Source organism: Ixodes scapularis, unplaced genomic scaffold, assembly GCF_016920785.2.
Source record: "Ixodes scapularis isolate PalLabHiFi unplaced genomic scaffold, ASM1692078v2 PGA_scaffold3__209_contigs__length_174095766, whole genome shotgun sequence".
In the NCBI taxonomy this organism is placed as follows: Eukaryota; Metazoa; Arthropoda; class Arachnida; order Ixodida; family Ixodidae; genus Ixodes; species Ixodes scapularis.
Window position 1 is genome coordinate 100543775 of NW_024609868.1, and position 144179 is coordinate 100687953.

Below are 144179 nucleotides of genomic sequence, written 5' to 3' on the forward strand. Positions count from 1 at the left end.
AAAATGTTGAGTTTGGTGGTCTGGCGTGTGGCAGCTTATTGAATATTTCGCTCGAAGTTATGCACACCCCAGCATTTCTTCGTAAATTTGGGAGCTTGTATAAGTGATTAGTCCATTTTATTATTAGCGTTTTATAAAACTCGTAAAAACAGTTAATTTCGTTTGTAAACATCGGTGCGTGTATTTTTTGTCCTTATTATTCGGTGATATTTGAAAACTGCGGGTGTTAATATTTTTCTAGATTGCTCAATGCAACACCTACCACTGGGAGTCATTGTGCTGTTTTATTTTCAAGGCTAGAGTTTTAGGCGTTAACTCTTAGGACCAATATAAAGAACCCACGGGACGAGAAACTGAGTGATAGGAGGAGTTGAGAGCGCGCGAAGACTTTAGAACGCCGAGCTCTGGTTAGAATGATTAGTGGGTAAACCTCAAGCTCACTGCCTTCGTCTTCACTGCACTCATCGAATGCGATAGAAGGCGAGAGCCAAACGCCGGACGCCGACGTTTCGCGTTCTAGAGTAGCCTCCTTTCTGTAAAAACATAGCGCCACACAACTTGCCAGGGTCAGTGCCAAACTGAGACGCAGATGACCGAGTCGAGTGGCAGGGAGCGCTTGGCGCAGATATTGATAGTTGGCGTCGGGAGCAGCGTCGGGAGGTGTGACCGACGAGTGAAAAATAGCAGAAGAAACGCAGACGAAGTCCGTCTGCAGAAAGAGCGCCGGTAGCAATGTTGTCATTCAAAAGCTTTTTTTTTATTTTTGTTACTTCAAGTTTACCATTCATTTTCCGCGTTTACTTTTAAAGCAAGGGTACATTACAAAACTATTATGTACATTTTAATAAACCAGGGTCGTCGCGAGCAGTCTCGATAAGAAGTTAGCATCATCTATCAATACGCGCGCCAATCGCGCACTGCCACTTGACTTGGTCATCCGTGTCACCATCCGCCGTTGACCCTGGCAAGTCCTTTGGCCCTATTCTTTTATAGAAAGGAATCTACACTTCGTAAGTTTACTAGATAAAACCGACCAGTGAAATACACCTTTGACGAAAAGTTGAGATTACTGCGTGCAGGCGCCGATTGTAACGTCCCATTTTAGATCAGGCTTGGTGTTTCAGTCACTCTATATATTACCTTTTTGCCTCTTCGAGCGTCCTGGATGCCAGGTATCTTTGAACGACCATTTGATCCATACCAGATCGGTAGATATGAACCGCTAACATCCCAATTAGGCCGGTCCAGGTATTCTCGTCTTTCGTAAAGTCCAAGGTAGTGCTAGAAGTGATCGAAAAACAATTGTATTAACACAATTGTTCACACCCCTGTCATTAAAATATGCAGCTCCTGTTTATTGATGTGAATACCCTTGTTCTTCAAGATATTTTTTTTTTACATTGAGACCGCAGCACGCTGTTGAATTATTTTTTGCTTCAAAAAGGGCATATGTTCAGAACTTTTATCAAAGGCACCAAGTTTGTGGGCGATGTTATATGGCCTGGCTAAGCACATGCGTGTAGAGAAGGAAATGAACACGCCATAGTTTACGAATAAAAAAGAATGTTAATTGCGGCGTCATAACTGGTTTCTCTTAATTTACTTCTCAGAATAAACATTTGATGCTGCAAATGTGAATGCATTTTATTTGAATCATTCATGACTTAATAAGCGATTTTACAGCTGTACGGTATTTTCCTCTGTACAAACGGGCCATGCCTAAGTCCTTAAGCCAGAATATTATATATTAAGTGGTAGCTCTCATTCTACTTTCCCAGCCGTTCGGTGCGCTATCACATTCCGGCATCTATTATCCACTTTAACGTAAGGGTCTGCGTGATTCTTGTTTCAATGGCATTTGGTTTGAAATAAGCGTTCGCACGTTTTTACATAGTTTATTTTGAGCACAGGCTCGGTACGTGTTTCAAAGCACAGTGCTAACAGTGTTTGCACAAAATATCCCTTCTTACTCTCCCACACCTGAAAAACAAAAAAGTATAGTATATTTTATTGAACACACGAAACACATCGCGACACAGTAGAGTTGGCAAATGGTTCTCTTTGTTTCGAATACCAAATACCCAAATAAACCGGAAGACGTATATTGATCGCGGCGAAAGCAATGTACTCCACGGCAGCAAAACACACGCCTGTTGGAGGTTTGACACTCACTTTGGAGTGAGTCAGATGTTAAGTCTACAAATACGGTACCAATTGACCTCTGGGGTCAATGTGAACCCTGAGAGTTACCCGAACGGCTGCTGGTGGACGTCGTATACCTCGTCGAAAAGTCGATTAAATGAAGGCCAACTCACAGAAAGGGCGTTTGCTGAATGGGCAAGATCCGCCGCAAGCCAATATTAAAAAAAAATAGGAGACGTTTAGGACTATCTGTAAAGCGAAACTAGAGCGCATCTCTTGAGGAGGACGAGAGGAGGGTACGGAGGGGTGGGTATGCCCCTCCTCACCCTCTGTATCCTCCACTCCTCCTCTTTCTACATTCCTCTCCTCCTCCTCTCCCCTACTTCCCTTCTGCTCCTCACCTTCCCCTCCTCCTCCTCCTCCTCCTCTCCTCCTGCCACTGAATTTGTTCGTGGGTGACGTGACATGAAGTCGATGCGTCACATTGCCCGCTAAATTTAGCGGCGAAACTGAATTGGCGTTGAGGCCACGTGATGTCAAGTTTCCCGAGAAATTTCTTGATAAATTTAGTGGAAAAAAATTCCCCAGTAATAGCAGCGAGAAAATTTCTTCGCTAAATTTAGCGGCGGGAAACGTCCCGTAATGCAACGCGCGGTTACGCTGACGCGGACGCCGACGCCGACGCCGACGCTGACGCCAACGTCGCTCAACCCGGAAACGGGCGCCTAAGAGCTGCGCTCTAAAAGTTAAATCTCGCTAAAAAGGGCCACCTGTGTAAGTGTAATTTGTGGACTTAATTAAAACGGGTGTATCAGGTAAAGGATGTTAATACTATTGTCGTTTTCTTTTTTTTTATCTCGTTTTATAGTCGTTTGCTCCTTTTGTAGATAACCTGAGGTTGCAGGAATTAGTAAACTAGTGTTGACGTTCAGTCTTCTAAGCATGTATTCGCGCACGGAACGTTGTATAACCAATTAAACTCCGTGAGACTGGGTAAAGAACGAAGTATTCAAAGAAGATTCCATTTAAACGTTCCTGCCATTGTGTTCATTTGTATTCCATTTTGGGTCATTCCAGTTCTCCACACATACCTAGGTGGTTTAAAAATTGTAAATCTACACCAGGTCACCTGTGCCATCACTCTTTTACGCTAAATTGCGCCTTGACTCTTCAGGGATACTAAGAAAGTTAGTTGTGGATTCATCTCCCTGCCGTTGCATTCATTTCTTGTGGTACTTATGAGTCATTAAGAAAAGGGAGTAAATTGACTCTATTGAGATAAAATAATGTACGTGAATCCGGGCGTATATTTTTGTTTGTTTTTGCTCTTGTATCTTATTTTTCATTATATGTAAACAACGTATTAAAAGAAGACTTTGTAAACAAAATTGAAGAGAAAAAAATATTTGAGTGCGTCGAACAGAATGTTTGGTATATGAAGTATTAGTTTTTACTTGTTCTTGTGACACCTTTTCCATAAAATGCATATCTCCAATATTTCAAGCTGTTTTGTACTTACGATAGCTCATTCATGTACATATTTACAGCATTATGGAGGGTATGTATCTCGCGGCAAATTTGCGCAAGGCGTGTTTTTACCTAAGACGTGATTTTACCAATTACCAATACCAATAATGATGCAGAGAGCGGCATACGAGCGTGTCTTAACGTCTCCTCGTATCGGTCAAGTCATAATTGGTGGGGCGACGTAAGCGTGGTGCAACCCTCAGAGATTCACCATGCTACGCCATCCCATCCATAATGATTCATTATGTGTCCACTATGCTTAATTCACTCCACCTGTTTTGTCTTGTCCCATAATAAGATATGGTACAATAAGCTCGTATGCCTCTTTCGTCATTATAATTACATAATCCAGATTTTCCCATGTGGATGTAACGCTGGATATCCGCGACTCTCTACAGCAGCGTAGTGGTTTAAAACAAGAATAATGTTTGCACACAGATGCACTCTTGCCTGAGGTCTTTGTAGAGAACTAATAGCAGTGGCAAAATGTAGTTTCTTGGTTAATTTGGTATGAGGTATTTATTCCTACAAACTTTACATACCGCAAAGCTTAACACTGCTCGAAATATGATAATTAAAAATGCATAACTGAACAAAGGTGCCCCATGATATTTGAGGTCCAACACCCACTCTCGCCGCTCAAGAGATCCTGGCTTTTGGGAAGAGGGCCAGCATAACCTGCATATGTGCTGCGAGCACAACTGCGATATAAAAATTTATTGAAAATGAGATTAAAAAAAAGAACTAAATGCCTCACATGTAATAAAAAGAAAATTATAGAAAATACACAGAACAGAATATAAGATGCCGCTTTAATATTATTCCTTGTGCCAGTTCTCAAATGTTTTGATTTGAAGGAATATTTATCTACTCATTCATGGCCACGAGCACCCCTCCTAGTTTGAGCATGACTGAAATAAATCCGTGCAGAAACCTAGACCTTGTAAGACATAAGGCACATAAAAATTAATGCGTTTCATGTGGTCGTGTATGGCTGTGTAGTTCAAATCTTGAAATGCATTGATCGTAAGGAACGCTGTTGAATGAAACTTCTGGGCTGTGAATTTGACAGTTTATACAATCATGATGAAAACATGTATGGAAACCGAGCCATTTGTGACACATCAGAAATATTTCAGAATTGGCATAAAACATATATCTAACAAAAACGTATTTTTTTTAGCATGCCATGTGATATATTGTTTTCCATACAGCCCTGGTTAACAAAATTTCATTTGAAGATATTTCGATTAGTTCTAACATAATTCGCCTGGCAGATTCGGTAGATTGGGCTCTTACTCGGAATAAACACTTGTATATATTTCCGCTATAGTGAGACATGTATGGGTTTGAGTTCGGGTCAACAAGCCTATATAACTAGAAACGTACTGTCAAAGACTGATATGTCAAAATAAAAACTTAAATTCTTAGGTGGAATGTAGACAGAGTCATGGATATGGTCACGGATACAGTTAGCGCATTCAAGGTATGAAGAATATATATCAGACGCACACTCTAAGAAACATGTTGTATATATATTCCTGCAAATTACTCCGGAAAACCAATACTTGCATTTTAGTGAGGAAGTCGAAGAATGAGTTCACTGAAAATGCGCGTAGACCTAAGAAAACAGTTTGCTCTGCGAAAGTGGGCATTACATAAGCAGGTGACATGCCATTCTTTAGTGTTACAAAGGAGACTGTTCGTTATAGATCTAAACAAACTCTCCGCTCCGTCATTCAGTGAGTTGCCTCCTTAGATTACGGAATTTGTCTCTCCCGAATGCTCTTCTAACAAGTAGATGAACCGGGATTATGTGGCGTAGAATTTTAAAAAATTTCAAGATGCCTACCTCGGGAATTTAAAGAATATAAAATGTTAGCTAAACACAAGTTTAGAGCGCAGAAGTTCCATAAACAAAAACACATAGTATTTCGATGTGCCTATTTTATAGCGTAAAATTTTAACGTGCGATCTACAATGTTTACAGGTCCATCCAACTCTGAGCGAAACACTTGACAGTGAAGAGTGCTCTCACTATGCTGTTTGCAAATGTCCAAGTAAACATTCCCAGGACCCTACCGTAAAATACCGGGGGAGCGCCCACAAAACTTTCACTGAAAACGGGGCAAATATGAGTATGGGTGCTTGTCCAGTTAAATCTGGCGCAGAACGTATAATTTGCCCGAATCCCCAAGTTTCAACTCAGTCGGTGCATCCGCGGTATCTTATGGTACTTATACCGAGAAAACAATTGGTGCGAGTTTTTTTTTAAACATACTGTAATTCTTTTTAACACGAAGAGAAAGCCTGTGGTGAACCACAACTTGGGCAGTTTTTACAACTTTCTTAGGAGTAATTCCTCAAATGCGATCCTTAAAACTAGCCCTGAGCTGACAATGTGCACTGACAGTTGAAGAGTTCATGGTTTGTTTTATATTTCACATATTCCCACTGCTATGCAAGACAGCTACATAAGATGGACGACACTAACGCAGCACAATGATTTTTTCGAGAATTCGTTTAGGAATAGTGCTACCAAATCAGTAACAAGAAGTTACAAGTCAATTTAGCCTCCACGGCTGCCAGCATAAAACGCGCGCATTTACCGTACCTCTGCGAAACTTTGAGGAAATTATGCTGCCTTGTGTACAAAAACAGTCGTGTAGCAATGCCCATTAAGCTCCGGTTAGTGGAAATTTATTTATCTGTTTTATGTCAGGCCAAACCTTTGATACGAAACTTAACTTGGACGCTCACTTTAAAGCACGTTTGTCAAGGCCTACAAAAAGGTGTGCTTCGTGATGGACGATGTGAACATGTGATTTGATTGTTAAACGCTAGGCTTATAGAACCGCTATTCGCCCAGTGTCAAATATGCTTCAACCGTTTGGGACCCATACATAAGAATTATAGAGAAAACTTTTAGATGAATCAGCGACAAAGTCTCCGGTTTATTTTTCTCCCAGTTTAGGCACTGTTTAAGTTCGGGAAAGATAGCGTAAATGTACGAATAAGCTGATTGGCACAAGATAAAAAATTTCAAATCGTTTGCTTCAAAAATCATTTTTTCAAAAACTAATCATTTTTGATAGAACCCTTACTGATTTTAATTCACTGCTGCATTCCGACTGTGTGCACGCTCCATTATACAACAGTTTTGAATCCTTGGTAAGAAACATGATCTAACATATCCCGCTATGGCGGTGAATAGCCGCCCGCAGAATTACGTAAATGAAATAAAATAAACAAATAAGAACAATTAACTATGAGTTCTGTTTCTAATACTATCTTAATTTGTTTTAGAATCTCCTGCACGTCACACGCAATCTGGCCCATCCTGAAGGCTCTAAAACAGGAATCGCTAAAATACCTTAAAGTGACCGATGAAAGAGGGGGACACGCGTGTAAGCTACCGAAGTGAACGTTTCCCTAGTGCGAACAGGAAACTTCTTTAGTTTTATCAATAGCAAGTTAATGGGTACTGTTCTATCTATACACTATAACACTTTATTAAAATATGTTTTAATATTTAGTTATTAAAGCATTCACGGATTTTATTGATTTTACCCTTAATTGGTGTCTCTTATTAAAGATGTTTTGTAATGCGAATAACTCAGCTTAGAGAATATAATGACTAGTTTAGCGTGTTTTTAATTATTTTTTGTTGGCATCGTGAGCTGGTACCTTCACACTGAATTTGTCGCTAAGGACGGGCCTGTATGGTATTAAATCTTCAGAGTACGCTAAAACAGAAAACGTTTACGTTCAAAGAGACAGGTCACACATATGTGCGTTTGTTCGCATAAAGAATCTACAATACTTTTTAGACTGGTCTGCAACGTGTGTACAGTTCGCTGGGGAAGAATTTGGATGCAAAATATTATTTATTCTAACATAGTCTTCCCTTGGTTCTTGTAGTTTGCGCTACATGTTTACTTCCGTGTCTTATCTCTGGTAATGTAGCAGGTAATTAGTTCCCGAACAAACAGGTCACCTCCGGTCAACATTACTGAATTTGTTATAGCGACTGTCTTCCACTCATTCAGTGTCCCTGGATTACAAGTAATTTTTCTTTCTCATATTGTGCGTGTTTCTATAAACATCAACGCTCCAAGTTTTGTTTCGGGCATCTACGACAAAAACGAGACTATCTGCTAGAGAGGGATGGCAACACTGATCGCCAATATTACGGCCGCGACGTGACGTCACGGAGGTGCTGCGACACGCGGTACAACGTGCGGAATCAACAGCAGCACCACCAATAGTGACGTCATGGTGCTGCTGCGGTACGCGTCGTCCATTGTTGCTTGAACATAAGGTAATATACTTGCTACCTGCTGAAAAGTAGCTCGTCGCATCTTTAAAATCGGTTTCATTATAGTAGACGACTTCACTCTGACGCAAATTTTCGGCTGCGATCATATTTCTTGCCACCATAGCGATACCAGTAATTTGTTTTTGTTTCTTTTTTCGAGCGAAGTAGCCATTTAATAGTTAATATTTCTTTCATAATGAGTATTGTTTCAAAAAGCACGAAAACGAGCATGGACGCTCTCCTTCATTTCGAAAGCGACTGTGGCACTTGAAGGACCCAACAACTACTTCTTACCTGCAGTGATAATTTTAAGACCGCAAGGATTTCGTCTGCGACATCAATATCAAGCTGGATTCACGGCGTTCGATAGGGAGCAGTTACCTCGCGAATTACCAGAAGGAACGTGATGGGTAAGCCACACATTGCCTGGCTCAAATTTTTGTTTGCTCGCTAACGACTGGTGTAAAACAGAATGATATCGACACCCTAAATCGGTGACAAACTGCCGTAATAACGAGTGCATTAAAATAATATATATGATTCATACCTCTACATACGCTGATCTTTGTAGAACATAAACATGTATATATATATTTCCCTCGAACTATATTAGACAAAACACCTACAAACCTCATAAAATATCTCAATACAAGTAAAAATGAGCGGCAGTCAGGTGACCACTTCGACAAACCGCCCTTTTTGGACCTCTTTTATTGGGAATTTCCCTACTGAGAAAAGGTTCCCTTCGAATACTTTTTTACGAAGCCTTCAATTTAGACCAGAAGTCATAGACTTTCCCTTAAGGTATATTTTCTTAACCCCATTTTAATTGCTAATATTTAACCGTTCAGACTATAATAAGGTGACTGTTTAATAATGCAGAATATTTCATTCGTACTCTATGGCGAAGTTACCAAAATCAAAGTCGTTGAGTGGGCGAATGTTGTAAATGCCGCTCTGGGAGTCATAGAGGATCTTTATGATGATCGTAGTCGGTGCAAATATAGTAACGATGGCTTGCATACTGTCTGTCCAGACAACTCCTCTTAGTCCTCCCTATAAGAAAAAATCACGCTTTTTATCACACCGAGGTATGCCTTGAATGGACCAAATATATGACATACTTACTTTATTATAGTTCAAACCTTTACTGATGAAAGCCGAAGATAAGTTGCGAACAAAAAGTTACTACAAGACTCCAACCCCCGTTCTGCAGCCTTTACTGAAGACACGACAATTCAGGTGATATCCATCTCACAGGCGGGTATATAACAATAACGGGCTATACCACTTGCTTCTGCAAACAATTCAGCAAAATCACGCTGATATCATATTCCATCTAATCTAGGATGGCTTACAACGTTCGCAAATATTTGTATAAGAAGTCTCTTGGCCCGAGAAGAGCTTTCTTCCTCCCTTATAGTATTTGTCAAAAGGTTGACCCGAAATGAATAGGTCGACACTGCGCAGAAAACTAGCGTGATAGCGTGACGTATCTCTGAAACGATTATGACTTTTTTTCCACAGTGATGACAGGTTTTCAATGTCTCTTGGTCACTCCCACCCTGCACATTAACTCAAGACAACAGCTCCCCCTGGAGTGATCGGAACCATTTTACGTTTGTATAAAATTAATACATTATTATTTCACGGGGACATTGCGGTGCATCATATAAATGTTGGCGCATCATAACCGCTAGCAAGAAAGCAACAGCTTTGTTTTTCTTACGGTTGGGTACAGTCTCGCTATGAATCTTGTCATCAGGGTCTGTTGCTTTACGTTGTGACGACCAGTGCGCAATATTGCATAACCCAGGGACGTGTTTCAACTTTATGCATTTCAAGCCAATTAATATGATGTGTCGTCGAGTAGGACGTTTGGACGTAAAGGGCTTGTAGTATGCCAGCAGCTTATGCTCAAAAGGTGCGCAGTTTGTCGCGAGCGATGAAACTGCTCTCGTATATATGTGTATCTCTATGGCCATTCCGTGCTGTTGTCAGCTAAATAAAAGTTATACTTTCTTTAAAAAGAAACGTCACGGAGGAAATCGGAGATACACTACAAATGCCTATAAATCAGTGGAGCGATACCCCCCGTTGCGAAATTTGTGCTTTGCGTGAAACCCAGTCTGACGTTAAAGGGATACTGAGAGGGTATTTGTGCTCGCGAAGGTTTATGATCATACACAACATATGATCGCCCAACTACACATAACACAATTTGCGGCTCGAAACTCGTATTTTTTCCGCCCGAAAACACCGATCAAGAACTGACCGGTTTAAGTCGTTCTCACTCTCCTCTCCGTGGTCACGTGCCGCTCCTTACGGTTTAGATACAACTATCAAATATGATCAAAGCCGTGGGTCATCAAAAACGCACACTCAATATTAAAAGTGGGAAAAATATGATACCCATTTTGTGTGGCATTTAAAGAACGGAAAGTTTATTGATTGAAAAAAAATTGCAGAGCCACGTAACTTCCGGCAACTTTAATGAAAGTAAAAAACAACAAGACCTACTCTGTATTTCTTCTTCCTCCCACTCCAGTTTCGGATTTAAATCTGAGCAGTTGCGTTTTTTTTTCATTAAAAGTGTGCGGGACGTTGTGGCAAAATATTAATTGGGTAGATTTTTGACCCTAATCAATCGCCTAACAAAAAAAAAAAAAACAATTTTGGGGGGGAGGGGGTGGGGTTGTGTCCTTTTAAATAAAACGAGGATATAACGACAATCTCGACTTTAAGTTACTTTAAGTATTAAGTCTTTTTTGAGAGTTAATATCTGCGGTTCCACAATCTCCTTTTCTATTTTAAAATGTCGAAGATATATAAGAAAACGTCATTTGAAGTTTATGCGGAACTCTTGGCTCTTGATTATAATACACCACCGCGACATAAAATGGTACACAACAGGAACAAACAAGTCTGGTCCGTTAACCTTTCCGCAAAACCCTTGCAAGAGCCTGATGATGTGGTGCAGAAAGTGCAGTGTCCCTCTTAGCATAAATATTCACGTGCTCGCATCATGCTATATATAAAAGTGCAGAGAGCACTTCTAAACATACGCATATTATCAACCTTGCAGTCCCTCCAACTCCATCCGTAGAGTACAGCAATTCGCTCTTCCAATTGATTTGCGAAAAACAAAAGCGTTTTCGCACAAGATTCTTAAGGTCTAATTAGATTTGAAATCAGAGAGAGTACATCATATGCCCGCTGAGTAGAGCGAATGCTAGAGGAGGTGTACGCAATAGTCTTGACAAAAAACTTTCATTCCAGGGCTTTCATTTACTGACTCTCGTACATATGTAACGCTAGAGATGTGTGAATAAAGACTCGAATAGAAAAGCGCAGTGACCTCCTTAGCTTTAAGACTGTTCAGGTAATCGCGCTTGTTATGGCTTTCATTTGCAATAGGGAGTTTTGTTAGAGAGTTGTCGCAGTTCCTCAATGATCTCCGCAACCCCTCTACAACAACCGGAACTCTACAGCCAAGGCCATCGGCGCGCAGGCGCAGTAGCGGCTTGTTCGTTGCGTAGGGGCAAACGTGGTCTACGAAAACTCTTTAATTAGACGCTCATGAACGAGAGAGCGCTCTTGTATTCGAACCACTATTTGCACACCTCTAAGTAAAATGTCCTCTCCTTGTTGTCGAAGTGACAGTACTCTCCGCGCGTGGCTACGGAGCTTGATTATACCGTGCTGCGATTGTGGAAACGATGAACTAATATAAAACCACTATATTGTTTGGGACAGCAAGCTACACAAACTAGGAGGAAAAGCCAGTTGTACACGTTTCAGCAAGATAAAAATAAAAACAGTAATCTTGTTGAAATATTGATATATTTATGCTTACTAGAGCTGTATAGATTGTTCCCGTCAATCCAATCGCAAGGCAGCTCCACAAGAACGGGAACTGGAAGACTGTGAACACAAATAGGATATGAAAGATGTGAAAAATGTGACACAGCGGCATCATATCGAACACGTAAAATATTACTCACTTGTTGAGACCGCCATTGCTGCTGTGCACATTGCTACTGCTCCTACGCTTTGCTGGAATTAGGAGCGGTTTGTGTTTCACATCAAATCTGTTCGAACTCTTTAGCACTGACAATTCGCATCTGTCAAGATTGCTTTACAGGTACGTCAACGTGACGATTGTAAGGTGCTATGACAAGGTTTTGATCAGGAGCTATAAGGCTTACGAGTGCGTGATTTGTTGTAAGAAAGTGGTGGTTCTTCAGCTATGGCACTCCAGCCTTCGATACGTGGGGCCCATAAACGGCTTTAAGAGATTCGGGCAGCAAGACAAAGGGATGCAAATCCTTAACCTCCTCTTTGACCACGGAGAAATGTGTCCGTCTCCATAGAGAGGAGAAGTGCATAAGAGCGAGGCATGCGCAGGAGCCCTACCATCCTGCCATCGAGCGAGCACGATTGTACGATTAGACAACTAAGACCCCCACTAGCCTGACAATAAATTAAGCACGCGTAAATACATAGAATTTTTGTTTTCGGTTACGTCAATTTTGTGCTTTAGTGCAGCATGCACAAGAGCTTTTACGTACCGACTGCGGCTGCGTCCCCAACATAGCCTACCGATTTTAGATTTTGCTTAATTGAACGGTCGCTGAAATGTTTGACCGCACATCCGCCTTGTAATAATACCACGTGAAACAAAACAAAGCAACATTTATCTTGATTTAAAATTGCTGTACTAGTGTATACATATTCGGTTTTGACGCGTTTTGACGGAATGTTACACTGGGTGTCAGGTGCAGAAAACAAAGATTGGAGATGCGTGAATACCGTTAATAAATCATAAGAGCAATGTGCCTTTGACAACTTGCGACCCTGCCTGTGATGCCTTAGGTCAATACGTAGCCAGATTTGTTTCTTATACCCCGGACCTTGGGTCGTTTAAGGTGGAAAAAGCGAAAGAGGCACGAGGATGCTATGGGTTATGCTTAGCCAGAGTTTTCTTTGTCGCAATAGAGTTTCAGGGGAAACCAAGGGTTAAGAATTTAGTTTCTATGATGCCCGAGACCTACTATACGGTCTTGATGCTGGCACTCCAAAATTGACGAAAACTGCACGCTACGCATTAAGACTAAAAACGCATAAAACACTTGAGCAGTCTTGTGTTATTCTACACTATATTCGCAGCAACAGCTGCGACAAGTCACGGCAAGGTGTTTGGATATCGGCGTCGCGTGCGTGAAGGAAGATGTTCAGAACAAAACGGACAGATCATTCTGTTTCGAACACTTTTTTTTTTGTTCAGGAGCGTACAAAAACGCGTATCCCGGCACGGTTTCTTGGCAGTGACAATGCTACGGCATTTAGTTATCAGCTATTTCTTTGTATTTTTCCAGAGGGGGTGCTGCGGCATCAGACACTACAAAAACCCGCAGTATAAATTTGGTTTGCTAACGCTGTGGCGTACATCTGTGGTTAAGCCTACGCTTCGCACGCAGCAGACTCAGGTTCGATTCTCGCGAGTGGCGGGCGATCCTTTTCAAGAATTTGGAAACACTGACGACGGACACCCTACGTCCTACTACGCCAATAACAACATCAACAACGACAACAGCTACAACTGAAGCATCAAACACTGCAACATCATCAACGGGCACCATTTCCGTTGGTGTTATGAATCCATACCGCCTGTCCCTCCAAAAACTGAAGTTTGACATGACCGGCGGTCTTGGTGCAGGTGCGTCAGTTTTCTGTTTTGTAAGCGAACGCGATACTCTATTCACACAGCCGGCCGCTACCTCTGGGAACACACCTGTGCCAACACTTGTTGCGAACCACCGAAGGCGAAACCGAACCTGAAATTGTGGGTCGTCCTCAAATGTAATAGATATGTCTTATACGTTTTTCGTTTTTCACCCGAAAAAAGTCTCACATATCATTACTAATCTATTACAAAAAAAAAATCTGCTTACAAATGAAAAGGAATGACATAACTTACTGTTACAATGAAGTACATTAAGCAAGCAGTGAGGGAAATCTTGTTACAGTAACGTGCTCGGAGGTACTGAAACATGAAGTTGTTATTGCTGTTAGACAATATTTCTGCATAATGTTATATAAAAAGGGCGTGTTATAATTTCAGACGCGTGTTATGGTCATAGGAGTCGAAAACAATAATATATCTCCATCGTTATTTGGTCTCTTAATATTTCGTATATTGAGTGTATTGTAAAGGGTGTCAGGTGGTTGAAATAGGTGTGAAGGGCAAAAACAGAGGTTTAATATAAAATAACTAAACCTACAATACATTTGGTGCCGCTGACGCCGATGTCACCAGAGAAAAGTGCGATCCATCGGTATACTCCTTTTCACCTTAAACGGATACTTCATTTGAATTTGAAATATACTGGTCGTGTTCAGAAATAGGCTGAATATGATCCACAATATCCGTAAATGACAATCGCACATTTTTGTTTTTAGCCGGATGGCTTTATTTTTTGTGGTAAACGGACCACCCTGGCTTTCGCTCGGAGAGCAGCCCAGAAGAGGGAACGTTACATCCGGTGCAATTGTTACGAGTTCTGTCTCGGGATGAGCAAAGCTGCGGCGACGCTGACGTCGTCAGGATGCCCTAGCCGTTCCAGCCACCGAAGCGGTCGAAGCACGCCAGCGATTGGGCCACCGCAACTAACTGCAAAGCTGCGTTTGTGTGAATTTTAAGTGAGGGTGAATCATCTATAATTAGGGTTCTGTATTTTCAAATAAATCCAAAAGGACTCCGAAAAACGCCCGCCGTTAAAATTTTGGCCAATTCGGATTTATCCGATAAACTCCGAATTTTTATTTGGCAATGCCACTCCCTACATCCCCCCCCCCCCCGCCCCCCTCCCCGGCCCCAGGGCCGCAAAAAAAGAAAAAAGAAACGAAAATTAAAACAGTATTTTTTTAACAATTTGAGAAGCGCAGGGTCAAGGATCCTGGGAAAATGCCACCATAATTATCTTTCAAATCTCGGACCGTAGTCAAAAGGTGTCATAGCACTTGTCTTGTCAAGGGTGATTCAGGGCAACAGGCCATTGTACATTCTGGTGAAGACAAAATCCGCTCATTTATGCCTCCAGTTTCGGACATACGATTTGTGATTTAGGGAAAGGAGAGTGTATGTTTTTTGAACACTGAAAGCTATAGACCATACACATTGAATAAAACAGGAAAAAGGGGCAGCAGAAACTTCTCTATCACATCCTTAACCACTACACCTCGCGCGGCCGCGGGATAGATTCATGGAATAGAATGGGATGACTACGAACTTCCTAGCGACTACCTTCTGGTGTTTATTAATTTTGAGATATACACGTCTAGCGAAACAACGCATGTGGGAGACTTTTGTCGTTGGACAAATCAGTATTGCCAAGGGCAATGGCACCAACGCCAAATTCAACTGAAGAGAATTTAATGGATACTAACGCGTTTTATGTTTTATGTGGCATACGTTTACATCCGGTTAATATTTATATATTTATTTTTATAGGCCACACTGCGGAATTAAACTCTGAATTTCAGAGAATGGGGAATCAAACAAATATCAACTCCGAATCTTCCGCCGAAAATAAATTCCGAAAAACACTATCGGAATTTGATCCAAAATAAACTCCGAAAACACGAAACCCTATCTATAATCTTGCCGAGCGAAAATAGCGACGTCTTGGACGCACAAAAGAGAGTCCCATTAGATGGGGAATTGTTCCCTCCCTTCTTCTTTTGCGCTAGCCGTAGAGCTTCCGGGATGACGTCAGGTTCAAAGCATGTAAACGTGCTTGCACATGGCGCCTTTTCGATGCCCTCAAGAGAAAAGGGGAAGGAGGAGCTCCCCTCTTATCAGGATCCTCCTTCGTGACTCCCGGATTTGGACAGGCGTCGCTATTCTCCTCCGAGAAGATTACAGAAGATTAACCTGTCAAACACAATTCTTACAAATGCAGCTTCCCTCTCCTCCTTTTACTTGGTGTTCAAAAGTATGCGATGTGACGTCAGTGCAAGGAACCTATATTTCTAGGCGAGCCAGTTATCGTCACTACCTGTCAAGGTTCCTAGACGGGCGGTACAGAAGAGGTTTTAGCAACATTCACCAGGTGATTTTTGTTAATCGTTTAATTTGTTAAAAAAGTAATTTTCGTGTCTTTTTTTAACAAGGTATTAGTGTGTCCGATGAGATACTGACCCTTTAAACGCGTATAGACCAAAACATAAGCGCCAAAATTTCGTTGTAGTATCCCTTTAAAGGGATACTTCAGCGAAATTTTAAATATACCCGTCGTGTTTGCAAATAGGTTGAATATGATTCACAATATCCGTAAATGACAATCGCACGTTTCTCTTCTGAGCCCGGTGGCTATATTTTTTGCTATAAACGGTCCACTCTGGCAAGCGCTTGGAGAACAGCCAGTGGAGAGCACGTGACATCGAACGCAATCGTGACGTAGTTCGTCTCGGGACGATCGAAGCTACGGCGAGGCTGACGTCGAGAGGATGGCCTAGTCGTTCCAGCCACCGAAGCGGCTGCTTTTGTACGAATTTTCAGTGAAGGCTTAATTTTCTATAATCTTTTGGAGCATCAATAACAACTTCTGGGACACCAAAAAAAAAATTATCGCGAAGAGGGGAGTTTCTTCTTCCCGTCTTCTCTCGTTGTGGCCGGAGGCGAGACAGTTACCATCATTACCACTCAAGGTCCCTAGGCTGGCATTACAAACGAGGCGTTAGCGACATCCACCAGGTGCTCTTTGCTAATCGTTTAATTCGGTTTAAAATTCTTTTTCATGACTTTTTTAACAAGATTTTGGTGTGTTCTTTCTAATACTGCTCCTTTAAACACATATAGACTAAAAACAAACGACGAAATTTCGCTGCAGTATCCCTTTAGGCGACCACACCTGCCACTACCGTCCCATGAAAAAAATTTAGCGGCAGCTAAAAGTGTATCGTCACGGCGCTAATCGTATTTGTGCGTTCGCTATGAATCGATTCCGTGACAATTCACCATTCAAGCAGAGCTAAGCGTAAGACCGAGCGGATTCCTCATACTAGTTGGCTCACTCTATGTTATGGACGCTTATTACCCCAAAATGCATTTTCAGGGATAATCTATGCATTTTTAGAAGAGCAACGTTTTGGGTGAGGACAACCACGTTCGTGAAACTCGAACCCCGAGCTCGCATCTGTGCCGGCGACTCCTCCAAGGGCGTGTCATTAATTTAGCATTTCAGAACTTATTGTTCCTATGCAAAACTAACAAAATGATATCAAAGAAAGTGAATGATCAAAACGCATAAAAGGAATGTCTGTGTAATAGTGTGAGTAATAATTCTTTTTGCAAAAATTATAAAAAAAAAAAAGAAAGAAGAAAACATGGGGTGGCAGGGGCCGCGTGATGGATGTCAGGGTTTCTGGCGTATCAATTTGTGTATTTAATCCTCCTTGCTTCAAAGAACATTGTATTTTTATAAGTTGCTTTTCAGGCGCTTCTCGGTATGACTGCTGCGCAGTACCAGTCACTTCCAGTCCTCGAGCACATAGTGGTCGTTCAACCGATTAACTTAATGGCCTTGGACTTTAGAACCGATAAGTCTAGACTCGCCTTGAATTTATGCCTACGCTACTTGTCGAGCCTTCTTCACGTGTTTAAAGACAGTTTGAGGAGGAGCATCGTACTTTTCACCGTCGATTGGCACGTGAGACAGCATGGCGTCACGTATGGAAGTAACTTCTGCCGTGCACCAGCTAGTAGGGTGTTATCGTAGCTGTTTCTGAAGCCGCCCCATCACACCCGAAGGTATCGCACGGCGGCCTTTCATCCCAAGTTTTGTAATGCTCGTCAACGTACATCACTATCGTGTCAGTTGTCAACAATTGTCCTGTAATATTCTGGTCAGTCCATTCGCCGTTCGATAGTATGCAGTCGCCCATGATTTATGGCGATTTAAACGAGTTCCCAGAATTAGGCGGGCCCGTGGGTAGGCATGGCGTCCCGAAGATCGATAGAGTTGAGAAACAACTGTGCGACTTCCATTTCACTTCATAATGAAAGAAAATATGTCACGGCATATCACATCATCGCACCAAACCTATTCATACCGAATTGTGTAAAGCCCACCAAGCCTATTCATACCGAATTGTGCCAGCCCACCAAGCCTATTCATACCGAATTGTCGGATGGCAGCAAAAGCGATGTGATGGGTCTTAAAGGTTCCAGAGGTCGCGTGAGTCTCGCCAGTAAAAGTGTAGTGACGAGAGCATCTCGGATGTCTACTTCCTGCAATATTAGGCTCCACTTTATGAATCGTACCGCGGAGATATTGAGCTTGACAACACAAGGCAAGGAGTGGTAGTCCAGAATAAACGCCCTACACAGGAAGGTCAGAACTCGGGGCTGCCCAGATGACTCGGAGGCATTCCTTCTCCACTCTCCCTAGGGGTCATCCTATTCTGTACGAGCATTTCTTCTTTCCTCGTGTTGCTTAAGTGTGTATGAAACGAATTTCCCACTTGGAAGTTTGGTTTAAGTGACCCACGAGTAGAAGAATTTGTAGATTTCGAGTTAGTTTGTTGAACGCACGCTCTTGCTCCTCGTTCAACTTAGGGACAACGGCTTCCTTCTTGAGCTCAGTGAGCGACGCGACGATCCGGAAGAAAATTTCGAGAAAACGTCTCTATCGTTCGTTTAAGCTTAAGCCGAAACATCGATGATACTACGAGGTAATTGGACCAATCAAGCAGCGTCAAAGGCGCAAGTTGCAGGCCTTTTGTGTTAATGGTTCGTTCGATTATGAGAAAACACGTACATAAACATGAGGAACACCATTATTGTGTGCTTTTCACACTGTCTGATTTGTTCAACTACCTCGTAGCGTTGCTGCGTCTTGACGTAACGTGAAAAGAAGTTTAGTAGGCATGTACGCACAGTCAGGCATGTTCTTGAGGCATTCTTGGTGGAGCGTGGTGGGTAGGAGGCTGTCCTTTCGGAATCACGTCGAACAGTTTCGTGGCTGACAACTTGACCGAAAAGTTAAATGGCGTTTGTTGGCTTAAGGATGAGGCCGGCGTTTCTAAAAGGGTGGAGTGGACTTCAGGCGCTAAACGTCTTCACCAAACGTGTTTTAAAAAAATGACGATATCAGCAAAGTAATCAAGGTACATATGCCCTTGCAGACCTACCAATAGGCTGCCATGACCGGCTGAAACGTCGCTGGAGTCGTACAAAGCAACAACACTTCCAACACGTAGATACTATTCTGAGTGATGAAGGCCACCCTACGTCTTACCCGCACCTCCATTTTCATTTGGCAGATTTCACACTTCAGACGCTCCGACAAAGAATAAGGGGCGGGGTGAAGTCAATTAAGTGTATCGCCGATGCGAGCGAGTACGGTGGCGACCTTCTTTGTAACCTTGTTGAATCACTGAATCACAGTAGTCAAGCAAAAGTTTTATGTCCCATCCTGGTTTTGACCAGTACCATAAATATGAACTTTACGAACGTTGGATGATATCATCGTCGTAAATTACTTTTTCCAGCTCTTTGATATCTTCCTTACTCTTTTATTAGACAGTGGTTCCGTATGGATGCGGAGGAACTGGGTGTGGGACATTATCGGCGATTATCGTGTGCTTGGCGACTGCCGTCTCGTGCTGTGATTGGCGACTGCCGTCTTGCAAAACCCCAATAGCGCTGTATTGCGAAGGGAAATCGAAACCCGGCAAGAATATCTTTTTTAATTGAATATGCGGAAATTACTTGGTGCCATATTAGTATTTTGAACGGTAGTTAGCGATTCATAAGTGTCCTAAATAAAAATAATTTGCCGGTAAAAAGCCGAATTCACACCAGTATAATGAAATAGGACTCAAAGATTAAACCGTTTGACAATACTTTCAGCTAGAAGACTGCGACCACTATGGTTTACCGATGTTGCCGCACTATTGTTTCATATTATGATTTTATATTGGTAAAGTATATTTTACCAATATCAAATTATAATGCCGGTAACATTACAATGTTAAACCATTTCTCGACTAATAAAATGATTTAAATTTTTAATGCATGTTACTTAGTTTCTCATTTCGAACATCTGGCCGCGGATATTTTCGCTACATATTTTCACAGTTGCGAGGTCGTCGCTTTTTAAAGTCACATCTTTGGCGCGAGGAGTCGACGACACCTCTGGATTTACGAATATTTTACCTTAAGCACTATGTAATTCTGCATACATATTAATGCAGGTATGAGGCCCTGACAGGGTATAATTCTCGAAATTAGAATTTGATTAGAGTCGTCAAGTTGCTAGTTTGCAATACATTTTTACTTCCGTGACTATGGTCATTTTTTGTTTGATTTACGAACGGTTCAATTGCGTATTAGGCAGGGATGGTGCGAGCGAATTTCATAAGCATTCTGAATGGTGAATAATTTTTAGATCGATAAATATAATAAACCAAAATTTACGATGTCTAATCAGTATTGCCCTCTGACAGAAAACAAAATAGTAGTACGTACCTAATCGATTAAGCATAACCTGTGAGTTTGCTTCTCGCGTCCTGGCGGAAGGTGGACCTCCAAAACTGTGTATAACACCCTCCCTATCTCCCGATGGCGTTAGTCAAGAGAGAGATACACCTATTAAATTACAAGTTTTTATTCACTCTCTCTGTTTAATATCCTTGTTTTCCTTCTTAAATGCAGAGTTGCTCAAAACAAGATGTTGACGTTAAAAGTTAATGACAAGGACTTCATGTACCTATACCTACCTAAATATGCTTATCATGATTCAAATGAATCAAGTATCTACGCTTAATCAATCATGTCTTATGAAACACTTACCTCAAATACGGATGTTATCTTCAGCCTGTAAAGTACCGGTACAATGACGTGAACCGTGACCGGGATCAGCAATAATACTGCAGCAGACGTCGTCCATCCCAAGTGAAGGCCGTAAGCATAGAAGTGAGCGCTCATTGCTATGATTCCCGTCGATGACATAATTGAGGCCAGAGAAGACAGTGCCAACGGCACCACCCGTAGAGTGCGACTGCCAAGGAACATTTCTTCGATTGTCAAGCGGCTAGTTCTCTTGAAAGAAAATACTAAGCCTAGCCCTATAACGGTGATGGTGAATAATGTAAACACTGCAAACTCGATAGGGTGCGTCATTGCTTCCAACGCTCTGGCCAAGTTGTCGATCAGAAAAGTGCGTTCTGCACCAACTATATTACATCCGCTCTGACACACTCTACTCTCTATTATGTTCTGCCCCTGTCGCTCACATATGTTGGAACAAACTTCTCTCTGTCTCTCTCACTCTCTCTCTCTATCTTCTTTATTTCCCTTGCTTTATTGTCCCATCTGTGTCTCCTGTCATGTCACACAAGTTATGACAATAATTATTGTGCCACCATTTTACGGACATGAGAACCTCACAATGGGAAATCGAAATTGCAAATATTTCTTTGTATATCTATTAAAATAAATCAGTGATCTGAGAGATTGGATTTGGCTATTTAGTCATTGATTTCTGAATTCTTTTTGGTTATCTGGGCAGGGACCATATGGTACTCACACGGTCGTACAATACCAATGTGCGCTGGCGTGTAACACAACAAAACTAATTTAACTGCAATTACATGGTGTATTGAGATAATAAATATTCTGGTAAAATTCGGCGTACTTGTATGTGTTCGCATTTTTGCCGACTCATTAGAGTCACCGCAAAAGTAATCATAGTCGCAGTCCCGACCCTTTCGTTCTTAATGGATACGATGGTATCGGACCTACCACCTATTACAGCTGTATAATTGCTGAAAAGGTGCGTAATTTGCCTTAAAATTGGGGCCACGTTTCTGCGGTGTTTCCCTGCAGTCTACGTCAAAACTAAATATGTTTTGCATTTTGACTGTATTTTTATGAAGCCAACATTTTCATTATTAAATTGAGATGAATGTTTTTTTCCCTCGCACAGCCTTCGGTTATAGCAAGCAAAGCCCATCTTGCGTCTCTGTTTCTAACCAAACGTCGTTCTTTTTTTTCAGGCTTCTCAGATGCACGACGAACACTTCTATTTTTTTTTCTATTCAGGCCCCTTTTTTCTCGCGAAAGGCATAGAGAAGGTGTGTTGAGCACTTCCAGCAAACGTATGACTTCTATGGTAGAACCTTTCTGAAACTGTGTCTTCGGTAGGTAGCTCCGGAATTTCGTATAATGCGGATATAGTCTTGAGCTCTTTGTGTGCAATAAGTAGCTTCTCGCCTTCAGGAGACATCGTATTGCAGGGAAAAAAATCTAGGGTGTTTTAACTAAACCGGAAAAAATATTTAAAAAGGGCACTTTAAGAAATTAATTATTACCTTGGGGGAGACATTATCAACCGTGGCATACGTCAATTTACTCGTCTAAAGTGATTGTTACTACCTGAAAATCTGCCTATTTTGAAATATTCATCTTAGCTGGAATATTGAATTAGAGATATGGGGCAGTTTTCTGACGACGCGACATCTGATGCATTGCTGGGTGGTTCGCGGAAGATTCGAGCTATGGAGCGCTCGGACCCCATGGAGGGCTCAAACCTGAAACTAGACAAACATCGTTCAGTTACTCAATGATCTCGAAGGGGCCATCCCAGTTTCGTTGTAGTTTTGGACAACGACCTTTAGTTCTAGTTTGTCTGTATAGCCACACCAAGTCTCCAGTTCCAGTTGGTGGCTGGATGCGCTTCGATTGTAGCGAGTCTCTGCGTGGCTGCTGCTGAGTTGTAAATGCCTTCGTGCGAAGTCATGGACACATTCCAATTTCTTGCGTAAATGCAGAGCGTGGTCTAAGTGAACATTTTGACGTGTTGCCTCCCGTGGTAGTGGCGCCGGAGTACCGAACATAATGTCCGCAGGTTTTCTTAGCTCTCCCCCCATGAGCAACATTGATGGTGTGTACCCTGTTGCTTCGTGGACAGCTGAACGGTAGGCAAGTAAAAAGAGGGGAACCAGTTCGTCCCAGTTGTCCTGGTGCTCGTTGACGAAGAGAGATAGGTATTGCTTAAGGGTCCGGTTGAGCCTCTCCACCATACCGTTCGACTGTGGATGTAATGGTGTTGTTCTAGTTTTCTTTTTGCCAAGGGCTGTGCACAAATTCTTGAAGGTTTGCGACTCAAAAGAGCGTCCCTGATCAGAATGGATTTCTAGGGGCACTCCGTACCTCGATACGATGTCTCTAAGCAAGATTCGAGTGATGGTTGCTGCGTCGTACCTACGAACAGAGAAAGCTTCTGGTCACTTTGTGAAGTAGTCTGCAATTCCTATTAGATACCGATTTCCTTCTCTTGTTTCTGGTAGTGGCCCTACGACGTCAATGGCTACTCGCTCAAACGGCACGCCAACGTTGTATGTTCTCATCTGTCCTCGGCAACGAGAGGGAGGTCCTTTGCGTGATGTGCAGTGGTCACAGCCTCTGTTCCATTCGCGCACGTCACGGCTGGTGCCAACACAGTAGAATCTGTCACGCACTCTCTGTAGAGTTTTGTGTACCCCAAAATGTCCGCCGGTAGGACTGTCATGGAGTTCCTGCAGCAAAGTTTTGACTCGCACTTGAGGCAGGACAAGTTGAAAGGAAACGTTCCCTCCATCGTTGTTTTCCCAGCAGCGAAACAGGAGGCCGTTTTGTATGAGGAGAGAATGCGATTGAGCCCAGTAGGCTTTGACGACATGGTTGTGAGGTTGCAACCAGGTACCAATCCGGCCTTTCGCCTTCTTGCTTCCACTGTATAACAAGCTGAATATTGTCGTCCTCTCTTTGAAGCGTGCGCAAGGCTTCGTCACTCCAGTCAGTGAGATCATCATCGGTTAATGGACGCGTGATCACCACCTGTCGCGCGACCGTTGACTGAGACGGTGGATCCGTGCTGTTGAGGTCGGAGTGCGCTTCAGCATAGAGGCACGGGTGGCAATTTTTTCTTGAGCAAGGCCTTCGCGAGAGTTCATCGGCGTTCATGTGTTTCCTACCAGCCGTGTCTCGGTACCATGCCAGTTACAATAGCGCCGTAGGTGGCCTTGTGTACCACAGCTCAAGCACGTGGGTGGGGATCTACGACGCGCAGGTGCCACCGATGTTTTGCACTCGTGCCGCAGAGCAGGCTGACGAGAGGGCGGGGTGGGTGGGAACTCAATGGCGGCAGATACCCGACGGGTAGCTCTGACAGCTCCCCTGGCCGCTTCCGCCTCCATGGCTCGCGCAACAGCATCGCGCATGCAACCAGGTGACGAAAGCCGCACGAACTGTTGCACCTCCGAGTCAGAAATATCCACGAAGTGCCCAGCTGCAACCACATCAAGTGTTGAGGCTGCAGAGCCTTCATAGGCACGGTGTGCCAGTCTTTCGATGTCTGTCGCGAGTTCTGCCAGGGACTCATTTTTTTCTTGTACACGTGTATGGAGCGTAGCGTAGTATAGTCGCCCCAAATGCTTGCCTTTGAAGCGTCCCTCCAGAGCATTCACGAGAGAGTTGTAGTCTCTCTGTATAGTTGCTGGTAGATTTTGCAGTACTTCCAGTGCTGCCCCTCGAAGTGCTGACGCCAAGAGAGCTCCTCGTGAATTATTTTTCCATCCATTTATGTCTGCCACTAGGTCGACGTGCGTCCGGAAGGTACCCCAGGGTTGCGTCCATCGTATGTGTCAAGTTTAGTGATCATCTTTGGGGCGATTTGGCCCTGTAGTTCTTGCTGCTGGCGTGCTCCCTCAGAGGAAGTCCTTTGCTGCGACGACAGGGGATCTGTTCCGACTGCGTGGTCCCCAACATGGTCAATGGGTGAGGTCCGGGAACCGCTGCCGTCATCAGGCATAGTTCCGGCGGCCTCACCAGACGATGGCAGTGCTCGCATTAGGCCTTGAGATCCCGAAAGCAGCTGTGAAGCTTCAGGTTCAAAATGAGTTTGAACTCGAGCGGCCACCTCTCGTCGCAATTCTGCGAAGGCATCCCGATGCTCTTCCCGATGGCGAGTGTGTTCTTCGTGAAGACTGTCTAGTGACTCTTTCAAAGCGTTGATGGCTTCCAACCCTATTGGAAAACCCCAATAAAAACAGCGTATTATGGATATTGGTAAACAATATCTTTTTATTGTATTGCAATACAATATAGACAGTGTATTGGAAAACATTACATTTATTGTATTGTATTACAATAAGGATTTGTTATGGGATTCCAATATCCATAATACGCTGAAAATATTGGAATCCAATACCGTATAAACCCTTATTGGATCCCCATGTGTCATATGGGGATCCAATAAGGGTTTACGATTCCAATATACTCAGCGTATTATGGATATTGGAATCCAATATATTATATCGGCTACCAATAAAACTATATGCGAGTTGTAATATCACGTTCAGCACGACATTTCTTTGCAACGCAGTCTCTGCTTGTGTGTATTTCTGAGTGATAAAATAAAAAGTGTTGTTGTTGTCAAATTATGAATAAAGAAGCAAAACACTGGCTTATCCATACCAAATATATTTAACATATTCCTGAACTGGAGGATCTGGCATTTACTGCAAAAGAAAGTTAATTGTTTAGGACTTTCATTCAAAAACTTGCTGTTTGAAAACAGAATGTGAAATCCTCACCTTTTAATGAAAGCAGCACCTGCTAGCTGTAGCCATATAGAAACTGCAAAATAAAAATTTGTGATTAGTTCGCAACAAGTAGCAATCCTTCACCAAGCCGGATAGATTCAGAATTATGTCTGCGTTTGATTGTGGAAAAATAAGCTTCCATTCCACTGCCACGGATCAATCTGAGCTCCGTCAATTAAATAAACCTATCGGCTAATCTGGCTTCACAGTTCCTGCTTTGCACCTAACTAAAGTATCTGGAATGCTCACCTTTGAGGAAAAACAGACTGGTGCTTGCTTGCTTGTAGGCCATGGAAACTGGAAGAGAGATTTGCGATTAGTTGCGTTCAAGTAGCAATTACATTGAGTAGCCCCGTAAAGTACACTAAGTCGAAAAGATTAAAACCATTACATGCGCAGGACATAGATAACCTCTTGCAACGTAACTGGGTATACGTCAATGTCACTCGCGTGTATTACAGAAAAATAAGCTTCAATGCACGAGCCCCCAGTCGTTCCGAGCTCTGTCAATTAAAAATGCTGTACCGGTCGTCTGGCTTTAGTATTCCTGCTTCGGGAATCTGGAATTCTCACCTCTGAGGAGAAGCAAACTGGGACCTGCTGGCTCTTAAGCCTTGGAAACTGTCAGAAAGATTTGCGATTAGCTGCGTCCAAGTACCAATTTCTTTGACCAGCCACCTACAGCACACTAAGCCAGATAAAATCAAAATTACATGTGCGTGACATAATATGCCTCGTGTGACAAAACTGGGCACATGTTTTGTCACCTACAGCAACACTGAAGCCAGACAGACAAGCGATACGGCATATTTAATTGACGGAGCTCAGAACGACTGGGGACGCTTTCACTGAAGCTTGTCTTGCTACAATACGCGCGTGTATTGCACCAAAACAAGCTTCAGTGAAAGCGTCCCCAACCGTTCTAAGTTCCGTCAATTAAATATGCCGTACCGCTTGTTTGGCTTCAGTATTGCTGCTTCAGAGCAAACTAGAAAATCTGGAATCCTCACCTTTGAACGAGAGCGAACTGGCACCTGCTGGCTTGTGGGCCGTGGAAATTGCAAGAGAGATTTTTGATTAGTTACGTACAAGTAACAATTTTTTTCGAGTAGCTGCCTACAGCACATTCAAATTACATGCACGGGACGTAGATGCCTCATGCGACGAACCCCCTTCATTCTTGTTTTCCATTAACTCTGCTCACCTTCACCACCCGCCTCCAATTTCTGCGCTACTTCTTTAATCTCGATTCCCTGGTTCCCAAAGGCCATGCCATGGCTTGTGCCAGTCACAGGTCTGTCAGCTCTGCAGCTGGCGCCATTGTGGCAAAGACGCCAAAGCACCTGGCGCTTGATGTGCTCTTTTAATATTTTGAGCATTGCTGAAAACAGGTGGATGGGTGTCTGGTATGCCCTTTGATTAGTTGCGGATCGTTTCGAATCAGAGGGTAGGCGCTTCTGCGATCTGAGCGCATGCTCGGTATTTAACAATAGTTGAAATTGAACTCTGCAGGAATCTTCAATCATAACAAACAGAATGTGCATGCCAAAAGGCTTAGCAATTGAAACACTCACCATCTATCTATTTTCGTTTCTTGTCCGCAAGAAGCTGTCGTATATGTAGCCTCCCTTGCTTAAGCCGCTCCTCCCTAGTGTCCCGGTTGGGTCTCGTCCTGATGAATCGTCGGTGGAGACCTGAGGTGGAGTCAACATCAGATTAGACCTTTTGAGACAGAACCATATACTTGCTGGGAGGAAGTACACCCAAACGAATTTTAGCCATGTCATTCATAGGGAGTTTTAAAATGAAAGGCCTGACGTAAAATGAGACGTCAATACTGACGCACCCCTTTTGCGAACCTAAAATTTTGAAGGCCTTGTCCCCCTAGCTAGGGGGACAAGACACATGAATCCCGGCATGTGGATGAAGTTTTTACCTTAAGATCCTGACTCAATGCCCATCCCCGAATATTCGACCACCACACTTTTAGAAAAAGATAACTTTTTAGAAAACACCAAGTCATCGAACTTTTTAGCAAACACCAAGTCATCGACCACCCCTACAAAAGCCTGAACCAAGCCTACTCGTACCATGGCTTGTTTGCTCCGTGCCGCCTTGAGTTAATTCGGGCTGACAATTTTTTTTTTCAAATGGAACCCAGATTCTTATTTTTGGTTTCACTTGTAGAGGCAGGTGGATACTTTTGTAAAGCTTCCTCCCTATGCGCTTCTGAGTCAAAATTTTTGCAATGGCCAACCCCCGGGCTGTGATTTTTGCGCTCCTTGACAAATGCTGAAACTCATATAGCCGTGATGTGATTGGCCTAAGCCGTTTTGGAGCAGAAAAAGTGGCCATTGGAGCAGCAAAAGTAGCTTTTAAAGCAGATATTGTAATAAAAATAAAAATATTTGTTTTAAATGCTGGACACGCGAAGAGAATCATGCTCGCCGAAATAAACCAATTATGGTGAAGTTCGGCCACCTGGGAGTCTTTCAAGATGTAACTGAAATGCCAATGACATGACACATTTCTTTTTGCTTTTCGAAACATTCTGCAAGGCTGGAGCAAGCTTTGCTTTAGCTTAGGGTAGTAATGAATGTCCAATTTCAATGTCTCCAAAGAAATATTGTGACATCCCACAAGCGTACAGTGCTGTAGGCATTGCCAAGCAATTCCGAAAAACTGCTTGCCACTGTTTTACTGGTTGCCGACGTGCCAGATTTTCGTCAAAACTAATTAAATGTAAAACAATGAATTGCAAGCGTCCCGGCTGGTGCCTCTGTTGTGCAATTATGTTCGCATCGTTGGTTCACATGCACGTGAGGGCAACTCCTGCAGGCTTGCAGGTCACGTGCTTCGTCGCGCGAGCGAAACGGCTGTTCGATCGAAACCGAAACCATGCCTCTCCGCTCTGCCGCCAACTGGTTGCCAAAAGTCTATGCAAAATGTAACTGCCCAGCATGCGACAAAAAAAGAGTCCAGCGCCGCGTACTTGCAAGGCCGGCAGGTGAGGTATGAGATAAACACAGAAAAAAAGAACCAGAGCGCATTGATGCAAGACATCGCGAGCCAGGGTCGCTTTGTGCAACGATTGAACTCGAGACAAACAAGCGCGCTCTGTGGGTTCAGCGTGCAGACATTCCCTTCTTTGCTTCAGCTCACTTCAACTTTTCTTCGCGACACATTTTTCACGTACCGGGGTCCCTCTCGAAAGAAAGCCCACCAAGAGAAACCTAGGTAATCAATACTTCGACACAGCAGTCTTTGAGCTAGAGAGGGATTTTGGAGCAGCGTATGTTTTAAACAAGAACATGAATGTTGATGAACATGCGGCGGTCCTTATGTTTCAGTTTAGGAAGCTCCATATCTCCAACGTCTTGCGGCCGTTGATTTCAGGAGCGAGAGCTTCAGCTCAAAAAGTTAACTCCCGCCGGGCCGAAACATAGTTTCGTTTCACAGCGTCACGTCATGGCTGGTACCCAGCACGCTAGCGTCGCAGCACACGCACAGACGCCGGCAACTATCGTTAAAAAAGAAAAAGCGAGACGAGACTTACGCTTACGAGACGACGAGACATGAAAGGAGAGACGGCATGGCGGAAAAAACCATGGACGATTGATGCAGGGTATTTTGTGTCGGGCGGCCGTTTGCGCCGCCTAGCTCATGCATGCTCAGTTACGGTACTTAGTTTAGTTTCAGTTTTGAAAGGCGACCAAAATTGGCCGTTTGACGCAGATTACCCATATTTTGGCAAAATGTAGCAGGATGTAGCAGGGTTAGCCCCTTGGCGCAGTTTGGCGCAGCCATCACATCACCGATATAGGCGGGCAATAGCTCGCCTTGAAAATACTTGCTCTTGGTGGCCGAGAACAAACTCGTGTACCTGATTGGCAGCCATTTGCTGCGAAGAATACCTGCACATATCCTAAAGAACCCAGTCTTAGTCTAACACAGATGCTTTGGCCAGACAGAGACGCAAAAGCCTGACACAAGACCACTATAAAGACAGGAAATAGAGTGTCTGTGAGGAATAAAACACACAACTCAGATAGGCATCAATCACTCACCTTGAAAACATTTGCCATGAGCAGCAAAGAGCAAACTTCTGGCCTTGATTGGCTGGTGCTTGCCACCAAGACCTGCATGTATATGAAGGAACCCGGTTTTAATTAAACTTGGGTGTTTTTGCAGAAGAGAGACAACAAAATACTAATGCAAGACCACTACATTTAAAAAATGGCATCCAAGAGGAATACAACCCAAAACGCAGTATGTTAGGGTTGGCTCTGTTTTTTCCCCCCGAGTCCCCCGTTTTCTCGGACGTGCCCCAGGGCTCGGTCCTTGGGCCGCTTTTGTTTTTAATTTTAATTAACAATTTAAGGATACATCACCCCATTGTACAAAGCCAATTTTTTGCTGACGATTGAGTTTGATTTGCTAAGCTAAACAACCTGTCTGATCAAGAAAAATTAAATTATTGTCTATCTTTGGTTCATGCATGGTACATAAAATGGAATATGGTTCTGAACTGTAAAAAGTGTGTTCAAATGGCCGTGACGTGGAAGAACAACCCTTTGTTTTTTACATATTCTATCAATGAAGTACCACTCGAGACTGTTAAACAATATCAATACGTCGGAGTTTTAATTACCTCTGATTTGTCATGGAGTGCACATATTGAGTTTATGGCTCATAGAGCAATGCGGAAGCTCTGGTTTTTGAAACGAAATATTAACCTGTGTTCACCTGAAACTAAACTGACTGCTTATAAAACTATCATAAGACCAATGCTAGAATATGCATGTGTTGTATGGGACCCTCATACAAAGCTGTCAATTGATATGTTAGAGACTGTGCAAAAAAAGCATTGCGGTTTGTGTACAACCGTTATGGTTTTATGTCATCCGTTGCAGATTTGTACCCAAGATCGGGATTGAGTGATTTAGCAACCCGGAGAAAAACAGAACGGCTGAAGTTTCTTTATAATCTGATACAAGGTAATTTGCGACCGCGCCTCTGTTATTACACTTCATTTACAAAAACAAGGGCCACGAGAGGCAAACACCAATCAACACTTGTCGAACCATTATGTCGAACCACTTTGTTCAAAGCATCCTTTTTTCCTAGAACCACGTGTGAGTGGAATAAGCTTCCTGAAAGTGTTGTAAATTTGAGATCATTAGATACTTTTAGTGAAGCACTACTGTCGCAATTTGTTGAGTAGTGGCTCTGTCTGTTTGTTTATACCACTTCCGCTTGTTTTTGAATATTGTTTTTGTACACCTCCTGCCTCGGCGTTCTACAGAATGCTTGCAGTATCACCAAATAAATAAATAAATATAAATAAATAAAATATAGGCGGGCAATAGCTCGCCTTGAAAATACTTGCTCTTGGCGGCCGAGAACAAACTCGTGTTCCTGATTGCCAGCCATTTGCTGCGAAGAATACCTGCACATATCCTAAAGAGCAAAGTCTAACACAGATGCTTTGGTTGGTCAGAGACACAAAAGCCTGACACAAGACCACTATAAAGACAGGAAATAGAGTGTCTGTGAGGAATGAAACACATAACTCAGATAGGCATCAATTACTCACCTTGAAAACATTTGCCATGAGCGGCAAAGAGCAAACTTCTGGCCTTGATTGGCTGGTGCTTGCCACAAAGACCTGCATGTATAAGAAAGAACTCGATCTTAGTCAAACTTGGGTGTTTTTGCAGAAGAGAGACAACAAAATACTAATGCAAGACCACTACACATAGGAAATGGCATCCAAGAGGAATGAAGCATAAAACTTATATAGGCGGGTAATAGCTCACCTTTAAAATATTTGCTCTTGGTGGCCGAGAGCGAACTCGTGTTCCTGATTGGCAACCATTTGCTGCGAAGAATACCTGCACATATCCTAAAGAACCCAGTCTTAGTCTAACACAGATGCTTTGGCCGGACAGAGACACAAAAGTCTGATACAAACCACAAAAAGCAGGAAATAGTGTCTGCAAGAGATAAAAACAGACCCAGGTGGAGAGGCTCGTTCTGTTTTACCTTAGTGAAATAGTGTAGCTCATTTTGCTAAAAAAATGCATATTTGCTAAAAAAACATATATATTTTGCCCCATTTAGCAGAGTTTACTGCCAAGGGTACCTGCACACCGGAATAAGTCAGAATTAGTCAGTTTTCTTTTTCTTTTGATGAGCGACAACAGAATCCTAAACGGGTGATGAAACAAAATATAAGCCTACCAAGCCAGGCTAGTTTGCCTTGATGCAAGCACAGTGCCTCGGCCGCCAAACGAGGTTCTATTCTTTGTCAATTGTCATATTTGGTGGGGCTAGTAAAATAAATGAAAATAAGGCAATCTCTCTTGCAGCCGACAGCTGCAAACGAAATTCATATACCTTGATAAACAACCTGGAAATAAAATTGGGTGGTGGCCTAGTGGTTTAAGGTGTCAAATTTCAAACTCAGACTGTAGTTTTGGTTTAAGTCCTCCTGGTGTATATTTTTATCCTTATAATTATATTTAAATAGTTTTCTTTTTCTATTTTTGAGGCACAAGCACTTAATTTATACACTAATTTACCTTCAGAAGCGTTTTAATTACACTACGTGGCTTCCTAGTGCTCATAAAAGATTCTCAGTAAGAGCGGTTTTAAACTTTTGTTTTCTTGCAGTCACTGCTGCTTGCTTTCTGACCTTTAAAATGCTGACAACTCGGCACAAAAGTAATAAAAATTGTGTTTCAAATGTGATGAAGATCAGCATTTCCAAGTTGTACCCCTGCCTCATGCCCCGACCATGCCACCATACAATAGCCGAGTGCAGTGACCAATGGTCCCAGGTGCTGTGACCTGACCGTATAGACGCTTTACACACGCGCCCAATTGCAGCCGCCATTGCTGACCTTCTCTTGTCTTACCGAGATGCCGAGCAACTGAAACAGTAGTAGACGATCCTCTACAAAGGCCGATGCTTTAGAAAAGGACACAGTTAAATCTAGTAAGGCAATAACCTGGCCTGCTATGGTAATGATGAAGTGAAATAAACGAAATAAGAGGAAACAAAAACTGAAGGTCAGTTATGGCGTCCTCCATGCACAGCTGCTGCAAAGCGTCTATATGGCCTTACGGTGTGGCACGACTCATGCAGCACCTATGCTTCGCGATGGAGCCAGTGAGCGAGGTACGACATGCTAGAGCTGTGCAAGCCACAGCTTTACAGCCTGCAAAGCGTGGGAAGATGCCTTTCCCTTTGCAGAGCCGGCATTAGCTCACCGAGAAGCTATTGTAAGCACTAGAAAGCCAGAGTGTTAATAAAAGCACTTCTGAAAGTGAATTAGTATGAAAATTATGTGTCGATACATTAAAACTTAAAAAAAGTATATATATAAAAATACTAAGAAAGAAAAAAAAAACGTTTTCAGGTGGGTTGGTTCTTGAATTCAGTTCCCTAAGGCCCGCTTCAGACGCGACAATTTCGCCCAGCAACTTCACGTCGCAACACCAGCAACACGGGCCGCCTGCGTTCACACACAGCAAACGAATTGCTACGACTTGCCATCATCATGAAATTTTATTTTTCTTGCAGTATTTAGATGCACATTTATATCCTAAAAACATGTGTATATATCTTTAAATTGCGCTAAAAATACTAACTCGTCTTTTTGAAACAGTTTATTACCAAAAACGATCCATTTCAAACCAGAACTAAGTCTTCAGTTGTCATCATCACCACCACAGGGGTGTCACGTGAAAATATTGCATTCCTGAATGGCTGCAGCTGCTTCAAACATCTCCGAGTAGTCAGAGTTGCTCGTCCGCTTCGAGCCAGACCCAATCTGAGCAATTTGTGTCGATCTAGGGAAAGCTAGGGAACAACCTGCCACCAACCCCGAAATTGCGGGAAGAGTTGCCCCGTCTGAAGCGGGCCTATACTCCGTTTCATACATAGTGTGCAACGCAGTCAAAGCTGGCGCACCGGTTTGCAGTGCTGACTGTGCCTTCGTTCGCCCTATTAAATATTGTGTCCCCTGCAAAAAAATTTTAGAAAGTCGAAAAATGTGCCTCCTCGGGGCTAGTAACTGATGGTGGCGTTATGATTTCGACGGATCACAAATGTTTTTCAATAAAAAGGAAAAGATAATGTAAACCACTTTAAATTATATTTGTTTTCGTCCGTGCGGCAGCCGTTGCGGGTTTTGGGGTTGTGTGGCACTGGCTTGTTTTGAGAAGATGGCGTCTTACGCAACAAGCTCAAGTACCTCTCCTGCTCAGATATTTTCGAAGATTCGTTTTGCAAAAATCTTGAAAGAGCGCAAGCAGATGATCGCCAATGTGTACGCGTGTACAAGAACACGCCCCCTGGACAATTCGGTCGTGAAGTCCTGGAGACGGCCAGTAACAACACCGGAGTGTGCACCCGTACTGTCGTTAAAGGGACCTTGAAATTACCTTTTTACTTTTTCCAGATAAATTTTACATTAAACCGTCAATGTTCACTGAATGGCGAACAGGCATCCGTTTTCGTCTCGGTTTATTAACTTCTACACAAAAAATTAATGAAATATCGACTTTTTCTTTCTCTCCAACTGACCGCAAAACAAGCCGTGACGTACGCTGTTTCCGGAACCGGAAGTTCTCTCGGCTGTAGGAGAATGGGAGCGGTAGCGACGAGGAGTTGGGGTGCGCCGGTAGGTTTTACTGCGCTGATGTAACCGACGTATTTTCTGAATCGGCGCCTCTCATCGCCGCATCGCAGCTGAGCGAAATTCAATATGTTGCGCTACAGCGACAGCATGGGACTAGTCCCATACGCCAGTATGCCTGTTGGGAAGTGCAGCGAGTCTTCCGGTGAAGACTCCAGAAGTCAACCCAACTGTCATTGTTGGTAAAAGGCGGCCAGCGTCAGTCGTTTGCAAAGCGACGTAGATGGAAACAAATTGCCGCGGCGTTTTTCGCGGCCTCGGAGATGCAGGAGCGAGCCGACGTTAAAAAAGATACGTTTGAACTAAGAGTGTCAGCAAGAGCCACGTAAATACCTGTTCACACTCGGAGCGGACGCGCGCGTTTGATGGAAGTGCTGTATTCGCGCTGTTGGTAAGCGCTTCGGGACCGATCTTTTACGATTGTAACTCGATACTGACGCGACACTCGGCAAAGAAAGGTTATAGCTCGACAGTGACGTGCAGTCTGTCAGAATAAAAATGGCACACCAATAACAAAGTGTACATACCGTGTTACGAAGGTAATCCATACGGCGTTTATTTCAGCTCTATATCACACAAAACAAGAAGATAGAATCGACGAGAGTCCCGTTTCGACGAGTGTTCGTCAACACTGCCTCGGAAAACAAGGGGAATTGACCTCACCTCTTAATCTAAAATTGAGGTCAGCGATCAAACTATAATACGAGAAGGGTCCGCAAGGGTAGCGCGGGCATATTCCATTCAGCACGCCAGCCGGTCGTAGGCAGACGGTCTTCCGACGAAGCAACGCTGCGCCGAGTCGGAGTGCCTGCTAGGCCTATATTCTGAGCAGCTCGCTTCGTCGGAGTCGCTTTTCTCGGGTGTTTGTGGATTCACCGTTCTTGTTCGTCGTGGTCTGTTTTAAGTACTTTTTTTCTTGCTGCTTGAAGTCGGAACGCGCGAGAAGAACACGTAGAAAAATAAACGTTCAGTCAGTCGGAGTTTTGAGAGGAAGGAAATCAAAGGAAATAAACGTTCGCCGGTCGTTGCGGTCGTCGCGACCCAAGCTGCCCTACTGCGCACGCGCAGTAGTTGCTTCGTTTACCACACGATAGATGGCGCTTAGCTCTCAGCATTATCAAATTTGGAAATTTTCGCCACACATCTCTAATTATGCTACAAAATCTGGATCTGAATAATATTTAACAAAACTTTTAGGAAACATTCGCCGGCTATTTATTGTTTACGATCGCGGTGCTGGTGAGGTAGGCTTACCCAATAGGCGACGTGGATTCGGCTGACGTGCTCCGTTTCCGCGGATGCATCGTAGTAAAAGAAGGCGCAAAAGAGTCCAGTTTTCTTTTAAAAGTTCTATAGCAAATAATTTTTTTTGGCTCCCTATTTTTGTGGTTTTGTGTTTCTTTTCACACCTTTTACGACGCGCGGTGGATGAAATTCGATTTTAAAATCATTTCATAGTCCCTTTAAGTGCAAGGCGCAGTGCCTATCTGGAAAGGTGGCGTCCCCGAAGCGAAGACCTCGCAAAATGAAAGTTTCGAGCACGGGGACCGTCAAGCATGATGAGTTCACACACGCCATTCATCTGAAGGTGCCTCGCAAGTGCTCTGAGAGGGAGATTCCAACCCTTGACAGCTATTTCAAAATAAATTGTACAGGCTGCAACTACTGTGGATGAATGTCTTATTATAAATTTTGGGACAAAGCTGCTATCAGGGCGATTCCTCATTCCACACTGCACGAAAGAAAAATATAACTCTGCCGGAGGCAAATAACACTTGCAAAGCGGCAGAGCAGATGGTAGCAATCTCGCTCCTCGGCGACTTATAAATAAAAAGCAAGAAAGGAGGAATTGAAATACGCACTTCGGCAATGCGCACAATCTTGCACAAAAATTATGCCTAAAAAAAAAAAAAAAAAAAACTTTGCGCGCGTCAAGTGGGTTCATACCACCGCCACTGAGAGGTCAGTATCACCAGAGCAGTGCCTTCTACCACTCGTCCACGAAACGCGCGGAGTAACGCATTTTTTTTATTCTATTTTTTTATGCGCACCACTTCAGTACCTTTGACAGCGTTGCACGCTATGTTTGAAATGGAGTATAAGACACCCTATTGTCTTGTACAGAGACCATTTACGAACGCTTGGGTGTTTAAACGATGTACTACATATTTTAGAAAAATAAAAAGAAAAAATAAACAACATCGGGTGTTTAAACATTGTATTAACATTTTTTTCAAAAGAAAAAAAGCAACAACAACAGAAAAACACATTTTAGAGGGAAAAGTTAAGGAAAGGGAGTGTACCATTATGCTCAGTGAAGTTCGGTGACAAGACTCGGACTCGAGCAGGAATGCCGTTATCCTTCGTGTAACCCCATGAGACTGTCTTGCTGCATTTGCTGGGGTTTACCTAACTGAGGTGCCTGTACGAAAAGTAGAAGAAACACATGTCCATAACACTTATTACTCACAAGAAAATTTGTCAACGTCCAAAATGACCAATGGAGAAAATTATGCGAGAAATATTTTGGCCGCGTTGGCCGAGTTATCTCTCGTGGCCAATTTTTCATTGCAACTCTAATTGTAGTGAACAATTATAGGGTATATTGCAAAGAAAGTGCAACTTCGTTTTGTATGAAACTACACCACACAAAACGGCACTCTAATACAGTATGTTGAGGTACCTCTGAACAAACTCCAGGGTTTCATGCCGCCTCCTTAAGATACCCGATGTTGAACATGAAATATGTGCACCAAGGAGTGAGCAAACAGTGACTTCCAATTTGTCTCAAACACCAGCGACATGTCGACAAGATGTGCAACGTGTAGAAGGTCGTCTAGAAGTGCGCCAAGATGAAAAAGCAAGATGTAACGATATCAGAATAAGATCACACCAAAAAGACACTGTTGTAATGAGACTATCTACCATGTAGAGACAGTAATCGGGAGTCAACCAACGTACAGCCGCGATTTACTTTGCGTTAAATGAGGTGGAAAACAGCAACAAAAAAAAACACTTTTTTTTTGTTGTTTCCTTTTTACATTATTTGTTGAGCGCAGCCGGTAGCAGAGCAGTTGGGCGGCGTCACGAAAATCCGACTGACTCGCTAGCGTTTCTCAACTTCGTTCGGCGCTATTCGGCACCACACATCAGTGGTCGGCACTCATAGTCTACCAGGGAAGAAAAAAGTACGAGCTCAAAGTCGAGCGTCGATCGCGACTTTCGTAAAGAGAAGCTCCGGTAACACTTCGGCGACTCGTCAGCTTCAAACAATGCCTGTTCGAACGAGCCCAACGAGCCTTTGCGCCGGCAAGCACGCTGGGAGCCGGGGGGCTGGAGGTTGAATATCCGAAAGAGACAATACGCTGGTTTTTACGTCTATTTGGCACATGAGATAACAAGATAGCGAAGCTAGCCGAGCGTGAACACTGACTGACGTTACATCGGAGTACACGCAGTCGAAAGAACGCCTGCAAGAGAGCACAGCCAGAGGCTTTCAACAGGGGACACGTGCGTTCAAATAAGCTGCGATTTCAAAACATCATGTCTCCTTTCTCTCCTTCAGTGTTCCCTTTGATCTGTGTATACAAAGCACTCAATGCTGCAAGCAATAAAGTAGTGTATACGCACCTTTCGAAGCGATTGAAAGCGCGTTGGTTCCACTTGGAGCCCACAAGCAAAGTGCGCGACGAACTTGACGAACTGTCATCCGACAATCTCGCCGTCCCGCCGGGTCGGTCGCTGCGCAGTTGGCGTCAACGGCTCGGCCAGGCTTGGCTCGGCCGCTGGGGCGGCTGGGGCCGCTGGGCTCGGACGGCGGCTCGCTGACTCGATGGGCTACACGGGCTACAGCGCAGGCAGCGCATGCGCGCAGGCTCGCCGGCTCGCTGGGCTCGCGGCGAAGCGAACTGCCTTCTCCCTCCGAACGCTCCAAAGCGAACTGTTTCCGAAGCTCGAGCTCTCGCGCGCGCGGGTTGACAATGGAAACTTGCCTTCTCAAAAAAAAACGAGTCTGTAACGTATCGTTTGATGGCGCAAATGCACGTAATTTTCACGTCGTTTTTTACAGTTCGTGCATCTCGCGAAACAGGCGATGAAGAGTGGTGGGTGAAATGTGCTCGCATGTGGTCGTGGATTTTGTGTACGACGTAGGATTACCCAGAAAGGTGGGTCAATATCGATAAATATGCGGGTAAGAAGCAACTACATGCACGTGATGTTATCGTGCGAATTGACATTGTCACGCATCGTGTTCAATTTGGGTTTCAACCCAGGGAACCTAACTTTTGTTGCATTACAACAACTGCAATAAACATTTGTTTGAAAACGATCACTCCAATAAGCACGTCGTTATTGGGCTTTCTCAATAAAAGGTAGGTCGCGGGTGTTCCAGCTAGTTATTCTGAATGGTTTGGTGGTTGTCTAGCATTTGAAGCGCGCGAGGCTGTCTGTACTGTGTGCCGTACCAACAGCCGTACGTAGTACTTGCGCTTTCGATCCATGTGAATGTGTTTGCAACGCGGAACTTTCGTGTTTCTGTGTGCATCCACCTCCAATATCGTTCTCTCTCGTATTGCCGTATGGTTACTCCTGCTGTTTTACGATATCATTCACGCGATGTCGAATATGTGGGCATACCGATATCCGCATGTTGCTTCACGGACGTTCAATATTGTGTTACGTTTCCTCTTAGTCCGCGGTAGATGCCGACGTAATTCATGTTGGTAACTTGGAATTCGTTCTGAGATTTATGCACGCGATATCATATTGTATTCTTTCTGGGCCCGTGATCGACGAACGATATTTATTTATCGCGTGGCCAGTGTGGCCGCACAGTATGTCCATGTCGGTCCCCAATATGCACGCGATGTCATATTCTATTCCAATAACCGTAAGTTCTGTCGGGATATTGTGCTCCGATATCCTTTTGTATACCAATAACCGCAAGTTATATCGGGATATTGTGCTCCAATATCCTGTTGTATACCAATAACCGCATACTATATCGGGTTATTGTGCTCCGATTTGAATTCACATCGCGCGTATTGGGTTAATCGGATAACAATAAGTTTTTATTGGTTTTCACCAACCTCAGTGGAATACAATATTTCCAATAAGCCGAGTTCATATTGGCCTTTTTCAATAGGGAAGACCTGGTGCTGATCCCCCTGGGCGGCGCTTCGGGCTTCCATGATCCCACTTCTGACACCAATCGTTATGGCAGAAGGCAATTCGAAGGCTCTGTTTCGTCAGGTTCGCCGTCAGTCTTTAATGGCGTCGATTCTCCCACACGCAGACTCTAACCTTCTTCTTCGTTCCTGTATTTGCAAGTCTTCGTCTTGCACAACACTCTTTACGGTGTGAGTCTTCCTCTTTCACAAAAAAAAAAAAAAAAAATATATATATATATATATATATATAAAGTAATAAAGTCGCACCTCGAAACGTTGTTGGAGTTTTAGAGCATATAGTGAGTCGACGTTTCGGCCTGAGACAGGCCTTCTTCAAGACTGGTTGCCAGAGTCGGTTACAGGGTTGTTTTCTGTTTCAACACCCGGGCCACGTCACCTGTCAGATCACGTGTAAAAATGCCCAAGTAAAAGAGCCCAAGTGAAAAAACGCTGCTGTACTCCCCCCACTCCACGCACGGCCGCAGCAGACGCCGCCAGCCATCGGAGCAAACCAAAGGCCACGTCAGACTTCATGACCCCAGGAACGTCACGTGCGGAAGGCGCAGTAACGTTCACATAGTTGGATCGGCCCTGATGGCCAGCAACGCACGCCGCGGAAGGACGCAAAATCAAACAAAGAAAAAAAAGAAAAAAAAAGAGGAGGAATGTAATAAGCGCACACAGTAAATAACGCCAAACGCATAGAAAAAACCCCTACATAGAGAAAGAAAAGGTGAAATAAGCACACAGAGTAAATCAATGCCAACGCGCATAGACAAAACCCCTGCAATAAAAAAAAAAGCGTACGCATTAAATTAGGCAAACGCTCGGCCGAAGAGCATAAACAAATCTCCTTACAAAAAAAAAATCGTAAATATAACAGTGTTAATCACAGTCCCAGAACATTCAACAAGGAGCAACAGGTGGAAGATGCCTGTTGAAGGTCATGACCCGTTGACTCATCGACAGGTTATACGAAAGGTACGCGGAAAAATTAAAGGGTTGAACGAATGGGATTGAATTAGCTACAGTCACTCCGCTACAGGGGGTCAAGGTAGATTGCATGCATAGATAACATTATACCTGGATCTTCATTAATACCGGCCCGGATTGAATTAAATTTGTAAATAAGATACGATTCCCTCTGCTCGCGATCACGGTTGCTTTTGAAATTGGGTTGTAAAAATGTAACGTCCAGTTTGTCGAACGTGTGTTTGGGTAAAGCCATTTGTTTTGAAAGGGGGAGTTTGGGAAATGAATTTACATGCGCCCTGTGGTTGTTAAACCTCAATCGGAAAGGTGTGCTGGTTTGGCCCACGTACTGCTTACCGCAGGTGCCACATGTGAGGAGGTATATCACATTACTTGTGCTAGGTGCCACATGTGAGGAGGTATATCGCATTACTTGTGCTGCAGCACATGTAATGTGATATACCTCCTCACATGTGGCACCTGCGGTAAGCAGTACGTGGGCCAAACCAGCACACCTTTCCGATTGAGGTTTAACAACCACAGGGCGCATGTGAATTCATTTCCCAAACTCCCCCTTTCAAAACATATGGCTTTACCCAAACACACGTTTGACAAACTGGACGTTACATTTTTACAATCCAATTTAAAAAGCAACCGCGATCGCGAGCAGAGAGAATCGTATCTTATTTACAAATTTAATTCAATCCGGGCCGGTATTAATGAAGATCCAGGTATAATGTTATCTATGACTGCAATCTACCTTGATCCCCCTGTAGCGGAGTGACTGTAGCTAATTCAATCCCATTCGTTCAACCCTTTAATTTTTCCGAGTACCTTTCTGTATAACCTGTCCATGAGTCAACGGGTCATGACCTTCAACAGGCATCTTCCACCTGTTGCTCCTTGTTGAATGTTCTGGGACTGTGATTAACACTGTTATATTTACGATTTTTTTTTTTTTTTTTTTTTTTTGCAGGAGATTTGTTTATGCTCTTCGGCCGAGCGTTTGCCTAATTTAATGCGTACGCTTTTTTTTTTTATTGCAGGGGTTTTGTCTATGCGCGTTGGCATTGATTTACTCTGTGTGCTTATTTCACCTTTTCTTTCTCTATGTAGGGGTTTTTTCTATGCGTTTGGCGTTATTTACTGTGTGCGCTTATTACATTCCTCCCCTTTTTTTTTTTTTGCTTTGTTTGACTTTGCGTCCTTTCGCGGTGTGCGTTGCTGGCCATCTGGGCCGATCCAACTATGTGAACGTTACTGCGCCTTCCGCACGTGACGTTCCTGGGGTCACGAAGTCTGACGTGGCCTTTGGTTTGCTCCGATGGCTGCCGGCGTCTGCTGCGGCCGTGCGTGGAGTGGGGGGAGTACAGCAGCGTTTTTTCACTTGGGCTCTTTTACTTGGGCATTCTTACACGTGATCTAACAGGTGACGTGGCCCGGGTGGGGAAACCGAAAACAACCCTGTAACCGACTCTGGCAACCAGTCTTGAGGAAGGCCTGTCTCAGGCCGAAACGTCGACTCACTAAATGCTTTAAAACTCCAACAACGTTTCGAAGTGCGACTTTATTACTTTATACTCTTCGGCATCCTACGCTATATTTTCTTTATCTATAAGTATATATATATATATATATATATATACAAAACCAAAAGTAAGCAACGAGGGTTCATTTTGGCCATATCTCCGGCCTCCTGGTCCTGTTTTCGCAAGTGAAACTGCATTTTTGTGATCGAACCGAGAACCGACGATACGTATATGCACACGTCGTTTGGCGAACGCATCGATCGTATTTGTGCCGATGGGGATGCAAAGCGGTTCCATAAGACTATTATCTGGCTACCTTGGAATGAGAGAAGTAGTCTGCTTCGAATTTGTTTTGTTTAGAGCGGCTTTGGTTTTCTCAAATACATTAACTCCTCCGTCACATGCGGCGGTGGCGATGGGATTGTGGCTCGAGGAATAACAAAGGTGAGACCTATAATTCGCAAAATTGTGGGGTTTCGGTTGTCTCTGTTTATTATCGCAGCACTGAAAACAAGAAGACTAAATGACTGAGTCTGAAATGCAAGTTTCTTTCCTGGACGGGAAACCAGATTTCGAAATGAATACAGATTGTGAAACGTTTTTGTTGTTTTTACCTGGGGCTCCTCTGGCCCCTTTAGTATTTGTCTGTCTAAAAACTGTGTTAACAAGTTTCGATTGAATTGAGGGAGCGCGTTCCGTATAAAGACCAACCACATACGTAGCGTCCTCATTAAGCTTTACAAGCTCGATTTGCATGATTCGCGGCCATCATTATGATGTTCGGAGGAGAGAATATATTTGTTCACCTGATTTCAGAAACGAAACTTTCTTCTATCTGAAGGAACCTAGGTTATGAGACCGTACCTTTCTTTGTGCAGAGCCATAGGAAGCTTTTTTGTGTAAGAGTGCGGTCCTCGGACGGATTCATTGACTTAGTAACGCCATCCCGGTGATTTTCGGCTTCACTCTCCAAGCAATTTAATGAAACGTTACAGCCCTTGGAGCGAGATTTGTGTCTTTCTTATCTTGCGACGCATCAATGTCCGGACCTACACGGTGTCAATGTCTCTTTACCTATTAGTATCAATGATCTAAAACTTTACATTAAACGTAGCACGCGTGAAGAGTGCTCTGAAAGAGATTCTACCCTATCTTTTCACGTATATATGCTGCGCATCGTCTTTTCACCCGCAGATACACAGCCAAACCTACCTAGCGCACAGCCAGGCCATTCTCCCTACGGCAAACATCTCACCACAAGTCGCGCTTCCTCAAGAGCTGCGGTTTCGATCATGGGTGGGGTTCCCAGCCCTCCCGGTGCTCCAGTATATGAACCATAATCACGGCGACAACTCCAAACCGTTACCACATAGCCCATTTGGCCTACACATGACATCATCGTTAGGGGACACAGTACCTGCCGTGCGCGGTAAATAAGCTGAAGCTAAAGAGAAGTCGCCAGAAAGTGACAGTTGAGAAAGAAGTAGTACACATTATTGTTGTACACAGCAGTTTTTTTATTCAGGTATATTCTTCTATTCACTACTACAGCTGCAGGCTTCAAAGAAAGAAATATATCAATACATATCTCGTAACATATCCTATAGTATATGGAAACTATAACCAACGGTTTTGCTTATACGGTTGTTTCTGCTGTGTTTGGTATTCTGTCCAATAAATTTCAGCTGTGTTTGAGACTTTGTGTTGTGTTGTCCTTTTTTCCCCCAGTCTCGGGGTTTTGTCAAATATGTTAAACCTTCACCAGCTTGTTTGCTCCCTAACTTTTTGTTCGTTAATACTTCAAGATACAAGCCTCGTCCCCTTTTCGTTTTCTTCTGTTCATTCTTTTCCCGTTTGACAAGTGCACTCTCACTCGTTGTGGGTGTTGTGCAAGTTAGACCACCGTATGTCTCAACAGGAGGCAGAGATTGCATACACTGGAATATACCTCCGGATCAAGTACATCGACCGTGATGGTTTCGGACTCCTGGCGTTGACGCAAGTTGGGTGGCATCACAAGAGGAAGGTGTTGAATGATTACCGGAACCGCATCAAGGAACAACTTCGTACTGTGAATCATCTCTCCGACGATTTGTGGACTGCGCTGCTTTGTGAGAAATTCTACTGTTCACCCCTCTTCACCCAGTGGCAGCTGTTAAAAAAGGGCGACTACAGTAACAAATTTGGTGATTTCCGGAAAGCATTCATTTCAAATATAAACCAAAGTCTTTTTTATACTATGTTTTGCCAGAAGTAACCAATCTAATAGTCAACCCTGTTGCCATCGCCTCGTCAAAACCCACCGAAGTGTGTTTGGCTAATGGACCAAAATCCTGTGAGAATCTAAAACCTTCTAAAATTGATATTGTTCCCGCTGTTCATAGTTTATCAAATTTGGTACCGGACCCCATGGAAAAAACTTGTTTTCGTCAACGTTGAAAAGGATGTCTTCCTGGATGGATTCCTCGTTTACGATTGACCAGAGAGATTTCAGGAAGATCGCGTCGGTAAAAAGGGAATTAGCAGAAAAAAAAACATGATGCTTCTCGAAACTGACAAATCAGGAAAATTTTCTGTGTTGCCGATGATTGAGTTTCAGAAGTCTGACGTAGCCATCATGGGTGTGCTTAAACGATTCGAGGGCAACCTAAAAAAAGATAAAAAGGAGACAGTCGGCGTGTTGAAGGACTGCGAATTTCCGTTGCAGGCATCCAAATTAAACAGCACTTCCAGTGACAAGTTTGAGATTAAGTTTTTTTCTAAAAGACCACAAGGAAAACCTTCCCCTCCCGGTAGTGGTCAACGAAAATGGCTCCGGCAAAAATTGGCCTCTTCTTTCCTTCAAAATGCTTCGTCGGCCTTGGAAGTTGGAAGTTTATTGTCACTACGTTCTTCAGATAATTTGGTTACGGAAATGCAGCCCTTTCATGGAGACGTTCTTCGGTCTTTTCAATGGATATAAAGGACCTTTATTATTCGCTAGATCCCATAACTCTTCTCAACCGAGGTAGTAATTTTTTTTTTGGAAAATAACCTCGTAAGGTTTTAATCACAGTCTGAAATGTTGGTACCGGATTGCCTTAGAATCTTAGAATTGTACCCCCAGGCAACGGCGGTAAAGTACAATGGTCAAGATTTTATTCAAAAGCAAGAAATATGTATTGGTTCGGCCGTGGCCCCAGTCCTCTCGGCGATATACCTTAGCTTTTTGGATATGCGTCTAGTTGGTCTCATTCAAAGCCGCTTACCAGGTGCCATCCTCACACGGCGCTATGTAGACGATATCCTGGTTTGCACTGCCGATTCTTCACTGTCAGCGTTGGTAGAAAACTTCATCTATGAGTGCGCCAGAGCTGCTATTCTCAGTAGAAAGCCCTGTAAATGGCTGCCTGCAATTTTTAGATATACAGCTAAAAACTCCCTCCGGTTTGCGTTGGCAGTATGGCAAAACGGAAGTCAAACCGCTCCTGCCTTTCAAAAATTGTCAATCGAGGAATATCAAGGCTGACATAGTAAGGAATTTAGTAAATAGTGCACTTAGGAAATATTGTTCGCACTCCATTGGTTCGGCGCTCCAACGCCTTTTTAACCGTTTCAGCGTGGCAGGTTTTCCCGATGATTATGTGTTCAGACAGTTGTTGTACCGGGTTAATATGAGAAAGAAATGTTCAAAGGTTCGTGAATCTGCCAGGTGTGTTGTTCTCCCGTTCTTCCGTCGTATTTCTCATAATCGAAAATCAGCCGGCAACCGCTACGTAATTAGCACTGTGTTCAGAAATAATTTCAAACTAAGTGGGGTGACCCCATTCAAGTCGGCCAGAACTGGATGTAAAAAAAAAGAATAGAGAAAAACATGTTGATTGTGTTTCAGGCGTAGTTTACAATGATTCATTTTTTCTGTGGGTTATGTTACAATGGACAAACGAAGCGGTGTTTGAATGATCGTTTAACTTAACGCAAATGTTGTATTAGAAACGAAGATCAATAATCGGAAATGTCAAAACATGTGTTAGAATGTAATAATTGGGTACCTGCATGGAATTACACATCGGTCATGTTGACCGAGAAAGAGGATCATAAACGCTTCGTAAAAGAGTTCCTCACTATTATTAGTCACGCAAATGCAGTAAATAGGCCGTCTTTAATTTGAACACGGACTTGAGAAGATTTATACAAATTTGATTGTTTGAAGGTTCCCTTTATATCTGTGTAGGATGTTGTTTGTTCGGGTTACAGTTTTACCCCTGTCCTTTTTTTCGGGTGTGAAGAATGTCGGGGGTTCGCTTTTGTTCATGCTCGATCGTTCCCCTAATTGGTCATCATCCTGCAGCCCTTCCTTTTGTGATGTTATCAGGACCTCACCGAGGTGGTTCAGAGATCTTCCCCCTCCCCCTTTTGTTTGAGTTAGAACAGTACCGGTGTGTCTATTGGTCAATGCCTTCCCTCTCTTGTGTGTTCGGGAAAAAGAGGTCCATCCTCTCCATTTTTCATTCCTTTTGGTTTTCCGGGCAACTGTGCCCTATAAAACCACGATATTCTGTCCAATAAATTTCAGCTGTGTCTGAAACTTTCTGTTTGTGTTGTCCTTTTTTTCCCCCCAGTCCCGTGATTTCGTCCAATATGTTAATGTTCGTAATTTGCAGTTGCATAAAAGAGAACAATATTTATAAAAGTGCTCTTAGATAATATTTCTTTTCATTTAAAGTGGCTTTAAAACTAAATCAGTCCAGGCCACCACCGCTAGTGGCGAAATTGTGTGATTATATTACGTTCACCCTTAAGCTGAGACTAGAAGCTTCGCCCTCAGCGCGAGCTTTCTGTCCTTGCTAACACAACTGTGAACGCGGAGGTAGGGGCAACCAAAGTGCTGAGAAAGTATCGAGCTTGCGCTAAAGGCGGAGTTTGTACTCGAAGCTTAGGGGTTACCAGTGTATAGCAATAGCTTAACAACGAAAACTTAGAAAAAGCGACGACGTTGTGTTGTCGTCAAAAACGTTCCGCAGAAAACATTCGTTTTTGTTTCACTGCAGCGCAAAAGCTCTAAAAAATATTTTTTTCTAAGATGGAAAATCTGTTCGTTCTCCTGCGGGTGTCGACTTACTGGAGCAATATCATCAGTGCATTGGGAATGAGTCACCATCCTGCAGCCCTTTCTTTTGTGATGTTATCAGGATCTCACCGAGGTCGGTTAAGAGATCTTCCCCCTCCCCCTTTTGTTTGAGTTAGAACAATACCGGTGTAGCGATTGGTCAATGTCCTCTCTCTCTTGTGAGCTCGGGAAAAAGAAGTTCATCCTCTCCCTTTTTCATTCCTTTTGGTTTTCCGGGCACCTGTGCCCTATAAAACCACGATATTCTGTCCAATAACTTTCAGCTGGGTTTGAGACATAGTGTTGTGTTGCCCTCCCCCCCCCCCCCTCCCCCCCCCCCCTCCCCCCCCCCCTCCCCCCAAGTCTCGTGGTTTTGTCCAATATGTTAAACCTTCACCAGCTTGTTTGCGCCCTAACTTTTTGTACGAACGTTATTTTGGAGTAGTCCTGAGAAGTTTGTTTCTTTTAGGGGTAGCGATGTGCAGTTGACTATTCACTACTGAGTGTTTTACCTTAACCTATCCGTTGCCAGGTGTACTGCACTGTGTATGTGCCCAGACACTTGTCAAAATGAGAAAAAAAATAGATTGCAGACTTTCTTGCACTGGGTGTAAAACTGTTATATGTATGTTTTCGTTTAACTCGCTTTAGTGGTAGCGAACAATTATTAGTGTTCGTGTGGACCGACAAGCCCTTCAGATCGGTTAATAAAAGACATAAAATAAATAAGACTATTTGCGCGAGACGCAGGCTGGGAAGAACATTGGAGTCATTTGAAAAGGCAAACGCATGTGCCCGGCGTCTTCAGTGAAATAACGGGGTAGGATTTTCTGAATCCCGACATCGGTGACCGGACTCGATAATACGGGGACTCTGCCTGCAGGAACTATACTTTCGGATTCCTCTCTTAGTACGGCGAAAGTTGCACCGCCACTGCAGAGACAGGAGCCGCGGATCCAGCTGACACTTCTTGATTGTCGGCGTTGCTCTTGTCTTCGACCGGGTCATCAACGTAGGAAGTGAGTAAATCCCTCATCGAGATTTGCGGAGTACGCCCCGGAAGGCCCTCCAAATATTTCTCCTCCCTCAATAATGGTGCTGCAAAACTCCAGTCCTCTGTCACCTGCTTCTTCACCAACAAGGAGGATCATGTCATCAGCACTTGTTCTTCCGGGAGTTCCTTGCAAGTGTGAAAAACGCGACTTGCACAAAACAATCCATCTTGTCGCTGCACTAAATGGGGACGTCGCTCGAAGGATTGCCGCAGCAAGGCCCGATGTCTCACTTGCAGCCGACGACATGCAGCATCACAGGCTTCACGTGAGCCCAATATTATGAACGAGGAATAGGTGTTTTGGTATATTGAGGCTTAGATTTACAATATGCACATGTAGCGCGCGAGCCAGAACTAGCAGTATTTGGCTTCCGATGCGACACCATGCTTTGGCAGAACCATTTCAGTTGCAGTGGAACTTGCTTCTGAAATTTAATTCACATTCATTAAAAAAGTAATATGTTACATTCATCGACCTCGCAAACTGTGCGGGCGCGAGTTAAAAAAAAAAAAAGAAGGGTTCTGGGTTCCAAAGCCATTTTTGGTACATTGTGAAACAGATCATCTACAACAACAACAGTTCCTTTCATTTTTACGACGTCCCCTTCACTCCCGCCCGTCCTATTATTCAAATTCAAATATTATTCATATTCAAATTACATTTAGTTTTAATGCCAACACGGTGAAATATTGTCGACTGCAGTCGCGACCTATTTAATTTAGGCTGCAGAGAACCCCAAAGTAGCGTTTTTAAAGCGCATCTTTTGGGCGTCCATCTCCGGCTTGAGCGGCGTTGTCGTCGCCGTCGGCATCGGCGTAACCACGCGGTGCATTATGCGACGTTTTCCATGATGACATCACACGTGACGTCACGTCGGACGTCACGACGTTCACGAGAGACGCCACGAGGGTCACCAGGATACAGAGTGACGTCATACGGTGCCTAAATTTAGCGGAAAAATTTCTCCGCTAAATTCAGCGGAAAAAATATCTGCTAAATTATGCGGAGAAATTTTCCTGCTTAAATTAGCAGATAAGTTTACCCGCTAAGGTAGGCGGAAAATTTGCAACACTAAAATTAGCGGGAAAATGTCCCCGCTAATTTTGGGGGAAAGTATTCCACGATAAATTTAGCGCATATACTTTCCCACTAAATTTTACCGAATATCCCCGCGACATTCAGCGGGAAACTTTTTCCCCTAAATTTAGCGGAAAAAATTCCCATCTAGTTGTAGCGTAAACATTTTCCCGCTAAGTTTAGTGAAAAACTTTCTCCGCTAAATTTTGTGGGGATATCTCCCCGCTAAAGTTACCAGAATGCTTTCCCCGCTAAAGTTAGAGAAAGAAATGTCACTGCTAAAATTTAGCGTGGAATTTGTTCTGTTATAGTTAGCCGGAAGTTTGTCAAAAATTTTCCTATAAATAGGAGGGGAACCGGAGAGTAGGGTGTGGAGAGAGAGGAGGAGCACACCACCCCGCTTCAAAAACCTGCAGACCCATGGGGTTATGAAACCGTGTGGGTCCCACAGAAATTGTGTGGGTGTTCGGGTCCCTATGGGTCCCCGCACAGTTTGTTTGGGTGTGTGGGTCCCCGAAGTTAGTGGTGGTGTATATGTCCCTATGGGTCCCCGCATAGTCTGTGCGGGTCTACGGGAGCTGCGTGGGTCCTGCAGATATACTATAGGAGCTGTGTAGGACCAAAGTTCCGTGGGAGCCGTGTGGGTAACCCTTAGGATTTCATAACCCGATGCTCAGTAGGCAATCTGTGTTTGAACCTGTGGGGAATGCATGCTGGACACCGTATTTCACTGCAGATTATTGCCAAGAATCGGCTGGTTCTATCTTTATTTACGGCTTGACTTTTCATTTCTCTTGCTTTCGCCGTTCGTTTATTTTTTCTCGCAGTGTGGGGTTCACTTATGCTGTCGTCGGCATTAGAGCAATGACATCCGCATGATGCTTTTGGCCACGGAGCTTCATCACTAGGCATTCTGAAAAATATGTAATGACGAAATATTTAAAGGAGCACAGCTTGTAGAGGTAAGGCTTAAACAAATATTCATTTAGATCACATGGCACATCACTTTCATGAACAGTTTTACTTTGAATACCCTTTAATAATGACGCACTTGAAAATTGATATTGCGACATGCCCTATAAGATCAATAATTAAAAAGTTATTTAGCAAATCTTTGTTAATTAGTCAACATATTGTGATGGTTATCCCCTTATCTATGTCTGCCGAGCCCCACAAGTACACAGTGAAAAAGGCATCCACGTAACTCTCGCCCACTTTTTTAAAAAGTATGTTCAAATTAAAATGGCACATTCTGTATGATGTCAAACCGGATTATATCGAACTATCCCTTGTATCAAACTCTTTGTGAACAGACTAGTAGCTGCAATAAAAATGCCTAGCGAAAAACGCAGTTACATAGAACGAAAATTGCAGCGTCTCCCGTTAGATCGAACTGCCAAGTGCGCCGTTTAGCTCTGCAAGCTGGCTCTCCCTCAACACGGGCAACTATTGGGGGAAAACCAACGTGCAAAAAGCCTGCCTTTTTTTCTTTTTTTTTTTTCTTCTTTTGGGCAACCGCGTCGACTGCCCGAAAGTGGGGAGAGGATGAGCCGGTGAGACCTTGAAAAACGAAGAAGCGGCCACTTAATAGCCATGTGGAGCGTCCGTCCTTTATGACGTACAGACGCTCCTTCGAGAGTAAACTTTTCTAAATATGTCGTGTTTGTTGTCAGATTCATTCAAACTTTCATGTGAAATTCCCCACTTTACCGAGCTGGTAGACAGTTTTTTTTCCGATTTCGATATAAGCGGGTTTGACTCTATAGCAATTAGTAATCATCGCCATTTGAAAGCTTTTTACGTCCAGTTCTTGGTTTTGACAAGTATTGAGCTCATAAAAGATACCGTCTTCACGTCTCCGTTTTCCACAACGAAAATCCCTAGAAAAAAGGGCTAGTTATACACTTAATGTAATTTTTTTTACACTTATGCATGACTGCACGTGCCGCTAGCAAACGCCAAGCGGGCCGCGTGTTTCATACCCGACGTATGGTGTGTCCCTCTCCGATCTAATGTTTGAGCAAGCCAAGCTGAAACCATTAAAAAATAAGTACAATGCTAATGCTGAATTCAATTTAGAGAAAGTGATTAAGAGTGTTCAGACGTCCTACCTGTCATTGAACGTATTAATATACATCACATATTATAACCCTGCTTTTGTTTGCCATTGCATGGCAAGTACTTAGGGCTCCTGTAATGTTACACAATACCTACTGGGAGTTCACATTGTTCCATGGGCACATCGAAGTGACCAGATAGATGGACATATTGCGCTATGATTTACTACAACGGCATGCCTGAAAGCGGTGGCTTCAGCATTTCAAAGATCAGGACATAAACCCCCTTGAGTTAAAAAAGAAGAAAGAAGAGAATTGTTGCACATTGCAACCATTCTCTTCTTGAGAAGAAAATTTCGCAGAGCCTTTTATTTTGGGTGAAGGCATCGGATATTATTCAGGGCCGCTGTGGCATGTATTACAACTGCAAATGATTGGAATAAGAAGGGAATTCTCTACGCATTGTTTAGTTCATATAGCCAAACTAAAGGCCAGTGGCACACAAAAAAAAATCTGGTGTTTGCACGTAAAGTATAAAAACATATAGATTTTGTGTTTTACTGAGGTTACCTAACCTCCCCCTAATTTTACTGAAAGCTTCCACCATTATGTTACACCTGTGTGCTCAATATCGTCAGCTTTATGCGGTCCATTAAAAAACCACTGAAACATTGTGAACTCCCAGTATAATACCAACTAGCTGCCAAGATAATGTCTTGATTCAAAAGGTTTTTCAAATAACTGCTTAGGTTACGTTTACGTGAGATAATTTGCACTCACCACTTAAGAATGCCACTTTTTTGTGTGTAAGAGGCAGCCTGCTGTCCTTGTTAAAACTGGCAATCGACTTCGGTCACAGTCCTCTGCAGGACACTGGAACCCCACAGAGCAATGGCCAGGATCTTCACAGCAACGCTTGGCCTTATGTCCTAGTTCACTGTGTTGTCACCCCAGGCTTTCCACGTCACCTTGAAATCAACCGTCGTAGAAATCAATCAAAAGAAAAATTAAAAGAGGATGGTAAACAGATGTATTTTTTGGTGAGATCCTCATTTCATATAATGCTGTGTCGTGCATATTGATTAAAGTAAGCTTTCGTTAGTTTAAAACCTTATTTAATCGAATTATTTTCAAACGTCCTGGGATGCGGCCATACAACAGTACCACGCTGCTCGAGCTATCACGCTCTTTTGTTACGTCTCCTGACTCTGCCGCTGTGGAACTGCAAGGGGTAGTGGGTAGCGAGCTCTCTTGTAGCGTCGGCTGCTGGCGAAGATTATCTGGCCGGCTCAGAAAAACCTGACAGTGCGCTCACTGGCTGACCGTACGCCCTGTGACTGCGCTCTTTCCTTTCCAGCCCTCTTTGCCTCCTAGCCCAGCTTCTTAGAGGATGTTCCATGATCCTCCTCCCCACCCCGCCCCCTGAACCTTTCGGTCGGCGTTATGGATAGAGAACTTGTCAAGATGCGCCCACTGATTTCGGTTGCCGGCGCCAATGCGCGCGACTTCCTTACCTGAACCGGTGTTATTCTGCAACCTCGAGCGCGGCTGGGACAATAAAAGTAGCACTTTAAAAGAAAAGAAGCCACTTTATGCTCAAAAATTGCTAGAGTTTCATTCCCCTGTACCTGGTGAACCTAAGAATAACAGACCATTTTCAAAATCTAAGCAAGCAACAGTGACGGTCGCCATTTCTTGGACACGAAAGTTGTGATTGGATCGAACTCCACGTGAAACGCTGAAGTTGCACTCACGTTTATCCACGCCAATCACTTACGTGGCGCTTGTTTCCAAAGCGTACTCGGGATCGGCGTTTAAGAAATGGCGGCCTTGGACATGCACACACTTTTGAAAATGGTTTATTGTATCGGCCAAGGGTAATTAATGGAGAATATGATGCTCCAAGTCTTTCTGCTCTATGCACTCAAAATTTTGAGCAGAATGTTAGAGATGCAGGTCTAAACTTTCTACAAAGAGACATTATAAACCTGGTTCTTACACCACTGCTGGTGGAGAGATGCAACACCAAAAAACAATAATTTGTGGCGATGGTACTAAAAGAGAGATCTCATTTGAGCAACATTTATCGAGATCCACATGGTCAATGACAAATTGTCAAGGCCCTTTCATTATGAAGACATTGTGTAAGCATAGAAGTGCTTTCTATCCACGATTGATTGGTTTTGATTTATTTTAGGTTTTAATGGCGCAGCGGCTGCTAAGGCCATAGTGCGCCAGTACCATGGTAGAAGAAAAAACTGCGGTGCTATTTAGTTAAAGGTGAGGCATGATATGGAGAGTTTAAAATTTTTCATGAAATGCAGACAATACAAAGAAAATCCACTAAGTTAAATATGCTGTAATAGGCCAATGCTTTTTAGGAAGTTAAAAACTTGGTTATGGGGAACAAGAGGCTCCTCTCCCAGCAAAAGGGCTGGGTGGAATGAGATCTGTTTTCTAAAAAACCGTGAAAAGTTGGTGCGACGCTTCTCATGATATTTCGGACATTGAATGAGAATGTGCAAGACAGAGTGTGTTTCACCACATTCTTCACACATTGGAGCATCCTCTGCTCGCAGAAAGAAGCCGTGTGCGAGTTGAGCGTGACCAATTCTCAGGCGACAGAGAACAACTTCATAAAAACTCTCGTTATGTCGGCAACTGGCCCACTCAGACAGAACAGTTTTACGCAATGGAGCTTGTTATGGACTTCAGTGTCCCATTCCTCCTGCCATTTCTTTTTAATCGACTTTTTCATTGATGACCTGTAATCCAAGTATGGGATGCACGTAACCTCTGTGCCCATGTCCTGACATGTTCTAGCAGGCTTATCGACCTCCTCGTTTCCGACTATACCGACGTGGCTAGGGACCCAACAGAAATTAATGGTGATGTTGGAGTTTGTGGCAGCTACAATCTTGTTACGTATTTGCAGAATAAAAGCATCTTTTGATCTATCTAGGGATGCAAGTGCACGGAGTGCACTGAGAGAATCTGAGAAAATTACGGCGGCCTTGATATTTCTTTTGATGATAGTATCCACCGCTACCATTAGGGCATATGACTCTGCAGAAAAGATGGTGGCTTGGTTGCTGAGCCGCGTTACAATACTGCATGACGGCCCGACTACAGCACATCCTACACTGCTGCTCCCCTTCGTTCCATCCGTGTAAAACTGAACAAAGTTTTTTATAGTTTTCGGAGATTTCGAAGAACTCTTGCCTAAGATATTCCGCTGGTACATTCTTCTTGTCATACTTGGAAAGAGAAAAATTAATCGGAATAGGTGTGATGTTCCAGGGTGCAACTGGGCTGGGCAACGCTGCTACCGGACTCGATAAGTCTATTTCGAAATTCTTGGCCTCGGATTTAAGGCGCAGAGGAAAAGGAGGTATAAAAGAAGGTTTGTTCTGGTACGTCCTTTCATACCGCGTGTCCAGAAATATTTCGAGTGCAGGATGTCGAGGCATAGAGCGAACTTTTAAGTCATATTGAATGCCCAAGTACTGACGTGTTTTTCCAAGAGAGTATTCATTAGATTCAGCGTAGAGACTGGGAACTGGAGAGGTCCGGAAAGCCCCCGTTGCAAGTCGTAGTCCCAGGTGGTGGACAGGATCCAAGATCCGAAGAACAGACGGCCGTGCCGAGCCGTACACTATGCAACCGTAATCTAATTTCGATCGAACAAGGCACTGATACAAACGCAGCAGGCACCTTCTGTCACTACCCCAGGACTTGTGCAAAATAACTTTTAAAATATTCAGTGCTAGCAGGCATTTCTTTTTTAGTTGCATAATGTGACTACGGAAGCTAAGTTTTTTTTATCAAAAATAACCCCTAAAAATTTATGCTAAGGATGTACGTTTAGGATCTGTCCTCCCAAAGTTAGAGTGGGTTCTGTAATGATACCCCTTCGAAGAGAAAACAGAACACAGAGTGTTTTCTCTGCTGAAAAACGGAAACCATTCTCATCTGCGCTATGTATCATTCCATTAATACCTAGTTGAACTTGGCGTTCAGAGATAGCTGAATTACACGAAGAGCAGGAAATGTGTACATCATCAACATAAAGTGCATAGGAGAGAGATCGGGGAAGAACCTGTCTAAGAGAGTTCATTTTGATCAGAAACAAAATAACACTCAGCACCGACCCTTGGGGAACACCATTCTCCTGGACAAACGTTTCAGAAAGTGTCGTGCCCAACCTCACTTGGAACCAGCGCTCATCGAGGAAGCGCTTGATAAGAGCTCGCATTTTCATACGAATTCCAGCTGAAACTAAATCACTTAATATTCCGTACAGCCATGTGGTATCATACGCCTTTCAACATCGAAAAACACCGATAAACAATGTCTTTTAACAAAGGTATCCCTGACTGTTTTTTTAGGCAAATAAGGTGATCCACGGTTGATCGCCCCGTCCGATATCCACACTGTAAATTGTCGAAGAAATTTTTCTGCTCTAAGAAATACACCAATCTAGGGGTCATCATTCGTTCAAACGTTTTTCCAAGGGAATAGGTTAGTGCAATGGGTCTGAAGCTGGAAGGTGATGATGGATCCATTCCAGGCTTTAGCAAAGGAACTACAATTGCCCTTTTCCAGAGAGTGGGATAAGCTCCACTGCTCCATACACAGTTAAAAATGATAAAATGGTATCTATTATTGCAGGATGTAAACGCTGAAGCATACTGTAATGAATAAGGTCTGGACCAGGGGACGAACTCTTTCCCTTGCCAAGGGCGATCATCAGTTCCACAGGGGTAAAAGGTTGATTATAAGCCTATTTAGAACCTCAAGTATATTTTATTGGTGCTTTCTCTTTAGCAGCCTTGTATTTTAGAAAGGTGTTTGAATAATGGTCAGATCCCGAGACAGACTGGAAGTGTTCACCAAGAATATTTGCCTGCTGTTCTAGTGTGGGAACATGAAGGCCATCTAGTGTAAAGAGAGGGATGGCAAATGCATGGTAATCCCCTCTAATTCTATGGACCCTGTCCCATACGACGTTTACGCCTGTGGAACTGTTGACTGAGGAAGCATACGACATCCAGGTGTTTTTCTGTATTGGCGTCTTACACAGCGGGCCTTAGCACGTAGCTTTTTAAAATTAATAACATTTTCAACTGTTGGGTAACGCAAACTATTGTCCATGCACAGTTTTGCCGCTTACGGGCTAGGCTACACTCCTCATTTCACCAAGGCTTTGGTTTTGATGGTAAGCGTCCGGACGTTTTTCGAATAGAGCGCTGTGCTGCTTGGACAATTACATTAGTCAGGACTTCACATGCTTCATTAACTTCTAAGCTAGGTAATGTATCTGGATGCAACTCTGACTCCCTTTTAAAAGTGGCCTAATCAGCCTTTTCCAACTTCCAACGCGGAGTTCGAGTTTGCAATGACTTAAAAGGGACTGTACTTTTTAAAACAATGGGAAAGTGATCGCTACCATAGGGACTCTGATCTACACTCCATGAGAAGTCAGGCAGCAACGAGGCACTACCGATGGAGAGGTCGATGGAGGTCGATGATGAGGATGAGGCGCTAAAATAAGTTGAAGTACCGGTATTAAAAAAAAACAACAAAGGCTTTGAGAAGTTAAAACTGATTTGATTATTTTCCCACGAACATCAGTTCGATTCCGACCCCAAAGGGTACTGTGGGCATTAAAATCCCCCATCAAGAGGAAGGAAGGGCTTTGGAAGTTGATCTAAAAGAAAGTGAAGTTCTGCACTGGTTATAGCTTGTGAGGGTGGTAAATATAGTGAACAAACAGAAATGGCTTTATGTGCTAGAACCCGCACTGCCACTGCTTCTAAAGGAGCGTTTAAGGGTATGGCCGTTCAAGCAGCCAGTTTTCGAACTACTACCGCTACTCCTCCAGATAAAATGGTAGCATTTGGGCGGTCCTTCCGGAAGACAGTAAAATTTCGGAGGAACTTGGTATGTGTGGCATTTAAATGTGTTTCTTGTAAACACAGGGCTGCAGGTTTGTGTTCCTGCAGAAGATAGTCAACGTCGTCAAGATTAGTAAGCAATCCCCTGCAATTCCATTGAAGAAATGTTGCAGTCATGTGTTGGAGATTGTTACTTTGGAGGTATTATTTGTTTTTTACTTTTATGGCGGGCCTCGGGAGCCTGCCGCTTCATGTATTCTGTGTCAGACGCACGAGAGGAGGCCTGGGTACTCTCATCGATAGGTTCTGACTCCTGTGGCGAGGCCTTTCCAGAAAGTGTGGAAAGACTCTGGCCACGAGGTGCCAGGCGTCGGCCACGACCACCTCCAGCCAAAAAGGCGGTGGAGGTGCCAGGCAGGGAAGTGCCGGAGACTTCCTGTTCCTGCCCTTTGGGTGCTGCAGTGGCACAGGAACCATGCCGCCCCTTGGATGTGGATTTCTTCTCCTGAGGGTGTGGGCCCCTCTCCCTTGAAGGGTATCTTGGGCTACGGACAGGCTTGGCCGTTGCCGACCCATCCTGTGAAGGGGATGCCGTCTGTGCTCCCTCGCCACTAACTGGGACAGACTGCTGCCCCGTGAGAGCGGGAGGGGTGGTCGTCTGGCTGGAGGAGGCAGTAGATCCTGCAGCCGTTACTGCACGCCCGGGCAGCTGAATTTTCAGCTTGGGCGTGGGCGACTGCTGTGGCTTCCGATAGTCCAAAAAGGACGTTTGGGTAGCCACTGCAACCTTCAGTGGCGCATGTCCCCGCTGCACGACCTGCGCATAGCCGCACTTCCGCAAGAAAGCGAAACGGCGACGTGCCTCTGGGTATGTCAAGTTTCCTTTTACTTTTAGTGTCAGAAGTTCTTTTTCATTTGTCTATACCCTACATGATCTGGAGTACGCTGGGTGGGCCTCATTACAGTTTGCACACTGTGCACTGTTCGTGCAGGAATCCGTCTTGTGGTCGGTTTTGCTGCATTTTGCACATGTGGCTTTCCCACTGCAATTCTGGGAGCCATGTCCATATTTCTGACACTGAAAACATCTCCGGGGGATAGGGATATATGGTCGAACCCTACAGTGGAGGTATCCAGCCTTGACGGCTTCAGGAAGTGTGGTGGCTTCGAAGGTTAGAACGATGTGTTTTGTTCTTAATTCCTGCCCGTCTGGTCGCATGCAGATACGCCTTGCGGCCACGACCCCTTGGTCAGAAAGACCTTCAGCAATTTCGTCGTTTGTTGACTCTAAAAGGTCCTCCTCAGAGATAACTCCCTGAATCGTGTTCAGTGTGCGATGTGGCGTGACTGATACCTTATGGTCGGACACTGTACTCAGTGCAAGGAGGGCCGCACTCTGCTCGCTGGTCTCAATTTCCACCAGAAGGTCGCCAGTAGACATTTTTTGGCTTTGAAGCTTCTGCCCACAACACTTTCAAGTACTTTCGCAACGAGGAAGGTAATAATTTTGACAGCTGTTTTTCACCTTCGGAATGAATGACCAAAAACTTTGGGTTCTTGGATTGGCTACCTGGAGTCTTGTCTGAAATTAAAACTTCGATGCAGACTCTTTTGGGAGGCCGATCAAGTTGGTTTTGATTGAAACCCATAAAGATGGGAAGGTTTTCAGAAACCGTGGTGCACCGCCCACCACCGAGCCCAACAAGGGGGTAGGTAGCACCCCATAGCAAGTATGGCTTAGCTGGGTATGCTACTCTACCAGAGATACCCAGTAACTATAAGGAAGTGTGGTTCAAGAAAAGTATCTGTCGCCACCCAAGGTTAGCCCTTCCCACCTAAGAAGGTGAAAAAGGAAGGAAGAGAGTGTAGCGAGAAAGAAAGAAAAAGAGGTGGAAGGAAAAGTGAAAGAAGGAAGAAGAGGGTAGAAGAGGCGACTAACTAAATAAATCATCCTGGTCGGGCCAAGCCAGGACACCCGTCCACGAGAAGCAGAGGCCGAAGCGGTGTATTGCCTCGCCCGGGGTGCTCCGAAGGGTCCAAACATACCCCGGGCTCAGCTCAACCACCAGGGTCCGCTTTTCCTCGGACACGGGTACTCCACGCACAGCCAGACGTGGGTGGGTGAACCCACATGGCTCGGGGTTCTTAGTGACGCCACTCACCAAGCACCTACTAAAGTAGGTGCCCCCTGCGTGCGTGTATGGTTTTCCACGTAGCTGGGGTCCGTGGTGACGCTACTCACCAAGCACCTAGCACCTAAGTTGCAGGCGCCACCTGCGGGGCTCGGGGTCCGCGGAGACGCCACTCTCCAAACACCTGCTTCCACAGGTGCCCCCTGCGGGGGCTTTCTATCCAGAAGAATCTCCTATAAAGCAAAAAATTACTAAATCAACTTAGCATATCACGTTCTAGGAAGTTTAGGAGCTGATATAGATCCACCTCAGAGGGTGCTTTAGCAGCTGCCTCAGCGGATGCAGGTCCGACTGTACCAGCTGCTGCATCTGAGGTTGCAGGTGTTCCAGCTGCACCATCCAAGGCTGCACCTGTGTGGTACACACTCTGCATCACACAAGCTGGTGCTGCTGCCACTTGTTCTGTGAAAAATATAAAGAATATATGACATGCATGAGAACAGTATGCAACACTGCCGCAAGATGTGCATGGTGCTACACTAAAAGCTGAGTGTGGGGTGGCAGGTATATACCGATCAAATCAACCACCCACCAGCTTTGAGAAATGCGGCTGCACTCCTGCTCCTGTGTATACAGGGAGAGCAGTGCCACATAACACAAGGATGATTGCAGTTAAGCCCAGCCCATATGCAGGTTCTATGACACCGTCAGCCAAAAACTTGATAGGTGTAGTAACGGTCGTGACCATGACATTTATGATGCTGTAGCTTGTCAAGGAGAGTATTTCGAATGCATACCATGCTCCTGCAGTCATGTATTCGTGGTTAGGAAATAGCATGAAATATTTTTCATAAAAAAACTACCGCTAAACTTCGCAACTAAGGAGTGTTCTGGAGAGTTTTACAGATCATAGCTTCTTGACTACACGGCTTGATAGACCACGTAATATATTTTCGGACATATGTGATGGGGAGATGTACAAGAATCTATGCAAATAGTTTGCGGTTCGTGGAGATCAGAGTTCAGAACAGATGTGACAGAGTTCGGCACGACAAATATGCCAATGTCATTATTTATTTTTGCAACATTAAAATTACTGTGAAAGTGCAACCAGCTACAGGGTGTATTCACGCAAGTCTTGTTGTGTTGAATTGTAGGTGCAGCGCTAGGCTGTGTCCATGTGCGATATAGGACAAAATATCCTAGAGACCAATATCGGAAACTTCTCTGAAAACCAATGGGCACGGGGACGAAGGACGAGAGTGGCGCTGTTCACCACTCTCGCCGTTCGTTCGTGTTTGTGTGTTGCTACTAAGCGCACCAGTGGGAAAGCTTTAAACATTATTGGGAACACTAAATAAACGAATACAAAATACAAATACAATCCACACAGCAACACTGCATGGAAGCAGCGATGCACTTCTCTTGTCAACTCTGCATTCCGCGTACGAATGAATTGCGCACTTCTCTACAGGCTTTCAATACAAGCAAGTGGCATCAGAATTGCGAAAGGCAAGCCCATAAACACAGTGTGTGTTAAAAACAATGCTAGCAGCAATAAGTTGCTATTATATTGCCCAATATGTAGAGCACCTTACCATAAACAGCCTTGGCAGTCCTCCATGAAGCCTGGATTTTAGGAGAGGAGAGTTTCATCCTGTCTCGTCTAAGGACACTCACATCAGGATGGTGAAAGTGAATGTCAACTTCTCCTTGGCAAGGGCTGCAGTAAATATAAAGATGAAAACACAGAGTAGAATATACAATTAAAAATATCACAGACCAACTTGAAAAAAGCGCACGAAAAGACAAGGACAAAAGGACAAGAACACGTAGGACACAGGCAGGTGCACACTAGTAACTCAATCTATTGAACACAAAAGAAAAGAAGAGAGGATCAGAGAAATCAGAAAGGCTGTGCTCGGAGAACTGAGCTTCAGGAACCGGGGCGCGAGGCAAAGATGTGAGGTAGATTGTTTTCCAGACACTCTAGAATTAACAACAGCCTCTCCATGCAGTAAAGTGGCGAGTTCATTCTAATTGAACATCTTAAACTAGTACACAAAAAACAAAGAATAAAGGGAGTAATACATACACTACATGAAAGTGCAGACTCCCAAGTCATATAAATTAGAGAAGAAAGAAAATAAAAAATGCGGAAGGAGCTTTAGCAAAAGTTCAAACAGGTCCGAGTGGAACGTGCTAATTCACCATATGCACGAGACTAAAAACAATTTCCCCAGTAGCTCAGGTAACAGACGAATGTGCGAACACGTTGGTTGCCCGTACTACGAATTATAAAGGCCGAAAATAATCTTCAAGTATGTTTCTCATAGAATATGCTAATTCTTCACGTTCTTCCTAAGGATGACATACACGAGCAGAGTATACAGTGCATAGATAGCTGAGAGTCCATCGTGAATTTCAGAGAGAGATTGTGCTGTTTTGATGTATTAGCCATTCATCTGTTACCTTAACTAACAAAGAAATTATGTTGTTGTTGTTTTTTTTTAAAATCTGATCGTGCTAATGGGTGAATCAGCGCGTTCCACTTGGGCCTCTGCTCGAGCTCCTTCCAGATTAATTATTTCCTTCGTTTCTGTTTATGCGAGTTGAGAGTCTGCGCTTGCCTGCAGTCTGTGTTACCCTCCTTGGCTCCTTGATTTTTTTGAACTATTTTTCATGGTCTTCATTTAGTACCAGCTCACCACCTTATTACAATCATGCAACAAACAAAAACAAACACAACCTACACCATTCGCTAAAGGCAGTACCAAAGGGAAAAAAAACAGGGCTTGGGTGAGGTATGAAACTATATACTTACACTGAACAAAATATACCGGCCATAAACTGGTGAGACACTACCTTAATTAAAGACATGCTTGTAAATTACCCCAGAACCGGCGTCAAAAATTATTTCACGGGCACAAATCTTTGCGATGGGGTGCTGTATGCTATACTTTAATCACCATGGGGTGAAGTTACCGCGGCACCAATTTTGGGCAATTCTTTCCTGATTACGAATCGCGAAAATGAAGTCGTTTGCAGACGACTGGGCGGCGGAAGCTACGGGCTTGCTCGCTCAATCAATCGCTACCTTTTGCCTGGCCCAGCTGTCCGGAAGCAATTACGCACACAGAATTCACCCGCAGTGTCAAACCTATGGCTTCGGCGATGGAGGAGCACCGCGCTCTTCCAGACATTCTAGTTTACCAGTAAACAATACGGTGGAGGAAGGCAATCAACCCCCCTCTTCCTTCCTTTTCCGCCTTTGCCTGCCTGCCTGCCCGCCCGCCCGCCCACCCCTATGTCTGTCCCGAAAATTTCCGCCGCTACTCATGGACCTGGAGCGAGTACGCAGCCTAAGCGCTTATTTGTGACCGATAATTAGCGCGAGGATGGAGTGTTCCGCAACGGGGAAAAAAAGAAAAACCGCCTCGCATAACAGCATTCGCGCACAATTAGTAATAAGGGTAAAAGCAAGTGATTTGCAGACAATAACCAGCATTTTGAACGGAGAAAAGAATAATCCAGCCCTAACGAACAAAGAAAGGAACTTACTTTGGAATGACCATGCAACGATCTTGACTGTTGAGCAGATTCGACGTAGTTCCACGGCTCACAGTCGCGTCCTTCATTTTTGGACGCATTTGAAACTAAGGTGAACTAAGGTGAACTCGACTAATCGGTAAATTTACCTTACGACAGAGATATGAAACACACACGGCCAACACCACCAGCGAAACGTGCCGAACAAGGTTGTGAATTGAATTGGTAGTAGTAGTAGTAGTGACTCGTTGAGACTTTACGTCGCCTAGGTTGGCCTAGCTAATGACGCTGGCGCTGGCAGGCGACGAGCCCTGAAAAGGGCATTTTATCATTAAAAAAACAAAAAGAGAGAGAGAAAAATAAAAAAGCCGTTTACAAATCCCTGTAACGCCGAATCGGAGCGCAGCTCTTGAGGAGGAGTAGGGAAGTGTACTGAGGGGGTCACGTCACCTGGGGGTAGTCACGTGACCCCGGGGGTCACGTGATCTCGGGGGAGGGGATCACGTGACCTCGGGGGGGGGGGGGGTCACGTGACCTCGGGGGATCACATGACCTCGGGGGGGGGGGGGGGGGTCACGTTACCTCGGGGGGGGGGGGGGGTCACGTGACCTCGGGGGTCACGTGACCCCCCCACCCGGTTACGCCGACGCCGACGGCGACGCCGCTCAGGCTGGAAACGGGCCCCTAAGAGCTGCGCTCTAAAACAATGTTGCTAATTCTTTAGGTGCTGGCTTGAAAGAGGTTGCAGTCTGTCTCTGAACCCTGTGTCTGTGATGAACCTTACTAGAGCCTTAAAAGACCTCCTGCAGGTCCTCCGCGTGCCATCTGGAAACAGCGCGTCTTGAGGTGATACTCCTCCCTATTGGAAAACCCCAATATAAACAGCGTATTATGGATATTGGTAAACAATATGTTTTTATTGTATTGCAATACAATATAGACAGTGTATTGGAAAACATTACATTTATTGTATTGTATTACAATAAGGATTTGTTATGGGATTCCAATATCCATAATACGCTGAAAATATTGGAATCCAATACCGTATAAACCCTTATTGGATCCCCATGTGTCGTATGGGGATCCAATAAGGGTTTACGATTCCAATATACTCAGCGTATTATGGATATTGGAATCCAATATATTATATCGGCTACCAGTAAAACTATATACGAGTTGGAATATCACGTTCAGCGCAACATTTCTCTGCAACGCAGTCTCTTCTTGTGTGTATTTCTGAGTGATAAACTAAAAAAATGTTGCTGTTGTGAAATTGTGAATAAAGAAGCAAAACACTGGACTTATCCATACCAAATATATTTAACATATTCCTGAACTGGAGGATCTGGCATTTACTGCAAAAGAAAGTTAATTGTTTAGGACTCTCATTCAAAAACTTGATGTTTGAAAACAGAATGTGAAATCCTCACCTTAATGAAAACAGCACCTGCTAGCTGCAGCCACATAGAAACTGCAAAATAAAAATTTGTGATTAGTTCGCGACAAGTAGCAATCCTTCACCAAGCCGGATAGATTCAAAATTATGTCTGCGTTTGATTGTGGAAAAATAAGCTTCAATGCCACTGCCACAGGTCATTCCGAGCTCGGTCAATTAAATATATGTATCCGCTCGTCTGGCTTCACTATTCCTGCTTCGCACCTAACTAGAGTATCTGGAATGCTCACCTTTGAGGGAAAACGAACTGGTGCTTGCTTGCTTGTAGGCCGTGGAAACTGGAAGAGAGATTTGCGGTTAGTTGCGTCCAAGTAGCAGTTACTTTGAGTAGCCACGTAAAGTACACTAAGTCTGAAAGATTCAAAATTACATGCGCGGGACATAGATATTCTCTTGCGACGTAACTGGGCACGTGTCAATGTCGCCCGCTTGTATTACAGAAAAATAAGCTTCAATGCAGGAGCTCCCAGTCGTTCTGAGCTCCGTCAATTAAAAATGCTGTACCGGTCATATGGCTTCAGTATTCCTCCTTCGGGAATCTGGAATTCTCACCTTTGAAGAAAAGCAAACTGGGACCTGCTGGCTCTTAGGCTCTGGAAACTGCCAGAAAGATTTGCGATTAGCTGCGTCTAAGTATCAATTTCTTTGACCAGCCACCTACAGCACACTAAGCCGGATAAATTCAAAATTACATGTGCGTGACATAATATGCCTCGTGACAAAACTGGGCACACGATTTGTCGCCTACAGCAACACTGAAGCCAGACAGACAAGAGGTACGGCACCTTTAATTGACGGAGCTCAGAACGAGTAGGGACGCTTTCACTGAAGCTTGTTTTGCTGCAATACACTCGTGTATTGCAGCAAAACAAGCTTCAGTGAAAGCGTCCCCAGTCGTTCTGTCAATTAAATATGCCGTACCGCTTCTCTGGCTTCAGTATTGCTGCTTCAGAGCAATCTAGAAAATCTAGAATCCTCACCTTTGAACGAGAACGAACTGGCGCCGGCTGGCTTGTGGGCCATGGAAACTGCAAGAGAGGTTTGCGATTAGTTACGTCCAAGTAACAATTTTTTTGGGTAGCCACCTACAGCACACTCAAAATTACATGCACGGGACACAGATGCCTCCTGCGACGGAACTCCCTTCATCCTTGTTTTCTGTTAACTCTGCTCACCTTCACCACTCGCCTCCAATTTCTGCGCTACTTCTTTAATCTCGATTCCCTGGATCCCAAAGGCCATGCCATGGCTTGCGCCAGTCACGGATCTGTCAGCCCTGCGACTGGCGCTATTGTGGCAAAGGCGCCACAGCACCTGGCGCTTGATGTGCTCTTTCAGTATTTTGAGCATGGCTCAAAACAGGTGGATGGGTGTCTGGTATGCCCTTTGCTTATTTGCGGATCGTTCCGAATCAGAGGGTAGGCGCTTCTGCGACCTGGGCGCATGCTCGGTATTTTACAATAGTTGAAACCGAACTCTGCAGGAATCTTGAAACATAACAAACATAATGTGCACGCCAAAAGGCATAGCAAATGAAACACACACCATCTATCTATTTTCGTTTCTTGTCCGCAAGAAGCTGTCCTATATGTAGCCTCCCTTGCTTAAGCCGTTCCTCCCTAGTGTCCCGGTCGGGTCTCATCCTGATGAATCGTCGGTGGAGACCTGAGGAGCAGTCAACATCAGATTAGACCTTTTTGAGACAGAACCATATACTTGCTGAGAGGAAGTACACCCAAACGAATCTCAGGCATGTCATTTATAGTGCGTTTTAAATTGAGACGAATGATGTAAAATGAGACGTCAATACTGACGCACCCCTTTTGCGAACCCAAAAATTTTGAAGGCCTTGTCCCCCTCGCTAGGGGGACAAGGCACATGAATTCCGGCATGTGGATGAAATTTTTACCTTAACATCCCGACTCAATGTCCATCCCTGAATATCCGACCACCACACTTCTAGAAAAAAAAATATTTTTTTAGAAAACACCGAGTCACCTATTACCCCTACAAACGCCTGAACCAAGCATACTCGTACCGTGGCTTGTTTGCTCAGTGCCGCCCCCGAGTTAATTCGGGCTGACAATGTTGTTTTGTTTTTTTTTAAATGGAACCCACATTCTTAGTTTTGGTTTGTCTTGTAGAAGCAGGTGGATACTTTTATAAAGCTTCCTCCCTATGCGCTTCCGAGTCAACATTTTTGCAATGGCCAACCCCCGGGCTTTGATTTTGCGCTCCTTGATGAATGCTGAAACTCATATAGGCGGGCAATAGCTCGCCTTGAAAATACTTGCTTTCGGTGGCCGAGAACAAACTCGTGTTCCTGATTGGCAGCCACTTGCTGCCAAGAATTGCTGCACATATCCTAAAGATTAGTCTAACACAGATGCTTTGGCCGGACAGGGACACAAAAGCCTGAAACAAGGCCACTATACAGACAGGAAATAGAGTGTCTGTGAGGAATGAAACGCACAACTCAGATAGGCGTCAATCACTCACCTTGAAAACACTTGCCATGCGCGGCAAAGAGCAAACTTCTGGCCTTGATTGGCTGGTGCTTGCCACCAAGACCTGCATGTATAAGAAAGAACCTGGTCTTAGTCAAACTTGGGTGTTTTTGCAGAAGAGAGACAACAAAATACTAATGCAAGACCACTACACATAAGTTATGGCATTCAAGAGGAATGAAATACAAAACTCATAGGCGGGCCATAGCTCACCTTGAAAATACTTGCTCTCGGTGGCCGAGAACGAACTCTTGTTCCTGATTGGAAGCCATTTGCTGCGAAGAATACCTGTAGATATCCTAAAGAACCCAGTCTTAGTGTAACACAGATGCTTTGGCCGGACAGAATACAAAAGTCTGATACAAACCACAAAAAGCAGGAAATAGTGTCTGCGAGAGATGAAAAAGACCCAAGTGGAGAGGCTCGTTCTGTTTCACGTTAGTCAAATAGTCTAGCTCATTTTGCTAAAACGATGCATATTTGCTAAAAAAAGTATCTATATTTTGCCCCATTTAGCAGAGTTTACTGCCAAGGGTACCTGCACACCAGAATAAGTCAGAATTAGTCAGTTTTTTTTTTTTCTTCTTTTGATGAGCGACAACAGAATCCTAAACAGATGATGAAACAAAATATGAACACAGCAAGACAGGCTAGTTTGCCTTGATGCAAGCACAGTGCCTCGGCCAACCAAATGAGGTTCTATTCTTTATCACTTGTCATATTTGGTGGGAATAGTAAAGTAAATGAAAAGAAGGCAATCTCTCTTGCAGCCGACAGCTGCAAACAAAATTCATATACCTCGATGAACGACCTGGAAATGAAATTGGGTGGTGGCCAAGTGGTTTAAGGTGTCAAATTTCAAACTTAGAGACTGTAGTTTTGGTTTAAGTGCTCCTGGTGTATATTTTTATCCTTATAACTATATTTACATTGTTTTTTTTTGTATTTTTGAGGCACAAGTACTTAATTTATACGCTAATTCACCTTTAGAAGCGTTTTATTTACACTCCATGCCTTTCTAGTGCTCGTAATTGATTCTTGGTGAAAGCGGTCTTAAATTTTTCTCTTCTTGCTTCTTGCTTTCTCACCTTTAGAATGCTGACAACTCGACACAAAAGTAATGAAAAATGTGTTTAAAATGTCATGAAGATCAGCATTTCCAAGCTGTACCCCTGCTTCATGCCCCGACCATGCCACCATACCATAGCTGAGTGCAGTGACAAATGGTCCCAGGTTTGTCACCCGACCGTTTTTTGGGCTTACGGTGTGGCGCGACTCATGAAGCACCTATGCTTCGCGATGGAGCCAGTGAGCGAGGTGTGACACACTAGAGCTGTGCAAGCCACAGCTTTACAGCCTGCAAAGCGTGGGAAGATCCCTCTCCCTTTGCAGAGCTGGCATTAGCTCACCGAGAAGCTATTGCAAGCACTAGAAAGCCACAGAGTGTGAATAAAAGCGCTTCTGAAAATGAATTAGTGTGTAAATTATGCATCTATATGTTAAAACTTAAAAAAAGTATATATGTATATATATATATCTATTTAAATACTAAAAAAGGCAAAATAAAAAAAAAATATTTCCAGGTGGGCTTGCCCTTAGAGCTCCACAGCCCTTGAATTCAGTTCCCTAAAGCCCGCTTCAGACGGAACAATTTCGCCCAGCAACTTCATGTCGCAACACCAGCAACACGGGCCGCCCGCGTTCACATGCAGCAACCGAATTGCTACGACTTGCCATCATCATCATGAAATTTTATTTTTCTTACAGTATTTAGACACACAGTTATATCCTAAAAACATGTTTTTATATCTTTAAATTGGGCTGAGAATACTAACTCGTCTTTTTGAAACAGTTTATTTTCAAAAATGATCCATTTCAAACCAGAACTAAGTCCTCAGTTATCATCATCACGACCACAGGGGTGTCACGTGAAAATAGTGCATTCCTGATTGGCTGCTGCCGCTTCAAACATCTCCGAGTAGTCAGAGTTGCTCGTCCGCTTCGAGCCGGACCCAATCTCAGCAATTTGTGTCGATCTAGGGAAAACTAGGGAACAACCCGCCAGCAGCCCCAAAATTGCTGGAAAGGTTGCCCCGTCTGAAGCGATCCTATGCTCTGTTTCATACATAGAGTGCAACGCAGTCAAAGCTAGCGCACCGGTTTGCATTGCTGACCGTGCCTACGTTCGCCCCATAAGATAGTGCGTCCCCTGCAGAAAAATTTTAAAAAGTCGGAAAATGTGCCTCCTCGGGGCTAGTAACTGATATTGGCGTTATGATTTCAACGGAGCACAAATGTTTTTCAAGAAAAAGGAAAAGATAATGTAAACCACCTTAAATTGTTTTCGTGTTCATCCGTGTGGCAGCCGCTGGTTTTGAGAAGATGGCGTCTTACGCAGCAAGCTCAAGTACCTTTCCTGCTCGGATGTTTTCGAAGATTCGTTGTGCGAAAATCTTGAAAGAGTGCAAGCAGATGATCGCCAATGTGTATGGGAGTATAAGAACACATTCCCCGGAGAATTCGGTCGTGAAGTCCTGGAGACGGCCAGTAACGACACTGGAGTGTGCCCTGTACTGTCGCGAAGTGCAAGGCACAGTGCCTATCTGGCAAGGTGGCGTCCCCGAAGCAAAGACCTCGCAACAAGAAAGTTTCGAGCACGGGGACCGTCAAGCATGACGAGTTAACACAGAACGCCATTCGCCTGAAGGTGCATTGCAAGTGCTCCGAGAGGGAGATTCCTACCCTTGACAGCTATTTCAAAATAAACTGTACAGGCCACAACTATTGTCGTTAATGTTTTATTATAAATTTTGGGACAAGGCCGCTATCAGGGCGATTCCTCATTCCACGCTGCACGAAAGAAAAATATAACTCGGTGCTGGAGGCAAATAACACTTGCAAAGCGGCAGACCAGATGGTAGAAATCTCGCCTCTCGGCGACTTATAAATAAAAATCAAGAAGGAGGAACTGAAATATGCACTTGGTCAATGCGCACAATCTTGCAGAAAAAGAATGTCTAAAAAAGAAAGAAAAAAAAAAAACTTTGCGCGTAAAATGGGTTTGAACCACGGCCACCGAGACGTCAATATCGCCAGAGCAGCGCCTTCTACCACTCGTCCACGAAACGCGCGGAGTAACACTTTTTCTATTTTTTCATGCGCACCACTTTAGTACCTTTGACAGCGTTGCACGGTAAGTATGAAACAGAGTATAAGACACCCTATTGTCAGGTACAGAGACCATTTATGAACGCTTGGGTGTTTAAACGATGTACTACACATTTTACAAAAAGAAAAAAAAAAAATTGGGTGTTTAAACGTTGTACTACCCTTTTTTCAATACAAAAAAGCAAAAATAAAAAAAATAACACATTTCAGAAGAAAAAGTTAAGGAAACGGAATGTACCATTATGTTCAGTGAAGTTTGGTGACAAGACTCTGGACTCGAGCAGGAATGCAGTCATCCTTGGTGTGACCCCATGAGACGGTCTTGCTGCCTTTGCTGGGGTTTATCTAACTGAAGTACCTGTACGAAAAGTAGAACACATGTGCATAACACTCATTATTCACAAGAAAATTTCTCAATGTCCAAAATGACCCATGAAGAAAATTAGGCGAGGAATTTTCAGGCTGCGTTGGCCGAGTCACCTCTCGTGGCCAATGTTTCATAGCAACTATAATTGTTGTGAACAGTTATAGGGTATATTACGAACAAAGTGCAATTTGGTTTTGTAGGAAACTATAACACACAAAACGACACTTGTATACAGTATGTTGAGGTGCCTCTAAACAAACTCCAGGGTTTCATGGCGCCTCCTTCAGATACCTGATGTTGAACATGAAATATGTGCACCAAGGAGTGAGCAAACAGCGACTTCAGATTTGTCTCTAACACCAGCAACATGTCGACAAGGAGTGCAACGTGTAGAAGGTCGTCTAGAAGTGTGCCAAGATGAAAAAGCAAGATGTAACGATATCAGAATAAGATCACACCAACGAGGCACCAGTGTGGTGAGACAATCTACGATGTAGAGACAGTAATCGGGAGTCAACCGACGTACGGCCGCGATTTACTTTGCAGCGACTAAAATTAAACATGGCACAGAAAAATTTAAAAATAAAAAAACGCGTTTTTTTTTTGTTTTTTTTTTTACTTTATTTGTTGAGCGCAGCCGGTAGCAGAGCAGTTGGGCGGCGTCACGAAAATCTGACAGACTCGCTAGCTTTTCTCAACTTCGTACGGCGCCAGTCGGCACCACAGATGAATGGTCGGCACTCTTAGTCTACCAGGGAAGAAAAAAGTACGAGCTCAGAGCCCAGCGTCGATCGCGACTTTCGTAAAGAGAAGCTCCGGTAACACTTCGGCGACTCGTGAGCGTTAAACAACGCCTCTTCGAACAAGCCCACGAATCCAACACGTCGAACGGTTTGCGCCGGTAAGCACGCTGGGAGCCAGGGGGCTGGAGGTTGAATATCCGAAAGAGACGAGGCGCTGGTTTCTACGTCTATTTCGCACATGAGATAACAAGCCGAGTGATAGCTAGCCGAGTGTAAACACTGACTGACGTTACATCAGAGTACACGCAGTCGAAATGACGTCTGCAACAGAGCACAGCCAGACGCTTTCAGCAGGGGACGCATGCGTTCAAATAAGCTGCGATTTCAAAACATCATGTATCCCTTCTGTCCTTCAGTGTTCACTTTGATCTGTGTATACCAAAGCACCCAATGCTGCAAGTAATAAAGTCGTCTATACGTACCTTTCGAAGCGATTGAAAGTGCGTTGGTTTCACTTGGAACCCACAAGCAAAGTGCGCGACGAACTTGACGAGCTGTTATCCGTCGGTTCCGCCGGGTTGGCGCGGTCGCGGTCGTTGCGCAATGGCGGCGCAATCTCGGCGGCTCGCTCAGCCACTTGTCTGGCAGCGCATGCGCGCAGGCGCGCCGGCTCGCTGGGCCAACGCCTCCCTTCGGAGTTCGAACTGCCTCCGAAGCTCGAGCTCTCGAGCTTTCGCGCGCGCGGGTTGACGATGGAAACTTTTCTCATAAAACGAGTCTGTAACGTATCGTTTGATGGCGCAAATGCACGTATTTTTCCCGTCGTTTTTTACAGTGTGTGAATCTTGCGAAACAGGCGACGAAGAGTGGTGGGTGAAATGTGCTCGCGTGTGGTTGTGGATTTTGTGTACGACGTAGGATTACCCAGAAAGGTGGGTCTATATCGATAAATGTGCGGGTAAGAAGCACGTGACCTGTCAAGCCCATTAATCCTCATTATTTCGTCGTGCGAACTGACATCGTCACGTATCGCGTTCGATTTGGGTTCCAACATCGGTAACCTAACTTTTGTTGCATTAAAACTGCAATAAACATTTGTTTGAAAACGATCACTCCAATGAGCACGTCGTTATTGGGCTTTCTCATTGAAAGGTAGGTCGCGGGTGTCCCAGCTAGTTATTCTGAATGGTTTTGTGGTTGTCTAGCATTTCAAGCGCTCGAGGCTGTGTGTACTGTGTGCCGTACGTACACTTGCGCTTTCGATCAATGTGAATGTGTTTGCAACGCGGAACGTTTGTGTTCTGTGTGTATCCATCTCCAATATCGTTCTCTCTCGTATTGCCGTATGGTAACTCCTGCTGTTCTACAATATCATTCACGCGATGTCGTATTGTGGGCGTACCGATATCCACATGTTGCTTCACGGGCGATCTATACTGTGTTACGTATCCTCTTAGTCCGCGGTATATGCCGACGTAATTCATGTTGGTAACTTGGAATTCGTTCTGAGATTTATCCACGCGATATTGTATTCTCCTTTGGGCCCGTGATCGACGACCGATATTTATATATCGTGTGGCCGCACAGTATGTCCATGTCGGTCACCAATATGCACGCGGTGTCGTATTCTATTCCAATAACCGTAAGTTCTGTCGGGATATTGTGCTTCGATATCGTGTTGTATACCAATAACCGCAAGTTATATCGGGATATTGTGCTCCAATATCCTGTTGTATACCAATAACCGCATACAATATCGGGATATTGTGCTCCGATATGAATTCCCATCGTGCGTATTGGGTTAATCGGATAACAATAAGTTTTTATTGGTTTCCATCAACTTCATTGGAATACAATATTTCCAATAAGCCGAGTTCATATTGGCCTTTTTCAATAGGGCTGGACCGGATGACAGTCTTCGGAGCAATTCTGTCCTGCTCGTCTCGTACTCCGTGCTTACTGACAGTATGTGCTCTACTGACTCTACCTCGTTGCAACTGGGGCACCTAGGGTCCGGTATTCTCCCAATTCTGTGCAGAAACTCGTTGGTGTACGCCGTGTTTGTTCGAAGGCGACGGACGAGAGTCGACGCTGCTCGTGAGAACCCAACCAGTGCTCCTCTGAATAAGGCTGGTTCCGGTCTCTGGCTTCGTACGTGCCACTGCACGTCTTGGATCACTCTCCGTGGGTCCGCCGGTATGGTGATGCTGGCAGTCTTTTTGTGAGCTTCCGTTGCCAGGCTGTCTGCCTTCTCGTTTCTCTTGACTCCAACATCTCCCGGTATCCATTGGAGGTACACCGCTGTGCCTTGCTCTTCCAGTTCACCAACCGTGTTCCTTATAGCCGTGGTCAGTGGGTCGCCAATGGACGGACTGACCAATCTTTGTAAGGCGCACTTGGAGTCCGAGAGGATGACGATCTGCTGCGGTGGCAGCTCCGCTGCTGCGTTTAGGGCCTTCTCAATGGCCACCATTTCTGCTGTCGTGGACGACGTTGGCACCTCGAGTTTTCCGCTCCACTCTGCGCCTGTCTCTGGAATGTAAAAAGCCGCCGTGCTTGATGTTCTCGCCCTGTTTACAGACCGTCTGTGTAGATGTGCAGTTTCCTTTCCAGGTGGTCTTCCACTGCTTACTTGGCCAGAAGCAGTGGTTTAGCTTTCTTGAAACTCAGGTGTTCAATTTTGATCTCACATGGAATCTCCGCCACTTCCCAGGGGGCCACTCTTGCGTCGTTTGCTACCGCTGGCAAAGGGAATGCCACTTCTAGGAACTCGCCTATCACCGTCCTTCATCTGGACTCCTTTCGGTCTTGCAGTCGTGTGAGCTGCTATATAGCTGCGGTGGAAGTTGACAGTCTTGCTAGTAGTTGCAGCTGTCTCACTGTTGCTTGTCTTGAAAAGGAGTCTACGCCCGTCTCTCCTAAAACTGCCTTATTTTCTGCGGCTTGAGGGACGCCCATTGCTGTGCGTAGTCCGCATCTCTGTACCCACTTCAGCTTGTCCCTGTCCGGTTGTGACGGCGTCATGTACGGAAGTCTGTATAAGGCTCGTGATGCTACCAAGGCTCTGTGGGCGGCTGCCAATGTACGTTCTGAGCATCCCCAAGAGGTCCCTGTCATGCAGCGGATTCCATTTGCGGCCGGTCTGCAGACATCCATTACAGCTTTCAGGGCCTGAGCCCATTTTAGTTGTCTGGTGAGTATAATTCCTAGGAACCGTTGTTTTTGTGCCTGTTTGATGTTTGACCCTGCCAATGTTACGTCGGCTTGAGGGAAACGCCGTCCATTTCCACGTATTGGCACACAGGCTGCTTTCTCCTGTGAAAGGGCTAGCCCAGATTCCACCAGAAAACCCTCCGTCGCATTGATGGCTTCTTGAATGCAGTGGTAAATTTGTCTCTTGTACATTCCTGATACCCACAAGCAGATGTCATCTGCGTATATCGACATCTGTACTGGGAGTGCAGATCTGGGGATGGACTGTGGGAGTTTGGCCATCACTATGTTGAAAAGTGTCGGACTTAGCACGCTTCCCTGTGGAAGCCCGCGGTGCATGATCCTTGGGGTGGATACGATGCCACTGTCCCGTATCTGAATTCTTCGCCCAGTTAAGAAATTTCCTAGGAAGGCTTGGATCTTGCCACTGAGTCCGATCTCGGTGAGCATTCCGAGGATGGCAGAGAGGGGGACGCCGTCGTAGGCCCGCTCCACTTCGAGAAAGACGACCACGGTATTCCTCCGTTTGTATTTGTTGTCCTCGAGATCGCTAGTTAGATCCAAGATGCTATCTTGAGCTGTTAGCCCTTTCCTAAACCTCGTCGTGCACTTTGGAAATCCTTCGTGCTTCTCCAGGTACCAAGAGAGCCGTGCCTGCAAGAGGCGCTCGAAAAGCTTGCTTACGCACGACGTCAGTGCCACTGGTCGGTAGGACTCCGCCCTGCCAGGCGGTTTGCCTGTCTTTAACAACGGGATGATGTCTGCCAATTTCCAGCTTTCAGGAACGTCTCCTGTTTCCCATATCTTATTGAACCAGTTTACCATAGCCTGCTGTGCCTCGTGTGTCAAGTTTGTTAAGGCCTGGTATGGTATCCCATCCGGGCCGACCGCGCTTTTTTTCCGGCATTTCTTCAGGGCGCTTTGGAGCTCTTGGACCGTGAAAGGGGAATCAATTGACCTAGGCGTCATGTTGGGTTCTCTGGGTCGTTCTGGGGCTTCTACGGGTGCGTATCGTGCGCACAAGTCCTCTGCCGCCTCTTCTGCCGACTTAGTGCTTGACAGCGCTAAGGTCTGAAGCGAGTGTCTTGACCTGCCTTTTCCTGTCATGGCCCCCAGAATTTTCCACAGCTTGATCATGGAAGTATGGGCGTCCGCGTTCTCGCAAAGTAAGGCCCAACGGTTTCTTACGAGAGATTTTGCATGCCGTCTCAACTTGGCTGATATCTTGTTGAAGTCAGACTTGTCGTGGGCCGAGCCCGTCTTCCGAAACCTTCGCTGTGCACGGGTTCTCTCCGCCGCTAGGTTCAAATACATCAGGTCTGGCTTTGGAAGCCATTCCGAGATGTTTGTTGTTTTTGTGGCCTTCTTAATGGCTGCTATGATGGCGCTTGGTATGTCGCCTTGGCTAAGGTCCAGCGCTGTGCGGAACACGTCCCAGTTTACACAGGACTTCCGCACTTTTTTAGTGATCTCACAGCCTCTCACCGCAATGCCGATGGGAAAGTGATCACTTTCTCGGGTGTCCGGAGCCAGTTCCCACTTTATCTCCAGGGATGGGGAGTGCGCCGTGACATCAATTGCGCTGTACGAGTTTGGCGGCCTGAAGAAAGTTGGCTGCCCATCATTTGCTACGGCAAGCCCTAGCTTCTCGATCACTCTCATCAGCGCGTCCCCCCTCCTGTCTGTGCGCAAGCTGCCCCAAGCCACGTTGTGGGCATTGAAATCGCCGCATATGAGCTCCTCCTCGGTTCTTTCATGGCACCACTTCAGCATTTCCTCGCTCGGCAGGACTGTGCCGTCTGGACGAATGTATCCAAGTAGTAATGCAATTCGGCGGTTCCCTATGCTCACCCTCACTTCCGCAAACTCTGCTGACAGTGAGCACAACTGGCTGATGTCAATTTGTTCATGCGGTATTCATTTGCGTATATACAATGCCGCGCTACCATACGGAAAACTTGGAATGGATTGGGTGGTTCGTCTGATGTATCCAGGTAGGGTTCTCTTACCAGTCAGGCCGGCCTCCGTCAATGCCAACAGCGGGCTTGGGTAACGTTGTAGAAACAGACTGACCTCACTGTGCTTGGTGATGAGGTCCCTGGCGTACTGAAGGACGGTGGGAGCCGTTCGTGTCTGCTTAGTTGGTCCGGAGTGTCGTTCTGTCATCGGATGGAGAGTTTGCTTCTGTTTGCTCTCCACTAGAAGAGCTTCCCCAGAATTTTCTCCAAGGAGAGGAGACTCCTCAGTGTAGTGCGGAAATCTGATGGTGGCAGCAGCTTGAGAAGCCGATGCAGCGTTGTGAAAACGAGGTTGATGACCTTTCCCATTGTCGACTGCATACTGGACCCCGCGGCCGCCGTCTTTGTCCTGTTCGACCAGGCCCCCACCTCAGACGAGCAGCTTGGGTATCCGGTGCCCTTAGCCGGGTCTGGAGAGGAGCCCTGGGGAGCCTTGCAGTAGGTGTAGGCGCCCGTGTCCATGGCGGTGGGGTCCCTGTTATCGCTTTCCGGAATCGCGATCTTTGCTATCTCTGAGGGTCGGAGGCTGTCTTGTACCCCAGGATCTGTTTCCCTCGTTATGGTCGGACCTCTGACCATTACGAGGGAGACTTGACCAACAGTCAAGTCTCCTTGACTGTTGGTCACTGTGAGTCTTGTTCTTTCGTTGATATTTTAACACATTTGCTGTTTCCAGGAACGTGATGTTCTGCCGAGCCTTCACCCGGCAGGTTTCCCTTTCCGTTTTGAGCCTTGGGCAATCCGGCGAGGTTGCAGCGTGCGCTTGGAGGCAGTTCACGCATTTCTGCAGAGAGGCGCAGCTATCCTCACCGTGCTGTTGTGAGCATTTGGGGCAAATGGCATCGTTAGGACAGGCTGCCGCTATGTGTTAGACGCGAAAACACCGTCGGCACTGCAGGGGGCATGGCACAAAAGGCTTAACGCTGTGACGTATTAAGCCGATCTTGACGTGGGCAGGCAATGTGTCGCCCTCAAAGACAATTTTAATTGCCTGAGTGGTGCTCAAGCGCCTCACTTGAAGGACGCGCACTCCGCTGTCAATTAGGGTCGTCAGCCTGTCTTCAGTGGTTGTGGTATCAACGTCTGTTTTTACGCCTGCGCGTGCGTTGTTCGCGCGAGGCAGGAAAGCACGGACCGGCACACCGCCTATTTTGTTCAGAATGAGAAGCTCCAGTACCCCCGCCCCCGACCTTGCATCTGCGGCTACGATGTTTTTACGTGTGTTTACTCGAACTTCGCTGAACTGTCCTGGGCCAGCGCTTGCAGTTCGTCTGGGACGAGCTGCCGGTTGATCTTTCTCAGGTTCGTACTCAGGTCTATTGGCGCGAACAAGACGGTGCATGATGTAGTGGCAAGTTTCACGATACCTTTGCTTTGTTGCGATCCTTCGTGACGGGTTCTCTTTTTCTTTCTGTTGGTCACCATGGTGAATTCGCCGTTCTCCTGACCGTCAAGCACGATGTCGGCGTTGCTTGCTGTCGATGTTGTGATAACGGTCTCGCCCGCGCTGTCCGCACTTAGTTGTCGTTTCGTTGACGTAGGTGGTAGTCCTCCGACCGGTTCACCCATTTGGGACATCGCGCCAGAGGCCCGAGCCCGGGACGCAGCCTGGTGCTCCCAGCGAGGGTGGCGGCGTCAAGAGTGGCCGGGTGCTTACGGAGTCTTGAGTCCCCCTCTAGAGAAAAAGAAAAACAAGAAGAAAAGAAACTTCTATCGCGCTGACGGTGGCACTCCGCGCGCGACACGACCGTTCGTGGCCAAGACACGACGGAAACCAGCTAATTGGATTGGATTGCATTCGTTGGCTATTATTAATGCCTAGCGACTTCACGGAGTCTATATTCGCGTATCTTCAACAAGCTTGCAATAAAACGATCAGCAAATCGCATTAAAGAACTATTAGGAGACACAGTAATAATAAATTACGGAACATGTCAACACTGTCATATTATTAGAAATACAATCCTGAACAGGTAGCAAAAAATTAAATACGAGACAAACCACACAATGTATCCAAACGAATTCAACAGACATATAATCTCCAAAGAAACGCTTCTTCCTTGTTGGGCGTTTCGCCTTCTTTATTTAACGCGCAAAGCTGCTGATCATGTGGTCGGTGATTCGAATTCCCGGCAGTGCGAAGTTTAAAAAAAATTATTACGATTTTATTTGTTTTTATTGCTTTAAATACTTGATGTGTCTTTTACAGTCGCCGGCCCCCTATGTTAGACTAAAAATCCGCAGTATGTGACAATAGAAAGTGCGAGCCCAAGTTTGAATTGATGCAATGTACAAATCACAGCCCTCTTTTTTTGCCTGGATATTCGCTCCCTCCGTGCTAATAGGTGGGTCAGTGTAGTAGGCAAACAGCGCAGGTCCTTTCACCGAAGTAAGGAAGGTAATAAAATGAGAATATTGAGAGCAAAAGGGTAAAATATGTAAGTAGTCAAACTGCCACATTGATGAAGCCAAAGTGTGTCTCAAAGCGGTCATCTTTACAAACAATTGAAACGAAAATACCGCTATTTTAAGGCAGTTATTTAACTAAGCTCATAGCGCGCTACGTATTAAGCACTTCTCATAATTTTCTGACTTCCGAAAAGTAGTACTTAATTATGCTCTGGTTCATCCTGGTTTCACGTATCGAGGTTGCACTCCGCAGTTTTACTTTTTTTATTAGGCCTATACATGTTTTTATTTCTGACATCCAAGAACACTGCGGATAATTAAACTAGCTTTCACAAACGTTATCGTTCGGTGTTACAACATTTGTTTCGTAGCGTCAAGGGGTCACATTCACAAACCCGGCAGTTTAAACATCCACAACGCATTGGTGTTTCTCGTTTTTTTTCCTGCTAAAAAAAAGGGAATTCTCCATTCCCGTTCTTCTGGTGCGGTATGTCGTATAACATAAGCTATTGGGGGACAGATCGTCTGGCAATGAGAACATTCGAAATAGTTCTGTTAGACGATCGTAACTACCACAGAAAACAGTCGATTCTTGCCTGAAATAGCATATTTTCACACTCAATCAAAATCACCGATAACATGATCTGAGGACAGTTATGTATCTCTCGTGGCGTCGTAAGCAATAAACATATCTCTTACTTTTCTAGTTTCTGGAGAGTAGTGTTTATTGTTTTTGTAGCTCAAAGCGCCTGTTAATTCCTGCCACTTGGTTCTTTTTTCTTTTTTTTTTTTTTCATTCGGAGGCTCCGCTATATTGTTTTTATTTTTATCAGAGCCAAACATGTGCGTATACTGCCTGACGTTAAGTATAGTACATCAAATTAAACTAGATTCCTGAAAAAGTATCGTTCGGCGTTGTAAAATTTATTTTTCGTGGCGTACGTGGTCAGACTCTCAATATCCTGAATGTGCTTTCCTCATCGCATTGTTTTTTTTCTCGTTTTCGCGGTAAAACACGTCAGCCTTGCCACGCTGGGATTAAATGCGCCAGCGTCGCCAGTCATTTACGAAGGATTTATCAACGCAAACAGTCCCCCTCGCTATTTGTGCTATTCATGCCGCAGTTCCTCAGAACCTAAATGACTTAACTGCATAATGAAAGCCGCAAAAAAAATAAAAATAAAACGATGTCGGTCAGTAAACGGAACTTAAACGGCGGGGCTCGCCAGCGTGAAGAAAAAAGCGCAGATTCCGGAAAGTTACTGAACTTCCATGTAAATACTGGCCTTCAAAGACAGCAAAATACCGATGCCAGCCAGTTGCTGAACTTTCATGTAAATACTGGCCATCAAAGACAGCAAAATACCAATGCTAGCCAGTTACTGGAACCTCCATGAAAATACTGGCCAGCAAAGACAGCAAAAACACGATTCCTGCCAGTCACGGTAACCTCTGCTGAACTGGCCAGTGAGTAAAACGAAACGCCGACGCCGGCCGGGGCCGGTAGCTCACCGGCGCCCATGGCCGGGCGCCGCCATCCTTTTACGGGACCGGCCGGCGCAGTCCCGATGCCGGCCGACGAGGTGTGCTACCAGGGTGCATGCATTTTACTCAAGAAAAACTGCTTAGTTTTTTTTTAATCTTTCTCCATATTTTGTCATTTTAAAACATGGCCTTCATTTCGACTTAATCACTTTTCTGCTGCAAGGTGATTTCGTTTGTTCATGTATACTCGTCACTGCACTAGCTTTTTCTCTTGTTTCGTTTGCGGTTCATTGGATATCTGTAAAATAAACCTTATAAGAGTCCACATAAGTCATGTCCTGCATCTCATTTGTCTGTTGCCTATAAACGTATACATTTATGCTCTGCATTTTGGCTTTATGCTTTTTCGCTACAATATAGAACACACAAGACTGATAAGGTCAGAGCACAGAACACGAAACTGACAACTTCGAAACAATGTTGACATAACATATTAATGCGTGAGCATTAGAAGCCCCATTTCGAAGAAGAACCCGCGTGGTCGACGTCGTCGGCGTAGTGTTCTGCGCTCTGGGGTGAGCGATGTAATTAAATACGCAAAAGTTATATTTTGCATAACTTCTGTAGAATATATCTTGAGGCGCACATCCACAGGCTTCCCATAGGCCTCAACATGTCCCGTGTAGCAACGCAGAGCGCTCCCCTAGCTTGTGGCATCCCTACAGCAGGCCGTACAATGTCGTACTTGTCCTAGGAGATCCTAGGCTCTATCCCCACAGTCTGCGGGGTACCTACAGCAACCCAGCGAATTCTCACATGTCCCATAAAAGCCAGGGTTCCATCTTCACAGACACTGTGGGTTATCTAAAGAACCCCCTAGAGGCTGTGTGAGGTAACCAAAGGAGTCCCCACAGGTTGTGTGGGTTACCCAAAGGACCCCACACAGTAACCCACATGTACCATAGACCCACAGGCGTGTCCCTACAGAGATTTTAGGACACCCATACAACCACATAGGTGCCCCATAGAGACCTCTAGGACCCCACACAAAGCTTCCGTGGGTGTTCTGTGGGCATTTGGAAAAGGGGTGGATCTTCTCCGTACCCGCCCCAACTCCTTCTCAAGAGCTGCGTTCTAATTCGGCATTACAGATAATTGAAACCGTCTTTAATTTTCTTTATAAAGATACAGTGTTAAGCTTCATTTCTAAAACAATACTAAGCTCTCTAGCGCAGTGATACTTCAACAACCCGTAGGAGGATCAAACTTTTGCAGCGTTGATTCTAACAATTTAAAACAAGCGGTGTTGAATGAATGAATAAACTTTATTGCAGGTATGGGTTCTAGTACACCCAGTTGGAGCCCCCAGTCCGGGGCCCCATACGTGGCGGCCACCGACTCGGCACGCTCCACCAGCCATTGCTGGCCGGCGGCCGTGTCATCGGTCAGCCGCTCCTCCCAGGAGGTGGGGGAGGGGTTGGGAAGAGGCGAGACAGAGGAAATGGCTTGGCATTGCCAAACCATATGGAGAAGGGTAGGACGATCGCCGCAGTGCGGGCACTCAGGCGGACCGCGGGAGGGGTACACGTAGGTGTAAAAAAAGGGCCGTCGGGAAGGTGTTGGTTTGGATTTGACGCCATAGGACGCCACGTCTGCGAGTAAGGGAAGGCTGAGGAGGAGGATAATGTTGTCGAGCAAGGCGTAGCTTAGCTAGGTGAGTCGAGTATGAAAAAGGGGCTGGTCGGATGGTAGCAAAGTCTTCCCCAGGTGCCCGGTTTGAGAGTTCTCGGGCGAGCGCATGTGCGCACTCATTACCAGGGATGTCTGCGTGCCCAGGCACCCAGACTAACCGGAAAGTGTGGGAGGTGGAGGATAGGAAAGAGTCGAGTGGGGACGCAGTGAAGGGATGTAGGGTGTTATAAAGGAAGTGGCGACAGGCCGTCTGGGAGTCAGTCAGAATGTGAGTGGGCGTGGAAGAGGAGAGAGTGGAGGTGGAAAGGATTGCCCTGGCAACCGCACGCTCCTCCAGGAGGGACACGTCGGTGAGACCACGTTCCGTGGCAGCGTGGACTAGCCTGAGATCACTGTTCACGACGACTGTGATCCCCCCAAGTGCATCCTGCGGACTGGCGTCCGTTAAAAGGGCATAAACGGTATCGCAGCCTTCAGTATACGCGCGTCGGAGGTAGCGCGAGCGATGGTCACGCCGGGCCGGGAATAGAAGCCACAATGAGTTTGGCGCGAGCAGCGGGGGAGAGACCCGCAGCGCTAAGGGAAGCAGGACAGGGTGGGAGACCAAGGGTGGCAAGGAGACTCTGCCCTTGAGCCGTCGAGCGCAAGCGCGTCAACTGGGCAACCTCATGCGCTTGTATAAGTTCCTCTAGGGTGTTGGTCACCCCAAGCCGCTCTAAGCAAACGGTGGCTGTGCGAACGGGGAGACCGAGCGCCAGTTTCTGCGCCTTCCATAGTAGGGTAGACATACGTTTGTGCTCGGCCTGGGTGAGGTTGTGGTACGGTAGGTGATAAAGTAGGCGTGCATGAATCAAGGCCTGGACAAGGCGCAAGGCATCTGCCTCTTTAAGGCCATTTCGGCGGTTAGAGACGCGGCGTAGCATGTGCATGATTTGGTTGCACTGGGTAGTGAGTTGGTGAAGGGTTTGTGTTGCCTTAGCGTTGGACTGCAACGTGAAGCCAAGCACCCGTATGGCCGATTTACGCGGGACGGGTTTGTCATCTAGTGTGATGGTGAGGGGAAGATCGGTTCCTCCGCGAGCGTGTTTTGTCACGACTAGTAACTCCGAATTAGTGGGGGAACATGTGAGGCCCCACACCGGGCATATTGCTCTATGGTAGTAGCGGCTTGTTGTAGCTGAGTCTCTATGTGTCCGAGGGAGCCTCTCGTTACCCCGACAGTAATGTCATCTGCATAAATTGCGTGTCTGACATCTGAGATCTCATCCAGAAGAGGAGGCAGACCTCGCATAGCAAGGTTAAACAAGAGGGGAGAGAGTACAGAGCCTTGCGGAGCACAACGGTTTGCCACCGGAGCGGAGGGGGAGCGAAGGTGACCAAGAACGAGGCTGGCAGACCTGTCGCGGAGAAAATTGCGGATGTAATTGTACATCTTCGCTCCGCAGCCAGTGGCTGCCAACTTTTCAAGGACCAGGTCGTGGGACAGGTTGTCGAAGGCTCCTTAAAGATCTGCGGCAAGGACAGCGCGATATTGAGCAGTGCTTGGAGCGTCTAGAATTTCGTGTTTGAGGCGGAGCAGTACATCCTGAGTGGAAATACCACTACGGTAGCCATAGAGGGTGTGGGGGGAGGGCGGGGGGCGGAGGTGTCGGCAAAAAATGTTTGTAGGCGAAGCTGTAGGACCTTCTCGAGCAGTTTGCCCCGACATGAAATAAAGGATATCGGGCGCAGGTTCTCCAAAGAGAGGGGTTTGCCAGGCTTAGGAATCAGAACGACTGTGGCTTCCTTCCATTCCTTGGGAAGGGTACCTGACTCCCACACCTCATTCAAATACGTAGTAAGTTGAGTGGTGTCGGAATCAGAGAGGTTGTACAGGAGAGAGTAGCGAATCTTGTCAGGACCAGGGGATGTGTTGCGGCGAAAGTCGGTGAGTGCAGCGCGAATCTCAATGTCCGTGATGGGCGCGTTAAGATACGGAAGATTGTTGGGGGGACCCGTGTAGTCCGCGTAGCGTGGAGTGTCAGGAGGGGGAAGGTAACGCTATCGTAGCTGGGTGAGGCATTCGGAGTCTGTTAGGTTAGTGGCGTGGAGAAGTGTGTAAATGCCCTTGGCCCTGTCCGATTTGGCTTGGCCTGGTTGTATTAGATGACGGAGTAGGGACCATGTTCGTGCAGTAGCGAGCGTACCATTGAGCTTGTCGCAGAGCGTATTCCAGTTTTGACCAGTGAGGTTGGCAGCATAAGTAGCAGCATCTACAGTGAGTTGTGCAATCCGTAGTTTGAGCTTCCGGTTGTGTCGTTGACGTCGCCACCGTTTGGTTAGACCGCGGCGCGCTTCCCATAGGTGAAGAAGGTGGGAGTCTATAACCGGCGCATCGGGAGTGGTGGTAAGGGTGCGCGTGTGTCGGTCTAGCTGGGTTGGCAGTGTCTGCACCCAGTCAGTGAGTGTGTCGGGCGAGGTAGAAGAGGAAGATGCGCCAAAGGCAGGCCAGTCCGCGATGCGGATTGTGCGTGCCTTACCCGCGAAGTCTTTGGTGTTGATATGGGCGACAAGAATGGAATGGTCACAGCCGAGCTGTTCCTCAAGGTTGTGCCAGGTGCAAGGTTTTGTGCCACGGTACAGGGTGAGGTCAGGACACGTGTCCCGTGCAAGGCTGGTGCGAAGACGTGTAGGCTTCGATGGATCAGTAAGTAGAGTGAGATGGTGCTGTTGGATCAAAGTGTGTAGCTCGCGCCCCTTAGGTGTGTCGTGAGGGTAGCCCCAGTGGGATGAGGAGCGTTGAAGTCGCCTGCAATGAATGTTGCGCAATCCTTGCGCCGTGCGGCTTCAAACAGCGTATCAAACCGTGCGTAGCGGTCTTGGGGGCGGCTATAGTAAAATAGATAAATGGGCTAGTTTTTACATCATTGAATGGAAAGCGCCGAATAAACAAGGACGAAGAAGGGACAGAGACGAAGCGCACTCACAACTGAAGTTTATTGAAAACAACATTGACTATTAATACCGTCTATCGCGGTGTTGGCTCAAAAAGAAAAACTCCTTATCAGTTAAGTGCAGTGACGGCGCACTAATACACAAACTCACCCCTTGCTCTCTTATGCGGAATGCCTCGTGTATTTCTCGCGCTGTTTTGTTTTCGTATCTGCCCAGAACTGTTGTTTTTTCCAATTCCGGGCCACAAAGGGCACCTATCACAATACACCGCAAGATTGCCCGACGGGGACTGTTTGACTGACCAGGCATGTTCTCTGGCCCTTTCATTTATGCAACGCCCCGTTTGGCCCACATACGATTTCCCGCAACTCAATGGTATGTTATACACCACCGACGTTGCACACTCCACGTATTGATGAGCGTGTTTCCTTTGAGTCCTTACCCTCTCCCTTTTCGTTGTTTATTTTTGAACACAGGTGAGACAGCTTGTGTAGCGCTGAAAACACCACTGGCACTTCAAAATGAGCCGCCACTTTTTTTAGATTGTGCGATAGATTATGAATATAAGGAATCACCGCCGGTCTTGTTAGTTGTCTGGAAGGAATATTATCGTCATCTTTTCCCTTTATCTTGGAAACCCAAAGAGTAAACAAAGTTTACAGAGGATACGAAGCACGAATTCTATTTCTTTGTGAGGTTGTCAAGAAAATATAATCGCAGTCAGAAGCCCTTCCTCTATAATAAATAAGGCCGGAAAAATATGTGGTAGATATACAGCAGTTATAGCAGCCTATAAGAAACCACATTAATTTCAAGCAGCTATAAAAGTTTAGTAATGTCATTAGCAGAAAGTCTTACTTCGATTTGGAGGAAACCAGAGGCACATATTTCATGAGCATCGCTGGTGTGCTTATATTCCCCGGACAGTACTCTACCGCGACCGGCATCCGTGGTGGTCGAATGCCGAGTCAGAATTTGTCGTATACATGCCACACCTGGAATGCTGCTATCAACAAGGTTGCTGTCCCGGCTCCCTGCAGTTGGGGATGACGTATAGAATTGTTTAATAACATGAAATTTGTAGTGAGTTGTTATTTTTCACTCAAACTACTCTTGAGTGGAATGATCTTCGCTTATTTCCCAAAGAGGGGAATGGTTTTTAAATATTTTCAAAGATTCCTTTTAAGCTACGCGCAATGATGGCCTTATCTTCATCTTTCCCTTCTTTAACTGTGAGCGAAAGCTATGTATTTCGGAACAAATATACTGCAGATTTCCAAGATTCCTTTCGTATTACGAGCGCCCTAGATGGAGGTAGTAAGGAGTGAATAAAACGGCCTGAATTGGCCGGTATCTTTTCTTTCCCGTGTTGGCTATTAGAAAACCAACATTAAACACATCGTTCCATATTTTATTAGCAAGGATGAATCTATTAATTGACCTATATTTTGCAAACAACACCAGTACTTTTAGATTCGGATTGCACAAAATGTAACAGAGGTTATAGAGCGTGTGAATGGCTCAATTGCAACCGTTTATATAAATATATATTTCATTGTTGTAAGCCTAAAACGTGTGGCGTGACTAATTATTGTTTTAGTATCAACTTTAGTGCAAAACGCGTGACCGTTTTTTTTTTTTTTTTTTGTAGCAAGAGTCTTTCTAATCGTTTGAGTATCAAAGTCAAATTTGGGGGTTTTACGTGCCAAACCTACGACGGGCGTCTGGCACGCCCCAGCAGGGACTGAGGATTAATTTCGATCACCTGGGGATCTTTTGACGTGTAACCGAAAGCTCGGTTACACGGCGCCTTCTCCGCAATAGGCCTCCATAATATTGCGGGCACCTCGGTCGGGATTCGAACCCGCCACCTGGGGATCCGTAGGCCGGCGCTCTCGCCTCGGAGCCACCGAGGTGGCAATCGTTTGAGTACACATTTCCACTCTGATTAAAAAATATCCCGCCCACCTTGCTGTTTATCCACGGAAATATGAGACCCATGAGAAACAAACCTACAAAAGGCCCGGTTGTGGCACTGTACGTCAGCACAAATATCTGAAACATTGCGGAATTTAAAGAAAACGTACACGTGTGAAGTAATCAAGGGTTTCGGGATTCCTGCCATTGATCTCTGGCTGAACAGAATTGAGTAATTTCAGATATTTTATTGAGATTTTAAGGCACACTCGGCAAATTATATATTAAAGGTTCTGAAGGTCTTTTACTTTTTTTTAGAAAAAACAATTGCAATTTATGAAGTGAAGTTTGTACAACAATATTTAATTGCAGAATTTATATACTTCGATAAAAATTATTCTTAAGGTTTGGAAAATGTCTTGTCAGACAAAATTCACAATGAACGATTAAACATTGTGTTCTGTACTTCACAATATTAAGTGCTTTATGCTGTAATTACACTTAGTTGGTACTTGTCATTTGTTTCCACGGAAATATAGGCTGTTCATTGACCAAGAACACATATGAACTTGGGCTCGGCACACGCCGACTGGACAACATGGCTAAACAGCCGATCCTTTTCTACCAGGTCATGTTCCTACTGCTGTCCTGCACAGAATCCCGCACTCTCAAAATTCCTCCTGACGGTACAATGAAGAGCTCCGGAAGGAGCAAAGCCAGCTGTATCTACAGCGCTTCATTCCGTCTGGATTGTCGACACGTCCCGAACTTGGGGCAGGTGCCGCTTGAAACACTTCAGCGGTAACGGCGCAGCAATCGCTGCCCATAAAGACTATGCCTGACCGAACCAACGCCAGTGGGCTCGGCACACGCTGAGTGGACAACAGGGCTAAACCGCCGATCCTTTCCTACCAGGTAATGTTCCTGCTGCTGTCCTGCACAGAAACCCGTACTCTAGGCAATCATCCTGACGGTACAATCAAGAGCTCCGGAAGGAGCGAAGACAGCTATATTTACGGCGCATTATTGCATCTGGATTCTCGACATGTGCCGAACTTGGGGGAGGTGCCTCTTGGAACAGCTTCAGCGGCAACGGCGCTGCAATCGCTGCCCGTAAAGACCAAGCCTGACCAAACCAACGCCAGTGGACTCGCCACACGCCGACTGGACAACATGGCTAAACCGCCGATCCTTTTCTACCAGGTCAGTTGGGAAAATCCGACATAGTTTAGAGCAGGGGTGCACAACTCAAAAATGACGCGGGCCAAACATTGTTTATTGGAAACTGCGCGGGCCGCACCTAGTGTGACACGTTACACCTTTTTGCTGCAGACAGGTTTTCAATATCTGGCGTCACCGCACTGGTTGCCGTCTTCAGCGCATCTCGCAGTGTCATGTCCGTCATAGAAGATCGAAGACGGTCCTTGTTGAGGGTCATCAGTGAGAACGTCTGATCGCAGACATACGTGCTCCCAAAACTCCGTTTTGGGAGCACGTATGTCTGTGAGTGGAGTTTCCCCCCGGAGTTTCCCCCCAAGGACGCGGAGTTTCCCCCCGGAAAAGAGGACTCTGAGAAAAGTAGGTCAAAGGGTTCGAATGCTCTCTGCGAAGTCAACGGCTGTAGTGCATTGAATGACATGGCGAGCGGTTTCTGCGCTCAGCTGGGCCGCGGGCCGCGGGCCACACAGAAAGTGGCCGCGGGCCGTATGTTGTGCACGCCTGGTTTAGAGGCAGTTATTTTGTAATTGTCTCGCCGAGCCCACGGTATAGAGGCAGTTATTTTGTAATTGTCTCGCCGAGCCCACGGCCGAACTATCGGGAAGCGAAGCCTAACTTTGGCACTTGTTTGGCGACTTTGGCCCGTAGCTGCCAGATGACAGCCGAACTATCGGGAAGCGAAGCCTAACTTTGGCACTTTTGTGGCGACTTTGGCCCGTAGGCGCCAGATGATAGCCGAACTATCGGGAAGCGAAGCCTAACTTGGGCATTCGTTTGGCGACTTGGGCCCAAAGATGCCAGATGTCAACCGAACTACAGAGTAGTAAGCTTAACTCTGGCACATATTTGGCGATTTTGGCCCGAATGTGCCAGATAACAGCCGATCAACCAAAAAGTTAAGCCTAACTTTGGCATTAGTTTGGCGATTTTGGCCCGAAAATGCCAAAGATCTGCCGAACTACCAGACAGTAAGCCTAAACCTGGCATTTGTTAGGCGATTTAGGCCCAAAGATGCCAGATGACAGCCGAACTACCAGGCAGTAAAGCCTAAGTTTTGCACTTGTTTGGCGAATTAGGGCAAAAATACCCAGACTGTGTCCAAGGGAGGTCCGGTTTGGCACTACTTTGGCTTCTTCGGGCTTTTCAATGCCCTAAACGCCCAGACGCAAGCCATGTTTTGTCCCAAAACTCGGTGCCACGTGGGTAACTTCATTATTCATAGGACCTAAAATGCATGCCTCTTAGCTTGTTCGAGATTTCTTACTGTCAGATATTTTTGGGCGGTCATGTAATCAAATCCGCTTTCGTACAGATAAAGGGCAAATATCTCAAACATACAGGCCCACATATTTTCATCCTCTGTAAAGTGTAATCTATAGCTGAAAAAAAACAAAAAAGACATTGTGTTATGGTTGTGTTTTATTGCAAAGCACCCAAGAAAATCACATATCAGTAATTTTTTTTTTATATCTGCTCACTTTCATTGTTGAATGCATATCGAACATTTACTAGAGGTGGCTATATAGGAAACTTAGTTGTGTATTTTTTTGTATGGATCGTCCCAGCACACAAAAATATTTACGCCAGTGAGTTGAAACACGCGCGGAAAATTAGACAAGGTAGATTACTCGTTTTTGTTCAGTAGGTATTGGTGAAGTTTTTTGTTTGTTTTGTTTGATACAGAGGCTAAAATCGCGACACCCAACCACAACGCCACTGGATGTTTCTGTTGTCGTATGATGACATACGCCAACCGATGGAAGTGAGAGGCTACCTAGTGGGAGCCCTTCTGCGGAGGAAACAACTGATAATGTTTTCTCGGTCCTAACATTTTGCGTCTCAATTTTATATCCGTCTTTTGCGTCTTGCGTTCGTGTCTTACTTTTGTGTGTTATGTCTTGAAGCACTTACAATCGCCAGACACAATTTCGCGTTAAAATATCTTTTATCCTTGTGTCTTGGTAAGTGTGTTTAAAGAAAAATTGCAAGCAAATCGCGCAAATTATAAATTAAACTCGAAGGTCAGTAACGCTTCCCTACAAACACGACAATGCCTTTAAACACTTCTAATATTCTTTTATATATTCACACGCAAAGTAAATTTCGGTTGACCAAGTTGCTCCCTAGCCTCTGCATGTTGTTGTCAAAATGGCTTTTATTTTGGTTGGGTGAGAAATGCATAAAATCAGATATATAAACCTTTATTGAATTGAAGCCTTTGATAAAAAAGAAATCAATATTGTGTTATTTTAGGTGCGGCAATATAATATATATATACATATATATAACTGAAATAGAAAGGTTTACAATAGATTTTCTTTTATTGGACGCTAACTTCGTAAATTATCCCGCTGTTTGTGCTTTGCAAAGAGGAATGACATTCTTACATCAATACATTTTTTTATATTATTTTGTGCAGAATAGAATACTCAAGTTAGTTATAATTGGGATTTGTCTTTAATAATAATAATAATAATCTTTATTGTATGTCCCCAAGAACAACCCGGAGGTCTTCACTTTGGAGCACATGCCAATGTGCGCCAAAGTGAAGACCTTCCAACATTTGGTGTGTTGGAAGTCCTTCCAACACACCAAGAGGTGTGTTGGAAGGACTTCCAATTGCTTTCGGTGAATACATATATCACTGAATATATCAATATTTGTATCATTAAGGTGATTATATAACGATTGCATACGTGACAGGGCCGTGGATCTACACATGGTATTGACGCAAAAAGCAGTATGGTTTCTAGTTAACCGAGAAGGGACATGCATGTTAATTCTGGATAAAAGTATCAACCACTTACTACCTTATGTAGAAAAATTAAGTCACGCTCGGCCCGTCTTTCGGACAATAGCCTCAGAGAAATCTTATCAACGAGAAAGTAATCGTCATAATAAAAGCGACGTTGAAAATAGCGGTGATAAACAATCCGTACAAAACGCTTTTGCAAAGTTTCAATTTTCGCTGACTGCGTCCCAGATATTGAATTCTATGTTTTAGGCAAGAAGTTGCACATCAAAAGTAAAATATGAAGGCAAGTGTTTTTTTGTATTTTTTATTTCGATACATTTGCATAATTAAATCAACTTTATATTGTTACAGGCGCCTGCCGACGTGAGCCGGCCGTCAACAATACGTATTACATAGCTTCAAGATAAATAACCTTGTCACTTGATATATTTTCAAGCATATAATAGTTACACTTTAAATTCTCTTATGCACGTGAGTAATGTAGAAACTGTATTTCACCGTAAATTAATTTTTCAGTAAAGCACTATAGAGCATAGAGCTTTATATTTTTAGGCGAGCCCAGCTTAATGTTTTTTCTAAACAAGGCTGCGTGATATTTTCTGCACTGAATGCTCTTTTCTGTAACACATCAACAAGTCAAATTTTAAACTAATGTGCAGCTCATAAATCAGTCACAGATCCCAATCGGAATTGCAACATATTTCCAGCAAAACAAATTTAGGTGCGTTGTTTGAATTAGGCATCCACCGAAATTTCGAATGAAAAACTATATTTTAGAATGTAGCCTCCAAAGTAGCACACAAGAGGAACGACTAATATTGCACAAACTATGCAATCCTAGAGACCTGTCTCGGACACAATTCATTTTGTCTTCGATGCGTTCCTTGGTTCCAGAGAACTTTCCATTGACCTTTCCGGGGGATCCGTGTCCGAGTTTTTTTTAGCGCACCACAGCTGAGAGCACGTGGAGCGAAAGCTCGCTCTGCAGAAGCCAGTGTTCCTGAATTCAATCCTCATACCGTCCCGTTTCGATCTGGATGATTTGGATAAGACAGAACTATCTACGGCCGATGTGCGGTAGTGTATCACTTCTGTGTGATCTACTTTAAAGAACTCAGGCTAGCAGTGCTACTGCAGTTTCTAAATGTATTATGTAGAGTGTAAACTGGTGTCGCCATACCTCAAGGGCAGACCGACCTTTGCTGTATAAACACGAACGTCAGATTTAGTTTTGGTTTGGTTGCCGTTTCTGGAGTTTTACTATGGCACGCCACATAATTTCTAACGTACCAGGTTTGAACCAGATATGCCACAGGATAACCGATCCACCAGAAGAGAAGTTTGAATCGAACACTTTTTTTTTGGCAGTTTGGGTTCAATGTTGCTACATGAAAACATAACAACCACATGTGAAGCGTAACCCTGACCCTTGTTTGGGGATTTAGGCCCAAATATGCAATATGAGAGCTCAACTGCCAGCATTAAAGCCTCACTCTGCCACTTGTCCGAAGAATTAGGGCCAAGATATTCAGACTCTGTCCAAAGAAGGTAAAATTTACGTCTACCTTAATTCATTCGGGCCTTTTAAGGCATTATATTGCCAGACAAAAAAAATATCCAAATGAATAAGCTACCTGAGTTTCGGGTTTTACACTTCGGGCACGGCTGGTAGTGTTTTGATTTATTTATTCAGCGCATACGTTATTTCGCCTTTGTGTACATTCCGCTAGGTTACTAAATAGACATAACGGTACGACTTATATTGTCATATACTTAGAACTGATTATATGCTCGAAGAAACCGACTGGGAGAATTTTTACATATTCGAGTCATCCTAAAGTTTTTGATGGCGCCTCCTTTACTCAAGACAACTGATTGATGATGGCATTTCATTAAAATCATTATCATATGTATTTCTTGAAGACTCAACGACCCAAGGGTGAGAATACTTGTACACACGATAACAATCAACACAACTTGAACATCACTAAAACTTTGAAATGTTCATTCGGGGGGGGGGGGGGGGGGGGTTAGGGAAGAAGAGGATAATGGCAGCTGCAAGTATGGTAGTGTTATTGATATAAACAATATGGTCATGTAGTGAGTTCCGGTTTTGTATGGCCAATGGTAACGTACAGATTTCATGAGAGACTATGGATGATGTGAAATTTCACGTAATATGTAAGAAACGTCGCAACGAGGGAAAATGTACACTAGTTTTGCTGAAATATATTTGTAAAATATTAGTTAATTTGTTTTATTAATAATTTTTTGTACACTGAATTTCACTTTAGTTGATTTTTTAACATATTCCGGTGATGTTTTATGAATAATCTGTAAAACTCTCCCGCTGCTAAAAGGCCTGAGGGCGATGCAGTCATTTTGTAAATACATGTATAAAAACACTACCGGCCCAAACAGTCATGTTTTTCGATCAGTTGGCGACTACTGCCTACAAACTAATACATTTCGCAAACTCTCCATAAAATGATTGAATCCAACAAACCACTTCCTTTAAGTTATTTTTTTTTTATTTTTTAACACTCCGACACCATACGAGGGCTCCAAGAATTGATTTGTTTAATTTACCTTTATGTCGAACTCCAGTTTTCGACATTTATTGCTTGAGACTAACGGTGCCATAACTTGCAATGATATTGCTAGCAATGTGTCTGAAGTAACGTTTTGGTGTGTGCAAAAATATGCTTTATTTGCAGGATAAAACTTACGGTAATAAATTTTTAATCATTTGTTTCAGGCGAGTGCCCTTTATAACTTTACTATGTTTTGTGGTTTTAAATACATTCCCCGTTGTGTCTATGTTTGTCGCACTCAAAAGTTTATCTGGTTAGTGTACACTCAATGAGCCTTTAGCTATGTGATCCAACCTGTGATTGTTTATTGTTGTGACATGCCATAAGCTAAAACGAAATAAATAAATGAGCTGTTGGAGTTCTGACGCCACCAAATCTCTAATTTTAAGGTTCTCTTGAAAGCCGCCAGCGTAGAGTTTTCTCCTCGGCTTTGTGCAGATGATGCGTCTGTGACCCTTGCCGCAACGGCCGGTTTCAGGCCAAAAAAGAGGCGTCGCTTTTCCGCATCAAAATTGCGACACACCAAAATAAAGTGAAGTCTTTTACATCAACATGTAGAGCTTTTGCGTTTAGACCCGAGCGCAGTTTTCGCATTTCCCTACAGAAATAAATAGCCATTTTACTTTCAAAATGCACGCGGCTCTGCTAGGGCAATATGCGGGAGGGAAAACTCAATTTAGACGCACAACTTGGCCTGTCTTCATAAGTTTTAATGTCTCTCTCTCCCTTCCAGCAGTGCATACGTGTGTATATCTTGCTTAGTGTTTCTAGGAGCATTGGGCCATGGACGTACACATGTGTGGGTGCCCATGTATGTATGTATGTATGCATGTATGTATATATGTATGTATGTATGTATGTATGTATGTATGTATGTATGCATGTATGTATGCATGTATGTATGTATGTATGTATGTATGTGCGTATGTTCAGCCGGGGACAAAAGTCCCCAGGATGCGCGAGCTGCGACTGAAACGCATCGCTCTGCCATCTACCGGCGGGTCGCCTGGTTTCGAGATCACACAAAAGCGCATGCACGTCCTACTGTGCCTGCAAGCATGTGTGTTTTCCTGCTTTTCTGCGTCGCGGCGCCTAAATAGGAATCGGGCGCGTGGTACGGCCTCGGAAATAGCGCTTACTGACATGGCGCCTATGAAGCAGGGAGTCACGGCCGCTCAACTGAGCGATATGCTCAACTGGTTATAAAGCAAGATGCGCTGACACGGCGAAATGCGGCGCAATGCCGCAGGCGGCATCTCCAGTTTCGGAACGTGTAGCAGACGCTCGTCAGCCGCAAGCGCTATCTTCGAGGCGGTACCACGTGCCCGATTCCGAATTAGGCGCCGCGCCGCAGAAAAGCGGAAAACACACATGCTTGCAGGCACAGTAGGACGCGCATGCGCTTTTGTGTGATCTCGAAACCAGGCGAACCGCCGGCAGATGGCAGAGCAATGCGTTTCAGTCGCAGCTCGCGCGTCCTGGGGAGTTTTGTCCCCAACTGTATGTATGTATGTTTGAGCGCTTACATGAGCGTTTTTTCTCCTTTCGTTTTTTTTTTCAAGTTTGTCTCGCAATAGACCATTTGCTAAAATATAAAAAAGAAACTAATTAGTTTGTAGTGTTTGTAGATTCAATGGCTGATATTTTTTTAAGCTCGAATAAGCCGGGAAAAAAGAAAACAAGGGTCGTAAAAAATGCCGGAGGAAAGGAAAAAACATACCGGTGTTTGACCAGTGCGCAAATTTAAGCGCTTATGATTGAGTAACAGAAGCTCTGGTTGCAGTCATAAAATAAAGTTTCCGCCTGGGCTCTCAGTCATTCCACCATGCGTCAAGAAGAGTGTCAGTCGTCAGGGATGTGTAATCTCTATCGAGAGAACTGCATGAAGCTTCGGGGAGGACAACTAGACGACCATGATGATGCGGGAGAGGAAAAAACGCCTTGGGCGACGGCGGCCTTGTTGACGAATGATGAAATGACCGATAACCCTTTTGCGTAATGAGTCGCCACGAACTGACTTACAAAAAAGGACTTACTTTAATATTTACATGACCGGAGTAAAATCCATCCTGACAATCGCCCTGTTTCCTCGTCGTAGCAAACCCAAAAAAAATCTCTTCTCGCGCCACCCAACCCTCCTTCGTCCTCAGTCCCAGACACGATCTCGTTCACCGAAAAATGTCACAGGGGCGAGACAGGATCGCCCTCCACTAGTCATTTTCCAACACATTCCCCCCAAAATGAGCGCGAGGGAATCTCTCATTCACTATGCAGTTCTAATGGGTATAAAAGCTGAAGTGGTCTCTTCAATACTTGTCCCCTCGGCATGTTCACAGCACATGATCGCACAATTCCATCCCGGCCGTGGTAAACTTCTCGGATCCGACCTGTCCGCCATAGATGCCTTGGAGTCTTGTTGTGCTCGACGAGAACGAGGTCTCCTTCTTTAACTTGACTGTCTTTACGACAATGCGTTTCATGTGCTGACCGGAGTTGAAGCAAGTAGTCTTTACGCCACCTCTGCCAAAAGTGGTCTAGTAGCCGCTGACGATGCCTCCAGCGCCGAGTGACTTCACTCCTAGTCGATGGCAGAAGGTCCTCCATAGCTGAAGTTGGAAGAGCTGTCAGCCGTTTTCCTGTCAGGAAATGTGCCGGAGTTAATGCTTCTGGTTCGTCAGGAGACGCATGTAGGAATGAGAGAGGTCTTGAATTAACGACCGCCTCAATTCCGTGGAGGATGGTGGTAAGTTCTTCAAATTCGTAGCTGTTTCTTCCTAGAACCTTTCGAAGACTTGTTTTCACGGTGCGCACTAGGCGTTCCCAAAAACCGCCCCACCAGGCGGCTTGCTCTACGATAAATTTCCACTGTATCCTTTGCTCGGAGTAGTGTTCGCGCACTTCCTTGCAATTGAGCACGTTCCAGAAGTCGCAAATTTCCTTGGAGGCTTTCTTGAAAGTTAAGGCGTTGTCACTGTACACCACCCGAGGTATTCCTCGCCTGGCTGTGAACCTCTGGAAGGCCATAAGGAAGGCTGGAGTAGCCAGGCATGTGACCAACTCTAGATGTACGGCGCGCGTAACTGCGCAGGTGAATAGTGCGATATACGCCTTTTCCATGCCGTGTCCAGACTTGATCAAGAGGGGTCTGGCAAAGTCCACTCCTACTATTTCAAAGGGTCCTGCTTCATTTCCGCGCTCTGCTGGAAGCGGAGCCGTTGATGCAGATGCCTTTTCGGCTCTTGACCGAGCGCAGACGTTGCAGCGGTTAATAATCCTCTTGACGGTCTGCCCAGCTCTAGGAACCCAATAACGTTCTCTTCACTGTGTTACGGTGTCTTGTATTCCTCCATGAAATGTAAGTCGATGCATGCTGTCTATCAGAAGTTCTGTGAAGCGATGCCCAGAGAGTAACAGTAGTGGGTGCTTGACTTCTACTGGCTCGTGTCTGTTTTGGAGTCGTCCTCCGAGTCGCAGTTGCCGGTTGGCATCGAGGTAAGGGCTGAGATCAATAATGCTGGATTGCACGTTCAAACCTCTGTCTTCCACTAGTTCGTTGATCTCATTGGTGTAAGATTCCTCTTGGGTTCGTTTAATCCAAAATAGTTCTGCGTTCTCAAGTTCATCTGTGGCCAAAGGACCCCCCGTTTTACTTGGTGGTGTTCTGCAGTTTTTACAGAACCTCATGATCCACGCTGTAACTCGAAGAACACGTTCTAGTTTGCTGTATCGCTCTAACTCCAAGAGCGGTGTCGTTTCCTCGGCTAGTATATGTAGCACGTGAGGTTCACACCTTCGTTCTTCTTCTGCTACTTCGGTCGACATCTTTTCGTTTGTATTCGTACTCGGCCAAGTTGTTCGGTCTTCTGAGAGCCAACTAGGGCTCTTCCACCATAGTTGTTTTGTTTTTAGGTCCTCTACCGACATTCCTCGTGTCGTTAAATCAGCAGGGTTTTCTGGTCCAGGGCAGTGGTTCCAACTTGTTGGTTCCCCTCCTGATTGAATTTCGGTCACCCTATTAGCAACGAAAGGTTTCCACTTGGAGGCCGAGCCCTTGATCCAATGGAGAGCGATTGTGCTGTCGGTCCAGAAGAATGCCTCCTGAAACTCCAGTATCCTTCTGAGGAATTTGCCAATTCGATTACCGATCACGGTCGCCATAAGCTCGGGACGAGGAAGTGTCAACCGTTTTATGGGAGATGCTCGTGTTTTGGCGAATACCAGACTGACGTCTACGTTTCCATCCATGTAGTCAACCCTCAGGTACGCACAGGTTCCATAAGCGAGAGGGCTAGCGTCACAGAAGACATGAAGTTGTATAGTGTTTGGCTGCAGTTTTCGTGTGCTCATGGTGCACCGTTTCGTCATTATGTCTTCTATCTGTGGAAGCTCCTTACACCATTTTTGCCAGTCTCCTGAGAGGTCTTCAGGAGGTTCACTGTCCCAATCGAGTCCACGTTCCCATAGGCGCTGGAACAAAATCTTCACTCTTATCACAAAAGGTGCTACGATCCCGAGTGGGTCAAAAACCCTTGCTGCAGCGCGTAGCATTCCCCGCTTCGTCCTGTCGTTACTGTCCATAAAGTTCAGGATATTTTTTACCGGAATCAATAAAGTGTCATTATCCCGTCTCCATTTCTGATGAGTCTGTTGCCAGGCTACTTTCGTTGATGACTTCCTGGACTTCGCTGGAGTTTGTAGTCCATTTTCGAAGTGTCATGCCGGCTTCTTTCACGATTTGATTGGCTTGGGTTTGAAGGTGCCTAGCGTCCTCTACTGTCTGAGCTCCGACAAGCAAGTCATCAACATAGAAGGACTTTTGAAGAAGACTTACGGCTTCCTTCATTTCTCAATTCACGCTTTGCAGGGGGTGTTTGAGAGTTGCCGAAAGCAGGAATGGACTCGCCGAGGTTCCAAACGGCATCTGGGTCATCCGCTATTCTTCAACTTGGTGCTCCTCAGCCGGTACTTCAGCGGTATCAATCCATAAAAATCGCAGTGCGCTACGATCATCAGGCTGCACGCTTACTTGTAAAAAAGCTTTTTCTATATCGGCTGTGATAGCGATAGGGTATGTCCGAAAACGTATAAGAATCTCGACCAAATCGGCGTTCATATTTGACCCTTTTTCTAGATGATCATTCAGAGAGGCAACTCCTTGCGAATGTGATGATGCATCAAACACCATTCTTAGTTTTGTGGTTTCAGAATCCATCCGAATCATTGCCTTGTGCGGCATGTAATAGATACGTGAGTTGTCCGAGGACCCTGGTGGGACTTTCTCCGCATGTCCAGCTTTGAAATAGCCGCACATGGCATTCTCATAATCTCTCAAGAGAGACTCGTTTCGTGAGAGTCGCTTCTGCAAAGCTTCGAGTCGCTTCAGCGCTACAGCTCTGTTATCGTTAACCTCGCCTGCGTTCGATTTCCAAGGCAAGCTCACCTCATATCGTCTGTTTACTTTTACTATAGTTCGTTCAAACTCATTCCAGACCGCGTTTTTTTCTGCACCCGCGTCATACAGGTTATCTATCACTCCTATGCTTTCCAGCGTCCAAAAGCTGCTCAAGGTCTTTTCCTCAACGTTTTCAATTGTGCCAAGTTGTAGCGCGCAGACCATCGTCTTAGTAGATCCAGTGAGAGAGCTATGCAGCGATGCTGGTCCCTGGAAAGTCCAACCAAATTTGGTGTTGAAGGCCACTAGACTGGAGTTGCCCTCACATCGCCGCATCTGTTCGGTCGTGACCTTCCACAGTTGGTCTGAGACAATAAGGAGGCTTATTCCTTGTTCCGTAGGCATACCAAGGAGAAGAAGCTTATCTGCTATGCAGCCTCTTTCTTGTTCGATGCTCTGGACAAACTCGTGATCCACAGGAACTTGGACCACGTCTTTGCATATGAATGGTATTTTGACCGCTTCGATAGCATAAGTCTCATGACTGTACTGACTGCGCATCTTCACTTCAACCAACCTTCGTTGTTGTGGTATCGAAGTTGATCTTCCAAATGTATTCAAACGCAGGTTAGTCTCACCTAACACCTTCAGATTTAGCTTACGTGAAATGTCTTCGCGAATAAACGTTTGCTTGCTTCCGCCATTAAAGATAGCACGTATTCATACACTGCGCCCATACCCGACTACCCAGGCCCGAATGGTTTGCAGAAGAATTTCTGCATCCAGCAAGCCTGCAGCATTGTTGTTGCCGGTGCTCTGAACGCTAGCAGTGATGGCTTGGTTTTCGCTGCTACCCGATGAAGGTTTCCAAGTGGGATCACATACTGATGTTGCGTGTCGTCCTGTGCAGGTAGTGCAGGACAACTTCCTGTGGCAATCCTTTGATCTGTGTCCTCTTAGTGTGCACCGGAAACACCGCATTTCCCCAGCAAGCTTCGCTTTCTTCTCCTTCAAAGAGATGTCACTGGTACAGAGCTTTGTATCGTGGTTCGTGGCTCCGCAAAAAAAGCAGTTCTTTGTGTCTTGTGCTTTGGCATGCAGAACCGAAGAGGATGGTAAGAAAGCTCGTTTCTGTTGTTGCTCTCGGCTATTCCTCTTCTGCGGGCGATTATCGATGACTCCCGATCGTTCTCTGCTCTCGATCTCGATGAGTAAATATTCCAGCAGGGTTTCCAATTCGTCTTCCGAAGGACGTCGGGCTGTTGGAATATCTTCAGCTCGTTCTGTTGGTCTCGTGGCCGGCGCCGCAGTGCTCGCAGTACCGGATGAGGAAGACCGTTCTTCCAGTGACGTTGGTAGAAATAGTGTCGAGGTCATGTTTCCTCTATCTTGGAAGACCGCCCTCCTTTCGGAGTGACCAGCACATCGGTAATAGTCGACCACTGTGTCAGACGGGAGTGCACTGATGACAATATCTGTCAGCATGGTCGAATACGTGTTAGATGCGACTCCAAGTCCTCGATTACCTCGTACGTGGGCTTGCACTTGACAAAAGAGCCTTCTGAGGCCCTTGGTGTCGGTTGAGGAGGTAACAGCCTGAAGGTCGCGAAGCTTCGAAAGATGCTCCTTCTGGATTAGTCGTGCGTCTCCAAATTGTCTTGTTAAACTTTCGATCGCATCGTTGTAGTGGGCGTCCGTTACTGGGAGACAGGCGATGGAAGCCCTCGGAGGTCCGTTTACCAACGTCTTCAAGTACTGTAACTTCTCGCCATTCGACAGATCATCGTTGTCGTGTACGGCTCGTTTGAACTGTTGCCAGAATGGCTGCCACTCCGAAAGATCGCCCTTGAATGGCTGCAGCTGCAACCTAGGAAGCTTTACACCACTGCGTCTCCTTTCGCCTCTTTTTTCGTTGTGGAAGCCAACTGCTGATGCCGCTGGGCGCGGCGGTTCATTTGAGCGAAGTTGCGTCGCTCGACTCCGAAGCAGACTCAAGACGGAAGTTGTCTGTTCTTCGTACTCCATCACTGACAGGTATTCTGCCTCAAGATCTCCATCCGCAATAAATGGTTCTAAGTCAGTGTTGAGCTTTTTGAGTTCTTCGTAGTTGACGTCCAGTTTCCGCAGAGTCGCTTTGATTTCTTCCACGTTAGTAGACCGAATAATAGTGGTCGCCTCTCGGATTATGCGGGTTTTTTGCAGTCGTATCGACGTTCTCTTTGTTCTTATTCTCTCGATATCGTTCCAGGGTAGGTAACAACCGGAGGTTGAAAGAATTTTTTACTTGGTCGTTCGTTCGAAAGTCAGTCCGGGTCGACCGATCGTTCACGGTTTCTTAGGGTCGTTCCTGGCTTGAAGTCCCGGGTTTCGGCACCATCTTTTGCGTAATGAGTCGCCACAAACTGACTTACAAAAAGGACTTGGTTTAATATGTACATGACCGCGGTAAAATCCATCCTGACTATTGCCCTGCTTCCTCGTCGTACCAAACCCAAAAAAATCTCTTCTCGCGCCACCCAACCCTTCTTCGTCCTCAGTCCCAGACACGATCTCGTTCACCGAAAAATGTCACAGGCGCGAGACAGGATCGCCCTCCACTAGTCATTTTCCAACAAACCCCACCCCGTTGGCAACGTTCTTTCACGAGGACATCCAAAAACGTCTGTCACGTCATAATAAATGTCTATATCTTCGCGGTGATTAAGGGGCGGTGTACATCTAAATTGTGCGTATATTAAAATATATTTAGTCAGCATTGTTTCTTTTACCCAGCTCATGGAATATTGAAAACAATACAACGCTCATACCAGTGATATTCCCGGTCGCCTCGTCTGTAGGTATCATTTCACAAAACCTACAGTGCTGACAAAGGCACGGTCACATGGGCACGGTCCGTGAACGAGTTGTAGCAAACGTTTAGCCTTCTGGTGATCTAGGCTCAATGGTCTGTGTCAGGTCGACTCGACATTGAAGACATTGGTAAAATTCAAAATAAATTAATAAAGTACGGCGTTATAAAATGCAGATTCAAATTGCACATTGACATTTGTATTATATTTTTTGATATTGCAAATGCTGCCTCAGACACCTTCGTGGAGCGCAGGCACCGACAAACTCAGCATGTACAAGTTGTGTTGCAATTTGCTGAGCGCAACTACGTCTCCTTCTTGCACAGGGGTTACGATGATGCAGAATGTCGAGCGCTTCTATTAGTTGATTGAAGACAAATAGGGGTAAACTTTAAGGCATCTAGCATTGAGGTCTACAGACTATACTTTGTATCAAGGCCAATCAGAGCTCGGTGTTGTCTTGACATTACCGCAACTCCTGCGCAACAAGTTGACTCGTTCTCCGTATTAATTAAAAACAAATGTCGACTGACGAACGAAGTGAAAAAGTAAAAAGGTCGTATATATACTGCAAACGACTTAATTTTCGCGGGCTCAAATTTGCGCGAATCGGACCAAAACTGTAATTTTGAAATTATTCACGGGTTCTAATTGTCGCGAATTGAGTGTAGCTTCCATTACGTTTACATATTGCCTGAATCGTTCGCGGGACATATTTTTCGCGAATTGTAGGCGATTCGCGAAATTCGCAAAAATTAGGTCCTCGCGAAAATTTTGTCGTTTGCAGTATTTGGTGTAAATCATCAATCTCGAAAATCTTAGAACAGAAAGGAGCTATGCTCAGATTATGAGTATCCCAAGAACATAATCGTAGTTTCGCTCTCCACTTTCTAAAGAAATGTATTTTCTTGAATCTAATCGATGACAGGTAATCTCCAAATTATACACTGAAATGTTAAACAAATATTTTCGCATTCATGTCTTGCGACACATTTTATATACGTTTTTTTTTTTTTATATAGCGAGGCTGATTAGAATTCTGATTTAAGTCAGCCGTATTTTAGTCTCCATCATGCATGCATCTGTCTTTATGGGGACATTTCAGTCTTGTACACGTCACTCCAAATAAGTAATCGATTAGAATTAGCATTAATTTTTAGTTAAAAGTTATTAAATTATATTATACAATTGCTAGAAAAGACAAGTAAATGGACGTTACTTGAAAAAATAACCGTTACTTTTTTGGATTACTTTCGATTTTAAAAACAACAGATTTTTCTTTCTGCCGCTTTGAAAACAAGTCTGTCTTACTGTCTGTTGCTGGGTTACGATGACATGATTAAACTGCTCATCTTATTAATCCGAAGAATTTTGGTAATCGATTCTATTCTCGACTTGGTTCAAGGCTACCTTGGTAGGAAACTTGTAGAAACCAAGGGCACCTTTAAAAAGGGAAGAAAATCTTGTATGGTTAAATAATATAAGCGCATTTCAAAGTAACCATGCATAGGTTGCTGTTGTGATTACTTCCTAATATAATGGTCAAATTATTTTAAAATTACTGCTAAACTTAATGGACTATCGGTACTTTGATTATTTGTTTATGAGTACCGTACAAGTCTGGCCGTAATTATTACCTCTGCCTCAAGGCGAAGAACTGCATATTAAAATCAATTTTGCATATGAAGTGTGTTAAATTATTAAACGTAGTAAATATCTCATTTTACGTTAACGAGAAATCGGGCATAGTATATTTCCGAGTATGTTTTCACAGCCCTTCGATAAATAAATAAACAAAGAAGTGTGCATTTTTATTTTAAAAATATTTTTCTCGCAATTAACAATATTCTAAGGGCAACATTTTTATTTGTTTGAAACGTTATGGCACAGGAAGCCCTTTAAAAGCCAAGGTATAACCAAACTTAATATCGTTTCTCCAAAGTCTCGTTATTTTGGCCTTAAATTGACATAAGTTGCCGGAGTAAAGATTCGCTGTCTAGTCGTTCGGTTTTCACATAGATTTTTGGGGGCCTCAGTTCACGAGAAAATGCCAGAATCAGGCTTCACTGCTGGTTGTTTTGTACGCGCGCGGCATCGTTGACTCATGTCTGCCTTTTTGGCAATCATGTAGGAAATCAGAGTAAAAACTTGAATTGGATTTCTATGACTAGTAGGTGCCAATGACAAATGAGAGACGTTTACAACTCCCTGTAATGCCGAATTAGACCCCAACTCTTGAGGAGGCGGAGGGGAGGGCGCGGAAAGAAGGGTATGCCCCTCCACCTTTTCCTTACCCTCTCCTTCTTTCCATCCTCCTCCTCTTCTCCTCCCCCTCCCCCCTCCCTCGCTCCTCCTTCGCGACTTCACTTGTGACCCTAGGGACCCTCGCGACGTCGCACGTGACACCATTATGGGAAACGTCCCATAGTGCAACTAGTGGTTACGAAGACGGCGACAGCGACGGCGATGGCGACGCAGCTCAAGCCAGAAACGGGCGCCTAAGAGCTACACTCTAAAAATATTTTTGCACTGACAAACATCCTGGAGCAAAGCCTTATTAGATCCAAGTTAAAAACATTTCATAGCCGAAATGGGGCCAGGCTAGGTTTTTTTTTCTAGTATGCTGCCCCGGTTGCTATCTAATTCGCTTCTATATTAGATACTCAATAAATAGCGTTTCTTACATATTCACGTATATGCCACTACTGTATGTTTATTATCCTTTTGCAAAGCTCCACAAAAACTGATCGAAAGGAAATACATACTTTATGAAGCAAGTTATTAGGTTCATGTCGCTGATCGGGCGAAGTGTGAAGTTCCCGCTGTTGGAGTCGTAAATTATCTTGATGAATTTTTCAACTGGGGCCAATACCATTATTACAGCCTGAATGCGATCAGTCCATACAACACCACTGAGGCCTCCCTAGGAAGAAAGTTTAAATAAGTTAGCCATAAACACCCTATTGAAAATCGCTCTGAGGGCACTTCAGGAATTCTCTAAAAGGTGTGAAGGGGACTCCAGGAATTCTTGTGATGTTTGAAGGGTGCACCGATATTTCCTGGTGGGTTCGTTGGCCCCGTTGGAGGCTCTCCTGAAATGTCTGAAGTCCCCTTTACAATGCATTGAAATGTCTGAAAGCCTGTCAAGAACTTTTCTAATGGGGTCGAGAAAACCTTCAGGCTTCTTCAGATGCCTGTGGGGCCACGGCCTAGGTGGAGAAAACACAATTCGCAGAATTAGAACATAGCTACGTATTGTTCGCAAAGGGAAAACAAATAATTATTTGAAAAATGTCGATCGTATGTGTGTACGGTCAGTTTTTTTATTAGTGCTCTTCTATCAAACACAGCTGGGCTCCTCGACCCGTCTGTTTTCGCCGGGTGTCCGGTCACCAAGGGGGCTCGGGTTCGATCGCCCCATGTGGAGAGTTGACAAGGCGCGAGCCGAGTGTTGTTGGCCGCGCGGCGTTTTGAGGTGAACAAGCTTTACATGTTGCACTAATAATAATAAAAAAGGGCAAGCCGAAAGCAGCGCGTTGCCCAAATCCAGGGACGCTGGCGAGGTTCCGAGGGCGAAGCGGCAGCGAATCGTCCCGGGAACCGGTTTCGCAGCGGGGGTCGGCCTCAAACAGGAAAAAAAAAAAAAAACGAAACCAACATTGTAAAACCCGAGACGTGGTACAGAAAGAGAAGAAAAAATGGGACAACACAGACCTGTGTTTGTGTTGTCCCATTTTTTCTTCTCCTTTTGTCCCACGTCTGGGGTTTTACAATGTTGAAAGTTCACCAGCTCGCTTGCATCTTCTCTGTAATTTCAAAACAAAACCATTTCGCTTTTCACCAGAGTCGGAAGTCCTCTGTTTTTCGTCGTCGTCAAAAACACGAACAAGCAACTCAAATCCTCCCCTTCCCTCTTTTACAACGCCTAAACACACACAGTGCGCTTCTCTCCGCCCGGCAATGGGGAGAGGGTGCAATACCGCCAGGGTGTTGGCCAGGGCCGGACATGGGACAGCACGCTTCTCCAATGGTCGGCGGAAGAGGGTGGTGTGCGGAAGCCGAGCAAGTCAGGAGGCCGCTATTGCCATTTTCTTTCCGCTTGTGGGCGGTTTGTTTCTCACCGCCGTGGAGATCTGGAACGGACCGTTTTCCTCCATCCAGAAAGGTAAGCACTGCTTTGCGGGCTCGCCCCTTGGTCTGTTTTAATCCGTGCCGTTTCTTCCTTGGTTCCGCAGGTGAACCCCAGTTCGGCGTTGGCCGCTTTCAGCACCGCTCGAGCGCCATCGTGTTCAACGCATTAAAGGAGATGGTTGCCGGTGTCGGCCTACTCGCAGCATGCCTGGCAGTCGGGATCAGCGTCCCACCGCATGTAGTGCCTGCGCACCGAGATCACGGCTCTGTGGGTCCTGAGGAGGCGGATGACGGCCGCTGTCCCGCCTTGTTCCTTGCGCCTCTTCGTCCGACCGGCTTCAGAAGCATCCAGCGAGCGAAAAATACGCCGAAGACGCCGCCCCGACGACATCACGGACGAAACCGTGACTGTGCTCGGAATTTCTCAACGGTGACGGGATCTGCTTGCGAGTTCGTGGTTTTCGCTAAACGTGCTTACTGAGACTGTGTACATGTGTGCGTGAGGTGCACCTGCTCCGTTTTATTAGCTGAACTACCGTACATCAGGAATTTACCATAACGGCATTGTGAATACTTCGAAAGGTATTTTTCGTTGTGATACAGAATTCCATTGTTCCTAGTTGATATGATCTCTTTCGTCGACAGCTGCTTGCGCCTGGGTTTGAACAAGTGTTGGTTTTTATCGTCTTTTTGAGTTTTAATACGCATGTAAAACTCAATGTCCGCAATAAATTTTCAATGGCGTTTTGAACTGAATTTTTGTCTATGGTTCACAGTCATTTGGGCGTCTAAAGGGTTGATAGACTAAGGGGTTTGGGTTGAAGGGCTGTGGGGCTGGAGGGGTTTTTCTGAGGGGTATACCTGAAGCGTATTTTCGAGGGCCTGTGAGGTCCCATAATCCTCCAAGGCTGATGGGTCCTTTAGAATTATTTTCAATAGGGCACGTATTCTAAAAACTTTTCTGTGCTTAAAATCTTTGTGATCAAGAATTTCTTTTTTTTATAAATACCAGCTCAATAACGGTCATTGAGAACTAAAGGACACTATCAAATAATAAAAGTTACAAAATGCACCTTTTCACGGAGATTTTAGTTGATTGTGCCGGATATTTTCGTGATTGTTCGGAAATATAAGATAACCTTGGGATGTATATAGTCTAAACGGCCTAACCACTCTAAAATTCAAGTATAAGACTGTATTTTCACAACAACACAACAATGACTGTTCGGATCTGTCCAGCTCATATCTTTGATATTTCTTTAATACGTATATTTGAAAGCCATGTTCTTGGGAGGATCATTCAGCTCTACGTGAACGCCCTAGCTAAAGTTTTCCCAGAAATATAAAATCAAGTATATGGAGGTGCGGGCAATGTCGAGATTTTAATATGGTTATTAACACAACCGCTAAATTAACATCAAAGCAGGCATGCTTTCATGCGACAGCCGCTTTGAGGAAAATTTAAACAGCCGTAAGCTCCAGGTTTTTGGCTTGTTAGAGTCGCTCTGTAGCATCCCCGACACTTACACCATTTTAAATGCACGCAGTCCCCTGCGATATCATGTGTTGCTATTTAGGCACGAAAGCTAGAAAAGAAATGTGAACCAGATAAAGATTCGTTATTGGGCCACATATTGTAAGCATTCACTTTACTCGACTAAAGAATTCGGGACAACCCTGCGATTTTGGTTTTTTCATCATATAACGCGGGGACTTCAAAACACATCGCACCAATCCACGTTTCAGACATTCATGTGGCACTTGACATTCGACTGCCGCTTCGATGTAGGGAATTAGGCCTTCGGCTCCGAAGGATAAATCATCCAGTCCTGAAAAAATTCCAAGGAGACGGATACACACTGCATATGACTGCTTTGGGCTATCAGGAAAATGATCCTGCGTAGAGTCAGTGCTGTGATGGTGAAATTCACACGCCTCAAAAGCCCCGCAACGGGCACCTGTGAAAGCAGGTTTTTGGAGAGTGGCGTCTCTTTGGACCCCGAGGCCCGGAGGAGGCACCTGCATCTTAGGTGCTAGGTGCTTGATGAGTAGCATCACCACGAACCCGAGGGCACGTGGGCCACCATACCCGCACGCAGGGGGCTTCTATGTAAGTAGGTACTGGGTGAGTGACGTCACTACGAACCTCGAGCCATGTCGGTTCGCCCACCCACGTCTGGTTCTGCGTGGCTTATCCCGGGAAAAGAGGATCTTGAAGGTTGAGATGAGCCCGAGGTGTGTTAGGAACCTTCGGCGCCCCCCCCCCCCCCCCCCCCCGGCGAGGCAATATACCGCTTCAGCCCCTGCTTCTCGTAGACGGGTGTCCTGGCTTGGCCCGACCAGGATGATTCAGTCAGTCGCCTCTTCTACGCTCTTGTTTCTTCTTTCACTTTTCCTTCCACCTCCTCTCTTTTCTTCTACACTCTCTTCCTTCCCTTTTAACCATCTTAGGCGGCAAAGGCCGACCTTAAGCGGAAACAGGTCCTGTCCCTGCAAACGCACTAGGGTATAGTGCCCGGGCAGCACAGATAGAGTAATTGTCAGCCAAGCCTTTCTTGCAATGGCACATTCCCTACCCGCTGTTGAGCTCCGTGGTGGGTGGTACACCCGGGCGCTGAACTTTCCTCCCATCTTTATGGGTTCCAAAGCTAATTCACCCTCTTATCGGGCCCCGCAAAGTGTCCGTACCAAAATCCCTATAAACGACCCAACGCCATCTCCTCCTACGTTCCCCAAATTTTAGTTATGCACTCTGAAGATGGAACTCCACTCTCCAAGATGTCCCCCTTTATTGTTGCAAAAGTGCTAGAAAGGGCGGTTGGTAAGAACTTTAAAGCCAAAAACATGCCCTCAGGTGACCTACTCGTGGCAATTAAATCTAGACAGGAGAATACAGCACTCCTTGCGTTGAACTCTGTGTCTGATCACAAACTGACCACTACAACTCATCGTGCACTCAATGCTACTCAGGTCGTTATCTCTAAGGATCACCTGATTGAGACTTCCGACACTGAAATACCTGAAGGGTTCTCTGACGAAGGAGTTGTAGCTGCAAGGCATATCTCTCTGCCTTGGGATGGTCAAGAGAAAAAAAAAAACATATAGTTGTAGCCTTCAATTCTACCACACTCCCCGATGCTGTTAGGGCTGGCTATCTCCACTGCAGGGTTAGGCCCTATGTGCCTAATCCTCCAAGATGTTTCAAATCCCAGAGGTTTGGCCATGGTTCCCAGCATTGCCGTAGAAAAGCCACGTGTGCAAAATGCGCCAAACCTGACCACCCCACAGAGTCCTGCACCAATGCCCCACACTGTGGAAACTACAATGATCTCCTCCCTGCATACTCTCGATCCTGCAGAACGTGGAAGGAAGAAAAAAAACTAATTACTCTTAAATTCAAGTAAACCCATTTCTACCCAGAGTCGCGCCGTCGCTTCACATGCTTGCGCAAGGGCAGCTATGCACCCAAGCCACAGTATGATTGGCTGAAACCTGAGGTAGACTGAGCAGCCGGGGCAGTTTCACTGGGCCTAGATTGTTTTTCCCGATGGCGCTAGGCAGCCCCATCCTGGTATACCGGTCTGGCGACCACCGGCAGATCGCTGTATAGCCATGAACTGGCTCACCGCTGGAATTATGGCCTGGGCCAGGCGGGAAGCCCAGTGGTACCCCAAGCTCGGCTTTTTATTGTATTACAGCATGGGCCAGATTAGTGGCAGAGTGGTCAGCCAAGCTTGGCTAGACAATAAAAAATCAATCCGGACCAACAGGGCAGTTACCGGCCCTATTGCGAAATTTTGCGAACTGGGCCAGCTCAAACAGAATTTTTGCCACTGTTTAAATTGGTTGAACTGGACCAACTGAACCTGTGCATACTGGTGTTGCTATGAATGTGTGCATACCAGTCTTACTGGCAAAATGTGTATGCTGGTAATACTGAACATCTCTGTATACTGGTCCACTCCATGCAGTTAATCAAGTTTATCTGGTCATATTGACAAAGATCGTAAAATAATAAAATTCAGTCTATTTCAACAAGGAAAAATACATATTGCAGACCGCAAAAATAAACATAAAAACATATTTACAATGCAACAAAAAAACATTCATATTATTTATGTCTCCCAGCCGGTTGGCGAGATTCTCCAAATCTTCTGGAGTGTCGGGGTTCCGGTGGTGGCAAACATGGTACCCCACAGCATCTGAAATAAGAATCAACATCATTAGTTAACAATGACAGATTTATTTGCACCCGTCTGTTTTAAAACGGCATGTACTTCCCACGAATAAAGAATATGCGTTATCATAAACAGTATGAGAGGGAATATGAAAGCGGGTGTCAATCGTACGTGTGGTGCCAGTCTCGCAGCAATTAAGTGTGCACCGCATGTAAGCCATTTAACGAGCGACGAGACAAGCGAGGACGATCCGCTTCGCGGTCGTTCGGTCACTCGCGCGATGTGGCAAACCACATGAAAGCGATGGGAGCGAGCAACCAAGGCGATGAGCGACAATTTCTAGAAATCGCTTACATCCGGTTCAGCCTCCACGCAAACGAACCCCTAGGAATGAAACAATCCTGCTGTTGCTATCCCCTTACTGCCGCCCCAGTCTGTCGTCCGCTGTGCAACTCGCAATCACTGTGGTAGAGGATCTCTAAAGCTGCATGTACACTGGCGGTTGTACTACTAGCATAGCTGTTCCAAATCGGGTTGGAGAAAGGTTCAGTTCCATATGCACCTGAATATGAAAATGAATCCAAATGGTCGAGCCTGCTTAACTGGCTCCCTGGCGCGGAGACAGAGAAAGCCATTGCCCGCGCTGCAATTAGGACGAAGCGAATTGCGAACACGCCGTTCTGGGATGCAGTCATTTCGCCCGCGAGCGGGTCGAACTCAGGTGGAAGACGTCATCAGCCAGAGGAACCCGGCAGAGGCCCCTGGTAGCACACGTGCTTGGTTTAGCTGGGGCCAGGGTTGGCACTTAGTTGTGGTAGCTTGGCCACGACTGCCCAGCCATTTACGTCTCTATGCCAGCCTGGCGTTTCACTGTCTTTCCTTGCTCCAGAAAGCCACGGAACTGCCAGGGAACGCCTTCCCTGGTTGACCAATCAATTTCCTTGGTCATTGATGGACACTGTAAACAGGCCGCTGCCAGTATTTGATGTACCCTGGCTGTCTATTGATTTTCCTCGGTCAGCGATGGCCAGGGTAGCAATGCCTCTGCCAAGCTTTGGGGTTCCATGGTAGCTCGCAGGAATTCGCTGGTCCGCTTAACACAAGCAACAGCCAATATTCGGGCATGTTGCCGGATCGAAGATAGGGTGAGCCAAGGAATGTCAAAGAATTGCCGCTATGCAATGTTCCGTGGCTCAAGCTCGTGTTTTATCGGACCCAGAATGCCCGCTGAAAGCCACTGCTACTCTATAGTTCGTTTAAATTTTTGCATTTTTTTTTTAATTCGTATGAGCGCTCTCTTAACATATTTTTGATGCTTTGTGGCAAGAGCCTTCGTACTAGAAAGTGACGTTTGAGTGCAAGAAGTCTTTTTTAGCTTGAGACATAAAAAAGAACACGTTTTCCCCATTGAAAAAGAAAAAAAAAAACTATTTGAAAACAGTTTGGATATGGACAGGCCAAACCCGAAATGAACTGGTTGTAGTGGAATTGTAGCAGACAAATTGGAAATAAAACTATCGAAATGGGTCGCACTCGAACTTTATAATTTTCCCGCTTTTTACCGCGGTTTTTATCTACCCTGGCTTGCACGGAGAAGCCGCTTCAAGCGCAAGTGCCCGAGGCGGGGTGCCTGGAAAAGCGCGGGAAAGATCCCTCACCCTCCAGATGAATCACGCGCCTGAAATACGCCAGTGCCCTGGGACCGGGGAGGGTGCAGTCTCCCCGCGCGCAGCGCGGATACCTTGAAAGAGGAGAGCTGCTCACGTGCAAGGACAGGGAGCGCGCGGGCCAATCAGCGCGGTCCTCGCGTCCGCTCGAAGCGCCAGTTTTGAGACGGCGGCGGCGCAGTTCCGAACCCCCCCCCCCCCCCCCCCCCCCCCCAAAAAAAAAAAAAAGTAAAGAAAACCGGATCTGGCGTTAGTGGCGCCAACTGGTCTTTGTTCGCGCTGCAGTTCTGCTTGGGGAGGTTAGAAGTTCCTGTGTTTGAATAAGATAGTTTGCCGGTGCCTCGAGTGCCGCCTCTGCCGATGGTTCCTGTGGCAGATAATGTCCTCCGCCTGAGTTCCACTCGCTCGTGGGCGAAATGGCTGCATCCCAGAACAGCCTGTTCGGAATTCGCTCCGTCCTCATTGCAGCGCGGGCACTGGCTGTCTCTGTCTCGGCGCCAGCGAGCCAGGTAAGCAGGCTCGACCATTTGGATTCATCTTCATAATCAGGGTCATGTGAAACCGAACCTTTTTGCAACCCTATTTGGAACAGCCATGCTAGTAATACAACCGCCAGTGTGTACATTCAGCTTCAGAGATCCTCTACCGCAGTGGTTAACCACTGTGGTAGAGGATCCTGCTGTTGTTGCCCCTTCCTGCCTTCCTAGTCTGTCGTCCGCTATGCAACTTAGTATTGCCCTTTCCTGCCTTCCTAGTCTGTCGTCCGCTATGCAACGTAAAGGCTGAAGCGCATGTAAGCGATTAAGCGAGCGACGAGAGTCAGCGACGAGCGGCGGAGATTTCCTAGGGTCGCTTGTCGCATCGCTCGGTTTTTGGATTTCTAGAAGTCGTCGCTCATCGCATTAGTCGCTTGCTCCCGTCGCTTTCATGCGGTTTGCCGCGTCGCGCGAGTGACCGTACGACAGTGAAGCGATCGTCGACGCTTTCTCGTGGCTCGTCAAATCTCTTACATGCGGTTTCTACGTAATTGCCGCAAGACAGATATCACATGTACGATTGGCACACGTACGCTTCCATATTCCCTCTCATACTGTTTATGATAGTGCATGTTTTTTTATTAGTGACATTAGTTACATACCGTTTTATAACAGACGAGTGCAAATAAATCTGCCGTTGTTCTAATTACTGATGTTTATTCTTTTTTTCAGATGCCTTGCGGTACTATGTTAGCCACCACCGGAACCCCGCCACTCCAGAAGATGTGTAGATTCTCGCCAACCGCCTGGGACACGTGAATAATATTATGCCAATTTTTTTTTGCATTGTACATATGTTTTTATGTTTATTTTTGCAGCCTGCAGTATGTATTTTTTGTGGAAATAAATTGAATTTTATTAATTTACGACGTGTGTTGTCAATATGACCAGTTAAACTGGTTTAACTGCATGGTTAATTTCTATTGTCTAGCCAAGCTTGGCTGACCACCCGGTCACAAACCTGGCCCATGCTGTATATACAATAAAGAGCCAAGCTTGGAGTACCACTCAGCTTCCCGCCTGGCCCAGGCCGTAATTCCAGTGGTGAGCCAGTCCAAGGCTACACAGGGAACTGCCGGTGGTCGCCAGACTGGCATACCAGGATGGGGCTACCTAGCGCCATGGTGCAAAACAATCTAGGCCCAGTGAAACTTCCCTGGCTGCCCAGTCTGGCTCAAGCTTGAGCCGGTCGTAATGTGCTGCTTGGGGCAGCACTCAAGGCTCCGGCAAACTATCTTATTCAAACACAGCTGGAAGACAACTTATAACCCCCGCAGGCAGAACAACATCGCAAACAAAGAAGGCCCAACCGTCACGCCAGATCAGTTTTTTTGTTTTTTTGTTTTAGGTTTCCGGAATTGCCACTGCCGCCGACTCAAAGCTGGCGCTTCGAGCGGACGCAAGGGCCGCACTGATTGGCCCGCGCGCTCCCTGTCTTGGCACGTGAGCAGCTCTCCTCTTTCAAGGCATCCGCGCTCCGCGCGGGAACACTGCACCATCTCCAGTCCCGGGGCAGTGGCGCATTCCGGGCGCCTGACTAATCTGGGGGTGCGGGCTCCTTCCCGCGCTTCTCCAACATCACGTGGGCGCTTCGGGCACTTGCGCTCAAAGCGGCTTCTCGGTGCAAGCCAGGGTGGATAAAGGCCGCGGTGAAAAGCGGTAAAGTTATAAAGTTCAAGTGGGACGAATTTGCTGGGAGGGGGATTTGAACTCCTCTGAGGCGATTGCATGACTGAATTCTTGACCTATCACCGACTATTGTTGCAAGCTAGGTACAACTGTACATGCGTCAAAATAAAGCTTTTATTTGCCCTACTAATCTGTGATGCGACATCTGCATAGAAGAAATGTACTGTAAAGGCCAGACATTTTCTCTGCTAGCTGTGGCATATGATTCATTCCAGAAACACATCTTTGCCTAGAGAATTGGTAATAACTAGTTTTGTCAAATTGTTGTCTTATTTTTCATCGTGAGCCGTTTGGAGTGTAAATGCACAATTTGTTCATGAAAAAAATGTGATTAATGTGGTTTTCCAGTTTGGGAGTTAAATTAGAAAGAGTGAAACCAGCTCGATCCAAATGAAAAAGGCCAATTGGATGGATTCCAATGGTTAATTATTTTTAACTGGGCATACTACAAGCTTGACTGGTACAACGAGCACTTTCTCCAGTTCCGCTGGTATGACTCGTTTAGACACCGTGAGACCAGTTTCACTGCCACTTGTAAATATTTGACTGCAAGTTAGAACAGTTCGACTGCCAGTTCAAACTTTTTGGCTGATAGCTTGAACATTATAACAATAGTGTCGCCAGTTCAAGCTACCAATTTTGCCTGATTAACAACCAGTTTCAACTCTACAATTGACAGTTCACCCAACTCAGCTGCCACCTTGGCCTGTACATTTTTGAAGTTCGACCAATTTTGATAGTTTGATTTCCAATTTGCCCGGTACAATTCCACTACAACCAGATCATTTTGGTTTGGGCTGTTCATATCCAAACTGTTTCAAATCGTTTTTTTTTTTTCAATGGGAAAAACGTGTTCTTCTTTATGCCTCTAGCTGAAACAGACCTCTTTCACTGTAAGGTCGCTTTCTAGTGCGAGGGCTCGTGCCACAAAGCACCAAAAATATGTTAAGAGAACGCTGATACGAATAAAAAAAGTAAAAACGTTAAATGAACTATAAAGTAACAGTGGCTTTCAGCGGGCATCCTGGGTCCAATAAAGTACGAGCTTAAGCCAAGAAACATTGCATAGCGGAAATTCTCTGGCATTTCTTGGCTCACCCTATCCTCGATCTGGCAACAAGCGCAAACACTGGCTCTTGCTTGTATTGAGTGGACCAGGGAATACCTATAAACCACCATGGAACCTCATAGATTGGCAGAGGCATTGCCACCTTGGCCATCTCTGACCGAGGATAATCAATAGACAGCCAGGGTACATCAAATACTGGCAGCGGCCTGTTTAGCCTCGCCATCAAAGACCAAGAAAATTGATTGGTCAGCCAGGAGAGATGTTCCCTGGTAGTTCCGTGGCTTTCAGGAGCAAGGAAAGGCTGTGAAACACCAGGCCGGCATACAGACGGACATGGCTGGGCAGTCGTGGCCAAGCTATCACAACTAAGTGCCAATACTGGCCCTAGCTAAACCAAGCAAGTGTGCTACCTGGGCACACGTGGTGCAGCGGGGATCTGCAGCACTGATGGTAGCAGTAGCGGCCCAAACGTCCTTTCTGGACTATGGGAAGTCGCGGCAGTCTCCCACGCGCCAGTTGAAGATTCAGCTTCCGGGGCGTGCAATCTCGGCTGGGTGGTCTGCCCACCCTTTAAGCTAGAGTGCGAACCCTCGAGATCCAACAGTTCAACAGACTGCGTTTCCTCATGCTGTTCCCCAAACCCAGGATGGGCCGGTGGCTGCCTCAACCGTCCCTCCTCCGCGATCTCCTTCCAAGGAGAAGGGTCGACACTCTCGCCCACACTCCCTGGAGAGAGCATCATTGAAGGACCGGCATGGCTCTCGTGCCGGTCCTGCAGCGCCTAAGGGGTAGGAACAGGCGAACTCAGGCGGCGCCCCGCCCAACAGCTCTTCGGCCTCTCTGTGTGGGGCTGGTCGTGGACGTACCATGGCACCCTACTCCCCGAGCCTGCCCGAACCTGCAGGAAAGGCCTCGCCTCAGGAAGCAGAGGCCATGGATGAGGCTAGAGACGTGTCCACTCGTGCGTCTGAGCAAGACGACATTGAGTGGAATACTTCTAAAATTAAACACAAGAATAAAAAAAAATCTATTTTCTCCAAAGTGACGTTGATTTTTCATTGCCATATGCGGCAGATTTATGACTTTTTACATATTGTTGCCTTGTTTTACTTTTCGGTTTACCAACCTTTTAACCTCTCTTTTAGAGGAATGGCTAACTTTCACTTTATGCAGTGGAACTACGCGGTCTCTTACGTAATATTGACGATGTTATTTTTTTATGGACGAACTACGTCCTATTGTTCTGTCCTTACAAGAGACTCATCTTGGCGATCTCCATAAGTCAGTGTTGCGTCGCCATCAGTTTTGTAGAAAAGATCGCCCCGCATTTATTTGATCCGGTGGAGTGGTGCTGGTTGTCCAGAATGGGGTTGCCTGCTCTCAGGTTCCTCTCACTACGTTTCTTGAGGCTGTGGCTGTAAGCTTTCTTTCGAACCGCCTCATCACTGTTGTCTCCATTTATGTTCCACCAAAGATTCCACTGCATCTTCATAATTTCCAAAATCTTGTTCCATAGCTTCCTCGACCTTTTTTTACTTTTCGGAGATTTTAACGCTCGCCACCTCTTGTAGGGTAGCGTCCGTGAAGACTCACGTGGTGGGGTGCTTGTGTGCCCAACTGTTTAGGTCATTCATTCAATATCCTGCAATTTATGATGTTTATTACACGGTGAACTGTATATTATGACGCTTGCTCGGAAATCACCTCGTAGTACATATTTGACGACTAAATTCAATATACTACCTGGGCTGTGTAGAGCGTTCGCGTGAATCCAATGGCAAGGCAACACCAGGTGAAGAAGATATAGAATACTGCTCATAAAAAAAAATGAATGCATCCCGTTAGAACGCATAAATTAAAGACGAAACACTTAAAACTGCATGCAAAAAATTACTTGTCGCTAGAGACATGGCGGGATCAAAGATTCCTACAGCCCCAGCACTTTGCTGAAATTTGTGTTACTTTATGTATGAACGCTTGAGGCACATCGGTTTACATTATGTCAACATTTTTGGTAATTATATGTTTGCTCTCTTTTCTGCAGGTAACCTCCTTGCCACTCGCCAACGATGTGGATTGTTAGGTGGTCGTCGACTCAAGGTATCCTACGTTTCTAACTACATTCTAAAGTTAAAACAATTGACTTACCGTGAAGACGAAATACACTATGCATGCTGTTAGAGATATCTTATTCCCATAACGAGCACGAAGATACTGAAAGAAGATAGTGTTGTTTGTTATAATTTTAAAATTAAATAAATCAATATTCTTTGCTTATCTTTGGTTGTGGGTCCAGAATTTAAAAAAAAAAGAACCCGCGCTTGGAGTTTTACTAAACCTGAAGATAAGTTGAAGCCACGAGGGCCATTTAAAATAAGACAAAGTAAGACACAAAATAGTAGTTGGAGAATCAACGTTTGGTCACATTATGGTCCCGCAGTGATGTGAATATTGATTGGAAAATGTGTTGTGTGCGCAAAGGGACGGGAAATGTTACTCTTGTACATGGCATCGAACCGAAACTAAGCAGCGACAGAACGCCCGAGACACAGATACGTGTGCTCTTTTCCTACATCGCACAGCTGTTGTCAGCAGTGGAGTGGTCACGTTAAATCCGGAAGCGGCGCACAGAGAAGGAATAGACATCACGGTCGCTCTTTGCTCGCTTAGTTTCGATATAAAGCCATGTACAAGTGTGACATTACTCGGCCTGTAGCGTTTACGACGTATTTATTAATGCAGCTACAGGATGCCATCAGGAGTTTTAAGGGATAAAATTTCCTTTCTTCGTTTTCGTTTTCTATTGGCGTATATATACAAGAAACTCAGCACCAGGGTAAAAAGAAAATTATAATGACAGTGTTTTAATTTATTTCTGGATCTATATCGTTTTGGGCAGGCCCTGTCAGGCTATTTTAAAGAGCAGTTTCAAATTGAGCAAAAACGCTTGAAAGTTAATCAGATAATATTTCAAAAACCATTACGTTTTCGGGTATCATTTCACATTGTATGGCCTCTAACAGCAATTACCGTCATTAGTGTAAGTGCAACATAACCCTAAAACCAATCATGAAAAGTTAAAAACAGATTTTGGTTGACTAGTCAAGTTACCGTGATTATCCTTTCGTATAATATCCGCAGAGTTTGATATATACTTGGTAAATACAGAAGTCATCTACACGGCATCCCTATTATTAAAAGTTATATGTTCAAATGAAATATAACACAACCTAGATATTCTAGTTATAAAAGACTAACCTTTTCAGTGGTTACATTTGATAGCTTTGGACATCACAGATGAATAACAGAGCATAAAAAAGGCGAAATACGTGACTTATACAACTTGGGATACGAGACTTGTGAAAAATATTTCTTAGGGCTGCACAAGTCCGCCCCTGCTGTGTATCAATCTCTTGTTTTTGAACATGTCCGCCATTACCCAATTGAAAATCCGTCCCTGGGACACACCACGATTTCTTTAAGTTCTTTATGTACCATCCATAAATTGGAGAGGTTTCAGATGCCCGTTGAATTTTTCTAAGAGAACTGTCGTACCCTTCAATAATTTCTGAAGGCTATGAAATGTCCGTCACAGTTTATGAAGAGGCCGGTGGAATCTGTGACAATCTTCTCAGGGAAAGTATGTAAGCCATCAAAACAGTTTTAACAAGTCTATGGTAGAAATCACGGGAGCTCTCAGGATGTATCTTTTGGAAAAGCCGCTTGGCTGTTTTGTACCGGGCAGCTGAAAAGAACGGTAGCTCAGTGTCAGCTCAATGCGCGGATAAAATAGGTATGTCTCTCATCGCCCCGTTGTTTTAGCCTATTTGTACGCCCGGCTTTACGACTTCGTCTAGCTTGCAAGGAAGATGCTGGGGACGCCGCTACGACGGCACCAGGGCCGACACTCTGACCGTGCTTTGGATTTGGCGAACGACGGCGGATGTCGGTGTGGCGTTTATGGTTTTCGCTAAAAGTATACTCACAGTGTGTGTGTGTGCGCGTGCGCGTGTGTGTGTACGTGTGTGCGTGCGTGCGTGCGTGTGCGTAAGTGCATGTGTGTGTATGTGCGTGTGTGTGCGTGCGTGCGTGCGTGTGCGTAAGTGCATGTGTTTGTATGTGTGTGTGCGTGCGTGCGTGTGTTTGCGTGTGTGTTTGTGTTTCTGACCCGCTCGGGTCTAAGTGTTGAACTACCGTAAATCTCAGGAATTTATCCAGCGGCATTGTGAGTACATCAAAATATATTTTTGACGAGAAAGACCTCGGTTGCAGCTATTTGGCCTGGTTGCTTCTGTCTAGAGTTGCTTGCACTCGGGTTTTAGCGCACGTTGGTTCTTATCGTCTGTCTGCGTTTCAACGTGCATCTGAATTTCAATGTCTAAAATAAACTTTGAATATCGTTTAAAAAAACTGAGTTTTTGTTCTTGGTTTACAGTCGTGCGAACGTCTAAAGGGTTGAAATATTGACCAGGTCAGAAACGCTCAAATATGAAGAACTGAAGGATCTGAAGGGCTAAAGGTGTTTAAGGGCTGAGGGGTCGTGACGAGCTGAAAAGGTTTTGAATGGCTGAGAGTACCCCATTAAGGATTAGAGCTGAGGGGCTATTTTAGTGGGGTATAAGCCTTTAATTTCTAAATTATTCATAGCTTCGTCATTTGTCGCGTTTGGCAATATTTCTCTCTTAATAAGCGGGGCAAAATTATTTTATATTTAGGAAAACAACTTCTTATGAAAAAATCCAGGCATTAACGCAACCCCTAAGTTGAGAAACTGCGACAGTTGAGGTGTGGCGTGGAAGCAGTTGGAATTAATGAATGCTAAGGTGCAAGCGCCCACCACAGAGCCCACACTGACATTTTGTATTAAACCGAGGAACGCACGGGACAACGTTTTCATAGCATTTTAGAACCAATGAGAATACGTTAAAGAGACACTAACATCCCGAAAATGTTTTTTTTTTTAATTTTTATCTTAGGCGATTTAGTATGCTATCAGAATTAAGACTACCCAATTCATATTTTGCTACAGCTTCGCGCATATTTTGAATAAACTAAAAAAAACGCAACTGATTGAATTTGAAACCGAAGCTGTATTGAAGAGAAAGAAATATAGGGGAGGAGAATGTTACCAAAAGTCATGCACGTGGCAGTGCAACTTTTTTTTCTTTACTCAACGTATTTGCAACTTTTTACGAGCCAACCAAATTGGGTATCATATTTTTGCCTATTTTTAGCATCAAGTGTGTGCCTGCGGTAACCCACGACTTTGATTATCGTTGGTGATTGAGTCTAAACCGTAGAAAACGGCACGGGACCACGGAGTGGGGAGTGAGCGCGACTCAAACCGACCAGTTCTCGATCGGCGGTTTTCGGCCGCAAAGAAACTGAATTTCGAGCCACAAATTGTGTACTGGGCGGCTGCGCTTTTATGCGTCATGTACAAACAAAAACCTTGGAGATAATAAATACCCCGTCATTGTGCCTTTAAGTAAAGATCATTTCGTGAGCCTGTTATACTATTTTATTTTACAAAACTAGGACGGCCCCGTGGTAATAGAAGAACACTTCGTAATTTGCACACCGATGTTTGAAATCCAGGAAAGGAGATCACTCCATGTTACGCCTAAATCATTCCCTCACTTTGGTGCGGCTGCCTGAACGTCTTATGCAATATTATTAGAGACGAACTAGCGCCGCCTTGTGGTCACTGAAAAGCACTTGCAAAATCGCGCACTGAAGTTTCAAGCGTTGAGCTCCATTCAATTTCACGCCCGTGGTTTCGAAAACTTAACAACTACCTAGCTTTCTTTATTTTATTGCCAGAGACCCTTTCTGGCATAAAAAGCTAAAAAGCTTTGTTTTTATTATTTTTATTATGAGCAGTCTGATGTTTATGTTTCTACTTACCGTCATGGTGTCACGTGACAACGTCCCAGGCAGCACACCAATGTTGGACCTACATTGGGCCAACAATGGCAAACGCTGGCTCCGGAGGTTGGTCCAACATTGGTATTCTGGCCGAGCGCAACTTCTTCCGGGGCCAGCCATTGGCACCAACGTTGGGCCATCGTTCAACCAATGTTCCAGCCATCATTGGCACCAACGTTGGGCCATCGTTCAACCAACCTTCCAGCCGTCATTGGCGCCAACGTTGGGCCATCGTTCAACCAATGATCCAGCCGTCATTGGCACCTTTTTTAGGCCATCGTTAAACCAATATTTCAGCCATCGTTGGCATCCACACTATGTTGCCATAGTGTGGATGCCAACGATGGCTGAAATATTGGTTTAACGATGGCCTCAAAAAGGTGCCAATGATGGCTAATGATGGATAAGAAACAGGCCAGGGGTTCTTAAAACCCAATGTTGGAATAACCAGGATTTAAACACATTGCCATCATTGCATGGCCAGCATTAAAGATATGGCATTAACACTGGGACATGCCAATGAATCTGCTTGACTGCAGATAACGGCCTTTTCAATTATTGAACTTGTATACCAATGATGGCATAGCCATTGAATTAGTGTGAAAGCCAAAATTGGCATAGCCAATGATCAATGGCTATGCCATCATTGGTATACAAGTTCAATCATTGAATAGGCCGTTATCTGCAGTCAAGCTGATTCATTGGCATGTCCCAGTGTTAACGCCATATCTTTAATGCTGGCCATGCAATGATGGCAATGTGTTTAAATCCTGGTTATTCCAGCATTGGGTTTTAAGAACCCCTGGCCTGTTTCTTATTAGCAGCCCACTGCAAGAAAAACATTCTGGGCACAAATGGCAAGGTCCTCCTATGCTTTGTCTGTGCACTATTTTATCTGGCGAGCAAATGACTATTTCAAGATCAATTAATACTTTTTTCGGAACTTTTATTGAAAGGGGCTAGGGAGGAAGCTCAGCGGGGAGCCTATGCCTGGTCCTGGGGAAGGTCCTGGGGCGAGTCCTGGGGCTGGGGAGCCATTACGGCTTCCGAACGCCTCTTCCTGCAGCCTTCCCTGTCGCAAGTCCCTGGCAGCCATTTCAGCACCATTTTTAAGCTGCCGATTCTTCAATTGTTAGCTTCGCACTGGTGGCATCTACGAAAAGATCCAAAGGTCAAAGATCAACGCTTTCAAACCCACATTGGTCTTAGTAAAGCACACTCCCAAGCAGCACTTCAACAAATGTTAAGGTTTGAGTGTCCCCAAAAAAGTCCCTCGCTCACGACTTTTCAGTCCTTGCGGCGTAGCACCCATGGTAGCCGATGATCAGGGGTCTACGACGTCAGGGCCGAGGTCCGGACGTAGTGACGAGGCAGTTGACCGATGGCCGAAGGCTTGAATCAGGCCCCGTACGCCGGTGGCAGCCTATGACCAGGTGTCCGCCAAAGTCTGGGCCGAAGGACGTAGCGACGAGGCAGTTGGGCGTTGGCCGAAGGCTTGAGTCAGGCTCAGAACGTCTGTGGCACGGAGTGGCAGCGGGTGTTCAACTGCGCCACGCATGCAGTCTTGTCTACCTCCGGAAGGTTGGCGCCCGGACTGCGTGAGAAGTGAGTTGTGGGTCGGGCCTCTTGACGTCTGGTCACGCCGACGGAGGTCCGGCCTGGTCGCGTCTGCACCGTCCTTTGTCAACCGCCCGAATCCCCTCTCGCGCTCCTCGCATGCCCCCACCTCGTCTTCTTCTTTCTCGTCCTCTTCGGCTGGTCGCGGGATCGCTCATCCCACCAGACTAAAGCCTGGTTCAGACAGTTGCGTTTGACTGCGTTTTACTGCGTTGCGGCAGCGAGAAACCAGGACATCCCTGCTGCTTATATCGCGTGCCAAGATGATTCCTTGAATTGGATTCCACGCTTCATACGAAGCACAGATGTGCCGGTGACTCGCTTTCGGTACTCGACGCAACGCAGTCAAACGCACTCAAACGCAAGTGTCTGAACCGGCCTTAAGCCAATCAATTGGCGACGTGCGCGACCGAAAGCGTCGCTGTGGTCGGCCTTTCACGATTGGCCCAAAAGCTGACTATGACGTCGGAAAGGGTATACCATCGACGGAAATAAGAAGAATGAAGGAACTTTAATTTCGACGGTGTTGGCACTGTTCCTTTGAGAGCGCAATGATTTCAGGCTTCCACCATGTTATTTACAAACACCATCGAACTTCTTGTTCGCAAGGTAATGACGTCACAAGGGGGAACCATAGGAGGGCGCCACCAAAACATCTCGCCGCTAATTACCAACGTTGGTAGGCCACTGGCTAAGACAGGCAATTGGTGGCCAGCTTAAACCAATCGATTGCCAACTTTGGTAACCCGTTGGCTCTATTACAGCTTATATTTCTGAGGGCGTTGTCACTACCGTAGTCAGTACTGCAGTTGCCGTATTTGTACGCACTTTGAAGTCATTTTTGGGCAAGCAGGAATAATGCTCAGCTTCTTCTGTTATAGACCTTTCCAATGTTTACAAATCCACAGCTCAGCGTGCGATCTCCACAGCTCAGCGCGCGCGTGTGCGTCGCTTCGGAAAGCGAGCAAATCACGCGCGATATGCACGAACACTGAAAATGAAACCGGCCAGCAGCACTTTTCTGGAAAGGTCTATATGTTGCGTGATAACCTTTCTTTGCAGATTAAAATGCGCATCAGCTTTATGTCACCTCCTACCTCAAACATAGGGTGTTCGAGATGTTAATTCAACGCAATTTTTTATTCGTGAAGACATGTAATTGCTTAATCAGTCGCTGGATATTTGTTTAGGGTTTTATTTTTTTGCTAAAATTATTAGTGCTTTTTATTTTTTTTTTAATTTTGTCCGGTTCAGTCTGAATTATAGGCCGCGTTTTGCGGCTCAGCAAAGCGGGTTGCCTTGAGATTTTTAAGATCACATACAGCTGACAATACAGAACTAAGCCAATTATATATAACATTGGTAAGCCACTGGCTAAGACAGGCCAATGTTGCCCAGCCTAAGTCAATCGATTACCAATATCGGTAATTGATTGGCTAAAGCTGGCCAACATTGGCCTGTCTTAGCCAATCGATTACCAATGATGGCAACTCATTGGCTAACATAGACCAATGTTGGCCAGCCTAAACCAATTGATTACCAATGTTCGTAACCAATTGTCTAAGACAGGCCAATGTTGGCCAACCTAAGCCAACCAATAGCCAACGTTGCTAAGCCGTAGGCTGAGGTTGGCCAATGTTGGCCAGTCTAAAACAATTGATTGCCAACGTTGGTAAGCCATTGGCTGAGGTAGGCCAATGTTGGCCGGCCTAAGCCAATCGATTACCAACGTTGGTGAGCCGTTGGTCAAGTCAGGCCAACGTTGGCCAGTATATTCCACTGTACCACCAATATTGGTTCTACGATGGCCGCATTGGCCCAATATTGGACCATTATTTGCCAATTGGATACCAATGTTGACCCGACGTCGTGTGCTGTCTGGGGTATGGTTAAGTGACGTATGAATCTTAAGTGGTGTCACGACATCAAATGACTCATGGTATCACCTGACATCATTGAGTCGCGTGGCGTCACTGCGCAACGAGACATCACATGAGACTGTCACGTCATGGTGTCAGCTAACGCCAGCTAACAGGTAACGTGATGCACAGCTTGAGGTGAGACTCGTGCCAAGCGACGTGACTCAAAAAGGCAATATTTTGGCGGAGAGCCGAAATTGACCCACGTTAATATGTAGCGCGGTTTCTGCTACGAAACACGGGAAGTGTCCCACTAACTGCTATCGCAGTAAAAAAAAAACAAAAAAAAACGTATTTTTGCTTTTGAATGGTATTAGTATACACGTAGAGAGAACAAAGAAGATACGGAATAGAGGCGCTGCTCACTACTATATTTAATGAGATCAAGAGAAGTAAAAAACATCGTCAAAATCTATCACCCCAAAAAGATTGAAAAGGAGATTAAAAACAAACAAAAGGGTGTTCCCTTGCGACACGTGCTTGATATGCCAGATGGGTCACGAGGGAACACATTCATGTTTAGTTTTCATCCTTATTTTTTTTATCTTTTCGGGGCTGATGGATTTTCACGACGCTTCTTCATTCTCTTTATCTCAGTAAATATAGTTGTAAGTAGCGCTTTATCTTGTGTATTCTCTATCTTTTTTTGCGGGTGCGCTAGTACCGTTTAGATGTTTAATTACCAACTAGCCCAATTATCTACCCTTTTACAATGTGCTTTACTCTGGTTTTCAGCTGCGGTATAGAACAAGAGTGACCGCAAAGCAGAATTGGGTCGGTAAAAGTAATAAACGCGGTTTCGAAATTTTGTGTAATATTTTCTCGGAACTGCTCGGATCAAGCCGATAAAATTGTTTTATACCCATTTCATTCCCCGTTTTGGGCCGCAGCTGCAGAAACGAAGCCTTGCAAATACAGCTACATCCAGCGCCCACAGCATGCGCTAGAAATCGTAACCACATCCTAGCCTTCCTCTCCCGGTAACAGCAGGTAGTTGTACTGAGAGTAATGGAACGAAAGTAGACACGTGCACGTCATTCCTTCCTAAATATGAGTAGAAGCTTTCCCTAGAAGTTGCTTGCGCCTGTGTTACCAGTAACTTACTACGTCATGGACTAAAATAATCACGTGGTGGGTGGTACTCGCGACAAACTTAGCACTCGGTATACACCTGCCGTGTTTATGGCTGAGTTGCACCTGCACTGAGTGGCCAAGAATGCGGCAAACAAATCTTAGTCAAGGGGTAAGGCTCGTTTAGCCGGTGTTTAGTGTTGGCTAGCGGCTCAGCGTCATGGCCGACTTCCATCGCCGCTGACCGCCAGTGGCAACGAAGTAATTGCTGGCTTTGTACGCTTACGAACACATCTAGAAAAATTAGTAGTAGCAAATATTGGGGGTATAGGCATGTTTAGAGGTCAGAGCTTCCGCCCCAGGCAGCACAGAGCTCTGGGCTGAAATTCGGCAATCGTCTGGGGGTTTTGGGCTTTGAGAAGCCCGAATAAACCAAACTAGAGCCAAATCTGATCATCTCTGGCGAGAGTCTTGATATGTTTGCCCTGATTCGCCAAATGATAGAGTTATGCTCCACTTGGTCGTTCGGCTGCTATCTGGCCTTCTTGGGCCAAGGTCGCCAAACAAGTGCCAGAGTTAAGCTTACTGCGTGGGAGTTCGGCTCCCATCTCGCATCTATGTGCCCAAATTGCCAAACAAGTGCCAAAGTTAGGCTTCCTGCGTGAAAGTTCGGTGTACATCTGGAGTCTTCGGTCTGAAATCAGTAAACAAGTGTCGCAGTTATGCTCTATTTTCTTGTAGTAGGGCTGAGGTTCTGGTATACTCCGGTGGTAAGTGCAGCGAACGCAGCGTAAGCCACAACGTGCTCCTTTCATTGGCCGGCGAGTAGGACTCGATATCTGCGAACAATCAATATATCTGTACGCTGAGCTACGCCGTGTTTGATGCACTCAAAGCCAGGGGTTACAGAGCCTTTAGCGTCTGTCGCCATGTGACCTCGATTCTCTAACAATGCCACAGTTAAGTAATCAGGGCATGTCCGGTTGTCTATAGTTTATTTATGTTTGGAGACATATGACCGATGAAGTGTTGGTGGTAGACGGGTGGTCTTCAACTTAAAGAAACAAAAATCAAGATTAAATCTTCTCGCAACGTCTTTTACTGTGTATGCTGATTTCTGCAGTCCAAAGGTGGGCCGGATGATTCCCGCAGCTGCTGCTGGAGGCAGCAGCTGGAGGGGACAACGCGATTTTGTAAACGCAGATTGAGGCGAATTATTGTACTCGCGTACTCAAATTCATTTATCTTGCTAAAAACAGTATATTTGTGACAGGGGCGCGGGAAAAAAAGCTGCATCCCTGCAGCTTGACGAGTCCCAGCGCCCAAGTACGAGGCAAGAGCGGCACTGGCACACGTGAACAGAAAAGAACGAATATGCCGCACACATACATGGGTATACACCTATACAGAGGATACACGGAAGAAAAACATCAAGAATTCAACCTCGCAATCAACAGTATGTAAAAAGGTGGTGGTTACTTATTATAAAGCTTGTTGAATGGAACGATGACTAACAGAGTGTATTTCAATATCACGGGAAAACAGAGTGTTTATTAAAAGTGGTAATTGGTGGCGATATCTTTGTAGACCGAAAATTGTACTTGAAAAGGGAAAACGCAAGGGGGGCCCATGACGCGATGGGTATACAGACTCGTTTGATTCTAGATTACCAAGATCTAGAGAAATTATATTATTTTCCTTTATGGATCCTTGATAATTAGCTATCAGTCTATGCGCATACAAATTGGTTATATCGATGACTTTATGTTTTTCAAAAAGAGGAAGGGAATGATAGTTACGTGGAACATATGCGATTACCCTAAGTGCGTTTTTCTGTAATTGGCTTAACTTGTCAATGTTGCCCTTTGTAGTGGAACACCACACGTGGTGGGAGTAGCAGAGCACAGGGTAAAAGAACGCTTTGAAAATTAGTTTTTTTAAATATTTTATGGAAGTATGTGTCTGAATTTATTCATTATTCCAACAACTTTGCATGGTTTTTTTTTTTTTAATATAGGTCACATGATTATTCCAAGATATGTGACAAGAAAATATTACCCCCAACGTCTTTATACTCTCAAGGCATTCTGTCGCACAATCCCCCCAAAACTAATGGCGTTACAACCTAACGCGTGATCCTGGACTCTGAAATAAAACTGCCTTTGTTTTTGATGTGTTAATAACAGGGGATTCATAACTAGCAATGATTTTAATTTATTTAAGAAATAGTTCGCTTTGAAAGTGAGTAGCCCTTCTCTAGAATCAGAAAAAAAAATGCTGGTTTCATCTGCGAATATAATAAATTAGCAGACATTTTAACATTTACGGTGTCATTAACGTACATAATAAACAATACGAATCACCAGCACCAAAACAGCGACGGCGGCTTCGACAACAAACCTTTGTTAGCAACGGCGGAGGCTCGAGAAAAAAGAAAAAGAACAAGAAGTCGCACTTACGGCGGAAGATCGACACGACATTCGAATGACACCTATCACATCGAGGTTATATACCTAGCCACAAGCGGACTCAACTTTTCTACACGTTGACAGCTCCCATCGGCAAGGTGAAACGACTCAACACATTTGATGTTGACATCAAAGAAACATCAAGTTAGGACACTTGAATTTTAGGATGGCCGACTGTTAGCGCTGTCGCAAAAGAAGACGACTGACCCCAAGCTCGCGCCACCACCCGCGTGGCGCACTGTTCTTTTTGCTGGGCAGCCGTATCCGCCAGACGTATATTAAACGCTTCTTTTATACCTTCACTGGTCCCCGTTTCCCATGTCGAAGCCCTAACACTTGTGAAAGAGCATGTCAGCTCGTATATAATCTCCTTGCATGTCTGATTTGCTTTTTGTGTATATCTTTGATACCATGGCCGGCGTGACTGGGAATTCGTCTGAGGTTGATCCGCAAGTGGTTATTCAATTCTTAACAGAGAAAGGGTGTAGAATTTTATATTAATCATAAGATGCAGGGATTGTATTGGGGCAAATGCGTTTCAAAACAGCATTGAATGATTTTGCCCGAACGTTTCATGAAGGACGTGAGAGAAGCCGATGGTATCCCCCGTCTCCCAAAAGAGTGGGAGGCGTGCATGGATGCGGACAGCGACTTCTTACACGAAACTCTGGTTCATTTTTAATTACTAACATAATACTTTAATTCTGACCCATATGTTGATGCATGTACATTTTCTTACGTCCTATTATAGGGACGTGAACTGGTGTCATGTGATTCCTGATACAACGGATTACCGCGTTCTAAAGACGAGACGTATAAAACGCCGATGTAAATGAAACGATTCTTGCGAAGATACGATTTGCGCCGGTAGCATTGTGGCGTGAGAAAGTTATTTGTCCTGTAAATCGTTAGACTTATTTTTCCGATTGTAATAATTTGTTATCCTCAAGATCAGCGAAAAAAGAAACCCTCAGATATTGTTAATAAAAGGTGCCTGTATTACTTGAGCAAATATGGAACCCTGAACGAAAACCTAGATCTGTTGTTCATGTTCTCACTAGTACAAAAATCCATCCACTCGCAATTATATTTTGTAACTAAATAGATCCTAGACGTTCCGGTTTTAACCAAGAAACACCTATAAACATCCCCTATCGTCAAACATACAAAATCGGCTGGGACCAAAAAGACCCATAACATCTCTTGTGAAAAATACAAAATCGATTTAAACAAGCGAAGAGCCATATCGGAAATTGTTTGCTCTAGCTAGGACAATGAGTTGAAACCCACAGTTTTATACTTGAGGTCAGAATATCATGACTTTTTTCTCATGTAATAACCATGTTTAGCTTCCGTCCAGAGCAGATCGCCGAAATGCATGGACATTTCAAAATCAACACCGAAAAATATCCATCGATTTTTTTCATACATAAACCCCGGAAAATAAACGGACTTGTTATACCTTCTAAGCCTTAAATAGTGTTCCAATGTATAAACGTCGAAGCTAGATTTGTTTTATTAACTGTTATGGCGTTTAACGAAGAAGTTATATCATGACAAATATTTGAAACACCAGATGAAAATTCCAAGAGTAATCACCTGGTTGTCAGTGGAAAGCCAAATTTTCAGTTTCTGATGAAGACCTGGACTACTCGTCCGACTCTGGGTCTAGAAATGGAAGCGACAGAGAGATATATCGAGCACATTCTACGAAGACCACTAAACCCTGCTCAAGAAGTGCACATAAAAGCAAAGAAAAAAAAAAGAAGGCCAGCTGGTACAGAATGTTACAGATAACAGGACCGTACTTCTTGATTTTTTACCTCGCTCACCGGAGTCGAACTCGGGGCACAGATTAAAAACTAAAGCTGAAACATCGTTCAGTTGAGACTCCCACTCAGTCGCGACGTCAGTCTTTGCCGAACGCTAACAAGCTGACGAAGTACTTATGTCCAATATGTGCCCTTCACTGGCCCAAAGTTGGTGACGCAGTAAATCGAGCACGACGACCTTGTAATTTAAGATTTGTTGGAGGGCGTTCTATGTAATTTGATGAGGTGGATGGTCGCAGCCGTGAACCGCGTTCTAGAAAGCAGCGGACTACACGCACTCTGCCACCTGGTGGACATGTCTGAACTGGAACGTGGTACACGTGTTACGAATGTCGAGTGCTATGACGCTTGGTCTGCCACTACAACAACGATTCCTAATTGTATTTTCTTGCTCTAAATGTGCTGCGTTATGTTGCGAATGCCCTATGTAATTGCCAAGGATAACCTTTTTTTTTCAAATAGAAACTAACCCACATAAGTAGATAATCTCACAGTGCTACATATTTATTGCATTCGTATTCCATTTATGTCAGTTGCGTTTCTTGGGACTTCTTTTCGTGAGAAATGGTTTTTCTGAACCGTACAAAGTATACTTTAGTCTCTTCAGTACAACATTACATTACTTTAAACTAAATACCTTCTAATAATAACGACATTTGTCTTATTTCGAAAGCTGATCTTTGTTTATATTTAATGTATTTTGGCGAAAGTTTTTTAGGATTTGCTTAATTGTATAACTTCTGAACGATAGTTATAACTTCTAGAACCTTCCAAATGTTGATCTTGCTGCTGACCTTGTAACGTTCTTCTCCAGCAGCTAGTTATTTGGAAGACCCTCCAGAGCAGTGGCTCTCAGATTGGGGTCCGCGAAGGGATTTTATGGGTCCGCGAAGCGCTGCCTCGTCAGTCAAGCCCTGCAGTAAAAGTTATATTTTTTCCTGGTTGAGAGGAAAGGTTCCAGTTTTAGGGTTAGTTTTCTTGTGTGTATATCAATAAGAGAAGCCTACTTCACACAGCCCTAGTTATACAGATTCATTAAATCATTACGATAATTACCTTATACATTTTTCTTTCCCTCACCGCCGAGCGGGTCTTCCATCATCTTCGTCGACCCACAAGGGGTCCGCGAAGCATAAATTGTTGAGAACCAGTGCTCCAGAGCATAACTGTGAAATGAGGTTCTTAATTTGAATTCGAATAATACAGCACCGCAAGAGTGAATGTCTTAAAATAACTCACAAATAATATTTGTGTGTATAAAAGTTTCGGGAATTAATTTTGTTTTTACTGTAAATGAATCGGCAGACGTCCTGCACGTTTACAATTAAAAAAAAAATTATTGCGGGGCTATGGCACATTTTTGGAGGGTGGTAAAGATGTATTTCTTCCACTAAATAACAAAATAGATTTTGGGCGTCAGTAGTGCGATTAGTTCTTCGCATATCGGCAATATACAAGGTGACACAGGTCTCGAAACGATGGTTGAGCCGGGGATATATTAATGTTTGGCCACGAATATATTTTGTAGCGTAATCATATGATTTTATTTTTGGTAACTGATGGTCGTCGTTGAGATTGAAAGATTGTTCCCTTTTTGTTTAGTACAAGAAAGATCAGTCGAGTGAGAATTAGTAAACAATTCTGAAGTACTAATAATGACCTCATCAAGCAAGTGAAATGCTACAGCCATTGGTGTAACTGCGCTGCAGGCATCAGAAAAACGTAGAAATCCAGACTTCTACTGTATTATAAAAACAACAACAAAAGGCTCGATTTAAACTATCGTTTCTGCCGTCAGCTTCAATATCTCTTCGGGTTTGAAAGGGAATACTTGTTCTTCGTTACATGGAAGCCCATTTAATCCGTGCTCCTGCAAAACAAAAGATAATATTGACGATATGGTAAAGCAGAACTGTAATGTGTCAAACGGAGAACTGCATCTATTTTTAACATTTCTTTGGAAATCTATAGTTTTACTGTCAGACATTTAAGCATGTTGAAGACAATCCAATCTTGTGGCAAATGTCCTACATTCTTTTCAGCATTTTACGTGGATCATCTGAAATGTTGCGGCCATTACCCAATTTTGTTGAAAAAAAGCATACATTTACAGTTTAGGTAATTTCTAAGTATCTTAATAAAGTGGTTAAAAGTTCAGGCAGCTCTTGTGTTTTTGTCAAGTTTGTTGAATACATTTTTCCAGGTTACGTCTTTAGAGACATCCGCAATGCTACCGTATCATAATCAACCAAGGGGTGTCTCGAATTCCAGGGATATAAAAATGCCCCAAGGGTTTGTTTCCGGACTATAAGGCTGGTGTAAAATTGATTCTCATCCAATAGTTTTAGATGTGGATTTTACTGAGCGGAAAACGTGGAGCTTGTGTTTTCGGACCGACTAAGGTTACCAGCAGCGAGCAACAGTGCTCCCTTGGCAAAACGTCGGTGGAAATCACATGACAGAAATGTTGAGTGATTTTCTGCACCCCCTGTGAGAAATATACAATTCGCGAGCTATCGGGGGAGGGGAAGGAGGGACGGTTGACGCGAAGTTTATACATAGCAGAAAATTTCAAGTCTCATTGCGATATCTCACCGACGTCTTTTATTACGTTGAAATCTCAGAATGAACTTATCATAGAATATAAACTCTTGTAAAGGATTATCACTATGTAAAATACCTAATAATATTATATGTGTTAAATAGGTATAAATAGTGTTTGTTTAACGTCTACATAGTGATTGAGCGATTTGAAGCAGTTATCGTTTCAGTGCTTTTTTGATTTAGCGAATGTCCATTATTTTAACGATTTCACCCCACATTCTAAAATCTACTCGAACACAATTTTACGCAAATAAGGTCGTAATTTGTATGCGCTACAGAATATATTAAAATTAAAAAAAATTAGAATCACGATAATACATAAAACAGAACAAAACATGCCTTAAAGTTTAGATTGCGATTTGTCATTTATTATCTTGGGATTGAAACGCGAATATTTAAGTAATCTCCGGCAGGAACTCCATCTAATGCAGTTACTAAATGTGTAGTTTGTTTAAAATTGCAAGTTTGCTATATTTAAAATAAAATAATGACTCCTTGACATACACCTACACCAGCATAATTAAGATCATTCAGATTTTATTAGGACGTTTGATAAAGGCCGTCTTTTTAATTTTGAATAAAATAAAAACAAAGAACCTTCACTGAAGATTTGCTTGAATAACAAACACATCTGCATCAGCATATTTTATTTTCGCGATAGCATTGTTAAGCTACTCACAACGAATTTCTGTCTATGTATGTTGCCTCTAATGTAGTCAATTTTTCACTAAATTCAATAGAAAATTGTCTACGCGTGTCCCATCAACAATTTAATTTCCCGGGTAAATTTAGAGGAGAATTGACTTCACGTGTCCTATCACCAATCCAGGTTCCCCACTAATTTTAGCGGAAAATGGACTTCACGCGACCTATACATTATATCAGGTTCCCCGCTCAATTTAGTGGAAAATTGACGGCACGTGACCTATGCACCAATTCAGGTACCCCGCTAAACTTAGCGAAAAATCAGCGTCACTTCACTACTGCACCAATTCAGGTTCCCTGCTAAATTTTGCAGAATCACGTTCCCTGCTAAATTTAGTCAGAAAATTAATTTCTCTTGACCTATGCTAAAAATTCAGGCTTCCAGATAAATTTAGCGGAAAAATTAACTTCACGTGACCTATACATCGTTTAAGGAACCCAGCTAAATTAAGTAGAAAATCGGCGTCATGGGACCTATGCACTGATTCAGGCTCCCCGCTAAATTTAGCAGAAAAAATAACTCCCCGTGACAGCTAGAGCACCAATTCAGGTTCCCCGCTAAATTTACCCGAAATATGACTTCACTTGACCTATACACCCATTTAGGTTTCCCGCTAAATTTAGCGGAAAAATTAATTTCACGTGACCTGTATCCCAATTCAAGTTCCCCGCTAAATTGAGCGGAAAAGTGTATTTCAGGTAACCTATCCAACAATTCAAGTTCCCCACTGAATTGAGCGGAAATTCGACTTCACGTGACCTTGCACCCATTTAGGTTTCCCGCTAAAATTAGCGGAAAATTGATTTCACTTGACCTATACCCCAATTCAAGTTCCCCGCTATGTTTAAAGGAAAAACTGACTTGAAGTAACCTAGGCAACAATTCAAGTTTCCAGCTCAATTTAGCGGAAATTTGACGTCACGTTACCTATGCTCCCATTCAGGTTCCCTGCTAAACTTAGTGACATCAAGTTCCCACTAAATTTAGTGAAAACATTTACTTCACGTGGCCTATGCACCAATTCAAGTTCCCCGCTAAATTTAGCAGAAAATGGACTCATGTGACCTATGCACAAATTCAGGGTCCTTCTAAATTTATCAAAATCAAGTTCCCCGCTAAAATTAGCGGAAAAATTAACTTCACGTGGCAAAGCACCAATTCAAGTTCTCCGTTAAATTTAAGGAAAATTTTATTCACAGAAGCTATACACCATTTCAGGCGTCCAGCTAAATTTAGCGAAAAATCGGCGTCACGTGACCCATGCACCAATCCAAGTTACCAGCTAAATTTAGCCGCATCAGGTTACCCGCCAAATTTAGCGGAAAAATTGACTTCAGTTCACCTATGTCCTTATTCAGGTTTCCCGCTAAATTTAGCAGAAAAATTACCCTCACATGGCAGAGCACAAATTCAGGTTCCCCGCTAAATTTAGCGGAAAATTGACATTACACGATTTTCACCAATGCAGGCACCCCTCTAAATTTAACGAAAAATTGGTGTCACGTGACCTATGCACCAACTCTAGTTCCCTGCTAAATTTAACAGCATCAGATTTTACGCTAAATTTAGCAGAAGAATTTACTTTACATGACCCATGCTTCAATTCAGATTCTTCGCTAAATTTAGCGGAAAATTTGACTTCACGTGACGTATGCTCCAATTCAGGTTCGACCGAACATTTAGCGGAAAAATGACTTCACGTTACCTACGCACCAATACAGGTACCCCGCTAAATTCAGGTTCCCGCTGAATTTGGACAAATTCAGGTTTCCCGCTGAATTTGGACAAATTCAGGTTTCCCGCTGAATTCCGCGAAAAATTGACGCCGCGTGACCTAGGCAGCAATTTAGGCTGAGCGCTAAATTTAGCAAAATCAGGTTTCGCATTAAATTTATCAGAAAACTGATGTAACTAGACCTACGCAGCAATTGAGGTTCCCCGCTAAATTTAGTGGGGAACCGAACATTTGCCCGTGTGTGCAACATTAAATGCTATCATATTCATTGACAATCACGCCTGTGGTTCCCACAAACTTGCCACCATCATTTCTTTCCTGTCATCCAGTGCGTTTTTCCCTCTCCGAGTCCGCAACATTCCTACTCTATTACGAGCTGAATAAAAAGACATAAACGTATTACGGTTGTCTCTTTTACCGGGATTAGCTTCATCCGTTTCCAGAGGCGTACAAACAGATTGCTTGTCAGATGGAGACGAGATCTGCACCCTCTTGCGCCACCTGTGAGATAATTGCGAACAGTGACTCAAATTCTAAGAATACATTTCCTCCAAATTAATTTTAAATTTGAAATAACTCGTGTAAAAAAAAGTGGCAGGTGTTTCGTAAATGAAGGTTTTTTATATATATATATATATAACTTCATATCCCATATTTTGCTAGGGATGTCGCCTGTTCAAGCCACCGTTGGCGCCGGCATAGCAGCGATATTGCATACCGGATAAATTGTACCGTAGAGATGTACACGGTGAACACATCATTGTGTTTTTATAGAACAATGTTTTTAATATAAGCATATTGTTTTCGTTTTGGTATACCTCAGTGCTTAAACCGACTTGGAAATAAAGCTTGGAATGTTTACAATATATAGCGATAATGGTATTTAAAAAAAGGGATGTGTGAGTATACCTGTGAGGAGGCTTAAAAAGATGCCCAGTAGTATGGTTACAATTGCACTTATGGTGTTGCTCCAGTAAGCCGACAGCCTCAGTGGCACAAACACATCGTCTATTCTAGAAGAAAAATTTTTTTTCTTTAATATAGAGTTACATGAATGCGATTCGCTCTAGCTCAGCAAACGATTAAAATGGCATACATCCTGCTTTCTGAGCACGTAAAGCATTCAGTAACTGACGTGGATGGTAGAAAACACCCTTTTAAAAGCACATAGAAAAAATCTTATAGGCTATATTTTACACTTCAGTAAGGTTTACATTCAAATATTGAAATTTTTTACTTATTTAACATTTGGTTAACTTCAATCTTGCAAAATTCTTTTGGAAGTCAAAATTATTGTATTTTAAACGATGACCTTGGTTTTTACTACGAAGAGAAACAAAATCATACAGAAAGCGTAATTATGTTAACCAGAAAAGTACGACACAATTTTTATTAGTTAATAAAAAATAGAATCTTGAGCACAGACCCCTTAGGGTGGTGGTCCAGACAGAAGCATTAGACAAACAAAATTATAAGTAAAAAACACGCCGAGGACATTTAAGACTTTTTACGTGGAGGGACGCAAAAGTATTAAAGTCCCGCCGGTGAAATGTTTTCGAGTAATGTTTCTACACGTATTAAAGTTGTTTCTGCCGGTATTGCATTCGGTGTGTGTGTTTGCATATTCGTAGGACTGCTTCCTCGGCTGTGGCTTATTAGCGTGAGAAACCAAGTTTTTCTTGCGGAAGCCGCCGTCGATGGAGGCGTTGCTGCGGATGTCGAGGCGCAGGTCTACACCTGCGCCTCGACATCCGATCATTGCTGCTGATTTGCTATTGACGCCATTGTCACCGAGACGCCGGGATTGAACGCTTCTATTTCATGCCTTCAATGTCGTTTCCAATATTGTGACGTCGCGGTCTGCTGACTGGTCGACGCTGCGTCGCACTTTTAGTTTACGTTGTAGCCTCGGGTAGAATATTCGGCGCAGTCGGCGGCCTTTGCTACGCCCCCATTGGCCGAAATCTCCCAATATACGGCTCTGCCGGCGCGGGGCCCGCAGCGCCATTGGGTGACGTTCCTTGAAACTATGACACGTGCTAGCAAATGGGAGACTTGATCCTCGCAACTATGACGCGCGCCAGCCAATGAGAGCCTGTTCATCAAATCGCTGCTAGAGATGACAGGCTTCGTTTGATTGGGGTGGGATAATTTAGGCGGATACTTCAACGAAATTGAAGATATAGCGGTCGTGTTCAGAAATAGCCTGAATATCATCACATCATCCGTAAATGACAATCGTGCGTTTGTATTTTAAGCCTGTCGGCAGTATTCTCTGTTATAAACGGCCCACTCTGGCAAGTGCTCGTGGAACAGCCGGAAGAGAGCACGTGAGATCCGGCGCAATTGTGACGTAGATTGTCTCCGAACGAGTAACGCTATGGCGAGGCTGACCTTGACAGGATGTCCTAGCTGCTACAGCCACCGAAGCGGCCGAAGCACGCCAGCCATCGGGGCACCGCAACTAACCTAAAAGCTGCTTTTGTACGATTTTTAGTGACGAATAATCTTCTGTAATCTTGTAGAGGGACAATGGCTACGTCTGAGACACAGAAAATAGAGTCCCGATGAGAGGGAAGCTCCACCTTCCCCTCTTCTCTCGTGATGGCCGGAGAGCTGGCGGGATGACGTCACGCTTAGGGGATGTATAGCTCTAGGCGAGACAGGTATCGCCACAACCTGTCACGGTTCCTAGACGGACATTACAAACGAGGCTTTAGCGACATCCACCAGGTGCCCTGTGCTAATCGTTTAATTCATTTTACAATGCCTTTTCGTGCCTTTCTCAACGTGATATTGGTGTGTCTGATGCGATACTTCTCCTTTAAACACTAATAGAGCAAGAAATAAGCGCCAATATTTCGTCGAAGTTCTGTTAGGAGCGGGCTTCAAAAGCTGATAACGCCGATTTGATCCATGGGACAGTCAATGCTTTCGAATTCATAAGCGCCAGCAGTTATGAGTAGCGCTCCGTCCTGTCACTACGTTCTTCCTTCCTTGTTTTCGCGCTGAGTTTATCAAGATATTACGGCATCTGGAGATGAGGATCATGAATAACGCATGGATTATCGGTGCTTATGAATTATAGACAACAAATGTTAGCAGGCTTCAGGCGTGCCGGATATGATAGCGAAACATTGGTCTCCAGCAGTATGCAGGGTTCCAGCATCGATACGCAGTTTCCACGTGACGCACAATTCACAGTGTTTCGTTTGAAGTGACACCATGCTTTGGGACCAGCACTTGACATAAACTGGAACCTCCTGACCAGAAAAACCCGCTTTAAAAAAATAGAAAAATATCGTGAGGGTGCCGGCGAGCTGGTGAATATAACCATGTTGAGTTAACCTGAGACTGGGGTAGAGAATAAACATCAAAACGTAGAAAGGACAGAAAATGGACAGGACGACGTCTCCGAACGGACAGAAAATAGACAGGACGGCGTCTCAGACGGCGTCCTGTCTATTTTTGTCCCTTCTACGTTTTGATGTTTCTTCTCTACCCCAGTCTCAGGTTAATTCAACATGGTTAAAAAAATGTTTATCATGACCAACACGCGTGCGAGTCGAAGTAGAGAAAATAGGAAATAAAATAAACGGAAAATAAAATCTTTTGAACCCGATGGAATTTTTCGGTACACAGTGTATGAAATCACGCATTAACCGGACCAATTGTTTATTTCCCCCTTACAAGCACCACCCCTCCTCTCAGCGAATATAATAACGTTGAAGGTGAAGTTTGAATCAGCCACAATAAAGTAGAGGCGGCACAACGATCGAGACAAATTCACTTCAGGGGTCCGACAATCCGAAACTAACAATTTTGTGAAGATTGTGAGGCTTGTGGATAATTGTGGCGACGACGCGAAGGCCGCGCAAGGAACGTGCGCAGGACTAGCGCACTGGGCGCGCTGCGAGTAAATTTAATCCGTGTCATTAGTTGCGTGCAGTACAGGCGAAGGCAACGTCAGGCGATGGGAGAAAGTGCAAGCACAAGGAAGGGTGGGGTGCAGGAGAGAAACCTCCTCTCCTGTCTAACGCTCTGAGTACTCTTTCTTTCTGCTCTCGCAGTTCATTACCCTCTGCTCCTGTTCCGCCTTCCTATATATATATATATATATAATTTAAGACCCATTGAAACCAGAACTTTGCGTTTCGGAGAGCGGCGCCTATGCCCGCTCGGCCACGATCCCAAACTCGTAATCTACCGTTTTAACGGGGCTTATGAGTCACGTTTGCGAATTTAGGCTTAGATATTTTTGTTTTTGCCAATATTTGTTGGTTACAATCTTCTTCGGCAAAATATATACGCGAGGCTCCTCAAAAACACAAGCACAATTTCATTTCCTTCATATTTCCATTATCTCCGTCCTGTTTCGACGAGCCAAATTGAATTATTGTGACCGAAGCCAGGATGAATTTGGCGCACGTAGTTTGGCGATTGTATCCGGACCAACTGGAGACACAAAACGTTCTCTAAAATTTCCTATTGACCGGGTTGCCAGCTCAAAAACGTAAATTCCTTTAAAAGCGCTCCAAGAAGCAAATTTCTTCCTTCAAAGCCAGCCTGAAGTTCAGGAAAGTTCTTGACGTTCACTGACTTTTTTTTAAAACTTGACAGATCGTTGGGTGATCCAGCTCTGTCTTCCTGAGAATTTTTATGTTCGAGTGATTTAAAATGAGTTCTAAGTCCACGTCTATTTGAAGACCATATTTATCTTGGAGATCAGGTTTCGCAAATATGGCCCTTCTCTCTCTACTTCTTAGTAATTAGTGTTTTGTTCCACGAGCTCTGCGTCTGTCAGACGTTTAAGGCTACATTCTTCAACGTGATTTTTTTGCAATTATTTTTAGCAGTCAACTTTATCATATTGAACGCCAAAAAATGAACTCGTTTCAACGATTCCATTGAATTGCAAAGACTCGTCTTTCAATAGAAAAAGAAAAAAATGTTTCGATAACGTCAGAGCACACGACCGATGAATCTTTGTCTTAAACTAAACGTGCACTCAAACGACGGCCGGTCATGAAAGCAGGACGCAACGTATCATGCTCAATCACTGGTTTTGTTAGCGTACATGTAGCTTTAGATAAATGAACCTAGTCGTACTAGTCAGCTCAGCGTTTCTTTGCACGTAATATCCTTTTGCGTTCTGAATGGATGTCCTGCTGACAAATTTTAGACGGGCCCCAGACCTCGTCAAGCAGCCACTGGCAGCTTTTTGTCTAGGGTTTCCGTTGGCTTAAACGCCATAAATAAAACGATTGATTGATTGATTGAATTCGATCGGTGAGTTGCTAGCTCGTGTTTCAAGCAGCGTACACTACTATGAAAATCAGCCTGGAAAGGAGAACGATGTTCTGTAGGTCAACAAAGTGACATCTTGTCCACAATCTTATTTTCATACGTTATTTAGTTATTACTTGTGTTTACAATAGGATTGAAGTAAACAGGGAAATTCGGTTATTTGGTTAAACACGAGAGGGCAATTCGAACGTTTCTTATGCCACGATCGGACAGCAGTTTGCCACACGCGAAGGTAGAAGACAGAATTGCAGCGCAAATACTCAGGCATTTTAAGGAACAAGCACACCCGAGGTCCAAAGTCTTGGCAGAGATAGCACATTTTGTGTCTACTCCTTTAACATCGGCAGAGACAATGAATAGCATTACGTTATTATCAGGTTTAGCTTGAAAAAGTGCACACTCACAACACACAATTGCCTAATATGAGCCTTAACCTAAAAAGTTGAATATATTGAAGGTGTGTAAAAAATGCCTCAGTTACCTTCCTCCGCAGCGCGAGAGCTCGGCTTTTTACCAACCATTGAGATTTTCAATACAAATATCATCTGTGTAAAAAATGAATGGCGTTTACAATTCTCTGTAATGGCGGATTAGAGCGCAGCTCTTGTAGAGGTAGAAGGGAGGGCATGGGGGGGAAGGCCACGCCTGACGTCAGACGTGATGTCGCGTGTGACGTCACGAGTGTAAAACTTTTTGCTAAATAAAGCGGAAATCTTATCCGCTAAATTTGGCAGGAAAACATTACCCTGGTGACGTCACGCGTGACGTCACGTCTGACGTCACGAAGGTAAAATTTGCCCGATACATGTAGCGGAAAAGGTTTCCGCTAAATACAGCGGAAAACTGTTCTTTCAAATTTAGCGGGAAACTTTTGCCCTGGTAACGTCACACTTGACGTCACGTGTGATGCATGATGAGAAACGTCCCATAATGCCACGCGCGGTTACGCCGACGGCGTCGCCGTTCAAGCCGGATATGGGCGCCTAAGAGCTGCACTCTAAAACTCCGTTGTATATATAAATAACATGCGATAAGTACTACATTTTACTTAGGCATGTACATGTAAGAACAGGTTTTTGGAGAACAAAAAAGTGAAAGCCGTTTACAACTCCGTGTAACGCCGAATTGGAGCGCAGCTCTTGAGGAGGTGGAGGGAAAGGTACTGAGGGCCACGTGCTCTCGGGGGGTCACGTGACGTCAGGAGGGGTCACGTGACATAGAGGAAAGGGTCACGTGAAACCTACACACCCAGGGCACGTGACCTTGGTGGGGTCACGTGCTTTCGGGGGAGGGGGGAATCCACGTAAGGGGGGAGTGACGTGCCCCCCCGAGGTCACGCGACCTCGGGAGGGAGTCACGTGACCTGGGGGTGTCACGTGACCTCGGGGGAGGGGTCACGCGACTCCCCAGCTCCCGTGACCAAAATTTCTCCGCTGGATTTAGCGGGGAAATTTTTCCGCTAGATTTTGCGGGGAATTTTTTCCGCTAGATTTAGCGGGAAAAATTTTCCGCGAGATCTAGCGGGGAAATTTTTCCGCTAAATTTAGTGGGAAAATATTTCCGCTACATTTAGCGGCAAAAATTTTTTCGCTAGATTTTGCTGGGAAGTTTTACCGCTAGATTTAGCGGGATAATTTTTCCGCTAAATGTAGCGGGGAAATGTTTCCACTAGATTTAAGGGGAATTTTTTTCGCCAGATTTAGTGGGGAAATTGTTTGCGAGACTTAGCGGGGAAATTTTTCCGCTAGAATTCGCGGGGAAAGTTTTCCGCTAGATCTAGCGGGGAAATATTTCTGCTAGATTTAGTGGGGAAATGTTTCCGCTAAATTTAGCGGGGAAATATTTCCGCTAGGTTTAGTGGGGAAATTATTCCGCTAGATTTAGCGGAGAAAGTTTTCCGATAGATTTGGCGGGGAGATGCTTTCGCTAAATTTAGCGGGGAAATTTACCCATAATGCACTGCGCGGTTACGCCGACGGCGACGCCACTCAAGCCGGAAACTGGCGCCTAAGAGCTGCGCTCTAAAACCCTTAGTCGGCATGTGTATTAGTTTGTGTGAAAAAAGGCGAATGGAACTCAGCTATAAAAGTTATAACTTTTTCAGCTGAATTTACATTAAATTTTTCTTACTTTGCCTTGGAGGAAACAATCGACACATTCCCTGTGAGCATCGCTGTTGTGCTTATATTCCCCGGGCAATAGTCTAGCGTAGCTGGCATCCGTTCTGGTTTAATGCCGAGTCGAAATTTTTCGACCATGTGCCACACCTGAAATGCGGCCATCAACACTGTCGCTGTCCCGGCACCCTGCAGGTAAGGTTTTCATCACTTTTTTTATTTGCATGCTATTCTCGGTAAAAGTGATTATGAGACAAAAAATAAACAAAATACTATTCTTAAATAAAAATACTCCTAAGCTAATAATTATATGCACCCAGTGTAGAAATTTTAATAGCTCGAGTAATTTTAACAATTAATATACTGATGTGGATATAATTCATAAGGAGATCAAGACCACTCTTGCGGAATTCTAAAGTAGTCTGCCGAATTGGTGAAATCATGCTGTCATCAAACATGTGACCATGGTTATGTCGTTAATGTTTATCTTACTGTCATCTTACTCAGGCTCGCCCATGGTAAGTTGTCCTAGATTTCCAGGTCACGATCCCACCTTTTCACGCTACTCGCATGCTCCAACGCTACTCCCACTAAGGCCCCAATGCTCCCCTGGACTTCCTTGCCCTTTTACTCTGTCGGCTTGCACGTGAGCCCGGCTGATCCGCTAAGCAACCCTCAGTTCCTCGGCTTGGGCTTTCCGGTTCCCTCTCCGATAGCATGCGTTGGCTCCCAAAGAGAACGTTTGCCTAGGCCCCAACAGAAAAAACGGTTTCAAATGTCGCGCAAAATCTGTCGCCCGGTGGGATGTCTAAATGCACCGGAGAATCAGCCACCAGTTTTGTCTTTTTCTGGTATCCGAAGAACATTGCCAGTAGGAACCCAAGCAGCACAGAGGTGGCCAGTCATCGTCCAATGGCTGGCAATGGTCCTTGGCCAAGTGGCCAGACAGTGGCCAGAGAGTGGCCGGTGAGTGGCCTTTATCTGGCGGTTGACCAATGGCCACTGGCCATCAGCCATCGGCCAAGCATTGGCCAAGGGATGGCCACTCTCTGGTCACTGGCCAAAAGACCATCGCCAGGCATTGGCCATTGCTTGGCCAAAATTCGTGCTCCCTGGGAAGTGATGGATACATAATGTCGCGCGCGATAGCCGCGACATTCTGTATCCATCACTGTCAGACGCGACGGTTTAGTGTAAAATAGTTTCATAGCCGAGCCTTGTGTGTCGACGGCGACGTTCTCACAGAATATCGCGAGATTTCCGGTGACGTACTCGCTATGTCGCTACAGCTGGCTGCCAGCGATTCGCAGTAAAATTGACCTGCTTCCAACGTCTATTCATAGCATTAACTCTTATCGCTTCTTCGATAAGTGCGACTGCGCTGGAACAAGAAGGTTCCGACGAAGCGAGTGATTCCATAGACACATCGTCTCGAAACCACGCGCTCGAAACGCGAAATGCAAAGAGAGCTGAAGCGCTTAAGGCTGAGGCGCGGAGAGAGTCACGTCATCAAGTGCTTGTAAGGGGACGGTCGTGTTGTGCGTTCCGCCGGCTACAACGCAATGCCGATAGGGACATTGGGCATACTCCGTCATCGGAATTTTAAGCATGATTGTTCTTTCTGCTAGGCAAAATATAGGATATTCAATTTTTTCACGAAGCAATCGCGTTTTTTACAAAAGAAATTTAGTACAAATATACTAACATTTATGGGGTTCTAGAGACGTGGCTTTGGATACTTTATTACTGACGTGTCCTGACGCCGTAATGCCATATACGTATATTTCAGCTAAATAATAATAAAAATGCCGATATAGTTGCTACGATGTAGAAAACAAAACTTGCTCCATACAGATTCTCGCTGCTCTCTTCCAAGCAAGTATGTAGTGTCCGTCCTGTATTCTCCTATCGTTTACTTGAACACACGTGGTATATACTATAGAGGACACATATCACAGCTTTGCATCTAAACTTCAATTTGTTGCAGCATTTTCTTTTTTCGACTTTTATTCCGCA

General features: G+C 44.8%; 1 long non-coding RNA gene across 1 annotated transcript; it reads right to left on the minus strand.

The window, feature by feature from the left end:
* Positions 1–36718: 36718 nt before the first annotated feature.
* LOC121837407 lies at positions 36719–37476 on the minus strand. Its single transcript, XR_006078157.1, has 3 exons — positions 37386–37476; positions 37028–37180; positions 36719–36766 (listed from the first exon to the last, which is right to left on the minus strand). It is a non-coding gene; the product is annotated as an uncharacterized LOC121837407 (long non-coding RNA).
* Between the last annotated feature and the right edge of the window lie 106703 nt (positions 37477–144179).